The following is a 114,528-nucleotide window of genomic DNA, read 5'->3' on the forward strand; positions in this document are numbered from 1 at the left end:
TATATTAATTTTATTTATAATTTTTGCACAAATCTTTTATTTTTTATTTTTTTGTACAACGCTGAGACATTGTGTTCTTTAAGCTGAATTTAAGCTAAATTTCCCTGAGTTAACCAAGGTTAACCAAGGCGTAACTACATCACCGGGCGGATGTTGTCCACTGTTCTGACACTGCTGTCTCTGGCACTTTTAATCAAAAATGTAACATTTAAATGCCACATAGATAAATTATTTGCTCACTCGGATTGAAAAATAATCAGGTATATTCATCTTAAGCAGCCCATTGACATTTTATTTGGTGTGGAAAAAAAAGGCTCGAAACAACACCTATTTCAACATGAATTTAACAAAACCAGAATCTTCTGCTTTTCATTTCAGTGAAGCGAGATAATATCCCTCAGTATCATACAGTGCATCTGCTCTCAGTGTTCGATAAGAAACGTCTATGTCACCATTGTGGATGGTGTTTGACACCCACAATGTTTCTGCAGAAGTGATTTCCCAACACTCCCAACACCCAGCAGAAAATGCCCAGTCATCCCTTTGCCGCTGTGTGTTCAACTACCATGTATTATTTTCTTTGAATTAATTTCCCTTAGCGTTTTTATCTTCATAATGTTGTTACCATTACATGGGTCATTGTTTTGTGCACAGCATAGTCATATTTTTAAACTAAAGGAACCTAAAACCGTGTTTACAGAAATTTATTTTCGAGTTACTTTTGGGTTGGAGGGGCTGGAAGTCATGCATCAAAAAAAAAAAAAAATCTCATGTTCACATATCAATTCTTAAGAATCTATGACTGCATTCACATAAAGAATCACTGTAAAGGTTTGGATATAATAACACTCATTGTGCAGATACACAAATGTATCTTACATCTCCAGCTGACCTTATTGAACACTTGCAAACCACACAAATTATTCAGTTAGAATAATATTTGCACATGATGACTGCGGGTGAAGTGTCTGTAAATTAGCCATGTTTTTTTCCAAATGGAGTAAATGTTTGAAAAAAACGAAAAACTAAAAAGTTACCCGAAATGAGGAACTGTGGTCAATACATAGTTTATTTTTTTTTTACACAATGGAGCAAAGAGATGAAGGCTCTGTGTGAAAGTCCGCCGTGCGTCTTTCTCATTGTGACTAGTTTTTATGACCTGCGGACAAGCACGTCGTTTTCCTTGTGAAAGTATGTCCCTGAGACACCCTCATATATCAGAGGCTGAGAGAGGTTTCGGCAGCGTGGAGAGTTGCCGGATTTGATTTAACTGAATGTGAGGAGTTTCAGAGGTGTAAACCATGGAGGGGAAAAAAAGTTACAATTTTTAACGTGGGAAAGAAATAAATGCTAAGATATACTAATGATCCACAGGTTTAACTGTGCCCGCTGAACTCTGACCTTTTTAACAGCCGTCCCACCCCCCCCACCCCCACCCGGCCCCTCCGCAAGACAAGTATGGGGACACAATGACCAGGAAGTACTGAAAAGGTTTCTTCACATCCACACTCTAGCGTCCACCGATGAGTTTTTTAACATCGGCGAGGAAATTTACAACCAGAAACAGGCCGGTTGCAAACAAGGGGAGCTGCCGATCACAGTGATGGATGAGGGAGATAGTTTATGGACTGTTTACGGCACATATCCAGGCATTCTGTTTCGCCGTTACCTGGAGTGTTTACCCCTTACACTGTCAAGGTTTTTTTTTTGTTTGTTTTCTTAGAAATCTCATACAGGCCCGAGGTTGTTACCTGCAGAATCAGTGATGTACGTGATGCAATCACAAAAGATTTGTTTATTTCTTGTAATCAGCGTAAAAAAAACACATATTTTGACCTCTATCAAATCAGCGCAAAAAAAAAAAAGGGACAGAAATTCTCCGACTACTGCAAGGGGAACTCAGACCAGAAAAACAAGGCATCTCTGCACCTCCCATGTGAAAGAAGAACTATCTTGTGGTCAGCCGTGTCCAGTAAATCATACTCATTGTGTTTACACTTGACTCCTATCTGGTGACTGCAGTTGGGGACCATCTTAGACCTCGAGAAAACTCTGCAGGCCCCTCCCACAGGGGCTGCACGTGGCTACAGGGGGCTCAAATCCCATTGCAGCTAAAATGTTGGAGATAGTTTAAAAGAGAGGGGAGGGGTGTGTCGAGTTGTGGTTAGAGATCCGGAGCTAAAGGAACCTGTGAGGGGATGAGATAGCATGATGTGGTTTTCATGAAGATGCAGGGGTAAACGTTCAGGCCAGGGCGTCCGGGCTGCATAAAGACAAACTGGGAGCGTCAGTTTAGCCACAATAAAGCACCGAGGGATTAATCCATTGCAAATCGAAAATTTGTGAAAAAAAAATTAACTGCAATCTTCACTGGTGTCAACTTTCTGGAAAGTGTAAAAATACAAACAAAAAAAGATAACGGATATGCTTTTTTTTTTTTTTTTAAACACCCATGATATGTTTATTTTTACCTGCTGAACAAATTCCGCCTTGGTTTCACAACATTTTTTTTCTCCTGAGGACTGTAGTCTGACCTTTTGTTGCGTCACTGACTTAAAGTGAGACGGTGTCACATTTGAAAGCCGATATAAAACACTCTTTCACTCGCTGATAAATGGCCGAATTCATGAGCAATTAAACGCCATCAATTCAATACACTCAGGGGTTTTGCTTCTCTGGACTCACATGGTTTGGTGTGACCTGCAGGGGTGCAGCTACAGATTTTGGGCCCCATTAAGGCGCACAACATCGGGCCCCATTATCTATTCAGTATGTAATCTGACATGCATTAAATAATCCTTCACCAGTGTTTTTGGCAAAACGAACCGATTCCGATTCAACACAGAGTCGAGTTCCCTCTTGAATCCGCAACCTGAAATACATCAGACGAAAGAACAAAGCTTCGATTCAAATACAAGAAACTTTTGTCCCGTCTCCATTGGTGCATGTAAAATCGGCATTTAAACTTTAGTCACTTTCATTAAAAAAAAAAAAACATCCTGGCAATCAGACAAATCTGCAGACTTCATGTTTCATTTCACTCAGCTGAACAGTCTGCAGCCTCCCATCCTCCACCCTCCATTCATTCAGGTTTCAACCAGTTATCTTGTCTGAGGTTTAATGAGGACTAGTTGGTATGGAGGAACCTGAATGGCCTTTCCTTGCATTAGCACTGAACAACCAGGATGGGTAATTTATGCTAAAAAATGTCTGGTAGGATTAGGTATACAGGACCTACCCTTACAAATCCAGCTCAAAGCATGACGTCACGCGGACTCTAAAGATGATAAACTGGAATATGAGGAAAATACCAGTTACTGCCGGTTTTGTCCGGTTGATAATCGCGTAAGATTCCAAATGAGAGAGATCAGAGTGAATCTTTCACCACAGTAAAATCTCAGTGGTGGCGGGCCTTGCCTGAATGCCCCCATCCACCCCCACCGCCTCCCAAAGACCAGTAGCTAATGGAGAATAACGTTCCCTGGAGCTTGATAGTCTAACCGACATCGTCGGGCTTCCTTCCTGAGCCATTGTTATGGTGTTGAATACATCGGGAGCTGAAGTTACTCTTGCTGCATGTTGAAACTGACCGGTTCAATGTGTATTACAGCAAGATGTGTTTTAAAAAAAACAGATGAGCTCTGCAAATGTCAGATCTATGGCCTCAGCCGTGTGGGTTGGGACTGTGAGTGTGTGTGTGTGTGTGTGTGTGTGGGGTGGGGGGGTCTGCGGTCTCTGAACTGTGATCGTTCCTATTTTAATCACACACTTGCCTCTGTGAACGTCGCGGGATGGGGATCAAGTCTGCGAGTGGCCAGATAACATCTAACGTTTGATTTCCTGCTCCAGGTGGGGCCTGACATGGGTTCAGTACCGTCCGGCTTCAGCTGATGCTGAATATGGAAAAAAAGTTCTCTCTCTCTCTCTCTCTCTCACTCTCTCACTCTCTCACTCTCTCACTCTCTCTCTCTCTCGCTCTCTCTCTCTCTCACACACACACGCGCACACACACACACACACACACAGTCTGGTACTGTTCTAGGCCCAATGGAAGCCTGAGTTATTATTGTGTTTACTTTAGAAAAGGACACTGTTGAATGGCTGATCACACGGGGCCTGGAAGATTTTTACGGATATTCTTTGATCAGAGGGACTTTCTATTCGTCTGCTGAGGGTGCGAGGATGAGAGGTGGGGGGGAGGGGGGGAGTCTTGGAGGGGAGGGTGTGAGCTGCAAGGTTTAACATAAAGATGAAAAATGTTATCTTTTACTATGAAATCGTATTCCCCCTGTGCCTCGTGGCTCCTACTGTGACAGACAGAAACAAACACTGCCGCTTTCAAATCTTATGATGAGATGTCTCCGTTTGACCTAGACAGTGGATGTGCAGCGTACAATCAGAGTCCACCAATGGCAGAGCCACGATGTGAGAAGTTCTTCCACAAAACTTGTTAGTGGTTTCCACAAAGACATTCTGTTTCCAGTTCCAGAGTGAAAACACCCTTGAAACGTAGAAAAGCCAATGAAAGTGTAATTTTGTTAACTCAGTGCTCCAACTATTTATTTTTTGTCCTTTAAAAACCCTGCTGAGTGAGATTTATTAGGCAAAAATCCAGAGGGTTTTTTGACGCTTTCGTCAAAACATGAATCAGTGTTTTTGTTTGACTCCTGTGGCGTGAAAATTAATTTCTGTGCATGCACGTGCACGTGTACTTCAGTGTGAGGGCTTGTGACTGATAGTTTGACACCCAGACACCAGACAGTGTGTGTGTGTGTGCGTACGTGCGTATGTGTGGTGTTCAGTTATTTTTTGTGCACTACCTCAAAATCATGTTTTAAGTGTTCTCTCTCTATCTCTGTGAGTGTGTGAGTGTGTTTGTCAGGGGTGGCAGTGGACTGAGCTTCTGCACAATCTGTGTGTGCCTGCGTGCGTGTGTGCGCGCGTGTGTGTGTGTGTGTGTGTGTGTGTGTGTGTGTGTGTGCCTGCGTGTGTGCGCGTGTGTGTGTGTGTGCGTGCGTGTGAGTATGGGGACATGTGTTCTCAGCTTCTTGCCCTTCGATTGTTTAACCTGTTGCAGCTGCAACAAACACACCGGGCTCCCACACTGTACACGGATCGGTGTCACGGTGCTCACCTCTGACCTTGAGCCCGAATCTCTGATACAATTTTGAGGGTCGGGGGTGGCAGTGGGAGTAGGTTGGACAGATTTCCACAGAAGTGGGACGGTCAAATGCTTCCTGTACATGTTGGAGTACACTCCGACTTATTCTGCAGCTTGTTTCTGTTGCTTCATCAATGGACAGCCTGATTGAGCTGGGTTTGGGGGAGTAGAGGAGAGGGAGGAGAAGGGGTGGGGGGTAATGATGTAAAACAATAAGGCTGAAGTCAGTGCCGGTAAGCTGAAGCAGGAGGAACTGTAAAGGATACCTCTGCTCCCCACCGGCAGGCTGTTGTGCGCTTCTCTTCAGCGGGATCACTTTACAATGCAGCCAAACAAATAGGTCATTATCCATCTGCAGCCCGCCCGGCCTGCGTGGCTCATCCACGGACACGCGGGTTTTATCACGTCCGATCACAGGCTTGAAATCTTCTGGTTTTTTTTTTTGTTTTTTGTTTTTTTTCTTTTGCACCAACGGTCCAACATGTCCTTGTGAAGAAACCAGATCTCAGTAGTGATGCGGGCTTGGGTAAAGGTTGGACTCTTGTAATGCATTTTTTTTTACCCTAAAAGATTTTAAAGACGTTAAAACGCAGCTTGCGTGATTTCATCCCATGTGCTTTTTTTTCTCCAATCGCATTTATGTGCACAGACCCGCGTCGGGTGTTTTTTGGCCACCTGCCACGCAACACCTGGTAAGCAAGGCGGCCGCTCTGCGCATGCGTAATAACCAACACTCCCCCCCAAAAAAAATCCCGACGCCGTCCGGCCCCGTCAACCAATAGTGTCTCAATCCGCAGAGAGATAAACTCGGAGCGGAGCGCAAAGGAGGAGAGGATTTAGACTCCGACTGAAGAAAAGGCTTGAGAAAAAATAGAAAAATAAAAAATGCCGAGGTCCTTTCTGGTGAAGAGCAAGCGGGCCCACAGCTACCACCAGTCCCGGTACCTGTACGAGGACCCCGCAGGACGGGACCCCGCGCCGCCGCCAGACAGCGCAGGTAGGTTCCCGTGCGTAATTACGCACGACTTGCGCATTGTTTTAATCCAAACTGCAGGGCTTTTAAAATTAAAAAAAAACTTTTTTTTTTTTTTTTTTTTGTAATCAGAGTGCAAGTTGGGATTCGACTCGGAGGATGTGAGCCCAGGGCCCCTGCTCCGGTCCCCGGGGTCCCTGTCCTCCTCCTCGCCGCTCAGCTGCGGGGGCCCCGTGCGTGACCGTCCGGCTGACTGTGATTTCTGGCGTCCCCCGTCACCCTCCTCCTCCCCAGGTCTGCTCTCACTCTCTCTCCCCCCTCTATAATCACCCCCTGCATCCTCGTTTCCCCCTTGTTTTAAGTGGGTAAAGCACAGCGAAGTGTCTAATCGTTATTGGCTAGTTAATCATTAATGAAGGGTTTATACGCTGTAGTAAATTTGATTTTTTTTTTTACCTACAAGTGCCATAAATTAAAAGAAACTACTGGTCTATCCATTTGTTGAATAAACACTCCTCAGAACTGGAAATATTTTATTTCAAAAACGGTGTTGAAATGGAAAGGATGATCAAAAAACATTTTTAAGTCAAATAAGGGTAATAATAACTCCGGGGTCTCAACGGCGGGGAGTTTGATCATCACTCGCAACATTTATTAAAATCCTTTGAATTTTTACCGCATAAGCACATTTTAAGGGGAAACCACGAATCCGCTCGTATCTTCCATTTCTTCAAATATGTGGAAATTTAAAAAGGGGGTCTTTCCGGATGGGATGGATGATGTGCGAAGGGAGGGAGGAGTGCAGAGGCGCAATTTGGCACAAAGACTGTCTTATTTAAAGATCACGACACGAGTTTTCGTGGGTGCTGTTTTTCTTTAAATTTTTGTTGGTTTTTAGAAAGCTATTCCGTGCGTATGACGAACTCGTCGGACACTTCAACGCACCAGTATTCCGGTTCGGGTCTTTTTTTCCGTTTATTAATTCATTGAATTTCAATTCAAACCGTCCAGATTCAGAGAAATGTTCCACCCCGGCGGAGGAAGGAGGCCATCACTTCCCCAGCACCAGCACACCCACCCTCTTCCCTTTCCCCTGGGCTGCGTGTTCAGACTCGGACCTGAGGCATCTTCCGGGGTCGTACTCCCACTCCCACTCCCACTCCCACCGTCCTCACCCCCATCTCCACCCACACGGGGAGCCGTACTCGCCCGTCAGCCCCGGCGCAGAGGATGGAGGATGCGGCGAGAAGCCCCTTTACGCACAGAGGCGCTCCGCGGACGGATGCTACCTGGACTATCCTCCGTCTGCCCCACAACTATGTCGGATGCGGGACCCGAATGCAGACCGGATCACCCGTGGATCTGACCTCGTGGAAGAGAGTGATCTGATCTGCTCTAATCTGGAGTCGAGCAGCTCCTACAAGTGCATTAAGTGTTGCAAGGTACAGATTTTTTTTTATTATTTGACCGCTTGCATTTGAAAGTTGAGATGCAATGTAACCCCCTCCTTCCCCCTCCACGCCCTGAAGGTGTTCTCCACACCCCACGGCCTCGAGGTCCACGTGAGGCGGACGCACAGCGGGACGCGGCCTTTCGAATGCGCAACATGCGGGAAGACTTTTGGGCATGCAGTGAGTTTGGATCAGCACAGGGCGGTTCACTCGCAGGTAACGAAATTCAAACACACACACGCACATGCACGCAAGTTGCAATGAAAATAAATAATTGCACGGAGTGGGGTTTGACTGACCTGTGATTTTCGCCGTGCTTTGCAGGAGAGGAGCTTCAGCTGTAAAATCTGCGGCAAGAGCTTCAAGCGCTCATCCACGCTGTCCACGCACCTGCTCATCCACTCGGACACGCGGCCGTATCCATGTCAGTACTGCGGGAAGAGGTTCCACCAGAAGTCGGACATGAAAAAGCACACGTTCATCCACACGGGTAAGACAGTGTGGGTGGGGTGTGTGTGGGGGTGGTTCCAGTGATAAGCCATGGGTAAAAAAATAAAAATAAAAAAAAAAGACAAAAACGGACTCCTCACCTACAGTTTTCCTCCCCGCAGGTGAGAAGCCGCATAAGTGCCAGGTTTGCGGGAAGGCCTTCAGCCAGAGCTCCAACCTGATAACGCACAGTAGGAAACACACGGGCTTCAAGCCTTTCGGCTGCGACCTGTGCGGGAAAGGCTTTCAGAGAAAAGTGGACCTGAGGAGACACAAGGAGACGCAGCACGGACTGAAATGAGCTCCGGACTTTGTGGACCCGCACTTTCAATGCACTGATGCAGATGAGGTCGCCCTGTGCCGCGTTCAAGGCCCTTGGCCCACTTATAATGTAGTCATTATTTAGCCTGAGATACTCAGGAGTGTTTTTTTACAGGTTTAATTGTATTATTATAATTTTAAAAAGATAACATTGATTTCTAAAGCTGACATTTTTCTCTGAGGATCCATCACAGAAAGTTTTATGGTCAAATCAGATGTCTTTTTCTCTGTTCGGTCACATTTGTTAGAAGTATCTAGTCAGGGAATGAACTTAAATACTGAACTGTAATCTTAAATAGTGTTCATTTTATGTTGCTAAATTATGAGTGGTTTATCAATATTCTGATTTTGTAAGGTTTTAATAAAAGATTTTTTTTTAAACCTCTCTGTTCCTGTTTGACAGTTGGTTGTGGAAAACAAGAAGCCCAGTTCAGTCATGCAGGCCATCAATCACATCCCTAATCTCCCTGACAGGTCAGAGTTATACGCCAGAAAGACGTTTTGTTGAGTGTACCACCTGGTCAAAGCCAAATATTTTCATGCGCGCGTATTGTTAACAAAACCATATAACAAAATTATATTACAGCACCATAAACCTGCATGTGAAGGAAGTCATCGTCACTTTTATGGCAGCAAAGGCTCTTCCAGAGGAGCAATAATCTGTGCGTCCACATGGTGTTTTCTCACTGGGGAAAAAAAAGGGTGTGATTTTTTTTTTTTGAGTCGTATAAAGATCCAAACATCCAGGGCTCTAAAATTTCAAGGATGTGATTTGCACATATCTCCACAGATTGTGTGTTGAGTGCCGCCCCTGCTCCACAAAACCAAACAGTGGAGACAGACGCCAGACGTACATCCTCAGTCCGGTTGTGTGAAATCATAGGTACATATAGGACAGGCAACAAGATACAGCTGTTCACAAGAAGGCATGAGGCAAAGACATTTAAATCACTATAATGTATTAATGGAGAAAAATACATATAATCAGGTTCATTTCAGTAACAGAGCTTGATTCTGTATATTTATTCAGTCCTGTCCTACGTAGGAGTCCACTGTTGGTTTTTAAGCAGGCGGACCAGTTGGAGCAGGTCCTGCTCCTGCAGGCCCAGCTCCGACATCAGGGTGTTTAAATACTCCACCGACGCCGTCGCCGCCAAGGCCTCTCGGATCACCGGGGACACTTCTGACAGCCTGAAAGCACACATTGCGTTCAGTGAAAATCAATTGCACATATAGCATGCAACCCCCCCCCCCCCCGGACACACACACACACACACGCACGCCAAAGGTGAATGACACAGCTGTAAAATATCACACAGCAGAGATTAAATGCTAGAAGGAAAGGAAAACAATCATGGGGTCAAAACTTATTACAAATGGTAACAAATTTAGCCATGAAACCAAAAACTTGAATTTTTTTAACAAAATAGCATGAAAAGAAATCCTTGAAGGATTGAATAAGTTTATTGATGTGTTAGAACCTGAAACATTTGAGAACCTCTGGTTTAATGAGACACTCCGGCCTTTTGTAAGTATTAAAGGGTCGAACTTTACTCATCAATACGGTGGATTTCAACAAGAGAGAGTCTATTCAAGGTCCTGCAGAGTTTACAGCCTCCAGTGCTGAATCCGCCACTTGCAACTTTTAAGTGAGCCTCCATCACCCCCCTCCACCACCACCACCACCATCATCACCACCACCACCCTCCCACTCTACCTGTACTGTCTACCTGTGCGTAGGTGCACTGCTGGATAATCTCTGGTTCTCCCCGGGGTCTAGTGTTGCAGGGGGGGCATCCATTATTCAGTTGGCCTGAACAATAGAGGGCCAGACTGGCTCCACAGCTGCCATGCAGCAGATAGATAACACACCACACCAAATTATTCATGATGGAGGAATGGAAGGATGGGGAGGCTTGAAGATAAATGCGAACGAATGAAATCATAGAGTGGCAGTGGGACATGTGACGGAGAGAATACCAGTTTCCGAATAAGACGGTGATGTAAAATAGATGAGATCAAGCTAGTGACCTCTTCAAATATGGATAAATGCACTGTACTGTTAACCAGCTGGTTAAAATCAAATCTTAGAAGAATTGTTTGTAACTTTCACCTCTTGGGATTTATTCACAAGTTGACTTCAACACCGAAAGCATATTAAAAAATTCCAAAGTCAAGGAGTAAACTGAAGAAATCACTTTTTTTGTAAACAAACGTCTACACTGGTAATAACAGAGAGCCAAAAAGTCACATTTGATTTCTAATAAAGGGATTCCATACATTTTATCCCAAGTCAAATGACTGACAGCATCTGAAAAGATATTTTCTGACATACCACTTTCAATATACTCTGATCAGGACCAACTACCATTAATTTATTGTTGACAGGTCTTTCTTTAGTTATTTTTTAAATCTTGACCTTTAGGTTTCCAGCAGCACTGGACTCACTGACCTGTGTTTGATTTGTTCCAACATTGGATGGCTACCCTGCTATGACCTTGATGCAAACTGACCTGAGGCCGGCGAGGGAGTCGAAAATCAGAGCCACTCAAGATTCAGGTGAAACTTTTCCCAGCCGGAGCAATTTAATGTGTGATTTTTTTGCTTGAATGCTTACTGTGCATGCGCTTGTGATTGTGCATGTGTGTGTGCGTGAGCACCATCACGGATCTGGAGACGTACACTCAAGGTAGTGATAAGGCCGTAAGTAATCTGTGTGTGCTCAGACAGGAGGAGCACGGAAGTGTCAGTGAACTGCCATCGCCAAACACATACCATATGGCGCCGGCCAAACAAAGCTACAACACGCAGCATCCCGTTCATCACAGAGCCAAAAGTGAATAACATTAACAGTTGAATTATTTTAAGATGCATTTTCAAAGCTGGGACACTGTGTTTCTATTTGATCAGTGCGTTCATCAACAGAAAAATCTATGCTGATTATAGGCCTTTTTGGCATAATAATGACCTCTATGAGCCTTGGATGCTGTTAATTATTTTATCAAAATTGTTTTTTTCTCCAACTATCTGTAAGTGTATTGTACCTCAAATGTTGTGTGTGAGGTCCAATCTTATAGACGGTGGATTTTCTGCTTATGTAGAAATAATGCATCGGCAGCAAAAGTCGGCTGGCAATTATGTAAGCATGATGCAAATATAACTCAAACACTGCCGGTATGTGGTGATACCCAGTGTTCACTGTGCAGGAGCACAGTTGAGAGTTGTTGGGCCAGCCGGTGACACACTCTAAGATCTATTGAGGGCCATACAGCAATAAAACAATAAAATAAATAATAACAAGGTAACCCATTGGTAAAATCTTTCAAAGGAGTATCATTACAAAAGCAAAATCTGTCAAAATTATTCTCAGTTAAATAAACCATTGAATTACTTCATATAGCTGTACATTTGCAATGAAACTATAAACATGCAACTTAAAAATTGTTAAGCAAGAATCCCAGAGCAAAAATAACCATAGCATCTTTTAATGAAAAGATCCCCTTAATATGGGCATACAAGCATTAATTTAAAGGACATACAATTAGTCACTTATAAATATATTGGTTAATAAATCTATTGGTTAATACATTTAATCCATTTAAGCTCATTCACAACCTGTCTTAGTTTTATCCTGTTTGAAGAGTCATGAGCCAATTGCAGAGGCACAGCTTCTAAAAAGCATAAAAGTATCACAGTTGCACACGATAAACTTACAGATGGAGAAGCACTATTGCGATGAGGGTCCACTCTGGAGTTTTGTGGACGATGTTGGTGTTTGTGAACCTGTTGCATGGCAGGGAAAAAAAACATCACAGAGATCAATTATAAGTTCATGATATGTGTATCATACATGTTCTACTGTGGGGGGGAAATGAATGTAGCAGATGTGTAAGCTTAATGGCAGCCCCCTCTTGGCACCTGATTGTGATGGGAAGTGAACTAAGAAAACAAAGTGCACATGTTCAGAGGAGCGCCGTACAAACGCTGCCCGGTGGAGAGTAGTGATCTATGCTCCTCTGTCAGAACCGCATATCCTTTGGTTTAAGTTCAGTTAGTCAGTGGGGCCTCTGTGCGGCAGAAAAAAAAAAACAAAGAATTCCCGGAAGCAGGACTGTGGGGGTGTTACTCTGCTGCCTGTTCTGCTATTAAATCACTGACACAGTGATTTAATAGCAATTTTGAAAACAACGGAACCAGCCAATGGGAACACACGGTGTCTGTATGGTCGGAAACTTTTGATTTGGAGGATTAAAATCTCTTTCATAAAGTACTGTTCCAAGTACTACTGTGGAAGATGGAATGTCAAAATTTACATTTAACAACCACAAAGATATTAATAGTCCAAATCAGCATACATTGTATCAAAAGGAAGAAATAAAACAAAATTAGGGAATTATTTTACTTCTCTGGACTTATGGAAGTGTATGTTTGGACCTCATGGTTTTCTCTTATCATGTTTAAGCTCTATTGGCAGATGTCCCTTTTTAATGATAGAAATGGAGAAATATGCAAATGTATGATAATGAAACGTTTGAATTTCACTTTCATGCTTCTTGTTTCAAAGAAGTGGGGCAGGATGTGTCAAACTTGAAGATTCAAGATCAAAACTGTGAGCTGAATTGTGCCCTGAAATTATAAATCATAATCATGTGCAAGTTGGAACCTGATCTGAACTTCAGTCACAATTGAACATAAAGCCTCCTTTTTCCCCCCTCAACACATTAAAAGGCAGAGGAAGGAGTGGATGTTGACCTGAGACACCGACCACTAATGGTTAAGAACAAAAAGTGAATTACCAATGGAAAAAAAATCCCCAAAAAATTATCATTAAAAAGAACGTGACAGAAGTAAAAAGGACCATCTTCTATGCTGTTGTGTGCTGGGGCAGCAGGTTCAAGACACCTGACACCAACAGACTCAAGCTCATCAGGAGAGCTGGATCCGTCCTTGGAGTGGAGCTGGAGTCAGTTGTGCAGGTTTCAGAGAGAAAGATGATGAGGAAGCTCCTCAGAATCATGGACAATATCCATCACCCCCTGCATGCCACGTTGATGTCCTGTCGGAGCTCTTTCAGTCGTAGACTGATACCACCAAAGAGCTCCACTGAACGCCACAGGAGGTCTTTCCAACCTGAGGCTATCAGACTTTTTAATTCCTCTTCCCTCAGCCGCAGGGAATCTTCAATCTTTGTAGTTACTGCTAACAGCTAAGACAATTTATATTTCATATATTTCTTATTCTTCCTCCTTTCCACTATTATCTATTACTGTTATGTTTTTACTTGAAACTCTGGCACAACAATTTCCTTCGGGATTAATAAAGTTGTTCTCATCTCATCTCAAAAAAAGAAAATATTAGGGTCATAAGGTCATAAGGAAGAGAGGACAGCAAAAAAGGCTGTTTCTAAAGGTTGAATTCTCAGTAGTTGTAAAGGCATTACAGCATCCACAACAGAATAAATACAAGAGACAAAAATGTTATTTCAGATACTTGCAATGCCTTTTGTAAATTGAATATTCATTCATATTAATAATAATTAGGTATTTGCGTTGAGAATGCTAATAGAAAAGTACAGAGAAGGCCAGAGGGAGTTGCATTGCGTTTTTGTAGACCTAGAAAAAGCATATGACAGGGTGCCAAGAGAGGAGCTCTGGTATTGTATGAGGAAGTCTGGAGTGGCAGAGAAGTATGTTAGACTGGTGCAGGACATGTATGCTAGCTGTGAGACACTGGTACGGTGTGCTGTAGGGGTAACAGAGAAGTTCAAGGTGGAGGTGGGACTCCATCAGGGATCAGCTCTGAGCCCCTTCTTGTTCGCAATGGTGATGGATAGGCTGACAGATGAGGTTAGACAGGAATCCCCATGGACCATGATGTTTGCGGATGACATTGTGATCTGTAGTGAGAGCAGACAACAGGTAGAGGAAAATCTAGAGAGGTGGAGGTATGCTCTGGAAAGGAGAGGAATGAAAGTTAGTCGCAGCAAGACAGAATATATGTGTGTGAACGAGAGGAACTCGGGTCGAGCGGTGAGGCTACAGGGAATGGAGATCAAGAAGCTGGAGGATTTCAGGTACTTAGGGTCAACAGTCCAGAGCAACGGAGAGTGCGGAAAAGAGGTGAAGAGACGGGTCCAAGCAGGTTGGAATGGGTGGAGAAAAGTGTCAGGGGTACTATGTGATAGAAGACTATCGGCCAGAATAAAAGGAAAGGTGTACAAGACAGTGGTGAGACCAGCAATGATGTATGGACTAGAAACTGTTACAACGACCAAAAGACAGCAGGCAGAACTAGAGGTTGCAGAGATGAAGATGTTGAGGTTCTCTTTGGGAGTGACCAGGATGGATAGGATCAGGAATGAATCTATCAGAGGGACGGCACATGTTCAATGTTTTGGAGAGAAGGTCAGAGAAGCCAGACTAAGATGGTTCGGTCATGTACAGAGAAGAGATAGTGAATATATTGGTAGACGGATGCTGGAATTGGAGCTGCCAGGCAAGAGGTCTCGAGGAAGACCAAAGAGAAGATTTATGGACGTAGTGAGAGAGGATATGAAGGTAGCTGGTGTGAGAGAGGAAGATACAGAGAATAGGGTTAGATGGAGAAAGTTGACTCGCTGTGGCAACCCCTAACGGGAAAAGCCGAAAGAAGAAGAAGATTAATAATAATTAGATATGATTTACAGGTTTGTGTATTAGAATAATGTCCAAGATCTTAGTGTGAATCTCCCTTCATTAAAATTATGGCGAATGTATAAGATGTTGAGCCTCACATCTAATACTGAACCAAATAGTGAGGTGACTGCTGTTACACCTGCGATGTCATTTTCAAATGTTTGCTGCAATAAAAGAAAATGGACCAACACTCAGCACCGAATGACTGTCATACCCTTAAGGGGTGGCAAGCACAACATATACTTTAAACATAAGGTTGGGAAGTTTAGATCTATTTGTTCATGATAACATGATAATTAGTCAAGTGCACTCCTTAGTTTCTACTAGCAAAGAGTTGTGTTAAGTGAAGATTGACAGGAGCCAACAGTAGCAGCCGCTAAGAGCATCACATTACACTACAAGACCATGGGCTGAGTTGTACCTTGAAGACCTGGCAACCTGTCACTATATCTCGAGCATTCAATAATTTCAGAGAACTTTTACAGCAGAAATATGATTCTTATCCCACATGGTCACCTGACAGTTTAGTGGATGCTTCCCCCCACTGCACTGCACTGCAAATAAAAAAGTCATTTATATCACAAAATAATTAGAATTCATTTATCACCGTTTAGGAGACAGGAGGACACTGTATCATTAAGTCAGACTCTTTCCAAAAAGTCATATATTTAGAGGTTAAAAATTACTGTCTTCATGAGTCATTCCGGACCAAGTTGAATTGCATGTGTCCTAAAGATGACTGAACTGAAAAAAGTGTCTGTGTGTATTGGAATTTCCATGTCTATGCTGACCTGAATGTCCGGACCAGGTTGTTCAAGTCGGTGATGACAACGTTCATGGTGAGACGTAGTGGACCTAAAATGTTTCTCAGACTGTTGGATCATACAAGGAGAGATATGGGAAACATTTAGACAATTGGGTTTAGAAAATAAGATTGCAAGCAATTTGTCAGCATATCATCCAGTATTTAGATTTTGGACAGCTTCTGTTAACATGCAAACAAACTATATATTTGGTAAATCTATGGTAAAGTTTGACAAGGGGTTTTCAATATGTCAAAAGATCTGATCAGAATATAATAAAACTGATATTAGCAACATATGCACGTTGTTACAATCTAAAATAAGTCATATGGCCGTGTGTTTGAGCTGCACACACCAGTTTGAGAGTTTCTCCACGGTGATTCGTTTCTGAATGAGATGCTGAGCATGAGAGTCAACGAGCGGCAGAACGGGTTTCTTCACGCTCTGTTCCTGGTCCGTCACCTGGTGGGAAAACATGCAGTATATGTCTGACTACTCGCTCACATAATCTTGGGAAGTGCAGGCAGAGGTGGAGTTGGGCCTAAAGTTACGTATTTAAGTACTTGGACTGACTTCACATACACTCTGACATCTTGAAAATCTGTGTACACACACAAATGAATCAGGAAAAAAAAAGCATATAAAAAATCCCTCATTATTTACAGGTAGTAAAATGATGCTAGGTTAGATCTCTTTCATTCTGATAAACTTAGAGTGCATTACGAGAATGTAAAATAAAAATACATTTTACTGCTCATCATATCAGCATTGGAGGATGCAAATAATTATTACATATGTGGTGGTCGTGAGTGTTCAGTTTCTTACTCATGGAAACTTCGACACACCTGGCACCCCCTGATCAAGTGAAGACCCCCAATACAAAATGCAGATACTTCATAGCAGCTTCTATTAATATAGTGCCCCCAAGTGGTCATTGTCATTACAACATCCAGCGACAGCATTCCGTCTCAGCCGAGTCCAGTTCACTCACCTTGTTTCCATTCACCTCTGCCTCATCTGGAAGAATCCAGGTTCCCTTGTAAAACTCCTTGACCCTGAGCTCCATTTGCTGCGTCTGCTTCCTCAGTGTTTCGTAGTCCGGAACAACGTCTGACGGTTTCTTTCCGTTGTTGTTGCCTCTTTCATCTTCCTCTGGTAAACTATCATCAAGGTCATCTTCATCCAGCTCTTCTTCCTGCTCCGGTTCCTCTGTGACATCAGTAGAGACAGAGCCTGGTGGCCTGTCTTTTCCATACAGAAACTTCAAGGTCTCTTCTGTGGTCCATTCCTGGATTGTTCTTCTCAAACTCCACAAGAGTTTCTGTTTGGTTTCTGCTGAGTGTTTTTTAAGAAGATCCCTTAGTGCCGCCGCCCCTCTCTTGCTCATACCTACCTGGATAATTGACTCAGCAGAAGCCGAGATATCTTCTTGAGGTGGAGGACTGTTTGGAAGAGATGTGGCTTGAGTGTGTAAACTGCACTGATTCAAGTGGGCAGTAACTCCTTCCACACTTTTCTCAGTGTGCAGTTCTCCCTCTTTGGGTTTGTCGGCAAACATTCTATTATCTGCTTCAAGGGACTCTTTTCTGGCCCCGAACTGTGTCATTTTACCCTCTTCCTCTGCTTTATGGTTTTGCTGACATTGAGATTCCTTCTCATTTTGGTTCAGTATCTTTCCTCTTTCTTTCTCAAGACCTTCTGTTTTAATTCCGTCATTCTTATATTTTGGCAAGTCGCCCCAGTGTACTTTGGGTCCCTGTTGCTGGGGGTCAAAACTAGAGACAAAGTCCTTCTCCTGTTCACCACTGCTGCTATGGATGTGATCGGCTGCAGCAGAGCTCTGGGAGTCCTCTGGTTGGGTAGCCATCACGTTTTCTATGTCGCTGAGTTGGAGGCCCCGCTGCACCAGGCACACCTCCTCTCCTGGGCTCCCTCTAAACACAGGTTTATTGTTTATTAGGGCTGTACTTCATGTAATGCATGTATTGGAGAAAAAAAGGATTTATAAATATCAAAATGCATTTAACTACCCCTCTGGACTAATTTTGGACGATGTCATATTATACTGACAGTTTGACAACATAAGCAATTTGTTTGTCTTGTTTTGTTCTGGGTTTATGTTTGGAGAAGAATCAGTGTTTTTATTTATGAGAAATCAGTGAAAAATTACATATAAAATCTCTAATTATTTGACAATAAAATTATAAAACTGTCTTCATGCATTCAATTATCAATAAAGCTCCGAAAACAATGTTATATCAAAACTCAAAACAATACATTTAAGTATTAAATATGTCAGAATGAAAAATTGTCAAGACATACCCGTCTCCATTTTTCATCAGTCTGATTTCTGTAGGACTATTGAAGAGAATAGAAGCAATCAGAAATCAAGCTCAGTGACTGCTTTATTATACTCACGCACAGGCCCAAGAGCAGCACACTTACTTCTCATGCTGCCTAAGCCAAAGTGGAGTCGTTGATATTTGAAGCTCAAAGTCCTTGGATGCTCTGTAACAGAAGTTACTGCAAAAACACTACACACACACACACGCACACGCACACACACACACACACGCGCGCGCGCACACACACACACACACACACACACACACGGACCCCCCCCCCCCCCCCCACACACACACACACACACACACACACACACACACACAGAAAAAAATTAAAACATGATTTTGAGGTAGTTCACAAAATAATTGCTGATGAGCTGAATAACATAGCCCTTACCTTACGCTCTGTGATGTCATATACCTTATTGGTCTTGGTAGAAATTTTATATTGTTGAGCTGGGATCTGTAAAAAAATAAACATAATATTGATAAGACGGTTTTTGTAGTTACACAGCTGTAATAAGTGTAAATACAGCAAAAGCAAATGCAATTGGACATACCTTGCCCAAATTGTTTGGACATACAGGGTAACCACAGAGTTTGGCAATAGATCTTTCCTCAATAGCATCTTTGTAATTGGCGGGAGTGATAAACCTGGCCTGCGGGGAAAGTAACAACAGCATGTAACTTTGATATGAATCAATTTCCTTTCTCCACAATATTTTTAGTACCAATCCATGAAGTACGATATTCTCTCTTGTTCCTGTCCAACAAACAGGTGGAATTTTAGTTACAACTAATTCTGCAGGTTTCTTGCTAAGTTAGCTTTTTTTTTTTTTTTTCAAATTTTCATTAAATATTCTGGCAAATCATGAATTTAATTCATAGAGTAATTCATTACCTATTTAAAAGATAATTGCGACCTTACCCCCTGTTCACTATTAACCAATTGTAGGCTTTTTCCTTATAGATTTCCAGGTTATTTCTTGCTTATTATTAGGACATTTTCTTGTTCATGTGCAATCAACTTTGAGATCTGAATCTCACTTTTACATGTTTTACTGCTTTTTAAAAAAACTTGCTTAAGTGCCTGAAATCCAACATATTTTCTGTGAGGAGTAGTGACAGGTTCATGGCTGGTGAGGCACTGATGTCATCACCGCACGTTTCTTCCTCATATTTGAACAGCAAATGCAATTTTTTTTTAGCGATTTTGAAAAAAAATAACAAAAAATTGTGAAGCTACTTGTAAAAAAACTTTTTAGTACAAATCAGTGAATAAATATAACCATTTAATTTCTTTTTTCATTTTGCACTTTTTCTTTCCGTGATGACAGGCGAGGCCCGGCCTCCCCTGCCTCTACTGACTGCACATCACTGGTGAAGAGATAGTCAAAACAAAACGTGTTTCACACAAGATGATTATGTTTATAGACAATTGGTCATTTTTTTAAATTAACTTCTATGAAACTACATGCTAATGTGCTGCACATCCCGCATTGGAATCAGGGACGGTTATAAGAAGGGTTACCCAGCCAAATATTTGAGACAAAAAGAGATGCTTAAGATAAAATGACCACATATAGATGATGAATGTAAAGTGACATTCCAAATTCAAATTTCAAAAAGTAAGCCGTACTATCGGCCAGAATAAAAGGAAAGGTGTACAAGACAGTGGTGAGACCAGCGATGATGTATGGACTAGGAACTGTTACAATGACCAAAAGACAGCAGGCAGAACTAGAGGATGCAGAGATGAAGATGTTGAGATTCTCTGAGGGAGTGACCAGGATGGATAGGATCAGGAATGAGTCTATCAGAGGAATAGCACAGGTTAGATGTTTTGGAGAGAAGGTCAGAGAAGCCAGACTGAGATGGTTCGATCATGTACAGAGGAGGGATAGAGAATATATTGGTAGACAGATGTTGGAATTGGAGCTACCAGGCAAGAGGTCTCGAGGAAGACCAAAGAGAAGATTTATGGACGTAGTGAGAGAGGATATGAAGGTAGTTGGTGTGAGAGAGGAGGATACAGAGAATAGGGTTAGATGGAGAAAGTTGACTCGCTGTGGCGACCCCTGACGGGAAAAGCCGAAAGAAGAAGAGGCCGTAAGAGATCACTAGTAACAATCAGCGTTAAATTGCCAAGACAATGTAATCACACTTCCTTCTTGCATAGTTACTGTGCGTCCTGAAACACAAACAGATATTGATACATACGCAGTCTACCAGGAAGTCATCTGACACACTGTCATCCAGAAGCCGCTCCACCACCTGCAGGGCGCTCCTCTCCAGCTCCAGCTTCTCCCTCAGCGTCTCCCGGACCGCCTCTCGCCTGACAGCAGCACAACGAGCAGGCACATGGATATCGTGAAAATCACCGTGAATCCACGTGGAGATAACACAAAACATGCATTTATAGCGACACCATAATTGAGAGGGATTAAATGTTATGTGCGGCTAGCTGTTAATAAAAGAGAAGCTCCTTCACACCTTCTTGCTTCTTCCTCAGCATTTGGAGCTTCGTCTTGTTTCCTCCCTGCCACAACAAACATGGTTTAAAACTCCCGGGCATTTACAGGCAGTATCCCATCAATTTCTATGTTTAAACACCAAAAAAGGTTGAACAGCGCTGTTATATGCGACATTTACAGTTTTATCTCTATAAATATCGTTCTTCATCGAAAAAGGCCTTTTTTTGATGTCTTCCCAACTATTTCTATGTTTAAAAACACAAAAAATAAGGTGTAACGACTCTATTATATGCGACACATAGAAAGTTATTCTCTATGAATATCGTTATTCATCGAAAAAGACCTTTTTTTGAAGTTTTAGGGGCGTCCAAACTCCGTCTTCTCTCCTTAGCCTCCATGCTTTGTTTTGCTAAACATTCAACTTTGACCTGAGCCTTTGACGTAGAAGAATCTACGGCGAGTCCCGAGTGCCAATTTTCAACCGTTTACGTTCTTTCTTGCGACGCGTTCGAGGTTCGGGTCTCAACGAGCTGCTTAGGACATGAAATTCAGGTGTGTCTTCCCGTACCCGTCGCTTAGGTCGTCGGTTATATGTCTTAATAGCTATGGGAACTGTGGAAAGCTAGAATTTTCAAAGAATTACCGTGAAACGGTCCAAAATGCTAATCTAGTTATTGAAACTAGCATGGTCATTCTCAGTTAAACGTTACAGGACGTTCCATGGTTCACCCAAACTTAGCGGACCTCGTATCACAATAAAAATATAAATAAAACCTCACATTTAAGAAGCAGTAAGAGCTGAATTCACCCGGAGAACCGGCTGTCATGTCCGGACACAAGAAACAACAAAGTATTACATTATTTTGTCATCATGTGCTCTGCTTGTTTATCCCTCAGGCATGGCTCTGGAGCAGCTCAGTGATGTGGTGCAGCGATGTGTGAGTTCGGGGACCCGCAAAACGACACCCACCTTTATGCACCATTTTCATCCACATCTTTCCGTCATGGGTTGATTCTGGTTCCCTCATCCTTGTGTTGCCTTTTAAAATAACGCGGCGGGATGTTACGCTTTGGCGGTTGCAGTTCTGGGGAGGACATTTCTATGGAAGCATATGAGAAAGATGTTTTAATTCTACACATTTTTAATCACATAGTGACCCACATTGACTGATACCTCTTGGGGCTGACCTGAACCTAACTGTATACCAGCCATTTGACCCCTGACTTCCCTTTCCTGACATTTTCAAAGACTTTTAGGAGGGAAATACATACTGCTGGGGGGTTGACCAAACTCCCAATGTCGTGAAAATACAAATTAATGATTGCAAATCAGCTGATTATTTATCAGGTCATTTGACCACTGACTGAGAGAGGCACTGTCTTTTCAGTCAACCGAAATTATCATGGTGTTATGCATTAGGTGATGTTTTTTGACCTGTTGATGTGTGAATTATTTTAATCTGAAAAAGGAAAATGGTTCATTTTGTGCCTCTTCGATAGAAAAATGTTTAAAATAATTTTAATTGCCTTTACGTCTTCAATAGCAAGGAATTTCTGATGACAACTACACTACAGAGGATCATGATATTTTCACAATTGCCGGGCGGACATGCATCGAGGAGGGAAACAGTGCACACGTGCTCAGTATAGTCTTGGATGACAAAAACAAGGTACAATGCTCAGAGCATGGCCAGAGAATTTGTTGTAGATACTTTGCATGTGTAAGACCTTTCTGCTTGTTCTTCTGCAGGATGTCGTGAAATGTATGGGCTGGAGTCTGCTTCCTCCTCTGGTTCAGGTTCTGCTGAAGAAAGAAGACAAACATCTTCCGCAATGCTTGGCCATTTTCAACCACCTACTAGAGGTTAATGACTCAATATTTCATCAGTCTTTGTATTTGAAAATATTTTCTAATCTAAAAACAAATACAACATATAATAATGTGGGGAGTTTTACATGGAAAGTTGTGATACAGAAATTTAAACTCTCAAGTCAAACTCAGATACCGTAATTTCTGGACTATTGACCGCACCTCAATATAAGCTGGACCGGCTAGCCGATCGCTATCTCGGGCTTCCTCCTGCGCACTAAAACCGTCAAAGTTGTCTTCTTCGGTGTCGGGAGTTGAACGGACTCAGAATTTCCCGGTCATTTCATCGGTCCGATGTGACAAGGATGAATGTTTTAGCAGCGTGAAGCTCGTTAGCGCCCCCCACCCTTAAAAGTCCATACATTAGCCGCATCGTTGTTTACGTGAAAAAGGTCGCGGCTTATCGTCCGGAAATTACGGTACTTGTCTAGTAGAAGATTGGGTTTGTATTTTGCAGTAGAAAGTTATTGTCAAGTGTGTGTGTGTGTGGGGGGGGGGGGGGTCTTTTAATTATTGTTTAATAACAATTAATTAATCTCTCATGAGGAAATTTATTCACTACAATTAACCTATCATGTATGAATCATGAGCAGTAAGCTGTCGTCCACCAGGGCCAGGGGAGCAGTTAGGGGTTTAGTGTCTTGCTCAACAACACTTGGACACACTACTAGGAGCCGTGAATCAAAGCAGGGAATTTTGATTCCAAAGATGATTGCTCTACAAGACACTTACTAATCAATGAAAAGAATTGTCTTCTGAATATTGTGATGTGAATTTCAGTTCTTCTGGGTTCAATATTACATTTTGTTATCTATAAGATTTGGTGTTGCTATTATATAATCCCATGTTAAACTGACAGTTGTGTTCATTAAGGTTTGCAGGCCCAAGGAGCTTCTGATAGGCCTTTTGGAGCAACTGGAGCAGGATGAACCTGACATCATAGCTGAAATGATCCCTCTTTTGCTGCTCCCTTTGCAGAAAGGTAAATATTACTCTGCTCATTGTGATCATCACTTCACTTCATTTTTTTTTAAATCTGCCTATCTGTTTTTCCCCTCCCTGCCAGTGCTGCTGAACCTCGGCAATCGCAAGGCGTCATCTGTGGGCATGACCCTGTCCTCAGTCCTGGACCAGTTGGCCAAACTGCCTCTACCTCACACCGAGGAGCAAGAGGAGCACGATGTCTTCTTACTTTGCCGCTGCTGCACTGACCTGATTGCCTTTGTCAGGCCCTTCATCCAAGAGGCCAAAAAACCCCTCTGCAACCCCAGCAAACTGGAGGAGAGTGGGGACATGACACTCCCGTCACACCAAGAGGAGCTGAGGGCGGAACTGCTGAAGTTGTGAGTGAGAAACACATCCAAGAAATATCTGCCCCCATAAGATCTCTTATTGTATCATAATGTGCCGAGTCTGCTCGTGTCTGTCAGCTGCATGAAGACTCTCAGTTACCCCCTGCTGGAAGTGGAACTTAAGGATCCTGATACGCTGGTTTTGTCTCCCCTCAGGAATTTCGCAACAGAGATTATGGTACAAAGCAGGAAACACATCCAGTTATTTCTAGTCTTGTAATCTGTAAAAAGCTGATTTTAATTCTGCAGTCTGTTACATGATCATAGAGCAACTTTATTCACCACATATCTTCACTTTGGGGGAAAAAAGGTATAGTTTTGAATGACCTAGTTTGTGTTGTTCAGAACAATCTCACCTCCATCGGGGAGTCCATCTCCAGCCTGGTTCACCAGCCTCTGTCTAAGAATAAGGAGGTTTCAGGCTTTTTAGAAGAGGAGGTGCGTTATCCAAAAGAGTCACTGGCCTGCCTTGCACACCTGGTTTTTGTCCATCACCTAGCAGCTGAAACCTTCCCCTGCGTTTTTAGGTAAGGTGGCAGAGAAAAAGCATTGCAGAATAGATGAGATTTTCAATCTTTATTGAAAGTGATGACGCAGCTTAGCTTTTTATAGAACAGCTTTCATAGAAAACATGCAGCCCGCAGCAAAATGAGAAAATATTAAAACAGAGAATATTTCATCACAGTTTGGACAGTAAATGGACAAATAAAATAATTGTTCTGACATTTCTTTACAACAGAGAGATTAAATAGCTGATAAGTTGTTCTACTCCTAACCAAAGAACCTTTTTGCATGAGAGGTGAAACTCCTTTAATAAATTAAATAAGTCCAGTTAGGATAAGGATAAGATACATCAGCACGGAACACATTCAACAAGTAAGAATTCTCACAGATATACAAGCAAAGGGATTTCAAATTTTGATCTGGCTGGAACAAAGAGAAAGAATTTGCAAAGAATAGGATAAGGTTATTCTTTACTAGTTTAATCATGGGAGCACTGGAAGTTCTCTGATCTTGGAGTTCTAGCAAGCAAACCAAAAAAAGAAAAGGTGTAACTTCTGATTGATACCTTGACTGACTTACTTTAAGTAGTAAGCAGAGTGTTTTTTTTTTCATCACTTATCTTACCGTTAGAAAAATCATCTTTGATCCAGGTCCTGTGTCCCTACAGCCCTGTTTTCAGTCTACGCTGCAATATGGAGCACATCTGCCTCCTGCTGTCCAAGTGAGTTCACTTCTTCAGAACGTGATTTCTGTGAGATATCAAATTCTGTCAGATAGCAGTTTATTTCTTTTTTTTCTTTAATCTGGAAAGCTACTGCAGTGTCAGCTACAAAAAAATCTCCTTTGAATGTATCATTTAAAGCCCAATTAGAGCTGGTAACAGAACTGTAAATATTTCTTTAATGTTGCGTAATTAAACTTTTCGTTGTGTTTTAATTTGTTTTATTGTTAGAACGGACGAGTCCAGGATTCAGAAAGGACTGGTGAGTTAAATTTTCTACAAAGGCTATTTTCTGTTTTGTGAATTCCTGGTAACCCATGTTGTTGTCTTTTGTTATTCTTAAATGCTTTACTTGTAAAAACCAATTAATTGTGACAAAAGATGTCTTGAAGTCTTTTGAGTACCACTGACAAAGCAGACCCTTAAAGTCAAAGTTAAAAAAAGTTGCTTTGAACAGTATTCATGTGACACACTGCCTTTGTCCATGCAGCTGCAGGCAGCGAGTGTGTGAACTAGTTATTTTGAATCTAGTGTGTGACAGATATGTCTCTCCACTCAGGAGCTGTATGAGAAGACTCTGGTACGAGTGGACAAAAGCAGCCTGCCTGCAGACCTGCTAGAAATTAAAACCTTCCTCACAGTCCCTCAGGTAACCACTGTCGTCTAATCACATACAATAATAGTATTGTTATTATCTACATATGATGTTTTCCCCCTTTCCTTTTAATCTCAAGTTTACCTGATTTGTTTTTAGAACTTAATAAAGGTCATGACGATCTGCCCAAGACATGATCTAGTAAGTCTCAACGCAGTATGAAATCTGTATCAAATGACATCAAGGGTTGAATAAAATAAACCACATACCTCACAGATATTAACCTTAAAATATACAAGGAAGGCCAGCTCCCTAAGTTAAGATTATATTTTGTTTGCAGTTTTCCTATACTTTCTGGTTGGTTCTTCGGTTCTTTTTAGAAGACAAATCAACCCAAAAATATTGTAATTGGGGATATGCTTCAGTTTTTTTATGCTGCTCCACAAGACCCTGGAGCAGCATGAATTGATTTTTGTTTAATTCAATATTAAATCTCATGTTTCGATAACAGAGAACTAAAGGTCTGAAGGTGTTCCAACTGAGTATTGATAAATATGACCTGGAGGCCAAGTACAGGTTCTTCAAGTAGGTCCTCCTACTGACACATTGAAAGACATTTGGAAAAAAAAAAAAAAAAAGTCCCTTTTCTCAGTGGTCTTTAAGCTGTCATCCTGTTTTAGGTACACATTGATAACAAGTAATCACTCAGGAGTGGAAGGATACATTATCAAAAATATCAAAAGTCAGATTGACATCGCCCTGCAGGTGAGGTAGTGTTCCTCTGCATGCAGCCCCTCCCCCATCAAATATCTCTTCACAAGTTTATTTCTCTCCCATCTTTAGCCTGGTCATGCTAATGACTGGTTTGAGGGCACTCACCTGCTCCCATTGCTGCGTCTGGTCTTTACTCTGCCAGACGGTCCTGAGACAGACCTCCTTCACTACCTGGACAGGTGAGTACACATGAACACATACACACCACTCCAGCTCAATGGCACAGAAACTGTCATAATCAGAAAAAAGGAGAAACACTGTTTTGTGCATTTGCCATTCAGTTCTAGACTGAAGTATTGTTTTCCAATAGAGTCATGGAGGCTTTGAACCTGCTGCGTTACCTTGTCATCAGAGACAAAGTGACAGAGAACCAGGTGAGTCTTACATAGGACCTGTTTATTTCAGGTCTTCCTCCATGTGCATAGGCAGCAACTTTATTACTTCAGGCAGGTTGTAATCACAATACAGTGATATTCCAAACATTTTAGATTCAACCTGCCTGATCAAAAATCAACCAGGTGAGATAGCAGTACCCGGGTTTGGGGAGCAAATCGGAAGTCAGCACTCTGTATAGGAACTGGTATGTAATAATGTAAGCTTTCCCGACTGTGTTTTAATCGTACAGACAGGAATTTGGACAGAGTTGTACAAGATAGAACACTCATTCACCAAACCCCTGCGTGTTGGACTGAACATGTCCAGAGCCCACTACGAGAGAGAGCTCGGCAGCACCATGGAGCACAAGACAAACACCAAAGGTTCGCCCTACACACTTCAACAAACACAAAAATGTGTTATTTTAGGATCTCGAATATTACTACTCATCTATTGATACAAAGTAGCCTCATGACAGACACGATGCTGAAAGGCATAGTAAACATTCTGATGATCTTTTACTGAATAGATACAAACGACAAAGATCTGGCTTGTGCTTTTTTCAGAGAATTCAGCAATTTCGGTTTCTGTTGGGGATGAGAAGCTGCCTAACATAACACCAGAATCACAGATCCAGGTTTGTTGTTTCTTCAGAAAGTTTTCTTTTTTGGGGGGGGGGCCAACAGCCTGTTGATAACATGAATCATTGACATTCCCTATCAGGCTCTACAATCAGCCCTGCACACCTTTGACATGATGGAGAGCGTGCTGGTGCGAGTGGAGGAACTCATTGAGGTGCAGGACAATGTTTAATCCGAGCCCATTGAGTTTGGACTCTACAACCAGACATCTTCATCATCTCAGGGGACCAACAGAAATACCTGTTCAAGTTCTTTCTTGAGAGGGGAAAAAAGTGATTTTCCATTGTTTCCATGTAAGTTGTTTTCAGCTATACTGTTAGGATTTCATACTGAATTGTTTTATCAAACAGTTGGGCAGTGGCTGGGAAACCTCCACTGTCTCAGCAATAAAATGTTTTACATTCAATTTACCGCCCAGCACTCTTTATTCCAACTACCATTTTCGCTGTTCAAGTAAAATAAAATAAAAAAGGAATTCAAGGTATGCATTGATATGCAAATTACGACCCTCTATAAATATGACAGTAAAGGCCCCAGTTAAGGTTCATTTTAACATTTTTAAATTGATAAGCCCTTTTATTTTTAAAATATGTGGCAGCATTTACAGAAATCATCAAGATGTGGAATATTGCCTCTAAAAAAATGAACTAGTGTAAAAAAGTTGTGGAATTTTCAAACCAGTTGGCTAAATGAGAGTCAAGGTATCACTGAAGCCATTGGCAATAAAATTGCATTTTTCCCTTTTGATCCTACTACTAGACTCAGGGGTAAGAGAAAACATTCATTTGGAGTCTATGACTCAACTGTTACATCAGCTGAATGTGGTGATAGTAGTTGACAGTGCAAACACAGAGCCCTCATCTGTCCATCGATACCTGAGCACCACGAAAACGATTAATTTCAAGTCCTTTGAACCTGCAAGCCTAAAATGAAAAGATAAAATGACCCCACAAAGAAAATGTTTGACGATTTTCAGCAGCGAGGCTTAACCTCTGAGTAATAGCTTAAAATAAATATAAAAAAAGATAAAAACATCTATGCAGACAGCAGGCCCGGCAGTTCACAGGTCTTTGAAAAGTGGGTGCTGCAGGGCCTCTGCAGCTGTAATTCTGGTTATTGGGTTCAAATCCAACAGGCGATCTAGCAGGTCATAGGCCTCGTCTGGAACCCTGTCCCAGCCCCGCTCATCATCCTGCACACTGCAGTCCGTCACTTTTGTACAGAGTAAAAGCTCACAGTGTTTGTGGGGTGAGGTGGAGACGGGAAGAAGATGCTTCCCGATTCCATCTTTGTGTTGCTTATGTGTTTCTCCAGTGGGGCCGTGCATGCATGTCCCATCAGTGCATTGCTGGTCAAAGGGGGCGGATGCATCTCTGCTGGCTTCGCGGACTGGTGTAATTTCATCCTCTGGCGATGGTCTCCGTCCCCTCAGTGTCTCACACAGAACTCTGAGGTCCGGCCGAGGAAGCTCCCGACTGCACAACAGCGCCTTGCCTGTATGTCAGGTTTGACCCAAAAACAAGCTTTACTGAAACAGTAAATGCTGATATTCTTTTAAAGTTAAACCTTGCAACACTGGTGTCCTTTACCAGATGGTATAGAGGCTAATTAACTGACAAAACAGTTCATAAGAGTGCAACTATGCATACACACCAAAGGCCATGGCTGCTTTAATAGTCTCCCTTGAGCCTCGTATAGTCATGATCTGGGTGAGTGCAATCAGGTCGTCGCTGGCTTTGAAGAAGGGGTAGCGTCCACTGAGCAGCGAGAGCATGATCACCCCGGCTGACCACACATCTATGGCTGAGGGCAGAATGAAACACATCAATGAGCTCCTAACAGGATGACAGAAATTGAATACAACAGTTTTTTGTTTTTTTTCCAGAAACACTGACCCGTCCCTTGGTTCGGACATTTGGTCAGGACTTCGGGTGCTCTGAAGCCTGGCGTTCCTGCCCTAGGAGCTACCTGCTGCTTCCTTCAGCCAGAGAGGAGAGAGGAGATGTCACACTGGTGCTTATCATTTTTTTAAATGCTCCCATTAATCCCTCGTGGGGAAATTTGTTCTCTGCATTTAACCCGTCATGGATGAACCATGAGCAGTTTGCTGCCGTCCATCAGTGCCAGGGGAGCAGTTAGGGGTTCAGTTTCTTGCTCAACAACACTAGGAGTTTCGCTTCATTGAAATACAACCAGACCAGAAGAGTACGAATTTTACCTGGCCATGCAGATGTTACAGAGGTGGTCAGTAAGGTAGCAGCTACAAGTGAAGGCCTGCTGAGCAGCCTTTTGAGGCTTCTGACTGCTGCTCTGAGTCCTGGCAGGTAGGGGGCCCCGGTTTGCTGCAGCTAACCGGCGACTGCTCACATCACCTGTTTTACCTGGTTTGACCAGCTAAAAGTAGGAAAGGACAAAATTGAGAAAACAGGGTTTTATATATTTAAAGGGTTTCAATCAAAAGCAAATGGAAAAAATATTAATCTTTTTGGTTATTAAAATACAGTGTATCAATTGAAAAAAAAAAACCTAAAGTGTATTGAATACACATTCCCCCTCACATTAATAAATGGCATTGAGGTTGAATCATGATTTTGAAACAATGATTTTGGAATAAGTTGTACAAACACGAAATATGTTTAGTTACAGTAAGTCCTCCATATAAATGAAGTCTAAGCTCTGACTTTTACCAGAATTACCAAGGAACATATTCAAGATTTCTATCAGATTTAAAAGCGCACTTGCTTAAAAGTACCAAAACATCAAAGGATATTAAAATAAAAAACACCTAAATCAGCCTTGAAGGCAAGTTAAAATTATGGTAAAGTTAGCTAAATGACTCTGTCAGCCATTATTTAATGATCAGAACAGTCAAATTACAGCTGACAATAAAACTGTTAAATAAAAAAAGTTTGAAAGGGTTATTTGTTAAGACAAAATTAACTAGTGAAATTGGTTCAAACTTAAAACTCACAGTTATTATTTAGATCACTTTTCATCCTATTTTTTGGCAGTTACTCAGAACAGTTTTGGGATCTCTGATAGCAAAATAGTTTTAAATAATTATACATATATTTAGATAAATTATATAAATTTGAATATTAAAAAAGGCTTCAAATAATTTTTCGCGGAAAATATAAGATTTTGGAAGATTTTTTTTTTTTTTATCTTTAGCTGGGAAATTCATCAACTGTTCTAAAAAACCCATAGCTGTTATTCACTTGAGCAATAAAAGTTAGTTTCTGAATTACTTCTATCTTCAAGGCAGCTTTTTTGGCAGTTGATGTCACTGGAGTGCAGCTGTTCAGGTTTCTCTCTCCAAACACAGGTCGTGGCACTTTGCGCATTCCTGCCCAATCCTAGAAGGAACAAACATTTTGCTGAAACCTCGACAAATGTAAACCACAATCAGACTCAAACAGTATTCTATTCTTTCACCCTGTTTCATAGGTGAGATTCCAGATGGAACTTAAAAAAAACATGTGAAAAGAATTGGGTGGCTTCAGTGCAGACACCTTCGTGTGAGAAGTGGAGGTGCCGGACACAGAACAGGCTTTTTTAACCAGTGTTTTCCCAGAGGCTGTGGAGGAGGCAGTTGTGGTGGAGGAAGAGGTGGAGGGAGATGGCAGGATCTTGGAATGTGGTGGTGAAGGATGAGGATGTAAGGTGAGGGCTTTGGTGGTGTGAGGGGGTCGAGCCCCTACAGACCCTCCACCTTTCTGTGATGTCCTTTGTCTCACCACCTTCAGCAACTTGATCTTGGTGTCAGCGCTGCCCTGAGCCAGGCCAAAGTCCACCAGGGCATACCTGCACATGTGCATGTGCACACAGAGAAATGAATGGTTTGTGACAGGACACGGAACTCTCATCTATTTCATGTCCAAAAAGCCAAGGAGAGTGAACTGGCACTCACAGTCTAGAATTTCTGTTGTAGAGGAAGTTGTTTGGTTTGATGTCCCTGTGAATTATACCAAACTGATGAATATGTCTCAGGGCCTTCAGCAGGTGGAAGATGTACAGACGGACCTCTTCAAAACTCAACGTGCCAATAATGTCCTGTTGAAAACATATGGATTAGATCAAAAGTTTTCATTCCCATTTCAATGTTAAAAAGTCAGGATGTAGTAAACTTCTCCATACCACAATGGCTTGATGCTCCATGTAAGGCATCACAATCACGACATGATCGTCCTTTCTGAAGCAGTACTCTACCCCCATCACATTCTCTCTGCCTCTGCAAAGAAAAGAATGACACAGTGAGGCAGTGTTATTCACTTCTAGTCAACCTGATAATACAAGAAAGTGAACTTTAGATCTGTGCCAAAAAGAAATAAGCGAACTACCAACTAGGACTTGGAAAGATAAGGAGGAGAAAAAAAAAAATTACCCAGCAACCATTAGACACTGCAGTTCAGCAGCAATGCGTGTTGGGTGGCTGGTTGGGATGATGTGCTTCAGAGCAAACATCTCTCTCCTCCCATCCCTCCGCCGACCCTCGCCCAGGTACACTGAGCTGAAAGTACCTGCACACAAACACACATTACTGTATTCATTTCAGATTTTTTTTTAACCCAGAGGTCTGGGTTTAGACAATAAAGAAACATCACCCAAAATGATTAAGTAAATGTACACACTACAATTGTATTTATCATGTTGATGTGTTGTATCGGGTTAGGACGGTACACTCAGGTTACAATGGTAATGAGATGCTAATTGCTATTGTAACTTGGACATTTGATGTGGTATATATGGACAAGCAGAGATGTAGTTATGTATTGTGAGTTGACAGAGATCAGAAATGAAACTGGAAGCCATTTTGTGGTGGTTGTTGGTAGAGCTGGCAACCCTCCAATTGAAAGTTGTGTGGTTCGATTCCAGGCTCCCCCCTACCTGCATGCAAGCCTCTGGCCTCCAGGTGACTCACAATGGTCTGGTAAATGCCATGCATAGCATCTCTGCTGCTATTGGTGTGTGAGAGCGTGTGTGAATGGATGTGAGATCATGTGTTAAGTGCTTTGAAATGAACAGTTACCCCTTTTTCTGAAAAAATGAATAGTTTTCACTGAGTTTTTCAGTCCTTTTACAGTAGTCAATACCTTCTCCAATTTTGTCAATGATGCGGAAAACTTTGACAAGCTGGGGAACAGCTTTGTAGAGGGATTCAATGTCCATCTCACTATCCCCTGGAAATAAAAGAGGAGGCATGTTATTGATACTGTATTTGACTACAAAATACAGCCCCTGGACACAAGTGCATTTAGAACATTTAAACTTAATGGTCATCTTTTCTCCACATGGTTGTATCACATTAAAACCATATGTAAATCCACCACTGTCTTGAGTTAAATGATTCATCTTGTTTGTCATTTTTGAAGACAGTAGAGTATAGCAAAGAACTCACTTGAAACTTTATTTTTCCTTTTTCCTCGGTCAGATTTCGTGACAGGAGACGACTCCATCTGAGATACGGAGGAAACTAGAAGTGAGGTGAGCTTTGTTTATTTCTTTGTTTTTTTTTTCAAATCAAATTAGACATCAACAAAATGAAACAAAAACAAAAAATACATACAAAAGGTAAGGGTTGATATTTGATCATGCAAGGGTCAAATGCAGATGAAGTCCAGCCATCAGATTTTATAAATACTTTACTGATCCCAGATGCTCCATACAGAGAGCAATAAAAACAAATAAAATAAGATGAGACGAAGAGAAATAAAGATAATAATATAAAAGTGGTGTCCGGGTTTAAGACAAATAAGTTTCAAGAGCAAAATACGACCAGATGTTAAGGCTCTTCCTTCAATTTTCGAGTCGTAGTTCCAACTTTGATCAAAATAATTTTAAGTATTTAACCTACATCTGCTGACTCAGTCTTTCCAGTTTTAGAAGTTATATTTGAGTCAAGGAATACAAGGATGCCATTCTAGAATGTCACAGTACGAGAGGATGGCAAAGCAGAATGTTAAAACACTTTCTCTTTTTTTCCTGCGTATCTCTTTCAAAATGCATTCTTTCATACTGATTTGATGTATCGCTATCGGCGTAATTATTGTCAAAACTATCGGATTAAGAGAATACTGTCTATTTCAAAAAGTGTTGGCACTCACCAGCGGCAGCTGAAGCACACTGCTAGCTAAATACGTTGTCCTGTAAAACGTAAAGAAACACACCTTTGTTGTTCGTCAAAAATCGAAGAGAACAGTCTTGTCGTCCACAGTAAATATTCCACTTGCGAAAAACCACAAACTTTGAGCAGCAAAGTCGGGCTGCCGCTGTAGACAGCTTTAAGTTAAAATTCAGAGTTCGTAGCTTTTCCGCCGACAACAAACTCCGCGCTCAAAACTACGTCACGGGTGCTCTCGCGGTACGAAGCGAAAACCATGTGACACCAGATGATCACGTGGTACGTGGGGCCTCTGACGAGCACATGGGGAAGTAACTGTGTGCTCAGTCTTAAGAAAGGCAGCGCGACAGGAAATCACCCATTTCCCTATTTGTAATTAATATTACAGTATCTCTGCGAAGACCAAAGAAGTGCAATAATGACCAAATACATTTTAAATATATGTACAGAGTTTACAGGGATTACATATACAATCCCTGTAAACTCTAAATTGTGAATGGTGGTCATTTTCTTTCCAACATTTGCATTTATTAGAGTAAAAACCTTTTTATGATTGGCATTTATCTAAATATTTTAAACCTTACTTACACTTCATCACTGAATATGCCCACACTCTGCCTCCACATTGTTTTGAAACTGCTGATGAATAATTTCAGTTGAGTTTTAAAGTTGTCACATTTATAAATTTATCCATATCAATGAGTGAGAATTGTTTAATAATAATTATTTTTATTTCTTACGGTCAGTATAACAATAACACACATTTCAAGGTGTTATAACTCAGTATTTTCAGTACTGGATAGAACACAAATGCAGTCTTTCGTGCATGAACATGTTTTACAATTAACTGACAAAAAAGCAACTTTTTGTAAACTACCTGAAAATAGCTTCAGAAAGAACTATCTCAAACAAGCTAGATATTCCAAAGTGCTGCTCACGGTTGCAACGGAAATAATCAGCATCACGGACGATAAGTTCTAACATACAATAAAGAGCTCTGTTTACAAGTTGAATGTAACATGTAATCCGAACAGACGTGAAAACAGGCGAGTAAAGTTTTCAGATAAAACATGACAATGTAAAACAAACAAGTAAGAGTTTAAAATAATGTTCCTCTAGAATATACCATCAAATATCCCAAGAAACAATTCCTCCTCTTTGCTCTTGGTGCTGAAATAAGAGGTTTGATTATAGGAAGATGTTAGTGAGACTACATTTGACAAAAATTTAATTTCTTTATTTATGGGGAATAAAAGAGTTTTTTATCTACCTGATACCACTTGAGATGTCATTAGCAGAGAGGCTCATCGTTGAGAAGAAATCAAATTGTTGGGTGAGTGGGACAGGTCTGCTCTCTGTTTGTTTGTTTTTTATTTCTACTGCCAGCTTGTCACTGAAAAGGCTCGATTCCTGCACATGGAGTGAGAAAAAATAAACTGTGTGACATCTAGTTTGCACTTCTACATTGGCACTTTTAAAGGAGCTTAAGCCTTCAACTGGTGCATTTGGCCTTCGTCATGGGAGTCAGGAGCTCTGTTGTAATTAATAAATCCCATCACATAGACTATATAGAAAGCTTGTATATGAAAAGACAAAGTGTGAGGGATTTGAAGACTCAAAATCTGGTTTAAAACATCAGCATGTGTCACTGTATGTACAGACCTCTCTGTTCCAGTCAGGTGTGATTCTATTTTGTGGCCTGCCTGCGATGGATAAAGTTCCTGGTTTTCTCATGTCAGTACTCCCAACTGCGGAAATGGACCTTAAACAACAATATGGCAAATGTTCAACTTTAAAGCAACCCTCCATGAAATAATAAACAAAGTTCTTGGATGTTCTAAATTCACTGTACAGACAGGAGAGTTGTGATGGGAAACTATTTCTTGATACCACTAACAGGAGAGAGTTTGCCACCCTAAAAGATGCGGCCAATAATCAGACACCTAAAAAAAGTTACATATGTAATATGCAATACTGACTGTATCAACTATGTTAACTGGATTTAAATGCAAAACATCTATTTTATCAGCTTTTATTTTGAAATTGCAACCCCAACCCCCCCAAAATCTATCAAAAAATATTTTTTTATTTTAAATCACACTTCCCAATGTGATTATCCAACCTCTTACCTCAGTGGTGTTCCAGCAGCAGTTACACAGTTGTTTACACGTGCATAACTAAGTGGTAATGGCACTGATGTGATGTCGGAACCTGCATATTAAATACATGTTTACTACTGACAGTAACTATGACGTTTGGATTGGATGGATTAAAACAATCAACTCACACGTAATTTCAGATGTGAATGATGTTCAGCTTACCTGGCATGTTGTGCTCAACAGACGGCTGGACGTCTAGTTGAGAAGGTGCACATGAGGTCAGAGTCTCACTGGCGTGCACCAAATTCTCATCATCGAAGTCAGTCCAGTTGTCCCATTCATTCCCAAGGTCAAAGCTGACAGCTGGTATTTGCATGAATGACTCATTGTTACCATGAGAGCTCCAATCTGACACTTGAGTGGGCCTCTTTGAAACAGCTGGATAGAGTATGTTGATATTGGGTTGAGTTGAGTTTGTGTTCAGTTTGGCCTGCCTATTAACACCAGCAAAATATCCAGCAGTCATCTGCACCTCGGAGGCTGGTTTAAAGAAAAAAAAGTACAAGAAACATTTTAAGGAAACCTAGTTGGGTGGTATTAGTTTAAATCTGAAAAGAAATTCCAGCACCAATTTATTTTGTCAAGCCTCTGTTGATTAAAGATGCAGCCCAAAGTACTTCACATAGCTGATAGACAGAACAAAAAAATTAAAAAATACATATTTTTAAGAAAGATAAACACCTATGAAAAAAAAGTTAAATTCAAATTTTTAATTTTGAAAAAATAAAATAAACACCAATGAACATTTGTATTAAAACACTGATTTAAACAAAATGTTAAGACAACTTCTTACTCTCTTGATGAAATGTCATGTGTTCCAAAGTTCGGAGAATAAAAACAAACCTTCACTGATAGATTTATGGGAGTAGCAAAAAATATTGATCTGGCAAGAACATCAAATAAAGACTACACAGGGATTTATGGTGAGCAAAGAAATTTGAAACTTTACAAAAACAGAAAAGAATTCTTGATAAGTTACAATGAATCAAGGTTACGGGTCTAAAACAGGAAAAAAAATTTGACCCATTCATCTCGCATTCTAAACTATACATCTTGAGGTTATATGCGGAAAAGAGTCTCTCTGGTTTTTCAAGAATGTAAAAATATATGCATATATTTTAATATGACTATCAATTTTTGGTAAATTTACATAATTTAATGAAGATTTATCCCATTAGTGTTTGACTGATATAATCCACCCAATTTGGAGTCAGAAAGGAACATCAGCAGCAATAGCCTTCTTTCAAGTTTTCACATCACCTTGAGGTGTATCTCTGCTTTTTCTGACAGTAGGGCACATGAACAAAACAGAAATTGGTCCCTTATGTAAATAATTATTTTCTGCTGCTAATTCAAATGTTGTTATAAAAATAGCATTCAATACATTGGGAAGCATTCAGTACAATGGGCAATGTAATAGGCATGCTTTGAAAATACATGAGTTTTGTACTTAAAAGACAAAGAATACAAAAACCTAAATGTGGCTGTGTGTGTTAGGAGCCTGTGAACACCTTGGTACTGAGTCTGATTTTCAGTGGTCGCTTGGACTGGCTCTTCATTCATCCAATACATGTTCCTCGGGGGGCCATCTAAAAAAGAAAGAGAATGATAAGAGGATGAAATATGGAAATGTAACTTATAGCTGATGACTTGAGAACCATATTCACCATTGTCAAAATCATCGAGAAGAAATACATTTGACAGCATAGAGGAACTTTCCTCTTTCAGATCCACCATGTCAGAGTGTGGTCCAGCTGAAGCATTAAAGTGATTTCCTCTGTAGCTTCACACAAGACAGGATATGAATAAAGTTCGCCTTCAGTCACCGCATTTCCGGAGTGAGTTTCATTTCACATACCTTACTGTCAAACTCTAAGAAAATAAATGTGGTCACCTGGAGTGAGCAGATAACTTCTGTTTAGGTTTGTATGAAAATTCCTCCATGCTCACACACATAGACTCTTCTATTGTTTTCATCTATTGAGGAAAAAAGCAAAGAGGACCAGAAATGAACCAAAAGAGCTAAAATGAATGCAATTTTATGAAAAGCATACTTTTAACCCACAGCTTGTCATTAATGTAATTTTTAATTTTTTGAAATTAAGGATACACTTAGAATCATATATTATATGTGCACATGCTATTCTCATGTCATAGATGCTTGTTTTCCTTTTTCATTTCCTGTGAAACAATCGACTCTTTCTTTTTCATTTTCCTGACAGTGTTCCAGCCCATCGACTGATGTCTCACCTTGAATCGTTTCACGGTTGCTTGTTCAAGAGAGTCACACCTGCTTCTCAGATCTCTCAAATAGGAGGAGAAACCACATTCTTGATTTGATGGCCTCTTCCGTTGCAGAGTTACGCCCACTTTACCTTGGAGGAGGGGAGGGGGTAACGTGCGCATTCTTCAATTTTGTAGACTGGTAAATTATGACTTCTGTGTTCAGGTGAAAGATGTAGGATTCCACTTACAACAGTCGTGGCCACATCGGTCCTTTTTCTTGCAGTGGTGGTTGCATCGCCTTTTATTTCCTTCATCTGTTTACAAAGTTGATAAGGACAGTTTAATAACAAACGTTTTACATTATAAATCAGAATGCATGTTTCAACTACAACAAAAACATGAGTTTTGTGCCTTGGTCTGCTGATAGTTTGGTGTTTTCCATTTTTGCCGTCTTATCAATAGGCAGAGATGTCAGTATAGAGGACTGACGGCTCTGACAGACGGACACATTTGATGAGGTGGATGGCACATCAGTCTCAAAGCTCCTGGCTCCAGAATAGTACACACTGAATTTCTGATGGATATCTAGACCTACTACAAGTGAGAAAAGGGCAGAAAAATTAGTATAGGCATCGAAAAATAACCATAAATCAGATAACATTGCAAATACTGACTAAATATACTCTGAAGTTGAAATAAAGATTTGAAATATGAACTGAAACTCTGGCATTTTCAATACAGATTTAGAAACCTCCCAGCAACAGCAACTTGTTAAAGGTGGCTAAAAGTAATTGCAACAGGAACACTGGGAAACTTAAGTGAACTTATTAAATAGTTCACAGGCTTAAAACACATACATAGAATATGAAAGTTACCCAAAAGAGAAGAAATATGATAAAAGCTGGAAAAACACCAGACTGGGTAGCATTACTAAGAACATGCTGTGCTGACGAGGAGCGTTTATCAGACAGAGAGTGAGCAGATGGTAAAAATAAATCAAGCCATAACACAAAAGGGAGCATGGTTATAAAGATAAAACAGGTAATAACCACAAGACAGACAGTAAAATTGATAGATGTTACATATGAAAACAGAGAACAATGAAAAAAACCTGTTGACTATCGAGTGATGTTCAAACTGATTAGATATAATTTCAAAACCCCTAATTAAAATTGATGCGCCAGTTCATGCTATGATGCAACACATTGTTGACACAAAATACTAAGGATATATTTCTCTGTTGTGTTGTAGAGGTATTTCAGGATTTGAATTCTTTACCATAATCTGAGCTGATTAGATTAACACTGATCTCATCTCCATTTGAGGCCTTTAACACCTCAATCTTCTTTGCCCAGCAACCACTCTTTAAGAGAACTGTGTCTCTGGAAAAGAAACAAGAGGATGTCGGCAAAATACACAGTACTCTATCTAGATCTGCATTCCGATTTCTTGACAGTTCCATTGAGGGTTGATAAAAGTCAACAAAGGCCTTTAAAAAAAAAAAGGCAATGATCCGGGGAATTGATACATAAACTCACGTGAATCTGTGCAGAAAGACCACGTTGTTGTCACAGTCTCCTATGAGCAGTGAGATGTAGTGTTGGTCTGGGGCTGTTCTCCTCGACTGCAGCTGTGCCTGGTTCTTTAGGTTCACCTTGACTACTATCTCTGCCACGGCATTGTTATACCTTGGTAACTGAAAAAATGCAATAATAAACTGATGCATACCTTTAAAAAGGACACCTCGATACTCTCTCCCCATCTAGACAAATCCATTTCCCAGTGCCTTTTACCTGTTCTAGAATAACTTCATACTTCGGGAGGTGAGCAATTAATTCTCTTAGTTGGTTTCCAAATGGAGGATGTTTGTTGACAATCTGTGTAGAAACAAAATAAAGCCAGATGATCCAAGTGATTTGTACATTATTAATGCCCTGGTTTTGAACAAAAGAACATAAAATGATCTGATATGCTGTTTTGGCAAAAGCAATATTCTGTTACATTAATAAAAGAAAAAAAGGCACAGGTTGGAAACCTTCCTAAGAGCATTCAGTTCATTTGAAAAAAAGGAAAGCTTTAGTAATGAGTGGACTTTCACCTACTGATAATGGCAATGTTTACTCAAATGTTAACGTATGGTTTCTTCATTAGAAGAGATCTTCAACAACTATAAAAATTGTCCACTGTTTTGGTCCTCAAAAAATATCATTTGTGTCACAAACCAGCTCAATCTCTCTTGGGTTCATCTGCTCTATTTTGCTGAATGTAGTAAGTCCAGCATTCACCATGGCTGTAGACAGGGTCTGGCCTGAAGCAGAAATGTTTTTTTTTTCCAAATCAAAACCTTTAAAATGAGCTTGACACTAAATGCAATTAATCTGAAATCAAATAAACTTTACTAAGCTTCATGCTGTATGTCAATGTTGCAGCATCCTCACCTATCTTTTCCAGCTGTTTAGAAACAAATGGAGAGTTCTCCCAGAGCTTTGCTTTGAAGCATTTTGCCAGGATCAGGGAGTTGAGAAGAGCAGAGAACCCAGTCTTAGAGCGCTGACTCAGAAACTCTGTCAGACCTGATCAGAATCAGAAAATAATTAAAAATTCAACGGGAGTGAATGAAGAGAGCTCTCTTCTTTTTTCGGGGAGTAGAGATACATACACTTGCTGATGCGCATCCCATTCCTGAAGATTTTTGCCATGTCTTGGGTGAGCCCAAACTCTGGAACTGTGATGGAACCCAACTGAGCCTGAATTAGACTACAAGGAAGGAAACATACATGATGTCCAGTGGTAAATTGACAGGAAAATAAATAACATACATTATGTAATTACTCATTAATAGGTGGAATTGACTAAAATGAAACTTACCAGTTCACCTTCATCTCACTGTTTTTTATTTTTCCCTCCATAGGAAACCTGGGAAAACCAAACAGAGCAGTTTTGCTGAGTTTCACATGCTTTATTGATAACAACTCAACAATTCAAAACAAACACATCCCTCTGCCAACAATTTTCCCAAGCCTTTTCAATATGATATGCCCAATATACTACCAGTATCATCCTGCCATGTACAACATACATTCCACCCTTAACCATCAAATTATTTAGAGAAATGAAGAAATACACTAAACTGACAAAGGGCAGCCCTAGCGGAGTCCAACTCTCACTGAAAACTAATCCGACTTACAGGGACTGGTCATACAGGGAGCAAACAGCCTCTATAACGGGGTTCGGTACCCCATATTCCCGGAGCACCCCCCACAGGATTACCCTCCAGTCACGGTCGAATGCCTTCTCCAGATCAACAAAACATGTGTAGACTGGTTAGACAAACTCCCATGCCCCCTTGAGAACCTTGCCGAGGGTATAGAGCTGGTCCACTGTTCCACAACTGGGGTGAAAACCAAACTGCTCCTCCTGGATCCGAGGTTCAACAATCAATATACCTGGTGCATCTTGCTGGGGCAACTTCGGAGTAAAAAAGAATCCAGCACCTCTCCAGCGCCAAGGTGTCAGACGATTTCTAGTCAGAATTTCTCAGCCTTGTGCACCAGTTTGGGCTCCTTCCCTGCCAGTTAAGTGACATTCCATGTCCCAAGATCCAGTGTCTGCAGCCGAGGGTCGGACTGCCAAGGCCCTTCCTATGGGTAGTGAGCCCAGGGGAAGAAGGATCCATGTCGTCCTTTCGGGGTGCGCCCAATGGGTGCAGGCCCGGACATCAGGCTTGATGGGGCTGGTTCTTTGGTGGCCAGGATTGAGTCTTTGCTTTTTGCAGATAATGTGGTTCTTTTGGCTTCATCAGTCCATGATCTCCAGCTCTCAGGGGAGCGGTTTACAGCTGAATGTGAAGCGGCCAGGATGAGGATCAGCACCTCCAAATCTGTGACCATATTGCTCAACCGGAAACAGGTGGAGTGCCCACTCCGGGTCGGGGAAGAGGTCCAGCCCCAAGTGGATGAGTTGAAGTATCTCAGTATCTTGTTCACGAGAAAGGGAAGGATTGAGCATGAGATCGACAGGTGTATTGGTACAGCATCTGCAGTGATGCGGACTCTGTACTGGTCAATCATGGTGAAGAGGGAGCTGAGCCATAAGGCGAAGCTCTTAATTAACCAGTCGATCTATGTTCCTACCCTCACCTACAGTCACAAGCTGTTGATAGTGACCGAAAGAACTAACTCATGAGATAGCGGAAGTGGCAAAAATTAGTTTTCTCAGGTTGAGAGTTCAGCCATCTGGGAGGGGCTCAGAGTAGAGTCGCTGCTCTTCCGCATAGAGAGGAGTCAGATGAGGTGGCTCGGGCATCTGGTCAGGATGCCTTCTGGACACCTCTCAGGGGAGGTATTCTGGGCATCTCCATCCGGAAGGAAACATGGGGGAGACTTGGTACACGCTGGAGAGACCATGCCTCTACGCTGGCCAGGAATGCCTCGGGATCCCCTCAGAAGAGCTGGACCATGTGGCGGGGAAGAGGGAGGTCTGGGCCTCTCTGCTCTTGCTGCTGCCCCCGTGACCCGATTTTGGATAAGCGGCAGAAGATGGATGGATGGATGGATAGACTGCTCCTAATCTGGAAAATTTCATTTTCCATTTTGTTTTGTTAACCTTAAGATTAATTTCATCTTGATTATAATTTTTTCCTCCAAATTTTCATATATTTTCTTGCTAAATTGTGGGCCATAATGATATAATTTAACATGATTTTTAATTAATTTCTTCCAAATTTTATGGTGATTAATTCCTAATATTCAGGTTATTTTATTCAATTTTTATGTAATTTGTTGCTTATATTTGGGTATTTATTAATTCATTCTAAAGTTAATACTTCATACATTAAAAGAATGAATTGTTCAAGTAATGCCCATGGACAATAGAAGATTTTCTATGACATTTTCTATTCTTGTCTAATTTCCTACATGACTATCATGTCAACTGGACAATTACCAAATTCCGTTTCAGGTCTTTTTGGGGGGGGGGGGGGGGGGGGGGGGGCTGAGAAATGCACAGCTGAGGTTATAATAAACCCATCCACTGAGCCTGACCTGATGGTGATCCGGTTCTTGTCCCTATTCAAGGTATTTAAGGACCTCCTCTCATTCACTCGTAACTGAATGTCACTGAATTCTCTGCTCTTCGACAACAGCTTAATCTGGAAGCAGACATTCATTTTCAGGACATGCCTTGTATAGCTATTCCTTATTGATAGTTGTCACGGTTTTAAAAAAAGAGCAAATTAAGTCAAGTAAAACGATGCAAAATCAGTTTCTTTAGTATTTGTTTTGTGGAAATAACCAATACTGTCTGCTCATGAATCCTACCAGGTCGGCAAGGTCCTCAGTTCCTGCCACTTTGCTGAATTGTTTCATGGTTTCAAAGGCAACACAGTACCTTGCCATCAACCTACCAGCCTCTGGTAAAAAAGAAACAAAGCAAATGAAGACTGTGTTTTCTTTTCAACACCTTACCGCTGGTGAATGTATCTAACATAAGATGAATGAGAAAACAATGAAATAATATGTTACCAGTTGGTTAAGTAGCCTCCCTACCTGTGGGTTTGATGTTAATATCCTCATCCATATTTATCAGGCTGATCAAGGACAGAGAGTTGAGGTTCTTTAGGCAAAGTTCTATAAGAGAACAGGTTAAAATAGAAATAAAGCAGTGAGTATCATCAGCCGCCCTGGGCAGAGCACTATGGACTTAGATACTGAGGATTCACAACAGTAGTTTTTGATTATGATGTGCATTATCCATACTACATTACAAGAAAACAAGTAGAACCCCACCTTGCAGTTTTGCCTCAATGCCACATCTGTCCAGGTCTGCAGAGAAACCTGAAATAAATTAAAAATTTTCTTTATACCAATGACAATTACTTCTTTACTTGGACGCTAACTCTGACAAAAATGGTGCCTTGGGATCCAACCGTAGTGCACAGGATTCTTAAGAGCTCTGATGTAAAGGAAAGTGGAACGTATCCAGTCCAGGGCCATGTTGACATCACTGATGGTTTGGAGAACAATCTCAGCGTTCAGGTGTTCCACCAGGTGACTGTGTAAACTGAGGACATGACAAAGAATTCCTCATCTATTGCTCTCATGTCAGAATAGTGACATACAGATGGAGGTGGGAAGTGACTGAGAGGGAGGAGAAAAATGACAGGTGAGCAAGCTATAATACCTGCTCTCAATTATTTCCATTCCATTCATAAGGTTCATATACTTGTCTTTGGTTTGGACTTTGGTCATGATCACGGCTGTGGCAGATGTGTCAAACTAGTACAACAAATGAACACAGGCAGATGAGTAATGATTAGGAAATAATCCCAGTTTGTTTTTATGTTGCTCAATGGAACTGCAAGTGATTTGTCCTTTTTCAGATGATTTCTCTCTAGTGTTTTCTTCCTTCTTTTTGGGGTGTTCCCTCACTAATTGTTAACAAAAAGTTAAAAAAAAAGTAAGACAAGATTTTCTTTTCAGATAATTGCCAAAAAAATAACAACATTTTGGGTGAATTCTTATAGAAAATAAGATAATGAAATCAGGTCATTTTCATTTAATTTCAAAATGCAAACTTCTGAAAGTTGGCCCTCTATTTCTAAATTATGTCCCCCACTCCCCACTATGGGACCCCTGATTAAACATCAGCAACAACATATGACAAAAAAAAACATACTTGACATCAAGTATGAGGATAGTATGAAGTCTGCCAATCTTCTGACTTCATACTAATATGTTGGCAAAAGTATTTTCAAAATAAAATCATTCAGTGTAGTGTACTGTCACAAGTCCATCACTACCTGTGGTCTTCCAGCCCTGCCCACCATCTGCAACATGTCAGCCTCACTGTACTCTTCACAGGAGCCTGCAACATACTGCATGGTGGATTTGATCACCACCAGATGAGCTGGCAGGTTCACCCCCATTGCCAGAGTCCTGGTGGTGACTGGGAAATTGGAAATCAGACCACAGAGAGTCCAGTTTTCCCCCAAATCACAAAAATCTATTACGATGTAATGCTTAATTTCCTAACTGTTGGCTGGTAGATACTTTGGGGTCATTTTGTTTTGGGTGTCTGCCATTGATACAGTCAAATTAGATGTAACTTATTTTCAGTAATGTTATTTATACATATCCATATATTAAGTCATCTAATCAAAATGACAAAATATGGGTTCCATGTACAGGAATTACACAATATAGCTGAAAATGTGTTTGACTCTGGTCCTGTGATGTGCTGTTGTTGTTGTTACTTGTTTATGTCTGCGGTACAAGAGATATATGAAACACAGGATCATGTTGCACACATTTATCTATTATAGTCTCACACAGCACAGGCAGGTCTCCCAGAGTGAAGGCCTTTTCTACCAACTTCCTATCAGCCAAGTCCACTCCAGCATGGTGGTAACCAACTCCTAGCATCATCAAATCTACACCACAAATATAATCCAAGATGCAGTTAAAAAAAAAAAAAACAATAAATAGGTTGGAATTAATGAACAATAAAGTAATTTGGGCTTAGTTGACTGAATAAGAAAAAGCTTTGTGAAATTGGCAGATAAACTCCAGATTTAAGTAACACAACAAAAGATATGAACTTTTAGTCCCGCAATAGGGGATTATTAAATGTTCTTTTTTAAAACAATGGATTACTAGCCAAGTGGAATACAGGATATGGGATGAAATGCCTTCTTGACAACTTTAGTACCTCCTCACCAAAGTTCAAATTCCATTTGTCTACATTTGTGTACAGGGGTAGTATCATGTCCTGTCATTAAAAGCCCAAAATATGCTTGGCTAAATATCAATAATGGGCAAGAAACAACCCATACACTGTACATGGGGGGTAGTGTCAGGAGAACTTGAGATTTGAAATCTTACCTCTCAGTTTTGAATCTAAAACAGATTGTGCATGTTTTATCAACCTGCAGAGCAAACCAGATCATGCTATCAGTGAATCTTGCTTTATTGACAATAATGTTTTTTTGCTGAAAAGATAAATTTGTATGAGATGATAATACATGAAAAAGCAAGATACCTTTGCTTGTGTTCAAAGGTCATATTGAACCGAGTGTCCTTTGCCAGAACCATAGCAGACTGCTGCGCACCTTTCCTTGTTGAGCAAAACTACAGCAAACATGATTATATTGCCATGAAGTCATCTCATTGAAGCAGCTCAACTTACAACAGTTTATGGCAGAGGAACCTTTCAATAAAAACCAGAGGGCACTTGATAAGTGCATCCTCTCACAAGGCCAATTTAAAGAAAAGGATGATTTATCAAAAACGATGGGCCCACAAATGTATTGTATTCTTCTATGGTCCAGCTTACATTCCCTTTTACTAGATCTAGATCTTGACATCTTGCTGATGAACAACAAAAAGAAATTACAAAGAAAACACAACCTGTCTGGTACAGGGAATTATGGAAGGTCTTCAGAACTCACCACCAGTGCAGGCTTCTGGTCTGAGTAAGTCTGAATGACATTGGCCATCTTATAGTTGAGCGACAAGTCAAACTTGAATGCTGTTTGATTTGGGCTGCAGGGGAATCCCAACACCACCTTCCTCAGCTTCACAGGCCGATGGCTTTCATCAATGTCCAAGTATGTAGCTGGACTCTTCTTATTAGACAGCCAGTCTGCTATCTAAATACATAAAAACAGTAGCGGGAAACAACAGAATCCAAGTTCTTTTCCCTTATTTTTATCACAAATATTTTCTTTTAACTCCTTCCATTTGAGATGAACATCTGCATTTATTATGTTTACATCTTCACAATATCCTTTATTTTAATGCAGCTACGGTAAATCATCATTATCCTTTGTTTATCTTTATTCTCTGTCTTCTTGACACCAAACAGATTACATCTTTCTGTCAAAGAATCACTTGCATGCAGCAAATGTAAAAATGTCAGTAGCGTCTTGGGTGTAACCGAAAAATAAGAGCACAAAGGTTAGTTTTATCTCATTGTCTTTGCCGCTGTAAAAACTGTAACTGCAACTGTAAAACCGCTGTAGCTCGCAATTTTAACTATTTTCTTTTGTTATTTCTTTGTGCTATGTTCTTTTCATTAAGAAAGACAATTAGTGAAATAGTTCAATTTTTCTAATTTACATTTAAACAGATATAAGATTTTGTCTTTCTGAACCAGGCCTTCATGGTTTTAGATAAATTATATTTCACTTTATATACAGATGATCAATCAATTGCTCAATGTGATTAGTAATATCCTTTTTCCCAAATATTTTCTGTGATTCTTTCCTTGATATTTTTTAGTTTGTAACATTACATTTTTAAGTAATTCAGAGCTGTTTTTTTGTAGTCTATCAATGACTACATTATATCAGGTCTGTATTTTATTTACCAAGTTAGTCTTTTTAATGTCTTCCAAAACTCCAACACCAAACAATAGTGATTTGCTGGTTCATGTTAATTAAGTCCCAAATATTCAAAAATAAGACATGGGAGACTAATAAATTGAGTGAACTGAAAAAAGTGGGATAAAAAAGGGTTAAAACTACAGGAACTCATTTGTTACAAGCACTTACATCAGAAATATTGGGTATGGTAGCTGATACAGCCACAAACCTCATGGGGAGGCTAGTGTCTGGGTTCTGGGCTGTTCTGTAGGCATGTACGGCCTTCATCCTGCTCACTACTACTTCAAGTGTAGCACCACGGGTTGCATCCTTCACCACATGTACCTGACAGAACATAATAATTTGTCATTCTTGCAGTAGCTTTGGAGATATCTGGTAGGTTCGACAGTGAAGTTATTCCACATTAAATAGGTCACAATTAATTACAGCAAATGTCATTTTTGGATTAATTTATTGTGACTTAATCTCTTGTAAAGCGTTTTAGAGAAAGCCTAATAGTGTGCCATCCCACAAAGTGGCATCATAAACCGTGACAGTATCTCCTTCATGAGCAACTGATGATGCAGACAAATGATTGGACAATATGAAAAGTGGATAGTATGTCTGTGCCCAAACTTGCCTCATCTATGAGGAAGAGCCTGACTAGCTGAAGCAGACAGTTGTCTTTCCATTTTCTTGTCAAGCTGTCCCATTTTTCCTGAGAAAAGAATGGAAACAACATTTTTCACTCCAGGAAAAGCAGTAGCTCACTTCTGTCTTGTATTGGCTTAAGCAATTTTGATGCAGTTTAATAACACACACAGGTGTGGTCAGGATGATGTGGGAGTCCTGAATCTCAAAGAAGTCATCGATCTCGGTGTCACCTGTCAACTCCTTGCAGTTCAGCCCCAAGGGACCAAATTTGTTCCTCCAGCTCTCAAAGCACTGACTGCAGAGTGCTTTGATGGGAGCCACTGGTAAACATAAACAAACAAACTTTTTGCAAAGACAGTTGTTCCTCTAATCTATAATTGAATCACAAATCTTAACACTTTGGAAATGTCACACATGAACAAGTGGAAAAAAATGCAAGAATATGTTCAAAGTCCCACATGATTAGAGACAGACATATGGTCTGGTATCAAGGTATCAATACTCTGTTGTGATTCACTTGCATTTGAGTTTTTTTCCAAACATAGGATTTTACTTCTCAAAACATGACTGAAGTTTGGTCCAAAGCACAATTGAGTGAGAGGGATAAATTTGAATATATGATATTATGTGTGCTGTGAACATCTTGACTTTTGGGGTGCGGAAACTATTCAGACCATATGCTCACTGTATACAGCTTTGACATCCCTCCAAGGCTCTGAGGTCTCCATTAACAGGTGAATGATGGCCAGTTCAAACAGAACAGTTTTACCAGACCCAGTGGGAGCACATGCAACAAAGTTCTTATCTGTATAAAGGACCTGTGAATAAAAGATAAATCCACTCCAGGGGATGATCATGCACTCCAAGTGCCATCTTAGAAACATTTATACAGGGACATTTAAAAATCATTGTATTCATACTCAGCATTCAGTTCAAATTATGCTTACATCATCTAGAGCTTTGGACTGAACATAGTTGAAATAGGGGAACTCTTTGAAGACGGTCCGGAACTTAGCTGCTGTGTTGTAATTGTAAAGGATTTTAAAATCATGTCCTTTGTGGGACCACAAAAGAATTGATGCAAAACTCAAAAACTGTCAAACAATATTCACCTTTGTTCATTTTAACGACAAATAAAGGATACGGATTTCAGAAACAGGCCGCAGGACTACAGATCTTGAAGAATCTAAAATAAGCACAAGTCAAACAAAGGAAACATACTTTAATGGTCAGGAGCCCCCCTTACTGATTCCCTTTAATATGATGTCAATGTGGCACATTATGTGATATACAGTAAAAATAATGGAGTCAATTATTTATGTTTATTTTACATGTGATAGATTGACTGTTTTTTTTTTATTTTCACTGTTTCTATCAATAGCTTCAGCTGTTCCTCTATCTACCACCTAGTGACCAGAATGCTTCATTACAGTGAGGCGGTCAGTGGGGGGAGCTCACCTCATTTCACCTCTTCACGCCCAAAACACCCTGTGGTAGCTGCTGCTACTCATTAGCTGCAACACTTCACAGAGGCCGTATGCGCGGTATCTAGTTACCCTTTTTTAGACTTTGAGCAGAGCTTGTCTGTCACTGTCAGTGTGGTGTAGCACCTTGAATGTGGAGTGGCTGAGGCATCATGGGTGGAACCAAGGCTCTCTTTGTGCCCTTGTCCGGTATCCCTGCATGTCCCACCTGCTGTGGGGGTTGACCAGTCGCTGCAGATGAGCCAACAGGGTGGGGGAAGAGAGGTGACCCAGGGGGGAAAGGAGGAGCTGCCTGACTAACCGTTGCCCATGGCGGCCGGGTAGGAGGGGGAGGTACGGTTGCCACGGTAACATGACTGCGAAAAGTTTGAAGTCTAGATGCCGTTTGACTGCGACTGCTCCCACTGAGGTCATCTGTATTTGACGAGTCACCTTCGCTGTTCAATGCTGGAACCTTGAACAAGCTATTGTGGGAGGGAAGAGAGAACCCGAAGGAAGCAGGAATAGAAAGAGGATGGAGGAACAATATAAATATGAATCATTTTTGCTGGGATCCCACCCTCTACCAAAATCAAATACATGGATCATGGGATCATTGTTAAATTTTAGTATACTTTTTATTAGCTTTTACATCACAAGGATCTAAGAGCAAATAAGCAGTACATTTTCTGACATGAAAAAAAAAAATCAAAAAGTTTGAATTTACATAATTTTTCAAACTTTTATTTGGAACAAGGCTATCTGAAAGCCACACACACACACACACACACACACACACATCAAATATGCACTGACCACAATGTCCTTCAATAAATCAAGTGATACTTGCCTTCTACTTAGAGCTGGGTCTGTGCTACAGTCTGGCAACAAACATCTTCTGCCAATAGCTGCATGAGCAGTGTCCTGTGGGTTTTGATCTTCATGTATGCTTCTCACACTGGGACCACGGGATAAGTCCCTGAACCCTTCACCTCCCCAAAGGCCATCATATCTGCTGGTGCTGTGCTGCCCATCTTGAGGCTCCTCATTCTCCTTGTGCTTATTACTAAAACTGCTAACACTGTTTGATGGTAACACCTTAAGGGCAGCTGATTCTTTAAAAGAGGGCTGGAATTTCAGATGTGTTTGTGGGAAACCTGTGAATAATTTGGAAAGAAAGTTAAATCATATTAAATTGTCAGAGGCTTTTGATTCTGAATTGAAGCTGGCAATTTCTCCTCACTGACTTAACAAGATGAAAGGAAATTACAGCAGGGAACCTTCAGTGCCAATTACACTAATGATTATATGAATATATCATAAAAACCAAATCCTAGTTTGTTTATTCAAGTCAAAAATTTGGAGGGCTTTCATTGCCTATTCAAGCAATCCTGTAAGTGAGTCACACAGTTAAATTTAGTAGGGCTTCAAAAGGCCAAATACTGAGCAGTTTATGCAAGTCGAGTGAAAAGGAATTCATCCTAATCCAGAACACAGCATACTGTATAGGTTGGAGAGAGACTCGGCCTCCTCTTTCATAACCTGTGTGGCTGGAATCTGAGAAAGTGTTGGAGGTACTTCCAACTGCCATGAAGCAGCCTCCTGGCACAATGGCTTTCTGTCAAGTACAAGCCAGCGGGGACATTTATTTGAGAGAAAAAGTCAAGTCAATTTTTATTTATACAACCTCAAATCACAACCACAGTTTGCCTCTGGGGGTAGCGGGTTCACAATCTTTACAAGGTAAGGCAGTCTGTGTAACTTGACACCCAACTAAAATCATGAGAAAAAGTGCTTAAAAGAAAGACAAGTAGGAGAAGCACTGGGAAGAGCCTAAAAGAAGGAATCCTTTTCCCAGCGCTATCATGAAACCAATATGTAATAGATCAATGAAAAAAACAAATTATATGTGTTACACTTTGTACTCACACTTTATGGACCAGGGGTTTTTCAAAAAATTGGGTTTCTAAGGAAAAGGTACAGTCATCAGAGTCCATTTCATTCGATGTATGTCACTGCTGGAAAAATTACATGAACACAATTAAAGAGAATAAAACAAGCAACTTTACTGTAATTTCTTTATTACTTTACATAACATGCATTATATATCATTTTTATATTTTCTTTAACTCTTATTGAAATAATTATTTTGTCCATATGCCCTCCAATCATGCTTAAATTATACCTAAAGGACCTTCATGTCACGTCCGATTTGAGTACCTGGCTTGGGTGTTGTCTATTCATACCTCCATACTGTCCTGATATTACGGCAGGGTTTACATTAAATTCTCACCTTTGTCAATTAAAGACCAAAACCGTCAATGATTAGCAATCTTAAAGATTATGAATGAATCTCTTTGAAGACTATGAATAAACTTAAAGATTATGAATAAACGATGAATTCAGAAATAAAATTGAAGGATAGCTTGAGACAAAGTTAAATACGACAACATACCAAGTTTATCTAAATGAGTGAAAAGGTAGTAAGCAGACAGGACTGGACAATCATTTTCCATTTCCAGATATGGCTTCTGTAAACTGATTTCTTCTATTTAAATTGTATAGTTTAGGTGAGTGAAGCATCTCCAGATTTGGATGGGACTGATATAAAATCTTCTGGGTTTGTATATCCCCGATACCCAGAAATATCTCGATACCATCAAGTATATGACAAATATATTATTTGAATTTAATCTATTTCTATAGGTGGCCAATATAATCATGGATCAATGTTTTCAGAGGCAAAATTATGAAAATGACTGCTACGGCATGCAAGGGGATTGGTTACGGATATGGCTCACATGAGAGGCACTGCTTAGAATTTCATTTTCTTCGCATATCTCCTCATGAATAATTCAAAACTACTGGATTAATGGTGTGGTTACTGTTTAATAATATGCATTCTGGACTCAAACTGTATCGGGGATTAAAGCCCCAGTGTCCATCATATGCATTTTGACATAAGGAACATTGCGCCCATCAATTTAGTAATTACCCCTCTGCCAATATGTTTATCAATTTTGAGGAAAAGAAAAAAGAACACCACCAAATACAGCCAATGTTAAACAAACATATTAAGCCAATGTTAACATAGAGAATAATTAGAAACATTATACAATTGAGTAAATTACTTACAGGGAGAAAACAACCAAATAATTACCTTTGCTAACATTAGCTAGCACATGAGCTAACAAGCTAACACCCCTCAAGGACATCAAAACATGGAGACTTAGTGTGTTATAAATTTGCCCAAAGTAGCATACTCTGAAGAAGGGCCTGTTTGATAATAAATAATTTGGCATAACAATGTACTTACCTTTGGCAACAAGAACAATTTCCATGTAACAAATGCTACCAATGGGCTATTTTAGGCCAGAGATTTCATTAAATGGGTGTTATTTGCCTGTTTCCTGGTGACTGGGAGAGACCATTCAGTATCAAGTTTATATATTCTGCCTGGGACATTTTTCACATAACATAAGGATATAATACCTGGCCTGAATTTTAATTTAATTGCTGTCATCTACAGTAAGCTACGTTAGTTGATTGGTTAGGATTATACAGAGCCTGGAAGGACAGTTTTCAGAGCCTTGTTGGAGAGGACTGAAGGTCAGAAGAGAACATAGTTTGGGCCAGATCAAGGATGTTTGTACTGAGGGAAAGGCTGTTTTTGGTCATTTACTTACTTTGCTAGAAAATATGACCATCACTTCTAAATTCAAGGGTATTTACAAAGATGATTACATGTTGATTTGAGTCCCTACCACAATAAAAACTCTGATCTGATCTCTATTATAGGAGAGTGTGTTGTGGGTCTTGGGGGAAATACCCTCTGAATTTCCTGAAATTGCAATATTCTGTAGAAATAAAATGTGCCCTCCTGTTTCAATACTCCGTGGCATAAGGGATTGCGGCCGCTAAGGCAACAAAGCAACAAAGGCCCATGAAGACGACCATGGGGGGGGACTGTGGTAACATCTCCCCTGTGTTGACATACAATGTTCGCCTGTGCGCCTTGCGTCAATAACAAGTTTAAATATGAAACCCAATCGTTTGTTTAATTAACGACAAAAATAGTTCATCTGATTTCAGACTGTTTATCAGTGTAAATGGAATTAATCGGCGTTGGGATTAAAAAAATCTGCTACCCAAAAGAGATGTTCATTAACTCAGGTTTTTATGCCTCCTATGTGGACTGAACCATTGTCACGTCTTTCGGGGGTACATGGCGCCGACTCGTAACATCACGTCCGTGAATTATACGAGAAGAAAGAACGAGAAATTTGGATTGAAAAATTATCTTTAATAGATACACGACGAAAGGCAATAACTCGCGTTTTTTCTCTTATATTTCTATCGAGACAAACGTATTTACACTTACCCATAAAAAATAAATGATCTGTCCCACACCAGACCACCACGGAAAATGGCGACTGTGAAGTAGATGGAAGACGAAAGTAAGAAATTATTCAATGCAGCGTATAAATTGTGCCCTGTCTCCATCCACACCGTTTGGAGGTAATGTTTGCTTGTTTGCTACTATTTTGTTTATATCGGGTGGGAGAGGAGCGGGGACCGGTTGTCATTAGCTGCAGTTTAGCCTGAGGAATGGGTTTTGGTATGGAACAGCCTTAACAGAATGGTCTGCAGCTTCTGCAACCAGCATCCAATAATACAGCGTGAAATTAACCCCAAGAACATGTAACACTCTTTATAAACATTGTACAGATATTCCAGTTTTGTCTGTAAGTGGATGTCGTTGGGAATATATCCCAACTTCATTCTGGGCTAGCATATATCCGAACTACTGTGCCGAAAGTTTCAGCTCTTAACAAAATTCTCATCCGCCCATCAAAAGATATTTGAGAACCATCCATTTGAAGTTTGGCTTAGACTGTGTAGATCCCCTGAAAGTATCTCTTAACCAAAGGGACGTTTACTTGGTATGACACTTTTACTGCCCTTCAGAGCCAAGTCGTCTGGTTACACCACTTTGTAGCATTAAAAATGACTAAAATTATCCATCTAAGCAACGTGAAGTGTGTATTTATGATGTACACATGTTTATATGATTTATGTCTTACCATGGATGAATGATGAGTCCACTGTGAAGGTAACCGTGGATCAACCATTGCCAAGTAAATGTATACTTTTTCACTTCGAAACAATCCTACCTAAAGGCCTGGCTTGTATATAACTCGTAATGTCCCATTTTCGCTTTGTAAATGGTTCATTAGGCTTGTATAGTAGTTTCGCTAATTGTAGCATAATGTGATAAAAGTTGCAAGTCATGGTGTTAATGGTTTTAATCCAGATGGCCAAACCATTTCATATCAAACTGTCACAGATTAATGTTCAATATTTGAGTTGCAGATAACTGTAACTGTGGATTGATAACTGATAATTGTAACAGCCACTTCATGATAAAACAGCCAATCTTTTCGTCAAATATAATGGACTCTGATCATTTCTGAAGTTGATTGTCTGGTTTTGTTAGATTTTAGACAAAAAACCTGCCAAACTGACATTTTGATATTATCAGGAGTGAAAAAAGCCTCCTGTACAGCAAGTTACACCTCAGTCATTTCGTTTTTTCTTCCCAGAAAGCTGGATACAGTGACAGAGTTGCACATTCATGCAAACATTTTTTATTGTGGCCAAACAGTGGAATTGCTTGTCACGCTTTGGTTACATGGTGTAGGCTACACAGGGCCCAAAATACTTTGCCGTCGATTTTCATTTAGACACAAGTGGCCTTTAAATGTTGGATGCATGTTTTGAAAAAGTTACCTGTGTCATTATCCTGATTTGAATAGTTTGCTCAAGTAACATCTTGAAAGTGCGGCAAGGTTTAATGATCAGAAATAAAAGTAGCCACATGCAAGCAGCAGAAGTATCAAGTGCAGTTGCTGTTTGGGCTGCACAACATTGAAGACTAAACTTGAAAATGTTCTGATTCTTTGGTCATCATGTACTACTTTGCAATGATTCACCAAAATGAGCAAAGGTCTGCCTCTAACATTGTATCTGATTCTATTCAACATCCATAGTTCTCAAAGCACAGCAAAACTTATTAGAGCCCGTATGGTAGTGGCAGCATTGTGATAACATTAACATAACTCTGAATTCCCTTATAAAGAGACTGACATGTTTTGTCTATCTGCCAGGTTGTAGCAGAATTCCTGGTGTTATAGTTGCAGATATCAGGCCATATTACAATTTTCAAAACTATCCTTACAAAGAAAAAAAATGTAAACATCTGGGTCAGAAATGTTAATTTTGCTGGTCAAATTGATAACCATCTGAAGAGGTTAGCACCAATACTGATATAGCATGTACAATATTCTTAGGTGAAACTAATTCTTTTTTGAAAGAAAGGGGAAGAATAGGACCAAAAAATGTTGTGACCAGACAAGGTGTTCAGGGTCTTCTCTCAGGTGAATTGTTGGTAATAATCAAACGGTTAGTTCAATTACTGTCAAAATATACATTAAAAACTGTAAATGATTTCATACAACAAACCATCTTGTATAGAGTTAATTGCAGTTATAACATGGTACAAAAGCCTGCAGTTCCTTAAGTCTCATCTTGAGGCTATATCCAAAAGTGACTTAATTCCTACCGACTTCCATGCGTAACACCAACACTTCTTGACTATAAGTAGAATAAAATAGACTTTAATGCAGAAATAAACATATTTATGTCTAGGCATAAAATGAAAGGTTTACACAACAGACAAGTTCATCTAGTCAGTCAGGAAGCACACAGAATGGCCTTGGAGCATTGGGTTGATTTTTATAATGAAAAAAAATTTGAATTACACATCACTTGACTTTTGTCAATTCTCTCGACATAAAGAAAGCAACAGAGTGAGGCAAGTGGTCAAATGCACATCTGTGTTTGCTATTCACAAATACAGATAAACAGACTGGACAAGCAATTAGATAAATGGCTTGGAGTGAATGGCCAGGCTGCTCATGGGAGAATGGGTATCTTTAGGGCTCCTGTCTTCAGGGCAAAACCGTGCTGTCAACTGTTATGATATTCTAAATTTTGTCTCTAAAAATTTATGATTTTCAAATTTATACCTTCACATGCCTTTTCATGGCCAGTCTTTCCCCTTATAACCACTTTAAACATCTCACGCATAGCTGCACTGTAACTGCTGGGTGTCAGCGGGAGCCTAATATTGCAATTGGTGGTCTATTAGCATGTCTTGTTGAATGACATGAAAATGAATGAATAAAAAGACAAGAATGCGATTTTTTTTACCATGTTGAGAAGGCCTGGAAAGGCTTGTAGTCGATTATGGTGAGTACGCAATAGTGTACAATGATGACTTGAGATAGTCCATTTCGCCATTAGCCCAGCCTGGGAATTGGCCAGTGGTGTGGTCGTCCTTTGGAGAAGGAAAAGACTCCCAAGGTAACCTTGTTGGAGTTGATTTTAAACCAGTTTTTTTCTTAACCAAGAGCGGCTGCCATCATCAATTTGCCATTGTACCTTAGTGATAACACTGTGTCGTACTGTCAAGCATGATCACTGAATTTAATTTCCCGCAAAGTCACTGAATAGTCAATGTCCGATTATAAATTTGATAGCCCCAGAATGATGCCCAATAATGGTGCGTTCTGACCAAAAGGTAACTCATACTGGTGTAAAACATCCTCCTGAGGCATCGAAAGTTCTAGGGACCGCATTACCTTCACTGGGTACTCTCATCAGGCATGTTAGTGATGTAAGCTGAACAATGATAAGGTTTCAAGAGACATAGTCAATTTTTTTTACATGTAAAAGCTTTATATACAAAAATTGTGCAATCTTCTGTGCAATTTCTACTGCATGATTGGCAAAACTGGATTGCCTGTCACATTTCTATGTATATTCAAGTTTTACTTCCATTCATTTTGATGGTAAACATTGATTTGGGTATTAGCTCAATCCAAAGTGCCAATGACTCAAATGTTTTGTATGCCTTGACAGAGTTGTAAACTAATTTATGGTCTGAATCACCAAAAGGGTTCAGTGATCAATTCTAGTATTTCGGTGATGTCCTATGACTGGACCCAAAATTAAAACCATAATGAGACATCTAACCTAAAATAATCCTTGGTGTCATGGCAACCTTGTCAGCTACTGTCAATATCTTTCCTCAGATATGAATTTGAAAGGCACAAACATCACCATTCTTACATTCTTAAGGCATACTTCCTTGTTAGGGCTCATCAGCTTTGATAAGACAAGTAATAAGTCGCTTCTTTTTCAAATTTCTGACAAAACCACCAAATGCAAATCTTATCAAGATTTGAATCTGCCTGTTCTGCCAATGAAAGAGGGTACATAAAACTGTTGTTCTCTTGACAGCATTTTGAGGTAGGTAGTGTACTGTAAGAGATATGGATGTTTCATTGGACTTGGACCGGATAGGTTGTTGTGTCAGCATTCTCTTTTGTGCCCTCACATTGTTGGGTGTTTGATAATAAGCTAAGTGCAGTGTGTATATCTTGTACCAACTTTATCTTCCTTGCACTTCACTGTCCATTGACCAAAACTGTACCAAATTTGGTTAATTAGCTCTTAGACGTCGCCTTTGGCTTTAGAAAAATTATCATCGTGATACTGAGTAGTAGTTGGTTGTGGGTCTCTTCTGTAACACTGCCTTGTTTTGTGCTGTTGCAGAAAGGACAGTCATGCATTGCAAAACATCTGTGTTATCGTGGTAACTGTCAATAGGGTAGTCGAACGCTTGATTGAGGAAGATTTTACCTTTCTTTTTAGGTCATGGCAGCAGAAATGTCATGTCTGGCAGGTGTTGATGGGGATGACAAAGATGCAGATCCTGATACCAATGCTATTACTCTTGTGGAACAGCCAATGAGAATGGCACAAGAATCAACCTCATGCAATGATTCTTTCAACAAGCGTTCTCTGAAAAAGAATAGTGTTCTAAATGTACAGTCAAACACTGATATGTTATCTCAAGTTGGCTTGGGAAATGGAACTTTTTCAAATCAGGCTACACAAGCCCATGAACTCATCTCCACCGATAAAGAAAAGGAAAAGAACATAACACCAATAAAAAATGCACAAGAAGTTGACACTGCAGGAATATGGGGTTTTGACGAAGAGTCACCGGAGAACTCACCTGATGATTTCAGTAGTTCTAGTGGCCTCAGATGGGACCCTCACAAAGAGTTTATGCAGTTTCTTTGGGAGACTCAAAGTGACTCTCCTGGTGAGGAGCCTAAAGAGGAGGTCAGTCCTCCAACTAGCCAAAGGAGAAGGAAACGGAAAATGGATATGGTTGTGATGGTAGATCCGTCAGAAGATCTTTATCCAAACACTAGTAAGAAGCCGTCTGAAGAGTTGTCTGATGCTGAAGGCCAAGTAGATTCTCTCTCGTTTAGAAAAGTCAGAAAGTCAAGGAAGTTCTCAAAGCCACCATCATCACCAACAGGGAATGTCACAAAGTATCCCAATGGAACTGTGAAGGCCATCAAACAAATTCTTTATAATGCACCTACGAGAAATTCACATGACAGCAGCCCGGATCACGGGCTTTCACCATTGAAGGGAAGGTTGACAATAAATACTCATTCAGAGGACAAGTCATTATGTTACCCTTGCTCAAAATGCAAGCTCGTTTTCAAGAAGGAACATCATTTACATTGTCATATGAAAACTCATGGAGACTCCCCGAATATTTCACCAAAGCCTTTTATATGTAGAGAATGCGGACAGTCTTTTGGACAAAGTGGTTTGCTCATTGAGCACATGAGTGTACATCAAGAAAAAAGAGCAAGATTCACTGAACAGATTAAAGAGAGGACAGACAAGAAAGTTGAGGATAAAAATGCAAAGCTTTTCTGCCCTCAGTGCCCGTTCCGAACAAACTGTCCAAACACGTTTGTTCAACATGCAAAAACACATGAGAAGGACAAGAGGAAGTTTAAATGTGACAAATGTAGCTTCTGGACTATGGGTGAAAATGACCTTAGGAGACATAACATTATGCACCACACTGTTATGACGGTTAGAAAGCAGAATCATAATGATGAAACTGGAATCTTCTCTTGTAATCTTTGTTCCTATAAAGCTTTTAGCAAAATTGTTTTTACAAATCACCTTCTACGTCGTCATCAGCAAACATTTGAGGAATATGAAGCTGTACATTGTGAAGAGAAAAATGCACAACCATCTAAAGAGCTTGATGTGTCCAGTTATAAAACTCCCGGTGAAGATGCAGAATTTACTTCAAAAATCTTGATCAAAAATCAGATCTCTTCAAAAGGCGCTTGTTCATTCAGTGAGTCCAGTGACATAGCAGACCTTTTCCAAAATAGCAAGATTAAGAGAGGTCTTAAGTCGCAACTAACTGAATCAAAACTAGACAAATCCATTAATGTTCTTTTGTCCCGACAAGAACATGGAAAGAAGACCTTCGAACAAAAGAAGGAAAACCACGACTGCAGCTCACTTGTACATGATTCCAGAAGTGACAATGATGGGCACAATCCTTTTCCAGGTACATTGACTGTCAAAGTTGAAGAATCCTCTTCATCTTCCAATGGCCACAGACTGTCTAGTAAGTTAGAAGTTGAGCCCAACAATGACAGTGCACCCAAACCGAACAAAAATCAGTCACCTATCACAAAGTCCCCATCTAAAAGAAAGATGTCGACCCCATATCGGAACACCTCAGACCAGGACTCACGTTTCATCTCAGTGCACCCTATGCCAAGTCCCAAGAGACTAATTCAAGCTGAAGACTGTGATGAAATAGACAGTTTCCAGTGTAAAGATACTGATGCCACTGGCAGCGTCTTTGACAAAGGTATCAAGCATGAAAACGAAAATGTAATCTACACCTATAGTCGAAGAATGTCCATGCGAGGTGCTCTGCAGGCATCAAAAAGGCTTTTTGAGAAAATCAAAACTGAGGAGAAGGATCAAGATGATCCTGAGATAAAAGAAGAATGCATAGAAACAGAAGTGTTCCAAGAACCCATTGACCCTCACCCTACACCATTGAGAAAATCTTTAACAAAAGATGCATTAGAAGTTGAAACCGACCGCAAGAGCTGTCCATACTGTCCTGCTTTCTTTGAATCGGGTGTTGGATTGTCTAATCATATCCGAGGGCATCTTCATAGAGCTGGGCTGAGCTACAATGCCCGTCATGTAGTGTCCCCTGAGCAGGTGGCTTGCCAGGACAGGAGGCCACGCATTCGACGGAAGATCTCATCTTACCGGCGCCTAAAAAAAGGTACTTTCAGTGTTACTTTAGTACAGGAAAGCGATAGTTGTTACCTGTAGCAGGACATACCAATGAACATTTACTGCAATTCAAATTGAGGGCATGCAGTTTCTTTTGTTTTCAAGAGATACCCAGGTCAATACTAATTTTGAACACAACACACTGTGTCATACAAGGCACTACAGCAAAAACGGAGGGGAATATAGTAAGTATAGGACTGCCAAAATTTATTTTTTGATTATTTTAAACACATTTAAAACAAGAAGGTGACCATTAAGGTATACAGACTCTTGTCAGATTTTTTAAGTAAAGAATATTTGGAATATTGGATGTACCTCCCTGTTAGCTGTAAATAGGATGCTGGCCATTGGTTTGGCGGGCATTCAGTAACCTATCACTTAACATCGCCATTAACTATTTATTTTAGTTTCAAGTTTATGCTGTATGTTTTTATAAACCAAGACATTCCTTGTAATTGAGCATTTATTTTACACAGAATTGTAAAATTATCTGAAATTCTACTTGTATTAATTCATCCTTTTCTATGAATGTCCAATATAAATGGCTTTTATATCCTTTTTCCAGTGTTACAGTTGGAATCTGACTCTGAGACTGTGAAGAATATCCACTCCTGTCCATTATGTGGGGACTCATTTGATAACAGGACAGGACAGTCCAACCACATACGTGGACACCTCAAAAAGCTTGGTAAAAGCTTTTCAACAAAGAACAAATCTCCATTATTTCTACTTCGGGAGCTGATGCGTGACAAGAAGGAGTTCCAAAGGGCTCTCCAGATTGTGGGAAAAAGGCAGAATCATATCCAATATGGTGCTCCAGCAAAGTTGGAAAACTTTGAACATTTCACACCATCACCAACGGGAATCCCAAAAAATAATTCTGTTTCAAGTGTTTGCACTGATGCCAAACCACTGATGCCCACATTTTCTTTAATGGAAATGGAATCTGAAAAACGGCAACTACAGACTAAGCTGGATGTTAAAGATTCCTTCTCGGGCACAAATGCCTTGATAGGAATTCTGAAAAAGAGGAAATGTCAGGAAGAGTCCAAGCTAAAGGGGTCTTACATGTCAAAGAACATGATAGCAATTACTTCAAATGAGCACAGTTCAGGATCCAGAGTTGCATCTTCACTGCCAAACTCGATGCCTGGTATGTAACCTCCCTCCAGTCTTCGCTACGACACTTAATCTGAAAATGTTAGTTTCATTTGATTAACCATGTAAAGGTGTAGTCGTGCATGAGTGGTGACATCGGTTGCCCCATTCAGTAGAAACTATTGCATCTCAGCTACCAAAACTGCATTTCACCAGTTTACTGTCTACAAGATAGCTTAGAAGATAATTGAAATGAGGATTTAAGTCTATCAGCAGATTAACATTAGCCACTTATCTTACTTCAGTCTTGGAGAGACATTGCTTAAAATTGTGAGAAGTGAAAATAAGAGCCCAGCCACCTATTACTGTGTCTTCATATTTGAGAAACCCAAATGTAGTTTGTTTATTTGTTTGTTTCTACTATCTCCTACAGAAAAGGGTGAATTTAACAGGAAGGTGTGTATCCATTGCAATGCGACTTTCCACAGTGGTGTCAGTTTATCTAATCACCTCCGAGCATATGCAAAAAGAAAAAGGACTGCCTTACAAGAGGGATCAAGTAAGTACCAGCATTCTAACAGCCAAAAATTCTTGCACTGCTCTTTTACCTGAACAGGATTTAGCCAATGTGGTGTCATTAAATAACCAAAACACTGATCTTGTGGTCCACATGTAGCAGAAAGGTGGCATTTCCCATCCAGCATCAAAAACTAATATAAATATATATTTTTTTTTAAATTTTGAACTTTCAAAGTATATTAAAAGCCCTAATCCTCTGAGTTACTATAGTAAACTCTCTGAACTACCTTATTGAAAAGTAAGTTTTTGCCATAAGTCTTTACAGGTGTATACCTATGTGCAAAAAATCCCATTATTTCCTTCTCATTTTGGTATTAGTGTTTCACTTTGTATTGATAAGATTTTCTGCACATTTTGTTTAGCAGTTTTAAAAAAAGTAACATGCCATATAGCATCAGCTCAACATTTCACAAATGGTGAATGACAAATATTGAGTGACAAATATTGTATTAATGTGCAACTCAACTAACAGTAGAAAGTGCTGTATCTTTGAATAACAATCCTGCCACTTGACTGATAAAACTAGACAATGGCACCTGACTGACTCCATCAGTCCCGAGACTGATATTGTTCCAGCAAAAAAAAAAAAAATCACTGGCCGATGCCTCAAGATCACAATGGACAGGACCAGCAAGATCTAACTGACAAGACATCACATGGAGTCTTGACGTCAAAATCGCAGTTATAATTAGTATAACAGAAGTTATTTGTGTTCTCCCCAAGGTAAGGCTATAGAGGGGCACCAGCAAGTCAGACATTGCCAAGATTGCTGAAGTGTGAAACTCAGAGGTTGAAAGTACAATCGCATGTCAGAAAAGCTTCAGGGGCCTTCTTTTCCTGCAAATGTACATCGTCACACAAATATTGGGGCACTTTGTGTACTAACCAGCACAGCTGAGACCCTGCCCTTCACATAACGTAGCACAAACATGGGAGCGATTTCATGATACCCATACAGAGCTGAGGCTATGAAAGCATCATCTTTGATCCTGAAAGATATGAAATGAGCAACGTTGTGGTGTGTTTCACTGCTTGCCAGGTTTATAAAGTAACTTCTGTCTTCCAGCATATGACTGTAAAGCAAGAAGACAGCGCTTAAGACCTGGGTCGAAGAAGAAGACCCTTCCATTACCACAAACTCCAGAAGAAATGTACAGACTTACTTGCAGGTAATGTTACTGCCATTTGGTTTCCTGTAAGTCATGTTGATAAGAAGTCAAATTAACAATATTTTTTTGTATAGGTTTTGTGACCTCGTCTTCCAGGGTCCCTTGTCTGTCCAGGAGGACTGGATTAAACATTTACAGAGACACATTATGAACACTAGTGTCCCCCACACTGGGCTAGGCATGATAGAGGTAACGTCACTGCCCATGGACACCCCTCTCAAAACTGACCAAGACAGCTCTCTGAGTGCTGAAAACACTGCCTCCTGAAGCAAACGGGGACCTTTAGATTTCATTAGACTGTATGTGTATGTACATTTAACGTTTTCACTTTTTTTTTTTAAGTCAATTAATTCTGGCCAAAAGTACAATATTTCTCTTTGAGTATACTGTACACATTTGGACATATGACAAAAACTTTATTATTTTGGATATTGTTACCCTTTCTGTTTTTACATGGTCCATTTTTTGGGATACAATTCCAAATGGACCAACAGTCTTCTTGTTTTATGCAGTAATGTAGTGTGGAGTCCATTTTTAATGAAGACAACTTTTACCTCAGATTTCTCATGTTTGAGTCTGTTTTTTGTCAAGGTTTGGGAGCACCTCTCTATCAATACTCACATTTTAATGCATAGAATCATATTTCCTTTGTACTGCAACATGTTCCAGTCATGTCCATTGTCACTGTTCAGGGTACAGTTACTGAGATATATTTCCTCTTAAAAACTCTTGATACTGCTCAAGAATATTTACTAGAAAAGGACTGTACAAAATGAAATGTCTGCAAACTTGTTATGAATATAAAGTGTTTTATAGTATTTCAGTAACTGCATTGTTTCTAATACAAACAATTTTTCAAATTGAAGGTAACAGGAAAGTAAACACGCACAGCCAGATCTGACATTTCTCTTCACATGTTACCTATATTTAATGATTAAATATCCTGTTTTTAAATAACTTAATTTTAAATGTCCTATATCACACAGATACAATGCTTAAACATTTTGTGCTCTAAATAAAAATGACTCAAGTTGACTTCCAATCATTTTTGCACAAATATCATAAATATTGGATTTGTGAATTTAAATGTCAGAATTTACTGACTGAAAGCTTATAACCCGGGGAAACACAAGGCTGCAGATTCTAACAGGGATATATATATATATATATATATAAAAACAAACAAACTTGTTAACACCGTCATTGATTATTTACACTGCTGAGTGGTTTGTGTGCACTGTTTGTGGGCTGAGCCCTGTTGTTTGTGAGGTTTTTTGAAATGAACTGTTTGAAGTTCATCGTTCTTCATTGGAGGCAATCGGCATCACAACTTCCTTGGAGGGTGTGGATGATTTCAGTAGAAGTTTTCACCCTAAAAGAAATCATCAGTTTCATGGAAAGGTAGAGAAATGCTCATTTTTTTCTGCATTAAAACAGATTTATCAGTACGGTTCAATACACTTTATTATGAACAGCATTGTGAAGTTCCTTTATACTCATATGGTAATATGTGCCCGAGCGCTCAACACAAATGCAATAATAAATATTTAATATGAAACTTTGAATTGAGAAATGATCGTAAGTTGATCTAATATTTGTTGTGCCGTCCTGTGAATTCACCATAGCAACTCCAAAAATATAGGGCTGTCTCACTAAATACTTTTCAATGTTTCCTATTTTACTTAAAATAACTGTATTGCCATTCAGTCACTGTAAACTCATTCATTTTTAGACATAGGGAGAAAGTGAAATGTTTCTCTGCCATCCTCACAAACTCATTGTCGAAATAGGCAATTGTTTGTGTCATGTCCTCTCACTTTTTCATATAGTTTAAACATGTATCTATATTGGATTATTTTAAGATTGCTGAAATTATAGATTACAATTGAAAAATATAAGATTTGCACTTGATTGTTTTAACAGAGGTAGTTTCAGACCTTAGCAAATTATTGGTTGATGAGCAAATCAAATACCTGACATACTCGTTGACTTACTCGTACATCGTATTTTCATTAAACACTGGATTTTTGTATTAACACTGTCAGAGAACCTTCAAAATGTGAATCTGTGCATTTCTTAAAAAAAACCCTGATATTTTCTAATGTAAATATTGGTATTTGGCTGAACCACAACAGCTTTCCCAGTTCGTGCAAGAATCTGCTGAATGACAGGGGTCACACAACGTGACTTGTATTGTTTAAAAGACAAAAAGAACAAAGTCTGGAAATTATTGTAGTGAATTCAGTGTGGCAAAAGTGGGCTACAAGTCTTAAAATAATTTTTGATATTTACTGGAACATTAGTATGAATAGAACAAGATCTGTGTAAAAATTACATATTTGAGCTCCACTGACTACAAGGCATTTATTTGATAAAGAATTTCAGTTTCATTTATTTGGTTTATTTTGTACTATGTAGCGATTAGATGGGTATAAATCAAGCTCTTAATATAGACATGAGTGGCATAGACACTGGACTTAATTCAAATCTGTGTTTGTAAAGAAATATTCAAACATCATTTATGGCATATTTTGACAGCATTTCTTAGTACATACAGTATATTTAATATGAATAAATACCTGAATGAAGTGTTCAAACTGAGGCTTCAGCTCATTCATCATGGGATCTTCATTATCCAGGCAATCACATCTCTGATGCTATTCAAACGTCCAAGAAAACAATAAATCATTGTGACTTGAAAATTCATCAATTGAATAAGACATCAATTTTTTACCTCAGCAATGGAGATCCTGTCCCTAAGGGTTAACATGATCCTGCACCAAGGATGAAAATGGGATGATTTGAAATCCTGCAGAGTAGATCATTTCAACCTTTTATCATACAGTTGTTTCTCTGAAGAGCTGGTAGTGATATTGTCACTACGTGTTTCACTTTAGAAAAGTAGACAGTGTCATATTTACCATTGCATTTCCTTTAAATGCACTGTCATCTTTTGGCTCGACTTCACTTCAAGCGTTTCTTTCGAACCATGACTTCCTAGAAATATGTGAGTGAAGTCGGAAACACACCAATGCGTGAGTTTATTAATGAATGGGTTTCCATTGAAAAGGTAAACAGACGACAAAATAAAGGAATGACAAGCCACCAAACCCCTTGTATGCATGTTGGCTTCATGCTTCTATGTTAAACAGAAACTTGACGACAAAGATGTTTAAGAAAGGACATCTTAAAAAGCATTATCATTGTCTTCTATCCGTGTGTGGGGTCCTGCAGAGCTGCACTATCACGTAGAAGATTTGACAAAAAGCACACCCAATCTGCGCGCTGGTCGCAGGTTTAGCCACATTGGGTGTCACTTTTATGTTGGCCAATGGCTTTATTAGAGTGTTTAGCTTTCTTCGGGGTAATTCTCGGATTTTCTGTGGAGAAAATCCAAAGAAAAGTGACGATGCACTACAGTTAATAAGCTAATACAACGTCGTATCCGCGAAACGTGATTGTTGCCTTGTTGTTGCCAATGCTGGGCAACGGCTAACGTTGGCTTTACTAACTTGTGATTTTGTGAGAGTGGCAACGCTGGATGGAATTTACACGAACATTCATCATATTGTAAACAAACATGGAGCTGTCCCGGTATTTTTAAACGTGACTGCGTTTGACACATGACGTTTTACAGACACTCAAGTTAGCATTAGCTAACGAACGAAGGCTAGCTACAGGCGACTATGGAGAGAGAGAGATACCTTTCCGATTGCTGTTGCTCGAAAAGACCGACTGGAACCGTTCTTTGTGGTGGTGCAGAGGTGTCGGAAGGGGTAATTTCTATTGGAATTTATTTTGTGTTTTAGTTTACGGTGAGGGGGACAGACGCGGAGCTGTTTTGTCATCGTTCGACAGTTGTCCTGCGGGGGGCAGTGAAGTGCACCCGTACTGGAGCCAAACTAGAAGGGAGACCTGCGGGGGGGCAGAGGTCGACCGAAAACAGTACTCTTTGTCTCTGCTAGTGACAAGCACGTTGATTAAAAGGCTCTTATGAATGGAGAGTGTGTGTAATCCACTAACATTCTACACTTTTGCTCACAAATTATCTCTTTCAATTTAGGCCATGTTCTAAGCGCACTTCTACCCCAGTACCTCGGAAGCCAGTCATGCTTGACGCACATGCGCAGTTGAAGAGATCGGCGCATGCGGCCCGGCCGGCGCGGAGTGAAACATCGGAAATTCAGCTCAGTGACCGAAATACTTTTTTTTTTAATTAATAACGCAGGTTTTAAGAAAGGCTACAAACATAAACCACTAATTCAATACATAAAGAAGAGGGAACAAAACAAAAAATAAATATACTTGTGTGTTAAAAAAAAAAGAATATTCAAACATCACAGCTACCTTTGCTGAAAATACCAACAATTCGTTTTTTTTTAGATAGTTTCATTTTCATACAATTCAAAAGCTTTTTTTTAAGCGAGTAATTTATTGACTATTGCATTTCTTCGCTTTTAAATGACCTGATGGCCTGACAGAGGTGTCTAGCTGCCATGTCAGTATAACACTTTTTGCTGACCCTAACAAAAAGCTGGTCGTACAATACAACAGAATTGCACCTCCAAGATACTTATCTGAATATGTGGTTATACTGTAATTTCCATAATAAAGGCACACATTTACTTCAATTATAAGGTAGAACATTTGCAGAAGAGGGTAATGGTTTAAGCCAATAGGAATCTAAACAATGTGGATGAGCAAAAAACAAGAGGTGAATGAGTAGGCAACATGATGTGCTGTTGCTTTTAAAAGCAATGTCTCAAGCACAGACACTGAAAGAGGTACACAAACAAGTAATGAAGCGAAATACTAGAAGGTAATCAACTTGACAGACAAACAGGGGACTGTATACATGCGCAACATACATGACCTTGACAATCTGGTCAAGATCCTGAGACAGAGAAGCTTTTGTTCTTCCCTAACAAGCCTAAGTTGTTCTGACAATGTTACTAGAATGCAGAGCCATTATACTTTCCCTACATAAATCCATCCAATACACCCTGAACTGAGAAGTGTCTAGCCTTTTAGGGAGCTTTGAGGGAATTTTGCCTAGAATTTCTTCTGTAAAATTATGAAAACGACCATCATACTTAAATCGGACTTGGTAAAAAAAATTATGGACAATGGGGATAAACATGACAACAAATTTCTTCTAACTGTTGAGCCAGAGTAAAGAGATTTTTCTGGACTGAGTACAAAAACCTTTTGAACATTTTATTAAAAAGAGAGAATAGTAATAGGCCTACTACTGTTACTGACCATGGTTGTTTGGATGGAACAAAAATATGTTCTTTTGATGATAAAATATAAATTTATTGCATCAAAAACTTTTGGAAAAATAATAAAATGCAGTGGTGTGTAGTAAAAATTAAAAAGTTATTGACTATCTGATATTTTTTTCTGCTCCCATGATAAACAGGACTCTCTCCATCTGATTCAATCAAAAGTGTGCCCGTCAAGAATAGGGATATAAAAGAACTTTATGAACCAGTCTTTTGACACAAGTCAGCCAAGTAAGAATAATTCAGTATTGTTCAAAGTAATGTTCATTTCAGTGGGATATTATTCCATTGCTGTGAGGGAAGAGCAGGAGAAGTGACAGAAGGCTATGTTGATATGGCAGGAGATCTGTTTATCATGAGTCAAATTTTACAGCAGTGATTATCTTTTATTTCAACTGAACAAGACAAGTGAGAAATATGCATGACAAGGGACAAGTATTAAGTCTTGATGATTTTCCAGTTGTTTAAATCTGTTGTTTTAATTTCCTTTTTAAAATAAATTGCGCTTCTCTTGCCTAATGGAGACAAAAAAAAGTAAAAAACAGAAACTACAACTGCAGCAAATGGTTGGAGGTCAATATCGGGTAAAAGAAACACAGCATGTTCAGGGGTTTGCACCTGGACAAGATGAATAATTAGCCTTTCATCTAAAATAATGTTTTATTGAGCCATAAATGAGTGAACTTTGATAGGAACCAAAGGTGATACAACAGCTCTGAAAAACACAAATGCAGGGCTACATGAAAATAAGAGTGAGAAAAATAAAGTTTTCATTCACCACTGAATTGTTCTTGAAAAGGTTCCTACAACACCAAAATGAAACCTCTATCCCTTAAACATTAAATGTGTGATGATAAAAGAATCACACCAAACCACAGTCATTATGATGGCGTGTTCAAATTCTTAAAAAATTACCAACAAGAGGATGAGGAATTCCCTTTTATCAGCTCAGGTCAGTTTACAACAACATCACTACATTCATTCACAAATCTTAAATCATTAAGTTTTCACTGTGTAAATGAATGACTATGAACTAACATTACATTCACTACAACAGCAAAGTAATTGTTAAAACTTGGTGTGTACCATCATCCTGAGTTGTACAACTCTAAAATGACTGTTTCCTAGAAAACAAAAAGGGAAAAAATTAAAAGGTTACGAGAGTTCAAAATTAATACGTACCAAGAAAAGAGCAGTGTACCGGGTCTCTACCGCATACAGGATTCACCCTATGGATATTGTCCAAATGAAAATTGACAAGAATATACAAGAAAAGCTGTCACTGTTAAAAAAAATAGCAGCAGTTAAGGCAAAAAAAAAAAAGAAAAAAGAAAAATGACTGTTCCCAAGGGTTACATTTATACCTGAGTATCTAAAACAATAAAAATAGGTCATATAATTAAGCACAAACATTTGTCTTGCTTTCTTACTAAACAGATTATTAAAGAAAGAAGCAAAGCTACATTCGTGGAAATTTTGCTGTCAAAAAAATGACAATGCCAAAGTTTGATAACTGAAAATCTGCAAGCAACCTGTATTTGATTTAACGCACAAGCAACTAGGACATCCAAATTAAATAATCAAGAAAACGCGTATAATAAAACAATAAGAGATATAAGACCACTAGCCCAACCTGATACACAGACTAGCTATAAATTAGCAGACCTGCCATCCTGTCAAAGCTATTTCCTCAGATTTTATGCTATAAACCACTTGTGAAGGACACGTTAGTCTCTCGGCTGATGCTCTCCTTAACTTCCACAGGCAGTGTGTCGAAGAGATGGTCCTCCACAACCAGGCCGCTTTTGCGCAGCAGACGGCAGTTGCCAAGCAGTGTGGGCAGTCTGTCCAGACAGTTTCCTCTGAGCTCCAGCTGAGTGAGCTGGACTAGCTGGCCTACAGTGTCCGGCAGCACAGTGAGTGCATTGTGCCCCAGACACAATACTTTCAGCTTGGTGCACCTGAACAGCTGCTTGGGTAACTGCTCCAGCTTGTTGGAGTTGATGGCTATGTGCTGGATGTTGTTTAAGAGACCCACATCTGGCGGGAGCACTGTAATGGAGTTGTGGCCTACATCCAAGTGTCGCAGTTTGGGTAGCGTGAATAAGGCTGGAGGCAGGGACTCTAATTTATTGTGCGAGAGGTTGAGTAACTCCAAAGACTTGACCTGGCCGATGGATGTTGGAATGGTGATGATTTTGTTGTGCCACAGTTTCAGACAGGCCAGCCTCTTTAGGTGCTGGAAGCTGATGATCTCCTCTATTGTTCGAATGTTGTTAGATTTCAGATCAAGCTCCTGTAAGTTGGTCAAGCTGAAAATAGCATGGGGAATCCTCTCTAGTTCGCATGTGTGCAACTCCACCTCAATTAAGCAAGTCATTTTTTTCAGGCTATTCAGTACCACTAGTTTTGTACCATCGTTATGTACCACTAACTTAATCAAGTGTGGCGAAAGCTCTGTGATGTTTGTGGGCATTTTTGTGAGGTTGCTCTTTAGACACAATGTCCTTAAATGTCTCAAATCCCGCATGGACTCGAGACCAATCATCTTGTTATTTTCTGAGCTCAGGTTTCCAATTAGGTTAAGCTCGCGCAAATTCCTCAGCAAATACACCCAAGTTGGGATCTCAGCAACATCCGTGAACTTGACATGAAGGCAACGAAGATGATCACGGAGAAAAGCAAATGCTGTCTGCTCTACTTTGGCTGGACAGTGGCAGAGATGCAGCTCCTGCAGGCTGGTCATTTGAGACACCTTTGCTGAGAATCGCACCTCGGGAATCAGCTCCAGCTTGAGTACTTCTAAGTCAGTGAGGTCAAACACTGCATTTGGAAGTCCGGAAAGCATGAAGAGATGCAATTCCTGTTGGTCCTGTGCGTTGCGGGTCACAAGCTGCCTCAGTTTTTCAAAGGTCCACTCGTGATTGAGGCTGATCTCCCTCAGCTTGTTTTCACTGACCTCGGACAAGAAGACACCAAAGCGTTTGGAGTACAGTTGGTCATATTGGTCAACCATGTGCAAGAGGAATGCAAAATCATTTTTGACATCAGGAATGTCACTAAAGCTGCTCTCTTCTCTGACCTTCTCAAAGGAATACTCTTTAAGAGGTCGCCGAAATACCCAGAAGAGTGAGTACAAGCACGCCATTCCATAGATCAATATCAGAGCCATATAGCTGATAAGCAGCTTATTGAGCATGAAAGCCATATTGTGTGTACATAGAAATGTTTTGTATCCCGTCAGATCTTTGATGTCGGGTTCGCAGTTATGCTTAAAGTTTATTTTCACCAAAAAGGTTGAAGTGTAGGAAAGTATCAAAATAAACTTGACAGTTTTGACAATTGTCTGTGCCACATACAATTTGTAAATAAAATCACTGTCCTCCACGTGGGCTCTGAACTTCCTCACTTTTTCAAACAGGGCTTTGGCCTGCTCCCCATCTTTTTTATCTAAGATTGTCATACTACTTGGGACTTCTGCAATGGGCTTATCTGCTGAGAACTTTACGCCAAGCATGGGTGTCGAAGAGTTGGCACTGGAACCATCGTCCTTCCCCTCTAACGAAACCTGCTTTGGCGCTGAGGAGGTGCCAGTCAACCTTTGCTTGTTCTCCTCTGAGTCTTCACAGGCCGTTTCAGACAGGGCCTTGGTCGTCCAAGGAGACTCAAAACATCTGCCCAAAATAGAAACAAAATGCTCAATCTTCGAGCTTGTTTTAGGATATTTGAACCAAAAGTTGCTGCTAACCATGAGGACCAGGGTGTGAATGAGGGTGAGGTAAGGGAAGTACTTTGAGTACCAGGGCAAGGCAACATGATAACATATTTGGTTGATAAATATATATTGTTGATAGTCCAAATTGGTCCGAACCCCAGTTGGCGGAGGTTGATTGAAGTAACTCTCCCCCCTCACAGTGGTATGTTGATGCACACCATGTAGTTCATGGACAGCTGAATCTGTCAAGTCTTTCGTGACTAGAGGGATGGTGGCAAGTACTGGGGCTTTTGTGGACACAGATGAGCTTGCCTCCCGCTCACTTTGCGTAGAATACATCTGGGGTTTATCTCCTGAGTCATCTTTCGAGTCCTCCAAATTTGGAAGACAAGCCACCTGGTCCTTTGTGATCTGCATGGTCATGGCAAATATGGCTAGCATGAGCATGACAAGCCCAAGGTAGTCCATGAAGACATCCCACCATGGCTTCAGGATGCGATACGTAGGCTGGATGTCATTCAAGGATGCAACCTCCGTAAGTGTGAACATGACTGCAACAAAGTGAATGAGATTTAAGTTAATCAACAGAATGTACACATTTTACAAATGAATGACATCGAGACTGTGAGCTCGCATTGCATCCTGTTTGAGGTGGCTTTGCTATGCGTGGAATATGTTAAGAGTTGAAATAAATACCATGATACCATTGGGCTCTTTTTGTAGGAAATCATGATGTGACCTGGAAAAGACTACTGTGTTGAATCAGAAACTGTAGTTTTAGGTCGTAATCATGTAAATGGATAAACACTGGAAATTTTTTTTTTTTGTTCTTTTAAATAGGGGAATAGTCCAGGTTGAGAAATTAATAGTGGCAGCTTTCCTGCTCAACATGACACTCACTTTCCAAAACATGTGGGTTTTTTTTTACCCTTTGTTCAGAGCATTTTCGTTCACGTTTTAATAAAAAAATAAAATAAAATAAAATAAAAAAAAGACTCTTTCAAATGTAAATTTGTACTGTAGCAGGTTTGTTCTAATAAAGTACTGCAGAAGTCAATATGCTTTTATTTTGTCAAGTAATATCTGTTCAGTGGGTAAACAAGACCACAAAGGTAAGCCTCTTTGGGCTAGATCCACTGTAGGCTGCCAAAAGTGGTGATACATCTTCTACCCCCCCCTTTGAAACTAAATGAGTTACATTTTCAAGCTCCAGTTACTGTCAGGTCACTGCAGACACCCGGTGTTTATGTCAGATTTATCAGTAGTGTCATCCAGTATAATTTTAATGATGTTTGAGGCTTGAACCAGGGATTAAATCATCTTTGTCATGGTATAAGATGTCAATGATACGGCACAGCAGGGTTCACCCTGGTCACAGGTCCATCACACAGCTATTTTAATGTAATATCAGAATATTAAACCATCATTAATAGACCTGAAATGTTACAATCCAGTTATTATGAGTACTGACTGACACTGGATTTGAAATGTGAGCTCAAAAATGATGTCCTTCTGATATAATTTATTTAAAATAATTAAGCATTCAAGTGCAGAAAAACTGAGTTTGGGAAGAGAACTTAGAAAACGTGATGTTCAGATTTTGCCAACTGAATACTTACTTCTTAAAATCTCTAAGATGATATTATGAGCAGGCATAATAATGTTAATTCCAAAACGGGAGAGAGGTGAATACCTCTGCATCAGCATATGTTATCAGCCAAAGCAGTAGTTATAGATAAGCAAAAAAAAAAAAAAATCTGATAATCCATATCAATTTGACAAGTGACAATATTAAACAATAGAGTGGGACCAAATAGCTGACAAAAGGCAGAATTATCATTAACAGGCCACAGGTGAGTCATTTACAGATGGGTCCTGGTAATGAATATGTAGATTGTCACAATTTTTTCAAGATTTCCGGCAAACTCAACCAAAAATGTGAAAAATGTTCATTTCCATGCAAACACCCAGCACGTCAAGTGATATTATTTAGCTCCTGCATGGCTATCAAGCCACACTAACAGTCGTTGCTGTACAAACTTTCCGAAACACATGCATAATGTTTGGTAGTAGTTTATTTTACCCATACTACATCACTTATGTGCAGTGCAAAAGTACTGTGGCACACTCATTTTTCAACAGGAAAACACATTCCTCTTAACCAAATGATGATCAAAGTTGTCAGTGGTGGCCTTTTTAGATTTCCTCCCAAAGCTGAAGAGGTAATGTTCTCCACATCAAGATTCTGTGCATGTTAGACATACCAGTAGTTTGACAAGTTAACTAATTTCATCAAGAAACATCTAAGCTGTTCTCCAACCACGTGTACTGTAACATGCTGGGCGGCTGATGCAAAAGCCAAATTACCCTGACGTAGTCTCATAATGCCACAATATTCAGTAGCGGGCAGTGTTGATTTTGTTTGTTGTTACAGGCAGCATTGAGTGTATTCCTTCTCTGGAAACAAAGCCCTGGAATTTTACTTGCATCATGGCGCAGCTTGATAGTTTTAACATTTAACCACAACAGTATGTTTTTTGGGGCCCTTGGGCGAGGCTTTAGTCGAAATCCACATTTCAGCCAGACAATTACTCCTCCAGAGCATCTGTGCTGCTCCTTTTCTTGACAAGAAGTGAATGCATGACAGTCAGACTTTCCTAAACCCACGGTTCTTGAGGGCCGTCTTTTTTTTTTTTTTTTTTTTTCAAAGGCGGTCAGCCAACTGAAACAAACTTTTCCTTAACATCTCACGCATGCGTTCATAATAAAAAGTTATTTAACAATCAAAAAAAAAAATAAATAAATCGTTTTTTTTGTTTCTTTGTTTTTTTTAAGAATTGTGGCTTGAAGGCAGTTTTGGATTATTGTTTTAGAGATTAAAAAATAAAATAAAAAGCCAGATTCTGAGAATATTCCCCATTTTGAGAGACTTTTGAGTTCCTCCTCAGAAGAGTCCCGGCGCAGCGAGTTATCACCGGGTCGGGTGACTTGTTGAAACATGTGAAACTGAGAAGCGGCCCCGGCGTTAAACATTCACACCAGGTAACCGGTTTCCGGTCACCATTACCCTTTCTCTCGCCTCGCCGGATGAAGTTACTGACACTTCTGTGACAACAAAGTAACGAACAAGTGATATAAAACGTACTTACTGCCTGCGTGGCGTTATCTCAATCCAATTATTTCTTCCTCGACCGGCATGCCACTTTTTTTTTTCCTCGGCGTTCTTTTCAGGTGCGCCTCTACCCTAAATTCTCAGATCCGTTAAAAACCGTTGGAAGGAGCTCAACCGTGACGGACGACTCCGGCGGAACATTTGTTTTCGGCAACGCGGCTAAGCTACATCCCCCTCACACCTGAGCCCGGGGAGCGGAGCGGAGCGGAGCCGGCCGCCTGGCTCTGGGTAGGACAATGTGCGCAGGAAGTCCTCCTGTATTTGTAAAAGGCAGATTCAATATGGAGCCGCTCAGAGCCGCTGTTGTGGGTGTTAGCGGCGCTTCTTATTGGAGGATGCCATTACGGCAACGTCCCGAAGACACCGCCTGCTAGCTTATCTGATGATGCGTTCAAGTTCAGTCGGAAAGACGAGAACAAAGACGTAGCGCTGTTTCGCTCTTGTTTTTTAAGCCCGGTGCGGTCACGTCCCGTTTTCTTAGCGTTTAATACGTTATTCTAGGAATACTCCGTGTCCATTAGCGACGATATAAGACTAAACACCGATCTAAGTACAGCGAAGCGGGACGCTTGGGAAATACTTTGGGAAAAACGTTTATTTTAACTAAATTTCATTTTTCACCGTGAAATGTTACTGGATTGAGTAGTAAACAACGGCCTTGAGGCGAATTCTTCCTGAGAGCCCATGGTGGGCAGCTTTTCCAAAACATTTACACCATAGTCTTGCGGCAGCAGGAATAGTTAACTTTGTGATTGTTCTCACGCATGTTAATAATTCACTTTAACATGAATAAATAGCCATCACAAATTTAGATCTCCTGTCACGTTATGAAATGGCCGAAGTTACTCTTATCATCGTCTATACATTCTCACAACTAAGGATAGATCCTACTTTCCTATGATTTTTGAACGCAACGCCAGTTACTCAAGATCCCAGACACCACCAAGTGCTTTATGGTGCTGTCGGAAACGTGACAAGCTGTGACTTCTTATTTGTGCCTTTTGATCACCCTTTCTTGCTTGCAGCATTGTGTTGTTGCCGAGAGCAAAACTACAGTAGACTACTCCATTTTGGAGTGTATCGTCTATCCCCTCTTCTGTTCTTTCTCTACCCCCTCCCTGTCAGCTTGTCTCTCTTTATGTCAATAATATTAGTATTGGCAAACTCAGCAGTCAATAGGACCCTGATGCTGAACTCCAGCATCATTTCCAGCTTTTTCTGGATTTGGTTGATGATGTACCCAGTGGAGGAAGTGTCTCCTCAGTTGCTACCCATACAGGTTTCAACCGGTCCTGGGCTGCTGGCTGCTGGCACTCTGCTCTCACTCACGCTACTCTTGTACTTTGAGAGGAAGGGAGAAAAAAAAAAAGAAGAAGCAAAGACAACCAGTGGCTACTGGGGCGTGTTGTGGGATAGCAATAGAAGATCAAATGTGGATGTGGAATATTTGAACTCACCCCATGCAGTTTTTTTGACACTTATAAGTGATTTTCCAGGCCAGGATAAACAAAGTTTGCTGTTTCACCTGAAAGACCACATGCTTTCTTGGAAATTAGTGACACGCTCTTTCTATGTTTTTTGGGAACCTAAACAATTCAGGACAGAAGATAAAGCAAAAAAAAAAAAGTCCGGACAAGAAAATGTCTTCAATTTTTCTCTGCTGTCTGAATGATATCACAAACGCTCAAACAATTTCACGGAGATTCCATTACTTGCTTCCGAGATTTTTTCACAATGTATCTGTGTCATCATTTGTTTGGTTACATGATAAAGATCCTGACATTACCAGAGAAATGCTCAGTGGGCAGTGACAAGAAGGTTAAAGCAGAGTACTTCTGTTATAACACTGGATGTCAGTGACAGAGAGGTTGACAGTATGGGGTGTGTTCTCTTTATGGGCCAACTGTGGAGGAGGACAGATGCCCCTGGCAACCAGTTTGCTGTGGTGGGAATTGGCTGAATGAGCTTTGAATTATTCAATATAGACTGTCCTCTCTGATTTGTTAAGTGTACTGCCACATCACCGGCACTAGCGATCGCAGTCACTGCACACATACTCTCTCTTAGTGAAAGTAGAAAAAGTGATTTAAATATCGGTCAAAGAGGCAAATGAACAGCTCCACTGACCCAACTGTTTCTATGGTAATTACCATCCTCTAGATACAGTAAGCATAATAAGCACAGTAAGCACCTCTGTCCACACAGGGGTCTCGGAAATATGGTATTAGTAGAGGTTTAGTGCCAGCCAGTGGAGAGATTTAGGGATTTGAATACTACACTGATGTTTATCAGGTATGATATGACCCAAAAAAAGAAGAATATAAATGCGCTGATAACATGTGTGCCTGGGTCCAGATGAGAAGTGTGTGGTTCCCTTGGGTGACAATTGAAAAATCCTCCTCTCTGGCTTTTCAGATGAATAGGGACATTTCTAATACTTATTTACTTTCTTGTTGTCAAAAGAAATTAGACACGGTTGCTCTGGCCTGCCTTCAAGTATACCCTATAATTAAATTTTTTTTTCAAACTCATTTTAATTTGTAACGCCAAACTTCTAATTTTTTCAGTGCAATGGGCTTTGCATTTTGTCAACAAAATCCAGTTACAGTACTGGCTATGTTGATCCTTTAAAGCTGCTTAACACAGACGGTGTTTATATTTATTGTTTTTAATGGAACGGAATTAATTACATTATTTTATTTACTGCACCTACTTGTGAAACTTGCCACAGCTTATTTTATTGGGCTTTTGTTTCAATTCACGATTGTCTTTTTGGCCGCACAGTCAGCCTAGCAGCCAAACAAATATTATAGATTAGTGGAAAATCTTAATTTGCTTGAATTTTTTTTCATATAGCAATATCCATTGAATAATGTGTAGTACTTAAAATGTATGTTAAATATCAATATTGAACTTTATTTTCCCGTGAAGTGTTCCCCTGTAGATAGCCGTATTTACTGCAATATCGCATTCATAAAGTGACTCTTTGTGATTCTGTGGTACTCCTTCACTGTATTGTACAGAGAGGGAGCGCAGTCACTCGCTGGTACATGATCACAGGCTGACACAGGCATACTACAGTATAATAGCATCATTGCTTATTAGTCTGTGGCAGCTAACTTATTACTACAACCCGATGTCATTCTTGTTATATAACCCTTTTTTCAGCCAACATTGATTGGTGGTTAACACCAGTATCCTTTACTGGCTCCTGATTTTTGAGTTATGGGGAAAGTGCTGAAATTTACCAGCTATTTGCGAATGGTCGGCAGTTTCAGTTCCCATTATTAAATCACTGTGATAATTCAAATTTGGCGGTTTCATATCAAAGTGAAAATGATGGACCTTTCAAAAATATATTATAAATCAATTTAAGTCTCCAACATTTTGGTGGAAGATTTCTTTTTTATAAAAAAAAAAAAAAAATCCATTTAATTTTGTATGATAGTGCATAAATCTCACTTTTAATGAGATGACAGTGAAATGTAATAGATGTTCCAATAAATGACAGAAAGTGTGACTTTTGGTGTTATTTGTGATTAGATCATTCATTTGCGGCCGTTGATACACGGTTAAATTCTTTTTTTTCAAACGTGCTTTTTTCACTGTAGATATTTCAGACAAAGTATATTACATTGTGAAGGCAGTCGATGAAACAAAGGACCGTTTCGGTTTTGGGTCTCCCTGTTTTCCGTACGTGATGGGACACGTGACCAAAAAAGTCTATAAATATAGGTTCGTTACGCATTCGTTTCTTAGATACACGGATAGAGTAGAGGGTGACATGGCGTCGACAAGCCGGTGAGTAGCAACATTATTGACCGCACATCTACAAGCCACTTTTTATAAACGTATGACTTTAGAATTTTTCACAAACTTATTAAGGCCGAACTGGCTACGTGAAGAGTTGACCGGGGACGAAGCTAATGAATTCCGTAGCTTCACTTGAGTTAGCCGGTTTAGTATTGTGCTAACGCTAGTGAACATCCAGTTAGCCGGATAGCTTGCCAACGTATAGACATTAGATGTTGCCAGAAGTCGCTCTCCGAGTCCCCGCTATAGTCACATGCCCTCGTACCTGCGCTCAATAGCTTCACTTCATTTAAACGACCCTCGGCAACGTAGTGTTGGATGCTGCTTTCAGTGCCGTTGTTGTAATAACTCGGTTTACCTCTCGTCCGTGCGAAGCGGAAACTTCAGAAAAAGAAGGAATCCACGTTGTTTTTTTGAGTTTGACAGACAGGGTTCTGTTCCGTCCTAATGAACCGACCTCCTCAAGGTAGTTATATTACATAGATTTAAAACAATAAGAGCGCGGAAATAATTGCGTTAAGTGAGTGGCAGCATCTTCATTTCATGAAGTGAACATGTCGATGCACGTATCTTTACTTTGTGGATTCCTCCTGATGGATCCACAACCAGGAGAATAACAGCAGCTTGAATCTGAGCGATTCTGTCCGTGCTCTTGAGCAGCCAAACCTCTCCACGGATGTCTAATCTTTTTGACTTTTTAAGTCATTCATTGTATTTGACCCACCCCTCTCCTTTCATTTAGCGGAGAAGGTTTGACCCTCCCCAAAGTTCAATGTCCCGACCATCCTGATGCCATCCTGGTGGAGGACTACAGAGCAGGGGACATGATCTGCCCCGAATGTGGCCTTGTAGTAGGTGAGCATTTAGAGATACAAATGCATCCTGTATTCACATGTTGGTCTCTCGGGGGCTTGTTTCATTCTTCAGATCTCAGAGTTGATTCCCTGTCATCCTTGTCCGTGCACATCAGTTTTTGCCACCACACCATTTCCGGGAACCACTTGCTTTCCAAGGCGAATGATTCTGCATGTGAACGTCAGCTGAGTTTATAAACCGAAAAGGCCCCAGTTTTGAAAGGGTGAATTGAAATAGGGAAAAAAAAGCTAATGATGACAAATTGGTCTTATTCAACCTAACTTGCTGGGTATTTATCTATGAGGTCTACTTGTTTTCTTCTTATGGATCATTTGTTTTAGATCAACAGTGAGGGAACAGTGTACTTTAATACCATTTGAAGTCTGCTTCACCCTCCCATTAAAATGAAGCCTTGGGTAATAAAGCAAAAAAAACGTAACAATAAAGCATTCCATTATATTTAGATGTCCTGATAACTACCAGTGGGCTGCTTTTGAAGTTAAACTCAAAAGTTTGAGCTCTGATTTTAACAACTTTATGAAAACGAAATGCAAAAGTACATAAAATGTACAATTTGAAATTGTACTTTTATCACATGATTTTTCATAAAAATATGAACAACGTGTTTCATTACATTTAGTTTTAAAGGGGGAGGACAAATACAGCTAGGTAAAATAGCATATCTATATCAATTTCTATGTTTCTCAAATCTGCTGCAGTGATTTTTAATGATAGAATATTATGATGCTTTACCAAAAGCATCAAGACTTAGATCATTACTGAGATCTCTGCCTTTTTTTTTTGTTTTTGGAGATTCATTTCTAATTCAATAAAACACTTTAATTCTCTCAGCAAATCCTCTTGTTTTCAAAGTAATCAGAAACTGTCATGAGCAGCGTAGTAATTATTGCTGTTTGTCTGAAACACGATTATTTTTTGTCCATATGAATGAGACTCCAGAATTTATCAATTTTGAAAATGGGTCTTTCGAACATCTTTATTCCCCCCTCCCCCAAACTGCTCCGTGTGACAACACAAAGCACAAAGGGACTTAACCGTGACTGACATCCTGTGTCAGAATGCTGCTCTTCTCACAAAATATGTCACTCCTTTCTCACCAAATCAGTTATCTGTTTATCCCTGTCACTCCCTGAGAAATAATGATAAGAATAATAGACAAAGTGCATGTGAAATGCTTTCCGAACCATTTAAAGGCGAGACACAAAGTGCAGAACAAAGCTGCAGGGAAAAGCTAAGGTCTCTAACAAGCCCCCCGAGCACCGACCTGGTCAGGTGGGAGCCGGGAGACGCCAGCCGCTCTCTGATGCAAGCTTCGAGTGAACCTCTGTTCCTCTGACTTACCTCTAAGGAGATGAGTGTCACATTGGCTCCACATATTAGCAAGAGCGATGGCCGGTTTGAAAATGCATAACAGGATTAAAATATCAGAAATCTAATCCTCAACCCTGCCACGCTGTTCCAAGAAGAGGCCTCCCTAATAACTGGAAGAGAATCATGGGCCACAGAAAGACAACAGGGAAGGGACGAACCGTGAGAATTTAGAGCCACAACATTTTTGCAGACAATATTTACTGTGAGACTCGGGTGGCCCGTGACGTTGCTGCTGGTGTAACACAAAGGACGACACCGAAAAAGTCACACACCCCAAGAAGATCCAAGACAATATTGACAGTATTTTTGTACCAGACGCTAGGAAACTGTTTCTGAGGGGAATTGAGCTAGATGCAGCACTGCTGTCTCTCACTATTCCGGGGGGAAGACATGAATTCAGTCTTGTTTTTGTTGGGCATGAACAAACGATTAGAAGTTAATTAAACAAATTCTTGAAAAAAAACCCTACCTCCTTGCAACTCCTCGTCCACTTCCATTTCCTTTCAAATCGTGTTTCTTTTTAGTGAGAAGGATGTTTCTCTGGATCCAAACAAATATTGTCAATTTGTGTTTATTACAAAGTTATTAAATCAAACTGGCATCGTGATCAGCGATCCAGTTGTGTCAATTGAGAAAAATGCTGATTCAATCTTTAACCCCGAAATTAAAATAAAGTAGGCATTTCCTTTTTTTTTTTTTTTTAGCTACCTGACCATTCATATCTGTTTTCCTCGATACAAAATTAAGGAAGTCATTGAGGTGAAATGTATGTGTCCAACAACTTGTTGACAACCAGGAAAGTAAAAATGTGTTTTTCAAACAGAGCAGATGAGCAAACAGGCACCTTTGTTTGAAATGCTAAAACAACAGAAGAAAAGTATTTTCGCAAATACATAAATTTGCATTAAGTGTTTGAAAAGGTTCCACGTTTCAAAAATGCCAATATTCATCCAAAACCTGAATTACTACCTTAAAGAACATAAGTGTACCGGTCCTTTCCCTCCTCAGGCGACCGAGTCATTGACGTTGGCTCAGAGTGGAGGACGTTCTCCAACGAGAAAGCCCTTAAGGATCCGTCCAGAGTGGGAGACGCCCAGAACCCGCTGCTGAATGGAGGAGACCTGACCACCATGATCAGCAAGGTGAGGCTCCTGGAGAACGAAGCCAGTCCATGTACAGACCCGTCAGTCTGTAGCATTCTTTTAATGATTTGCAGCATGTTGTTCCTTTTGGGTGTGTTGTGCATTTCAGCGTCAGAAGATCTGATTTTCATCAATGTGTTATTTGGTCTCAAAATGGGAATTTCTTACATGTGATCGCCATCCTTGAAAAGAAAAAAAACATGAAGTTTGTGGTTCTTGTCAGTTAACATTGTTCATCCAACTAAAGAAGACCCGTGGACCTTGTTTTTCTTTTTGTTCTGTTCTTTTGCCATATAAGGTGGTGGTGCTGTGGCTCGATAATTGATAAAACAAATTGATAATGTATTCAGTCACTGGAAAAAAAGGAAAAAGTTTTATCACCGGCCTGTCACCGTCATGGTCAGAAACTTACGTTTTTCTCCAGAAGACAGTGAGTCATAAGCCTAATTCTTCTAGTCTTCCTCTTCCTCCCGCAGGGAACAGGGGCGGCAAGTTTTGACGAATTCGGTAATTCAAAGTACCAGAACCGGCGGACCATGAGCAGCTTCGACCGGGCCATGTTGAACGCCTTCAAAGAAATCAGCACCATGGCAGACCGCATTAACCTGCCAAGGAACATCATAGTAAGTTAGAATACCAAACCTGATTCTGTAAGCATTCAGGATACATTTCATGATGACATGGAGTCGCATCAGGAGGTTGCGAGCGGCTTATATATGAGCTCGAGGCCGGAAAGAGACCAGGACTAAAGCACAGGAACGTGTCTAATGGACATTACATTACATTTCATTTGGCAGATGCTTTTATCCAAAGCGACTTACAATAGAGGACATAAGCACTGCAAATACAGGACATACAGGAACCTGCAGGCTTTTTGAATGCTACAAGTCAACGTTCCCTCAGTGTTTACGGGTTTTGAAGCGGATCTGTTCTGAATGATCATTCTGCCAACAGTGTACACTTAGAGTATCTAACTTGTTTACTGTCCATATACCATAAATGACACCCTGCCAGTCCTCAAATGTAAAGTTGGGATTTGGGATTTATGTTCAGAGACAAACATGATTTTCTCATTGCAGGACAGAACAAACAATTTATTCAAGCAGGTCTATGAACAGAAGAGCCTGAAGGGGCGAGCGAATGATGCTATCGCTTCAGCCTGTCTCTACATCGCCTGCAGACAGGAGGGAGTACCCAGAACGTTTAAAGGTCAGAATAAACCCTTCTGCTTCCTGTTAGGTCTATGATGATGCAACAGTGTCTTATAAATCCACTTAATGCCATCAATCACAGTCATTAGTGGCCTGCTGCTCATTGTCTATACTTTTCTCCCAATCCATGCTAATTTTTAAAGGTGTGGGCTTAGTTGTAGAAGTGATTCCCGTTTTCTGTCACCATCCATTTGGTTTTTAAAATCTGCCAACTGGTCATTTCCTCCATAGAGATCTGTGCCGTCTCCAGGATCTCCAAGAAGGAGATTGGCAGATGCTTCAAGCTGATCCTAAAGGCCCTGGAGACTAGCGTTGATCTCATCACCACCGGAGATTTCATGTCTCGGTTCTGCTCGAACCTGGGTTTGCCAAAGCAGGTGCAGATGGCCGCCACCTTCATCGCCAGAAAGGCCGTGGAGCTCGACCTCGTGCCGGGAAGGAGCCCCATCTCGGTGGCTGCAGCTGCCATTTACATGGCCTCTCAAGCTTCTGCAGAAAAGAAGACTCAGAAAGGTGAAGAATATACATTTTATTACTGATAGTCCCTTGCTGTTGGGGAAGGGATGGAAAAGGCTAATTATTAGACTACTCTTTTCACACACCCAGACAAAAAGAGCAAAATGGAAGGGTCGGGTTTGGTTGAATGAACACAGTCCTGAGACCCAAACATGGATTTAACTATTGATTTAAAACTGATGAATTCCCGCAGACCTTTACTGATACGGTGTCAAAAACTGTCATGTCTGCTGTCATTGGTGTGTGAAAAGATCCAATCAGGCAGGAGTTATGCTTATTTAAGAGGCCAAATTACTAAATATTTAATTGGGGAGCAGAAAGTACAACCCAAAGTATGCTAAGTCTGTATTTACTGTCCTGTTTAAATGTCAATGCATAAAAGGCATTTTTGTTCAACCCTTCACGAAAACTGAGTAGAATTTCTGCAATGCCTGGACTTTTAAGTCAAGACATCCCTGGTTAGTGTTATGAAAATGTAGATCTCTAAATTGTTGAATTTCTTCTCCCACTTCCACAGAAATCGGAGACATCGCAGGGGTTGCAGACGTCACAATCAGACAGTCGTACAGACTCATCTACCCACGTGCTGCGGATCTCTTCCCTCCAGATTTCAAATTTGACACGCCTGTCGACAAGCTGCCCCAGCTGTGAAAACGCTCCCACACAGTGACGCTACTCTTCTGTTGTAATTGTATGTAATTGATGCTTGCAATTTTAGGCTGGTTTCATAAAGCATTTAAACAACTGTTTTTGTAGAAAATAAGCAGGTTCTATTTTGTTTGTTTTGAACTGTCCTGAGTAATTTAAAAAAAATAAAATCATTTTCATTAAGGAATGGTAGTTGTTTAAAAACATTTTTTAAGTTAAATCTTGTTAAATGTTTATGGGTTAACGTCGTAGAACAGGGTTAAATTCAATTTCAAATGAGTTGAGGGCCAAGTCGATAAAAATTCAAAACACCTTGACATTTCCAGGCAGGGATAGAAACAGCAATGCCACTATTACAAATGTTTAATTTGTGCATTCATGCTAGGCAACAAACACTTATTGCAAAAAATTGCCTTCTGGTTCTTTCTTTTTTTTTTTCTTTTTTTTAAGACATCCAGCTGAGGAGCAACAGTTGTGACTTGAGTGTTGGTGTACCATCCCATAGTTTGTCTGTTCTGGCAACAACATGCACAAGCAAAGAATAAAAAAAGACTTTGTACAATCTATTTCCATTATTAAACATAGATAATTAAACTAAAACTATTGATAAAATTAGTGCTTTCAGCTTAACTGTGTACATACAGTATGTATATATAGTATACCCTGCCCTCCCCTGCAGTAATTCATAAACAGGTCTGTAAAATTGAAGTCAGTTCAGATTTACCATCAGGAGAGTGAGAAGCTCTGAAAACGGCATCTTGACAAAACCTGAATTAACTAAAGTTTGACTTCACTTCATTGAACAGTCTTTAAAAACACGAGGTGCTATTTGTCTGCTGCCTCTGGAGGGATGGGATGAGCTGTCCATTTCACAGAGGTAAAAAGGAACCAGCCACTGGGTTCGTTCAGGACTGAAAACTGCACTGCCTGGTGGATTTGTTGGCAGAAACAGGAGGCTTCATTGTAATGCTATGGATGTGAATTGTTAAATGTTGCCATATGACAATAATTTAAACTTGCAAATGTTTGCAGGGAGTGAGGCGATGGGAGAAGGTTAAGTATAATTAATTGGAATTGGATGGACAGCCTGTTCACTCTGTCATCAGCTGGGGGAAAATGTGAAACCTTTGGCGGCCAACTAGAAAATCTAAAATAACATGGACTTCAGGTTTAGAAGCAGCAGTAGTAGTCAAGGTGTATGTGTAAGTTGAAGTTGACCGATTGGCGATGACGCTTTCAGCACTTTAAAATTCACTGAACACCAGTTTCAAACATGATCGTGGCAGAAACATATCAAACTTTACAGTGAGATAAAAGTCCTCAAAGTAGGATGAAGGCTTTGCAAATTCAGAAAAGAAAAACAAAATATGACTGCATATAATCTGTACAGTTCCAAGAAAAAAAAAAAAAGTTGACAGTGACGCCGATAAACGTGACTGATGTTGCCGTATCCGGAGTTCATATGAAAAACATTCTCAGTGGTCAGACAATCGGACACGACGACGTGTGCAGGAGGACAGAATTTCCCTCTTCCACCTGGGTTTTCCACACAGTTTCATTTGTTTTCTTGTTAAAAAAGTTCTTCATGTTGGTTTTAAAAAAAGAAAACAAAAAAAAAAAAAAAGTTGGGTTACTCCAGAGGCTCCTGGACTTTCTTCTCAGTGGCACAGAGTTTTGTCTGAAGGCCTCGAGACCCTTTGCTGTTCCCACCCAGACCCTCCTCAGGAAAGATGGTCATTCTGAACAAAAGTTAGCTGGTTCACAGTGTGTGTGTGTGTGTGTGTGTCTGTGTGTGTCTTTGTGTGTCTGTGTCTGTGTGTGCCTTTGCATGCGTGTGTGAAGAGGGATGGGGGGTTGGGGTCAGGTGAGCTAACACCAGTCAGCAATGTAATCAAAGTCAGAGAAGAGATTCTGCTCTTCAGAGTTCAGCACTCTCGGTTCCCGTGGGGGGGTCAAGATGGGTGCCTCTGAGGTAAATTCATCGTCGAAGTTGCTGACATCATTGGCGCCCTGGATGGTCGGCACAAACGGCGGCTTCACCTTCTTTGCCAAAAGCCCGTTCCAATCCATGTTCTGCCGAGAGGCAATAGAGGAAGGTTTGGTGGGGTTTACCTTCTTTAAAAGGACAAACAAAAGAGAGAAAGTTTCTTACCCTGAAAAATAGATGCCTTTTAACCTCCTCTGCGTCCCGCTCCCCTGCTCCTAGACGTCGCTCTGGGCTTCGCCTCAAAAGCTGAGCAAGAAAATAGGTGGAAATTTTATTAACTATTCCCAAGGGCGACGCTACAAGTTTGGCGACAAGGACAGCTTTCTTCAGAAAGAGCAATTATAATGGTCTTGAAAAACTTGTGTTTTTTGGTGTAAGGCTTAACCAGCTCGACACAAATTCGAAAGACAACAGAAACTTTAGCTGGAGGCGTTGATAGTAAATTTCAAGTGAGTCAAAATGACAGTAAATAGCCGTCAGTGTGGAAGGGACCGAAGGTGGCTGTTTCACATCTTCTACTGGTTTCACCTTAGAATTTTTACCTAATTTACAAATAACCAGCTTTAACTTCCCGTAAACATAGCACCGTCTGACAGACAGCAGCCCTTAGCGGCTACACAGTTCTCAGTTGAATCACATAGGACATGACAGATGAAAAGATCACCACACACCCTCCTCATGATGGAGATGGCCTCTGTCGAGAGGAAACGTGGGTAGCGCACTTCGTCGTTGACGATGCTGTCAAACACCTCCTCCTCATCGTCACCAGGGAAGGGGGACTAAAGAGTGTGTAGAGGAAAGGCACAAAGACCAAAAGTGCTGAACATGGAGGGAAACAATGTTTGGTTACGTGGCAACAGGCACAGACACACAGACAGACAGACTCACCTCCCCGACCAGCATCTCGAAGATGAGGACCCCCAGCCCCCACCAGTCCACAGCGCGGGTGTAGGATGTTTCTGTCAAAACTTCAGGGGCTAAAAACTCTGGTGTCCCACAAAACGTACTGGTTCGGTCCCTGAAACCCATTCCTGAATACATGCACACACAGGCTATTTAATAACAGGCTTTCAATGACGCCTCAAATTATTTAACAAGAACATTTGTACATTTCATTTTTGACCCCGCACTTGAAATCCTTCTGATTTACCTTCTTTGCAAAGCCCGAAGTCAGCGATCTTGACATAGCCTTCAGTGTCCAGGAGCAAGTTATCCAGCTTCAAGTCTCTGTCAATTGATAAATGTTTTTAAGTACCCCCAGTGATGTGATAATTATCTGATTAAGTCAAGAGACTGCCTCAGAAACCATAATATGGAGTTTTGTTTTTTATACTTACACAAAAATGGTAACATTCAATATAGCCTATAGCCGCAAAGCACTTTTATTCTTGACATCTTCAAATTTAGTAAAGATTTCTGTATTTTCTAGCTCAAAACTGATCATCTCCCACATTACTCACCTGTACACAATCTTGTGGTCATGTAAGAACTGTAATCCCAGCACGACACAGGCGGCATAAAATCTGAAAAACAACATGCACGTTCCATCAGAAAACAGGCTCATGTTCTTCACACACTCAGCAGATCCATGCAGAGCAGCTCGTCACTCACATGGCTCGGGGCTCCGAGAAAACATCTGCGTGGATGTGCATCATGAGGTCGCCCCCCGCTGCGTACTCCATGACGAAACACACGTGCTCCTGGGTCTGGAAACACGCAAACAAGTTGACCAGGAAAGGGTGACGGACGCTGTTGACGGTTTCGAAAATCCTCTTCTCGCACATCAAGCTGGAAGGAGAAAAGGTGGGCGGGAGGTTGACCATAACTGTAATAATGATACTTTTTTTCAAGGTACTGTTGAAACGACAGGAGGATTTAAAGGTCTACCTGTCCACTTCGTCTCGAGCCACAATGTCTCCTTTCTTCAAAGCTTTGATGGCAAACATCTCCCCCGTGCTTTTATATTCTGCTAATAACACCTGCAGCGGGAAAACACTCTTCAGGGAAACTGGATCTGAACCATAATGGTCATCCCATGTGCTTCAGTGGGATGGACACGTGAAACGTACCTTTCCGAAGTGGCCTCGTCCGAGAACGGCGACACATTTGAAGTCCACGAGGCTAAAGTGAAACTGTTCTTCCTCCCTGGGAGAACAAAAAATATATATATCAGGGTGTTTTTGTTTTTACAGGTTGAAACTTGACTCATGAGTTAAGCAGGAGGCGCTGTTTATACTCTTGTAACTGTAGACAGCTTTGGCTCTTAACTGCAACATCTACACTGAGCATGCACTGAGGGAGGAAGTCATATTTACTGTTCCCATAGAAACCAATGTGGTCGCAAAAAACAATCATTTCCTCAATCAGCCTTCCTCATCTCCAACGCCTGCTCATCGTGTTTCCTACCGGATCTCTGTGTCTTTCTGGATAGCAGTGAGCTCCAGGTCCGGATGCTGGATCTCTTGCTCTACAATGCCGTCAAGATCAGGCTTCACTGCGATGCGATTTCTCTTGTTCAGGAAGTCGAACGAGGCCAAGGCGTCCTGCAGAAACACAACGTGATGATGCCGATTGGTGACAGAGAGAATGCGCGACAGTTTGGGATTTGATCAACCATAATTGAGAATTATTGTGATGTCTTTATAATTGTGGTACAACACAGTATTGTGTATTTCAATTAAACACCTGGTGCTGCTGTGCAAGTTTATTAATCAAAATGATAAAAACAAAGCTCCAAATATCGTGACTTGAGTGAACTGGGGATCCTTAAGCCTTCATTTTTTTCCCTTCCTACAACTGTAACGACTGTGGAAAAAAACTTTGAATATAACAGCAACTATGTCAATGTTGAACATTCACACCAATCTAATGAGGATTGAAACAGGTCAATCCAGTGAATCTGAGGGCCAACGGTGCCCTCTTGTGTTCCGTGGCTTACATTTTCATTGCCCAGAACTGGCATCCGAGCCAACCATTTCTCCCGAAACCACTGTACCTGGACTTCTTCCTCATCGGGCATTTTATGCTGCACGGGGGGCTCCTGAATGTCATCGGGCACTGGGTAGTGTTTGGGTCCCGGGGTGGGCTCTTTGTCGAAATCCAGCTTGGTCACCAGGGGGTCGCTGCGCATGCATGTGAGAGAAGAAGGTAGCTTAGAGAAAGACGGGAAATATAAACCTCTGCTTTAAACACAGCAGGAATGTTGCAGGTTGCTTGCCTGCCAGCAGCTATAGGACAGAAAAGACACTAAAAAGGTTTTTTTTTTTTTAAATGTCAGATGACTTTCTTTCAGGTTTCAGGACTTTCTTTCCGCATTCACATGCGGCGTGAGTGTGTGCGGGTACCTGCTAGGTGTGGGAGACCCCGGCAGGCTGCTGGGTCCGGTCTCGGCTGCCTGTGGGCTGAAGGAGTTGGAGCTGACAGTGGGTATGGCTCTTCGGACCAGGCGGCCCCAGGTGGCAATGTTGATGTTCATCTGAGGGGCTCGCAGGAAGGTCTTACCTGATAGGGAAGTAGAGGAAAAGAAGTGATTCCCTCACATAAAGCAGATTGAGAGACATAATATATGCAGCTGCTTTATTTTAGCCCGGGGAAACAGCTTTTAGGAATAAAACGTTTAAACATTTTCCCACCATGGTGACACCTCGCCGAACACTTAAGCTCTTGTGGTGCCCGACTGAGTTGACTCACCCTGCTGCTTCGAGAAAATCTTCTTTTGCCTTTGCAACTTTGGTCGTCTCTCAATCACAGGATTGAAAAATGTTACCTGAGAATAGAAAAAATTTACACAATTGTCAGTCAACACTCATGTCACACCTACTTAGCTTTCATGTGTGGTTGTGGAGAGCAGCATAAACAGAGGCAACAAATTCTAGATGGGGAAGATGAGCTCAATCTAGGTACACCAGCAGATTTAAACAGATTATTACTTTTAGCAGTTAATATTTCAAACAGCCCGGATTTATTTAACAGACGGAGAAGAAGTGAATTGTATCCATATGGAAAGGGGCATTTAAGTTATCAGCTACAAGATTATGCAATCTAGGTCATATTTTCATTTAAAAAAGGTAACTGGCAAAATATTCTTATTAAAAATGTCAACATTGCCCAGGTGTCATCTAGCCCTTATCTAGACAATTGTTTTGTGAGAATTATAGCTTTATCTTTTTGGGATGATATGCAATACTGAGGAACGTACGTGGTCTGACCAAAAAAGTTAAAGCAAGTAGGACAGATGTGACAGTTATAGTTCCATTCAGACCTCAGCTGGAATTCAATGGACTGTAGCGCAAAGTACACATTTAATTCCAAAATGCATTTTTCCACCCTCCTGCTACTTTGATTTATCATATTTGAAAATAAAACTAACTGGGTCCATTAAAGTTGATGTTTTAGTAAGAGTTCTTATTCCCAGCTCAAAAAAGTTCCTCCTCCTGGCCCAGACGTGGCGTTTCCATGTCGTAATCTGTGCTGGCCAAGACTCTTAATTGAGATTAATTGAGGCGTGAGATTCAAATTGAGATTGTTTTCACTTCACATTTTATTAATATGTAAAGTGTTTCACAAGCATTCTGATGCTAAGATCAGTGGTGGTTTCTGGCTGAGGTCAGGCAGAATTATTTATGTATGTGTGTGATGTGTGTGCGTGTGTGTGTGTGTGTGTGTGTGCGTGTGTGTGTGTGAGTGACTGAATAGAAGTGAGAGAGAGAGAAAGGGTCACCTCAGCAAACAGCATCCCCTGTGGCTCCAGGTACAAACACATCCCATGACGCTGGTTGTCCAGGAAGTCCTCGAGCCGCAGGAACTTGAGGGCACAGAGCGAACGCCAGTCTCTCCAGTACACAGAGATCTCCAGCTCACGAGACTAAACCAGGAAGCACATACAATCGTACAAGAACAACACTTAAGTATGTTGCAGGTCAAAGGCTGAAGTGTATGTATGCGTGTGTGTGTGTGTGCGCATGGTTGTTACCCGGTCCAGCTCCAATGTAAACTTCTGGTCCCAGGCCTGGTTACTGACGGGCCTCCAGCTTGTTTGGCCAACTACAGTGTTGTCAAGCTTCAGAACTGCACTGATCTCATCTTGGGAAGCACACACGTGCACAAACACACACACACACGCACGCACACGCACACACACACACACACGCAGAGTTGTACAGGCATATTATCCACGTCTTCACTGCGGTCACATATTGGTACATTTGGTGACGCAGGCAAAACTATTTGTTCATTTTTTTGAATGGATGTTTCCTGTGCCAGGGGAAGCAAGGTGATCAGGTCTACTTACTGGAGAGCTCTTCACTTTTTGTCATGTTCCGTGAACTCACACTGCGGTTACGGTTTGCTCTGCTAATGAAGGATGAGCGAGTCTCACTGGGGCTCCAGCCAGGCAGCGGGACAGACGCAGCTTTGGAGCGGCCGGGGACATTTTCCAGCAAGTCCTGGCAGCCCATGAGCCTGACGTCTAACGTGCCTGGCAGCGAGGAGGAGGAGGAGGAGGAAGCACAATATGTCAGTCTGTCCTGTTCAGAAATCCCTATCGTACAGTCTCATGGGTCACATCTGGTCAAACTGAAATATTTTCAATTGAACGTTTCATTATCAGGAGCTATTTCAAAGATACATTAGATACTTTTTTGTCAACACAATTTAAGTTGAGATGTTTTTCTTATATCATCCTGTTGCACAAGTATAATTTACTCAATATTTGAGACTGGGTTGAGTCGACATGAGGAAAAAAAAATCTGTTTTTTTTTTTAACCTGGTCTTACTGTAATAACCACAGAGCATTTACATGGATTTTCACTGGTGCAATCACTGGCAAGCCTAATTTCCAATAAGAGCATAAGGATTCCTCATGCATGTTTGCTGTGTATTGTACAGGGACCACTTCACAAAACCTGCATTTGTGAAAAATTAATGAGATGTAAAGGCAAACCAATGCTCTACTTTGTGTATACAAGGCAAGATAGGTGTTTGACTAAAGACCAAATAATCTTAACACACAAGCATGGAAGGAGTTTGAATTTCTATCAAAGACCTGATTGATCGGCACCAAAACCTTGCATTTCATCGTTGTATGAAACTTAATATTCACAAAACAGGCATGTTAACATTTACATGTGCATTTTATCTTACTGCAGTTATTAAAGATGCTTCTTGCACCTGACTGAGATTAGCTCACTCACAGGTGGAGAACGCACACACGCACGCACGCACACACGCACCAATTTGCTGGAAATGAGGGGGGTAATCTGTGCAGTGCACTCCATTTATTTCTTCTTCATGACTCACATGCAAATCAATACTAATAGAGCTGCCTTTGGAGACAAAATGCAGACCTGAATTTTTATCAGTATCATGACTTCAATTAGTTATTTGAGCAGTCACTGACAAATGGCCTTATAAGTGGTAAACAACAGAACCTCCCAAACATACTTTGGCAGCAAAACCTATTCTATTCTCTTGGAGACATGTTTTCCGAAAATTAGGAGATGTGGTTTACTCTTCTCCTAGATGAATTGCCAGTGTTTGGGTGAACATGAAAATGATATTGGGTAATTATTGAAACTGTAACTTGTATTCTTACATGTTAAATTTGGTGGATGTGAGAGGGAGCGGCACCTCTTAACGTTGAAATAAAGGTCATAGTTGTGTGCGGTTAGTTACCTGTGAGCGCTGCCGGCTTGGTGACGGTGCTGTACTGGTTCTGTGTGGAGATGATGCTAGATCTCGGGCTGAGGACTGGAGCGGAGAGAAGAGAAAGCTCCTCCACAATGCTGCTGCTGCGCGGGTGGTTTTTAGGCAACTCACTGAGGCGTTGCTCAAGGGAATATCGCAGAAGGTCGAGCTTTTGGCTGGACTCATTGAATCGAGCCTGGGCCTGGACAGAGAGAGGTGGGAGCGAGGGGGACAAAGATGAAGAGGGGAAAAAATGTTTTAATAAAAGGAAAGCTTTCTAGAGATTACTCTCAGTGAAAGCCTGAGCAGCTTCATTGATGAAACATCAACATGCAGCTCAGAGATGATGTGAAAAAGAATAAATACAGACTCTGGCGAATGTCTTCTAATATCTTCCGGACTTTGAATGATACAATTCCAATGATTAAAATATTCCATCAAGTTGTTCCTAAACTCTCTCTCAACATCATTGAACTCATATTCAATTTTTGGTCAATTGCAAGTAAACATTTACCTCTGAATGAGCTCTTTTTTCAGTGACTTTTCCTGAGCCCAGGAGTTTCATGACATTCTTAGCTCCCTCTGCAACTGCAGACTCTATCCTTGCATGGTGACAAAGCTCCTCCACCCGGAGATCCAATGGGCTAATGATGGGTTTGTCTACATGATAAGGAAGGACATGAGTTTTCAGTTAGAGACTGATAGAGTGATGGGTGATTTCGGACATCCGTCTAGTTACATGCCAGGCAAAAGCTCACCCATCACTTCATTGTTCTCGAAGCTCAGCTCGCTGGCCTGGCTGGCCTTCAGGATCTGCATCCTGATGAACTCGATCTTCGTCTTGCTGTCCTGGAGCATTTGTTGGGCTGTCGCTAGCAACTTACGATCCTGTGGAAAGTCAGTAAACAACTTTCATCTCATTTACACCCTTCAAATATGTATACAGGTTACATTTGGAGAATGGAATAACCTTCTCGAAAGGAAAAAAAAAAAAAAAAACAATCCCTGTCAGTCATTGTGTTCGTCTTGAACACAAACAGCCTGGACCTCAGTCTATGCCCTTAATTGGAACCAAAGACTGAGTGACCACATGGAAAATGTTATTCACTGAAAAAAAGTGTAATCTCATTGTGTGCAGTAATTGCTGACACACACACACACACACACACACACACACACACACACACACACACACACACACACACACACACACACACACACACACACACACACACACACACACACACACACACACACACACACACACAAAGAGTCGAGTAAGCAAACTCCACCCAGAATTCCTTGTTGTTGATGGCGACGCGGCATGTGCAGGAAGGACCTCTGTCCAGCAGGCATTTCCTAACTGACATCATGATGGGACTATTTTCAACTGTAAGTTGCTTCCGTCCGTCTGACGGAGGACGCTTATAAAACAGTGTGACCCCTCTGCACCGACAGACAGTTGGGAGTCACGTGGTGGCATTTCAGTCATTACTGTACAAACACCTGGAACTGTGCCACAGCCAAAAGCCTTTGATATTTCACGTGCATTTGTTAAAGGCTCAAAGTCCAACCTATGTCTAACATTTCTAAATAATCTGTTTTTTTTATTTTCTCCACATGTCTTTTTTTTTTTTTTTTTAAGTTTGGTCTCATTCATCATATACTGCATCTAAGTGAGTAATTTCATGAAAAGGGTTTCAAGGGTGTTTTGGTAAATATATTCCCTCAAGCAGTTACTGAAATTGCCAGGAGAAACGGGCTGAAAACAGTTTGGTCAAGTCGATTCAAGCCTGGATTCTTTTCAATAGCTGTAAAATAGACAATCACACCTTTTACCGATTTACGATAAAATGGTTGTACAAGTTGACTGAAAAAAAAACACAAAAAAACCATCCAATCTAATACTGTGCTTTCTGGTAACACCTTGAGTGAAAGTTTGGTGTCAAAAAAGCTGTTTTGTTTACAAGTGCAGCTGAGTTGCCATTTCGAGTTTGGCAGCACATGAACAACATTATTGACTGGATTTGGAGAATTATTAACACTTCTCTGCTTTCAAAAATATGCTCAGATAGCTGGAAGCCATCAGAAGCCACAACGTGGATGTGCCCGGGTGAGGACATTTAAGAGATAGGCAATATGGATTAGGAATTGAAAATGTTAATGTATCCTTAAACAGCAGCTGACAAAGGATAGACCTTTGTGGCACCATCTGAGAGAATAAAGGACAAAACTTCATTCCACTTAGCTTAACAGTGGGTTCTGTCTGTGAGATACAGAAGAGCGAGTAAAGGCTTGTATAAGCTATCCTTTCTTACTTTTGATACAGTTAAAATGAGGAGTACCGATCTACTCAAATAACTTAATTAAAATTTCAAAAGGAAACTTCTGAGAGCACCTTTTCAGTTATGAAGAATACGTAATCAATACGAGGTCCATTAAAGTTTTACGAATCTGAAATGCACAGAAATACACTGATGGATACAGCGTTGTAAATATCAAATGCACTTCAGTCGACACAGGGATTCAAGTTGGAAATGAGAGACTTGATGCTCCTGCTGTTATTAGTCCTGATGACACACACAGAAAATTATTGTTTTGGATTCCAGGAACTTGAGGGATTACAATTACTGTAAAGCAACGTCTTTTAGCGCCTTCTCTCATTTCTCCGTCCCCTACAGCGAACCTACAGAGGCCAACCTGTTGGTAATCAATCTGACACCTGAAAACTGGTCGCTGGTTTACGGAAATGTTAATCAGTCACTTTTGAGAAAATGATGCATATATGATTAATGAATGTAGTAAATGAGCCAAATCTACATTGTGCCCTCTCTATATCTATAGCACCTGACAGAGAATAATTAATAAATGGATTAATTAATTGGGCTTTGAGTGCACAATTTTAGTCATTTAAATGCATTAACTACATAAAACAAAATCGATACAGATTTTATTCACAAGCTGCAGCGCTGTTTTGAGCCTGAGTTTTTCCTTACAGCCAACAGAGGGCAACTCATCTTATTTTTGAGTGGGAGCCTAAAAGTCTGATGGAATGGAGAACACCCCTTTACTTTTCACTTGACTTTACAATAGCAACCATTTGCCTAGGATTTTGTCGGCCAGTTTAAAACTGTTCTTGAGGATTTGATGAAATTGTGACGCTGTGAAAACAACACCTCTTATCTATAGGTCATCATGTGGGTTAAGTAAAAGGTGGATCTAGTAGTAGAACTTCAAATAGGAATGATTGGCAAATCAACTCTGCATGATGGTAGATGGTTCCTACCTTTGAAGGCCCGTTCGAGTACATCTGAATCATGTTCTCTGCACCCTGTTTGACCTTGAGCTCGATGTCATTCTGTCTTTTCAGTGCGGCCAGGCGGCTGCTGCTGGTGCAGGTTCTGGCCTCACTGTTGGGGGTGTCTGGGGTCACAGGGCATTCTGAGCAAAGACAAAAAAAGATAGGAGTTAATACTTTAATGCTCAGAAACAACCACTGAAGAACGTGCTGCTGGAGTTTGTAGCAAATATACACGGACCAGTATTTCAATATCCATGTACTATATTTGGCAACAAGCCATTTCAGGTTAGCTAAACAGTCCTACAGCTCAGCAAAATGGCATTTCGCTTTGCTTACAAAAATACTTCAGGTAGTGACTTCGGATGTCAGACAATGTATCCAGAAAGGCCTGCACTTTATTAAGGGATGAGGTTTGTTAGTACAAGTTTTCATTCGAGTCACTCTTTGATACAAAAGGAAATTTGCCGGTCAACTCAACACTGACCGGCACAGTCATCTTCCACCGCAGTGTTTCCCTCTGGGTGTGAACATGCGCCATTTAGATACATACGCCATTCATACATTTCATAGCTCATATGCAGGATTAAAGAACATGTGACAAATCTTTTGTTGAACTATAAATATTTTCCCAACAATAAATTAATATAAAACAGCATGAGAGAAGCCAGAGGATTAAAGTACTGAATCCCTTTCAATAGAACGAAAATGATTCAATTATGAGCTTTGTTATCAAAGATTGCTAATAATACCCAAAATATAATGCCTGTCATGAAGACTGTTCATACCAAAACAGTGGTATACCATCTCTTAGTAATTCTTATAAACAAAACAGAAAAAACAGAGAACAATAAAACAAAAGCAAGTTGGAGCTTGCACATATTATCATGCACACATGCACACTTCCACACAAAACATACAAAACGAACGGTTGTCTGCTTGTATCTTTTGATTGCCGGTCCACAGTTTAACTGGATGAGCTCACTGTTTGTTGTTTTTTTTTCATGTCGTGACTTGAACACTACATAGAAACCCCTCCCTGGATTGATCCTTCAGCAAAGAGCACAGGATTCTCATACTTACTCACTGAAAGAGAAACACGTGAGGTTGACAAAAAAAAAAACCTGCCTGACTTCCACTGACTTGACTTGCAGGTTCAGCTTGTGAATCAGTAGTAGAATAGTGAAACTCTGAAAGTGACTCAAAGGGGAAACTATTGAATGGCCTCCACATCCTTAAGATGCAGTTTTTCAGGCCAAACCCAACCTTCGCCTTTAAGATTTCATGTGACTGATGAAAAATATCCACAAGGTCTTTGAAAACATATGTACGTGCAAAATCAGTTAGCTGATTTAAACAAGCAACAGGGCAATGCTAAATTCTTTAGTACTCACTGATGGTTACAACTCAATTTAATAGTTGATAAGCACTTTAACACTCTACAGTGGTTGCAAACTTTTGTGATTAGGCAGCTGTAACACTGAAAATGCTGCAACAGAGACAGACCAGGGCCAATCAATCATCTCAAAGTATCAGCCTGAAGAGTAAACACAGCTGCTGCTGCAAGGTAACTCACTGAAATGCCATGAGATGCAAAGTGGTCTAACTTTTAGTCGCTAAACCAGTTCTCTTAACATGTCAAACTTGTCTCTAGTTCATCTCACTGAACAAGCTGATATCAAAAGCTGTAAGGTGAACCTGATACAAATGTTTGACACAAATGTTGCAATAAAGATAAAACATTTCGGGATTCATTCACTCATATTCATTTGGACACCTGCGGGAGATGGGCAGGAGGGAAGCATGTGATCTTTTGAACCGAATGTCTAAATGATTAATCTAATGACCTGTAATGGGCTGAGGGAGCATCACTGCGGATGTTTTCATTAATTGGCATGAGGGGAAGATGATATCTGGGCTGAAAATACACAATGAGAAACTCACTCCTTCAGAATGAGCCACTCGGCGTTAACTACAACAGTAAACCATGATTTGCTCCTGGAGAAGAATCCACATGCAGCCACTACACCACCAAGTACAAATGTTAAGCGGTAGATAGTATGGTGAAAGACAATTTCTTCTGCACTACAAACGTGTAGAAACAGAGGATGATGAGAATGCTTTGAAATCCTGTCAGACATTACAGTGTCTCCTGTAAAATGCTTTGGTTGACATTGTACTCTTGTGTCATCTCTTTATTCTATAGGGGAGATTAAACAGTCCAACAAAGACAAAAAAAAAAAAAAAATCCTTAGATCACATTAAGTCAGAGGGACTTTTTACTGAATGGCCGGCAGGGAAGCATGTCAAGACCCCGCATCTTTCATCTTGACCACTCTGTGGGCTTTCCACTCTGACAGAGCACGGGTTAGTTTGGTCAAGGTCACAGTAAGCCAAGAATTTAAGGACCCATCCCTCCTTCTCATTGCCTTTCCACCCACGCTTGGCCAAAGGACTAGATACCGAGCAACTGAATAGCTGTGGGGATGATGTCACTGCTGGACAGCTGGTAAGGGGAACCCTCCCTTAGATTAAACCCATCTTTATCAGGGAGAAAGGCAGAGGGAAATAAGATTGATATATTCTCTGAACAATTACATCATGATTGAAGCAACTGACCCAAAACTGACCTGGGTGGTTGTTTCACAAGATATGATCAGATAAATGGGTGTGAGAGAGACGAGACCGTGTTCAGGGCAAAACTACTGTTCTCTGGGCACATTTCTTTTTGAATGAAATCATATATGACAGAAGGAACTGACTGATGACCCCGCCACGCTGCCAGAGAGCAAGTCCATTTCTGGCATCAGCTGAGTGCTGGAGACTAACCAGAGCCCCCTCGATCTTTCTCTGGAACAAAAACACATTCTGGCTGCAGCTTCTTCCTACTAATTCAGGAAGCAAGTCCTGTCTCTTGAGATTTGGGAGCTGACCGTATTTCAAGACATTGTCTCATGATTGTGAGTTCATGGCCGTCATTTCATCGTGGCTGGCGACATTCCACTGGTGTTATGTCACTTAAAAAGAAAGCCCTCGTTCATCAAATAAAGGGTCACAGAGTCAGGCTAAATTTGTTCCCACTTGCGATAACCATTTACCAAGAACCATCCATCCCTCCCCCTACACACACATCCCTCCTCATCTACTTCCTAATGTCAACTGTACTGGTGGAATGTAAAAGGAACAGGCAGACAAATACCATTCCTTCACTTCCTGAATTCACTCAGCCACTTACTTCCAATGACGACTCTATAAGGCAACTACTACACGCACCACCAGTGTTCACTGTTGCTATTGCCTCTTTTCAAATTCAATTGTAGTTGGCAAATGCACAGGAGCAGGCTTTCACCAGCCTTGGAGGGAAACAATCGACAGCTCATTGTTACTGTCACTGGAATGCAACAATGTCAGCCTCTGGAAAGTGAGTCACCTCAAGAGACAGAATGCTCATAGTGTGCAAGTTGATATAGGTGCTGCTCTGACACAACACTGCAAAAAATACTTACTCAGTGATACTTTGAATATTCAATAACTGTGTCCAGGCAAATTTACAACTTAGTTGATGGAAATGCCTGGAGTGAAAGTTGCAGGATGTGTAATTTTAACTGCATCACATGCTCAGGGTGAATCCTTTAGTTAACGGACCGAACTGCCAATGGCAATTAAAGAAATAGCGTTAAATAGTGCTTCAAGTTTTTCCCCATGTTGGGTTCAAAATCTTCTGGCTTAAAGTCAAATTGTGCATACTCTTTTACAATTTTTTTTTCTGTTTTTTCCCACCTTCCAACATGCCTGGTGTGTACTGGGTATGTGCAATTCTCTAGAGAGATGAAAACACACCTCCTCTACTTTCATTATCAGCTGTGGAAAAAAGTGATTATAGCATTTATATAGCATCATTTATTGACTACAAATGCCACTTTACTCATCCCAGGGAAACAGTATTTTTGAACATTGAAGGCCATAAAATGGTTTGTGCCTTTTATATTAAAGGATACACAATACTGTAAAATACGATAGGGATACAATATTAAAGTAACCCAACATTCTGATAACGCAGTTCATGACGACACTGTCAGGCAGCAATACTGGGTTTTGTGTATCGACTGTATGGTAAGAAGGGAAGTGATAGATCCAGTGGGCTCAAAGCCTTAAGACAGTAATACTTTGTAAAGAAACAGAGCTTTGTTTGCTGTAGTTACCTAGCAGTTCTTCAGGGTCTTTCACCACAATGTGGGCGTTCAGCTCCTGCAGCTCCTGGTGAAGCTCCTCCACTTTCTTGTTTGATTTTTTCAGCATGTTGTCGACATAAGCCAGGCTTTTCTTGTCTGTGGTGACCTGAGGAGGAGAGACATGACACCATTTCCCAATTAATATATTAATATAGAAATAAAAGGCAATTCATTCAGGGAGAAAAAAAGTAACACTGATGATATTTTCAGGGTTATAAAAGTTTGGGATTAAGCACACAATAATGTAGTCACAAAAAAATGGGTCAAAATGGTTTAAGATTTTGCGGGAGAGCTGCCATATTGTTTTTGAAAGTTGACAAGTATGATCACAAAATATAAAGATTACTCTTTGATTACTCTTTTCACTGAGCCATACTGAGCCTACTTATAAATTAATTCTATTACCTTGCGCAGATTTTCTGCTCCTTCTTTGATCTTTAGTTCCTTGCGGATCTCCCGCCGAATCTGTTCCTTGATCTCCTCCAGCTTCTGTTGGACTGTGGTGTCGGACAGGTCCAGGTTGTGCCCCAAACCCAGTCGCTCTGCCACCAGCTGGCCCCTGGCGTCCCCCTGCACAAGGGCATTTGAGAAGGTAGGAGAAACAAGTGGAGTGTGGTTCAGAAATGAACAGTACTTAAGTCAAAAGCACTACACACAAGCCAGGTTTTAGGAGCCGTAAACCAAAAGGATTAATACCAACTGCTGAGGATATTAAAGAAGTGCTCGGCAATTAATTGCATCCATTTCCATCAAAGCACAAGCAGTGCTGAAACTAGAAAAAAAAAAGCAGAAGATGCTCTGTCAGTCTAATAATCACTTGTTGCTAAACATGTATCTTCAATTTATAACAACTGTGTGATTAATGCTGGCAGTAAAGAGAGGCACAATATATGTCTGATTTATAACATTTTTTTAAAAATATAGCTTTTGCTGATGGCTTTACTACCAAAATTATTTCTCCATTCTCCAAAATGTTTGTGTTTTTGTCGAACAAATAACCTTTTCCCTTAACTACAAGCAAGATCTCACATTTGTCCTTTAGAGGTGAAAAACACAACTTTTTTCTTATTCTCTTTAAAGCCCTATTTTTCTTTTTCATTGTTGTGCATGTATAGCAACTCACAGTACATAGTGTTAGTAGTGTTTTATTGTGTAGTTGTGTTTGTCATGCAAACACTGAAACAATGAGGTCTAGAGCTTCCCATCAGACGTTTAAACATGAACACATCTGTTCCATCCATTATTAAACATGGCTTCATTGTGCATAGCACAAGAACCATTTTTTCAAATTCACTTAGATATAAAAGTTGAAAAAAGCACAGGTTTGAATAGAATTGCTATGCCAAAACATTTCAATATTTTTCTCAATTGCCAGCCTGATTCCCGCTGCGTAGTGTCTATTTAAGTCTGTTTTTCAGCTAATCAAGTCAATACCACTTTTCTGACATGTAATTGAAATGAGTGGGTATTTCTGTAAACATTAAACCCAAATATCTGTTCCAAATTTCAGTACAGTTCCATGGCAGAAATAAGTATCATGGTATATTTATGTTTAATGCAGTTACAAAGTGTTTATAACCTGCCTGATGAATGGGTAGTTTGTGAATAATATTTATTAGAGACAAAGAAAAAACTGGATATGTTCAGCCAAATAATTTTTCATAATCATATACAGACATCAGAAAAGACTTACTATCTACTGAATATCCCCAAAACAATATAATTGCACTAATATATGACACTAAATATTGCTTGGTCAGCTCCAAAGAAAAAATAGGTTCCATCAGACAACGACACAATAAAGCAGGTTTAACAAGAACAGGCATTGAATGCAAAGCAGGAAGAGCAAGCTTAAGATACAGTATTACTGTTCTGGGAGAGAGGGGTTTGATGGAGTCGCAAAAATGGCCAGCAGCTACAGCAGTAAAATGATGCCGTTAAAACTCTAACTGCCAGACTTTGTGAACATTTTTAGATTTTGCTAGTGTCCTTGAGTCCCATAATTCCATTCAGTGCAACGCATTTTTTGGACTCACATAAAATAATACTATAGTGGTCAACAGCTTCTGCAAAGTGCCAGTAAAGTTATTTTAAAAAAAAGTCACAGAAATTCTTGGTCTCAAATGTTGATACAGACACTCAAATTAGTTGAGCACCAGCGTACTTTGACCATAGATCACAAGCTGCCGTATGTGATAGAAGATATTTTCCACTTTTATTCAAAAGTATTACAGCAACAAATGTCCAAAATTCGCCGTAGATTTTTTAGACCATATGGGAACCAACGAGTACATATCATCAAGTGTGATAAACGACTTATTACGAAATTTAAAAAAAAAATGGCTAAATTGAAGGCAGACAGTTTTTGATACTATATACATCACAGGCATCAAGAAACAAATATTGAAAACACATTGCATTATGGAGGGTGAAATTCCACAACAACTCAAATTAAAAATGTACAATAATAAAATATACTTAACTGTACAGTAACACCAGAGGAGCATGTGCAATTCACATGGGAACTAAAAATGAGAAATGTGGTCCCTTGACTTTGCCTCACTGGTGGTTAGATGAAGTACATGTTCAGAGCTGCGTGGTTGTTGTACTGATAAAATATCAATATTATACCACTAAAAATAAAAAAAGGACTTGAAACAGTTAAATAATTTAACTTTGGCTATTTTTCTTATTCATTGCATCCATGGGAAAATAACTTGCAGCCATAACATTATGGTTTCCGTGTGTAAAAAACGCCCCATTGAGTTTATATTACCATTAACTGACTGCATAACACAAATATTCACACAAGCGTTGAATTAGCTGGTTTGTGATGGTTATACATATCTATAGCGATTCAAAAATGTGCAAAATTGCATTTGGTAGAGCTATTTGCAGTCAGTCGTTTGGCAGACTGTGACTTGACAGGCTGCTCTGTGTACAAGACACTACATAAGGTTTTGTCTGGCTTGTTCTCTGTCTGACGCTGTTTACACCTGGCATTAAAATGTATCCCGAGTGATCCGATTACACGCATACAGTTTTAAGAGTGCAACTTTACTCTCGGAATTGAAATCCGTCCTTACATGCGTCTGCAATGATCACTTGTGATCAAATCTCCACTCCCTGCCAATAAACACCACCTTGTTTCTGTTGATTTTAAAAATCTATTTAGCAGGAAGTTTTTTTTAAATCACAAGTCATACACATGGTAAGATGGCTCACACAAAATGAAAAATATGTCAAATAAGTATTTGTTTTGTTTTGTGCTGGACTGTTTGGTACAACACAATTTCCAGGCCACCTACTTGTTTTTGAGGAAGTACCATGTCTTTTAGGTTATCTGGCCTGATACTGCACAGGAGTACCGAGAGAGAGATAAAGATCAATTACTTTTAACATGCTAATACAAAAATTAATTGAACTCACAAATGCACATAAACACAATGGTTAGAAACTGCAAGTATTTCTTTAAGATGATGTCCTGGCTGATTGATTAAGGCATCGTGGTGGGGAGGCAAGGGGGCCGGGAGGGTCAGAGGACTAGCCAAACAAGATTTATTTTCAATGAGAGACCGTCCCAAAGTTTTATTTCACAAGTCTGAACACATACTGCACAAAAACTATCAAGCGAGTGTTTTGCTCATGCAGAAATTTCTGGGAGGCGGGGAAATAACCAAGATTGGCCCTTTTCATTGATGATGGTGTTACTTGGGGGATTTTTGGCTACAGCGTAAATGACATAGTGGTGATGTCAACATCTAAACGAGGCCACATTTCTGCTTCGACAGAAGTTATCACAGTCCTTCAGTGTGGTCCAGAACAAGCTGCATCTACACTCATAAATGATGTGGCCACATGCAGCCCAGACCATCTTAGATAACCCAGAAGAGTCTTGTTTCTGTTTCTAGCTATTCTTAACACTGTCCACCTGTAATCTGATCAATCAGGATATAGTTTTATGCCAGGTGAGAAAAGTACTACCTGCTCCAAACTACATTAATAAACATCAGCATTTATGATAATAGCTTGGAGCTGCCAGGCAGGAGGTCTTAAGGAAGACCAAAGCAAAGATTTATGGACATAGTGAGAGATTATATGAAGTTAGTTGGTCTAAGATGAGGATGCAGAGAATAAGGTTAGATGGAGAAGGTTGATCTGCTGCGGTGACCCCTGAAGGGAAAAGCCAAAAGGAATAGGAGAAAGAAGATTTATGATAATAGCTCTATGTACTTTTAGTATTTTTAAAATAAATGAATGAATGAATAAACAAACAAACAAATAAATAAAACATAAATAAAAACATGAAAATACCAAAACCTGATATTCAGTGATATTTCATTGCCTGATCAAAGCTTGCTTAATAGAAGGTGAGGTGAATCCTGAGGTTTTGTGCCCGAGAGTGTGTGTGTGTACAAGCGTGTTCCCTTCTTCAAAAAAACAGTTTACTTACATGTACATACGTTCTTACTGCTTCTGTCAGTCCCCATTGACCTGCATCCTTAAAGCTACCACCTTAACTAACAAGGGATTAAGACGCACTTCCTGAATGGCCTCAGCTCAAAGGTTGCTAATGAACACAGCTGGGACATTCCGATGGCAGATCAAAAATTGTTAAATAATCAATATAAAAATGTGTGTTTTTTTTTAATTATCATGATCGGTTAAAAAAAGAAAGTGACTGGCCAAAGGCACACAGTAACCAAATGTGGCTATTCACAGTAGAATACCTCAGAGGTGGCAGTTTCATTTCAGTCTTAGGATTTTACAGAAACTTCAATTGTCAAGTGTGACTTAAGAAGAAAAGCAAACATGAGGAAAGACAACATTGTCAGCTACAGGCATTTACTACTGTGCTTTCATTTAAGTTTTAAACTGGCAAAAAAAAAAAAAAAGAAAAAGGATGAAATTGAGGCTCTTATTGGCCGGGAAGAGGAAAAAAAAGCTGTGTTAACTTGGTTAAACTTCCCTTTGAGCTTGCTCTCATTGTCTAACGATTGTTCCTGCTCATTTGTTGACAATACTTTGTGATTTGGGAAGGTAATCTGTGCTAACACTTCTCTCAGGAGGTTCAAATCAAACCCCAAATGTACGTGATTATCATGTAGTGTGGCCAACATTACACAACTGATCAAAGCTAATTTTAGGATGCTATTGAGCGTCGTGGCTTTATTACATTTGTCAAATGAGGATTACATCACAGCATTTTATCCCATTTTGAACACTAAAATCAGTGATTGTAGGCAAATATGATTCTGCCCTAACTTTAGTACCAACAGTTGCTCAAATATTTCTTTTTTTTTTTGACAAAGCAACCTGAAAGGTTGAGAAATCATATATGTAAGAAACACACTGAAATCAAACATTTATGTCACTTCAGCAAACAACTGACTGGACAGTCCCTACCCTTCCCTTCAAAAAGGCTCTCAAACCAAGCCAAGATCTGAGTGTGTTTAGATTCCACTCATGAAACACGCATCATGATGACATGTGAAAAACAGAGCATTGCGTAGTGTCAACCACTGGATGTAAATATTAATGCAATTAACCAGACGTGTCTTTGATGTGAAAGAAATCGAGTTACCTAATGATTTGTTGTTGAAATTACAAGCATCGCCTGGAGAGGACAGTAAAAAGTCAACAAAATATAACCACTATTTTTCCATTCTTTTTTTTTTCTGGCTTACCGTCGGATCATCACTTTCAGGCAATTCCATCTGAAGATCAGTTGGACAAACAAAGTCACGCATGTTCTGCTGACAAGCTATCTCATGTTCACGAGAATCTAAACGTAGTTCTGTCATTTAGAGGGAGCCAAGATGTCCAACACCACAAAAGATTCAGCTGCCAAAGGTTCCATCTAAAGTCACACTTATTCACCCCACGAGTATCTGATTTTCTCCAGCGCTCTCATTTTACGCTTCCTTTCTCACACACACCATTGAAATAAACTGGAGAGGATAAACCGTCTGAGCAGCAACAGCCAAATCCCTCTTAGCTCCTCACTCAGTGAGGTCAGAGCAGCCCAGAACGGGACCTAATCTCACTCCAGGGAAAGGACTGTGTCTAAAATTAACCCAAGTTAAAAAACCTCACACTATTGTGGTACCCCGGGAAAGCAACTCCAGTAGTAGCAGGGGGAACAAACAAACTACTGGAAGTTCACCAAAAAAATGGTAAAGTTCATATTAATCTCAGTCAAAGTCGGGTTGAAGTTTGACGCTACACCAGTGAGAACACAAGTGATCAGTACTTAAACCCCCGCAAGGCTGTCACTGCACTCCTTAAAATACACTGAACACGTACCAACCGCATCATGGAGGTGGAGTGTAGTTGGAGATTGTCTCCAGTACACAGCTTGGTTGCATGCAACTCTGAAGACACTTGTGTATACTGTTGGAATATTTGATATTTTAAGCTTCATTACATGCATATTGATCATCTTATCTTTAGGATCATTTTGGGTTTTGTTTTAATGTGCGATGAAAAAAAGCAAACCACAAAATTGTGCGGCTGTCTTGTATTGCCTCAATCCGATGACGCCAATTCACTTGATTATAATCGAAGCGGTATGTGCTTGCCCTTTGTTTTTCAACATTAGAGGGAAGCTCTTCAGAGCTATATTTCTGATTGTACAGTGTTCATCAGAGGGGAGCGGGGCCCCACTCTGTGGAGTAGAAGCCACTTCAATAAATCAATATTTAATTTACATCCAAGAAATATAGTAAAGCAGCAAATGCTATTTGCTATACCACTGAGCAGTAATTTTCAACTTAACGGAAGCATGACACATCATGGTCAGGATGGGTGGCCTGTTACCTCCACTATTACTGTACCGGGGGGAAAACCCTGAAAACATCTGATGAACACTTTTATGTTTGATCAGAGAACATCATCCATGTTAAGTAAGATAAGGCATTCCTCCTACTCTCTATAGGCACTCACTCCCATGGAAACTATACGGTAGATCGCACGTATCCTGGTCAAGAGGCTCTTTGGTGACTCATAGGTGAAATGGAGGTCATAACTCCTGGAAGAAGGGGGGGGGGGGTGCTCAGCTCCTCAGGTCTCTGCCCTGCGAAACTTGTTTGCACTGGAGCTGTATTTGCCCAACTTGGTATGAGGACAGCATGAGGACACCAGAAAGGGTCTATTTTACAGTGCAACAATGCACGGAAATCCATGAAAGGCCGATCAGATAAGGTGGAAATAAATCAGCTAGTAGACCTACAAGGTCTGTGTTTAAAATTGAGATCAAACAAAAGAAATCGCATTCAAAGAAAGAGCCTGTGCAGTCAAAGGATTGGTTTCAACTCTGCAACTGATACTTCCTAGAGTACCTCTTTTACCTGGTCATGTCTTATCATTCAGTCCCAGGCCGACATACCTAGCGAGGGGACTGACGCCAGCCTGAGAACTCAAGGCCTATTTGGTTCAGATATGAGAGAAGCGGGGCTTGTGAGTAACCATTTCCACTCACACAGTCAGAGTGGCTCTAGAAAATGTTCAGGTCATAACACACCTGAAGAGACAGAAATGCCATGTTTAAACATTTGGATACACAGGCTGCCACATTACAAACTGACCAATACAAATGTATAACATAACTCAGCAGTGAGCTGAACAGAATGTAATCCTTTCATAATGCTATGTTTGAGCTACTACAGTATGTTTATTATCTACTGATCCTAAAATGAGGCTAATATATAGTTACATGTATGCAGTTGATTCCAAACAACCAAACAACACAAAGGGGTGATTAGTTTTTTTGACTGACATCTTCCATAACAGCCTTGCTACATATACTGTATCAGTGATCAGTATAGCAGTGTATTGCAGTGTATTGCTAGCTGGCCCCTGTCTTGACTTTATTCCCACAAAAGCTCAGGCAACTGTTATCTACTTGTTACAGGGCTTTTCATGCCTCAGACATGAAAGGCCACAGTGAGGAAAAGGCAAACATTATAGGCCTCAGTCTCAGTCGCAAGCAGGTTAAGTTGCTCTTTAGGCCTGAATGCCCCAAGTCCAACGACATGAGTTGCATACGGACAAGGGGACAACGGAAAAGTTGAGGTGATTTTCCAAGCTCACACTTTCAAAAGCCAAGCCCTTGCTGTTTCTGTGCGAGGCCTCAAGCAGCCTACTACCTGACACGGGACCACCTTGGCCCACAGCTGGCTGCAGAATGTTGCCCACAGCCGGGCGCGCTCCTGTGCACAGAGATTGCAACAATATAATTGAAGCCTTCACACACAAGCCTTGGGACATATCCCAAGTCATTCCGAGTGGTCTTCTTAATGATCATATCTGAGCTAGCTCTGACAAATGTTCACTCTGTCCGGAGAAATCCGGCACCTGTTGCACCAGTCAGTTCGTCTGGCTCTCCATAAGTTTTATTTTGGTTTGATGTTACTGACGCCTTTGAGTATAAGTTGGGGAAGCTAAAAGACCCAACTACCATGCTGTAAAAATGTGTATAAAATACATTTTGACAAATAAAGAATGTGGTCTTTGGCTTTGGCTATTTTTTTTTATATACATTGCCAGCAAACAACCCTAGTATGATCATTAAATCAGACTTTTTAAGCACTGTGGGTGTTAGGTGGAGCCGACATGCTGGATTAACCCCTCATGAGATGGATGGGTGTTAACAACACGTTGAGTGAGCGGGGGCTTGAACATTTTCAAACAGAGAATTAAAGAAAAATTAAAATCTGACATTCAATGGACTTATATATTTATTGGTATAATTCATTAATATTGATACTTTTGTAGTATATGGTAATTTCAATGACATTTCAGTGCTTGTGTTAAACATTTGCACTTTTCCTCATATCCTCTTCCTATTTTCCAACCCTTTGAAATCAGTGATACTTCTGTACTTGTGTGAAAAATGTGCACTTTTCCTCAAACCCTCTTCCTATTTTCTATTCCTTTGAAATCAGTGAAACAGAAATCAAACAAGTACTGTCTAAACACTGACTCAGACATTGCTATGAATCATTTGAAGCCATTCATCCATACCTGCACCCATATGTCAAGAAATCATTTGTAATCAGGGCAAAACAGAGAATTAAGACAAACATCTTACCATCAAAAGTAAGTATGGAGGTTACACAACAGAAACATGAGAAAAGCCCAAACCGACAACAGTGTCAGCGGTCCGGTGACAGTCAGCAGCAGCAGCAGCAGCAGCCCTGGAGAACTTTTATAGGAAACATTGAAGCCGATACTCTCTCAGGGAGGGTGGCTTGGTTATCAGCAGTAACCATTGTCCTCCAGCCCCCTTGTGAGGTAACAACAACCGGGAATCGGGTTAGATAAAAGTTCTGGAGAAGTTCGGCTCGGCCCTGCAGAACTTCTGGGAGAGAGTGATTCAGTTCAGGTGTGACGTCACTCTCACGAAACCATATTTGTCAATGAGTCACACAAAATATGTCATACTTCCACTCAAGCTCGACTCCACTTTGAAAGCACCGCGAAATTATTTTATTTATTTTTCCCCCCTTTTCATTTTCACCGGCTGCAGGTTAATGTGTAACAATAAAAAAAGGAGAAAGAAAAAAAACGACGAAGGGGGGTGGGTGGGGGGGAGAGAAAAAGCGTAACGTCAAGCAAAGCAAGGGGACACATGTTCACTCGTTTCAGTGTGTTGTCATCACAAGGAGGCGTTTAGAAATGATAAAATAAATGAAAATAAAACAAGGATATGGAGACGTTTCCGGCGAGGTTGCTCGCGGCTTTATTTCTCCCCCCCCAAAAAAGTTTACTCACTCAGGTTGACTTTCTCGTTAGCTTAAAAGTCCCCATTAGCTTCCATTGTCTTGCTTTAGACGCCAACTCCGGTTCGATTTTACCCCCGCAATCTTTATTTTAATGCGGACGCCGACAACTTTAAAAACATTTTGGGATAATTTCCTTGGGATAATTGTTTCCCAGGCCTCAATCCATGGATAACTCACAGGGAAACCAGCGGGGTTCGGGCTAGAAACTCTCCAGCGGTGGAAAAGAACCGTGTCGAACCGAACCTGGGAACCGAACCCTCCGCGAAATCCCAAGTTCTCCTCGCCGGCGAGCGAAAAGCCCGGAGCAAGTTTGCGCACTTTTCGCAACAGTTGTCAACTTTTCCTACCTGCACGGAATCGGCGGCCATCTTGCTTTTCGCCTTTGAATCAAATCCTCCGGGCAGAGAGGAGGGGAGCTGCAACTCCGAAAACAAGCCCCGCTTCACGTTTCCCTCGCCGCGTCGGTTCGACCCAACCGTCGGTCATCTCGGGGACGCGGGGGTCCCCATGTTGTCCCCGTCTGGTCCGGTACGCGGCGGCGCGGTGCTCGGGGGGTCCGGAGGGCGGCCTGGCGCTCGCAAATAAGGAGCCGAGGCGATAAATCTGCCCCGGTGCAGTCGGAGAAAAGAGGCGGTGGTTTGAATAGAAGCGTCCGCCCAGAGGACCCGCCGACGCCGCCGTCGCTGCCGCCGCCGCTGCCGCCGCTGGGCTGCTCTGCCCGGCCAGTCGGAACACACGTGACCCCGGGGTCGGTCCGGTTCTGGATGGGAGACTGTTCCCTATGCAACCGGAGATAAAGACATTCCCCTTATTCTTACAATTATTCTCTTTCTCCTCAAACTTGTAGGATCCCAAACATGTCAAAGCTAAATGTATGTTATATTTGCATTATTTGATCGGGGCAATATCACCACTAATAACTTTGTTTTCGTTTTGTACAGAATTTGATCTATATATGCCCAATTTCATTGTGCAATTTAGAATTTCTACTTGATATTTGCTGCATTCATTTTTTTTTCTCAAACACCAGGAACTCAGCTATTGTCTCTCAGCATTTGATGAAAATTTACATTTGTTTAATTTTCTCAAACACCAGGAGCTCAGCTATTGTGTCTCAGCATTTGGTGAAAATTTACACTTGAAAAATATCCTTTTTTTCCTCAAACACCAGGAGCTCAGCTTCTGTCTGACAGCATTTGATGAAAATTTACACTTGATTTTTTTTTTCTCAAAACACCAGGAACTCTCCTATTGTCTCACAGCATTTGATGAAAATTTACACTTGAAAAATATGCATTATTTTTCCCCTAAACACCAGGAACTCAGCTACTGTCTCACAGCATTTGATGAAAATTTACACTTGAAAAATATGGCCACTTGTGACCTATACTTGTGTTTTCTGACAGCTAAAATAATCAAGATTAAGCCGGGGGTGGGGGGGGGGCAGATTTTGCAAATACTTAAATTCACCTGGCATATTTTTTTGAAATGTGATAAAATGGTCCAAATTAGTGGGCCATTTATTTAGATTGAGAATTTTGACCTTTTCAATGGCTCATTTAGCTTAAAAAGTATTAGGCCAGGCAATCTTGGGTTTACCTAGCACTATAAGCCAAATCAGCAATTATTTGTTGCAGATTGTATGCACTGTCAAGTGTGATGGAAAAAGGGTCCCGTAGTGAGATGTTAAATCAGGCCTGTTGTGTATTTTTATCATTGTATCCCAGCAGTTTGATGGTGCTCTTTAAAAACCTTTTCTAATAATAGGACCATTTTAAAGAGTGTTGAGGCCTCGATATAACTTGACTCAATAAGCACAGGGTCCTACGGATCCTACGGTTTAGCAAGTTGGCATTTTCATCAGCAGCTCCTCAAGGTAAACTCACAAGAATTCCTCCGACTCCTCTCTTATCAGAAACTAGACATGTAGCTTTTCAGAAATGTATTTTAGGTGCCTTTCTGTTGATCTTCAATGCTTTTCCCCCAAATATTGCGAAGAAATGGAATGCTGATATCCTTCTCAGATGTGACATTGAATGATTTGTTATAACTATGGCCTCTAAGGGGTTTAGTAAGAACCCACAATCAACGCAAACTGCATTGTAAGTCAGATTGACCTTAAAATGCATAAAAAAGGAGCAAGAACAAAAACTTTTCAAAATGAGATTTCCCTTGAAATAACCACCAGCATAAAGCCCTTTATTATATCGATATAGTGAGTAACTGTGCAATAGACAGTTTTTCTCTTTGACAGCCAGATCATCTTCAGCCACACATTTGTTCCAAGTAATAGGATCTTGGAAATATCGGTGGCTTAATGGGTTGAAAAGTATTTGTATCAACCCTTGATGTCATTTCACTTTGTGCATGTGGCGCTAATTTTACACTGGCCTTTCGCTGACATGTTTACAGTGAAGCAAAGCATCTTATTTCATACACTTACGACATGCTAAACAAACGGAACTGACAACTCAATTGGCTCCAATGGCACAAATGTGAGTAAATGTACTTCACGACCTTCCAGATTACATTCAATAAGCATGTACTTTGAAGCGCATGAAAAAAACACAAGAAAACCGCAAAGCCTCAGTGTGCTCTTTTTATAAAGAGCACAAGGGGCCAAGTCAGGAGGGACACCAACAGTTTAATATTGATCGTAACGCCTCAAACTATTTGAATGTCATCCAAGTATCACGCTGAGCTGCAAAGCAAACGTGCTGTCCCGCTGCGTAAGACTCAGCGTTTGCTCTTGAGTCGCCAAGTTAGCTCCATCAGGCGAGACACTAGGAAGAAACCAGAGGGCAGGAATTGGCTCTCCTCCTCTGGTGCAAGAAGTGTCACACCTCAGCGAGGAGGCCTACTGATGCATTTCATCACCCACAGGGACGGGCCAGCACAAGCTGAATGTGTCCGAAGCACGCTTCAATAACACACGTCAGCAGTTCCACCCGTATAAAGTGTGAACATAACGAAAATGGCAGTAGCATCACATGGTCCACTTCAGTTTGATGTTGAGAATCTGCTCTGTTTTTCTGTCTCCATGGTGACGCTCCCCAGACACAGAAGGAGGACAGGTGCTCCAGAAGGATGTGACAGTTTTATCTTCCGTTTAGTGATCATCAGCACGGCGTGTCATCTGTATCCACACAGTTCACTGTACAGT

At 40.5% G+C, this 114,528-nt stretch overlaps 9 protein-coding genes across 17 annotated transcripts; 4 read left to right on the forward strand and 5 right to left on the reverse strand.

The window, feature by feature from the left end:
- Window positions 1-5,895: 5,895 nt before the first annotated feature.
- gfi1aa (growth factor independent 1A transcription repressor a) lies at window positions 5,896-8,726 on the forward strand. Its single transcript, XM_086173124.1, has 6 exons — window positions 5,896-6,158; window positions 6,267-6,428; window positions 7,146-7,576; window positions 7,664-7,801; window positions 7,910-8,075; window positions 8,197-8,726. Exons 1-6 carry the CDS (start codon window positions 6,047-6,049, stop codon window positions 8,373-8,375), a joined length of 1,188 nt encoding a protein of 395 aa, XP_086029250.1. The 5' UTR covers window positions 5,896-6,046; the 3' UTR covers window positions 8,376-8,726.
- Window positions 8,727-9,337: 611 nt separating this feature from the next.
- rpap2 (RNA polymerase II associated protein 2) lies at window positions 9,338-22,206 on the reverse strand. Of its 4 annotated transcripts, none has more exons than XM_086172416.1 (12): window positions 21,662-22,205; window positions 20,711-20,756; window positions 20,438-20,552; window positions 18,778-18,876; window positions 18,639-18,680; window positions 18,318-18,406; window positions 18,195-18,230; window positions 16,864-17,806; window positions 16,228-16,334; window positions 15,861-15,941; window positions 12,110-12,178; window positions 9,338-9,586 (listed from the first exon to the last, which is right to left on the reverse strand). In XM_086172416.1, exons 1-12 carry the CDS (start codon window positions 21,717-21,719, stop codon window positions 9,433-9,435), a joined length of 1,839 nt encoding a protein of 612 aa, XP_086028542.1. In that variant the 5' UTR covers window positions 21,720-22,205; the 3' UTR covers window positions 9,338-9,432. The 4 variants fall into 4 exon arrangements, 3 of the variants coding, with proteins under 3 accessions (XP_086028542.1, XP_086028540.1, XP_086028541.1); XM_086172414.1 differs by having other exon boundaries at window positions 18,615-18,680; window positions 21,662-22,204; XM_086172415.1 differs by lacking the exon at window positions 21,662-22,205 and adding an exon at window positions 21,035-21,137 and having other exon boundaries at window positions 18,615-18,680.
- Window positions 21,155-27,929, forward strand: glmna (glomulin, FKBP associated protein a). The gene is made up of 19 exons (XM_086172417.1): window positions 21,155-21,243; window positions 21,589-21,629; window positions 22,236-22,361; window positions 22,442-22,555; window positions 23,435-23,543; window positions 23,628-23,904; window positions 23,992-24,091; window positions 24,259-24,440; window positions 25,085-25,138; window positions 25,370-25,400; window positions 25,698-25,787; window positions 25,893-25,934; window positions 26,245-26,318; window positions 26,414-26,498; window positions 26,577-26,686; window positions 26,818-26,881; window positions 27,133-27,265; window positions 27,449-27,519; window positions 27,606-27,929. The coding sequence occupies exons 2-19, from the start codon at window positions 21,591-21,593 to the stop codon at window positions 27,693-27,695; spliced, it is 1,791 nt and encodes a 596-aa protein (XP_086028543.1). The 5' UTR covers window positions 21,155-21,243; window positions 21,589-21,590; the 3' UTR covers window positions 27,696-27,929.
- cdc7 (cell division cycle 7 homolog (S. cerevisiae)) lies at window positions 27,106-33,862 on the reverse strand. 4 transcript variants are annotated; one of them, XM_086172422.1, is made up of 13 exons: window positions 33,090-33,158; window positions 32,922-32,979; window positions 32,617-32,703; window positions 31,908-32,043; window positions 31,661-31,754; window positions 31,434-31,576; window positions 31,264-31,327; window positions 31,036-31,152; window positions 30,772-30,879; window positions 29,742-29,917; window positions 29,419-29,501; window positions 29,177-29,326; window positions 27,106-29,017 (listed from the first exon to the last, which is right to left on the reverse strand). In XM_086172422.1, exons 1-13 carry the CDS (start codon window positions 33,114-33,116, stop codon window positions 28,584-28,586), a joined length of 1,677 nt encoding a protein of 558 aa, XP_086028548.1. In that variant the 5' UTR covers window positions 33,117-33,158; the 3' UTR covers window positions 27,106-28,583. The 4 variants fall into 4 exon arrangements, with proteins under 4 accessions (XP_086028548.1, XP_086028547.1, XP_086028545.1 ...); XM_086172421.1 differs by lacking the exon at window positions 33,090-33,158 and adding an exon at window positions 33,691-33,862 and having other exon boundaries at window positions 31,036-31,327; XM_086172419.1 differs by lacking the exon at window positions 33,090-33,158 and adding an exon at window positions 33,691-33,862 and having other exon boundaries at window positions 31,036-31,327; window positions 32,922-32,996.
- A 721-nt stretch (window positions 33,863-34,583) lies between these two features.
- On the reverse strand, window positions 34,584-51,504 carry hfm1 (helicase for meiosis 1). The gene is made up of 39 exons (XM_086173125.1): window positions 51,437-51,504; window positions 51,010-51,125; window positions 50,358-50,664; window positions 49,655-49,992; window positions 49,189-49,230; window positions 48,992-49,062; window positions 48,730-48,862; window positions 48,213-48,364; window positions 48,031-48,108; window positions 47,580-47,735; window positions 46,476-46,676; window positions 46,067-46,155; window positions 45,910-45,953; window positions 45,357-45,458; window positions 44,829-44,974; window positions 44,210-44,304; window positions 43,956-44,089; window positions 43,816-43,863; window positions 43,576-43,656; window positions 43,348-43,439; window positions 43,072-43,178; window positions 40,898-40,945; window positions 40,689-40,786; window positions 40,468-40,602; window positions 40,252-40,337; window positions 39,823-39,906; window positions 39,568-39,725; window positions 39,308-39,411; window positions 38,441-38,623; window positions 38,278-38,343; window positions 38,054-38,178; window positions 37,698-37,780; window positions 37,471-37,586; window positions 37,315-37,392; window positions 35,966-36,283; window positions 35,774-35,855; window positions 35,307-35,406; window positions 34,915-35,054; window positions 34,584-34,814 (listed from the first exon to the last, which is right to left on the reverse strand). Exons 1-39 carry the CDS (start codon window positions 51,502-51,504, stop codon window positions 34,760-34,762), a joined length of 4,659 nt encoding a protein of 1,552 aa, XP_086029251.1. The 3' UTR covers window positions 34,584-34,759.
- Window positions 51,505-53,895: 2,391 nt separating this feature from the next.
- On the forward strand, window positions 53,896-64,185 carry znf644a (zinc finger protein 644a). The gene is made up of 6 exons (XM_086172399.1): window positions 53,896-54,025; window positions 58,286-60,773; window positions 61,350-61,937; window positions 62,316-62,441; window positions 63,528-63,630; window positions 63,705-64,185. The coding sequence occupies exons 2-6, from the start codon at window positions 58,289-58,291 to the stop codon at window positions 63,895-63,897; spliced, it is 3,495 nt and encodes a 1,164-aa protein (XP_086028525.1). The 5' UTR covers window positions 53,896-54,025; window positions 58,286-58,288; the 3' UTR covers window positions 63,898-64,185.
- Window positions 64,186-64,425: 240 nt separating this feature from the next.
- Window positions 64,426-76,056, reverse strand: lrrc8da (leucine rich repeat containing 8 VRAC subunit Da). Of its 2 annotated transcripts, XM_086172409.1 has the most exons (6): window positions 75,780-76,056; window positions 70,098-73,181; window positions 66,552-66,627; window positions 66,365-66,439; window positions 66,210-66,287; window positions 64,426-65,002 (listed from the first exon to the last, which is right to left on the reverse strand). In XM_086172409.1, the coding sequence occupies exon 2, from the start codon at window positions 73,177-73,179 to the stop codon at window positions 70,618-70,620; it is 2,562 nt and encodes an 853-aa protein (XP_086028535.1). In that variant the 5' UTR covers window positions 73,180-73,181; window positions 75,780-76,056; the 3' UTR covers window positions 64,426-65,002; window positions 66,210-66,287; window positions 66,365-66,439; window positions 66,552-66,627; window positions 70,098-70,617. The 2 variants fall into 2 exon arrangements, 1 of the variants encoding a protein (XP_086028535.1); XR_015108700.1 differs by lacking the exons at window positions 70,098-73,181; window positions 75,780-76,056 and adding an exon at window positions 67,335-67,514.
- A 3,506-nt stretch (window positions 76,057-79,562) lies between these two features.
- On the forward strand, window positions 79,563-85,566 carry gtf2b (general transcription factor IIB). Its single transcript, XM_086172457.1, has 7 exons — window positions 79,563-79,603; window positions 80,358-80,470; window positions 82,871-83,004; window positions 83,481-83,627; window positions 84,084-84,213; window positions 84,447-84,728; window positions 85,249-85,566. Exons 1-7 carry the CDS (start codon window positions 79,587-79,589, stop codon window positions 85,380-85,382), a joined length of 957 nt encoding a protein of 318 aa, XP_086028583.1. The 5' UTR covers window positions 79,563-79,586; the 3' UTR covers window positions 85,383-85,566.
- A 158-nt stretch (window positions 85,567-85,724) lies between these two features.
- pkn2a (protein kinase N2a) lies at window positions 85,725-111,941 on the reverse strand. 2 transcript variants are annotated; one of them, XM_086172403.1, is made up of 23 exons: window positions 111,713-111,941; window positions 101,986-102,150; window positions 101,551-101,686; window positions 97,337-97,491; window positions 94,809-94,938; window positions 94,565-94,710; window positions 94,039-94,252; window positions 92,657-92,842; window positions 92,339-92,448; window positions 92,087-92,230; window positions 91,057-91,132; window positions 90,711-90,867; window positions 90,362-90,488; window positions 89,773-89,909; window positions 89,436-89,511; window positions 89,254-89,345; window positions 88,978-89,154; window positions 88,827-88,889; window positions 88,517-88,593; window positions 88,255-88,397; window positions 88,038-88,145; window positions 87,532-87,612; window positions 85,725-87,452 (listed from the first exon to the last, which is right to left on the reverse strand). In XM_086172403.1, the coding sequence occupies exons 1-23, from the start codon at window positions 111,731-111,733 to the stop codon at window positions 87,249-87,251; spliced, it is 2,925 nt and encodes a 974-aa protein (XP_086028529.1). In that variant the 5' UTR covers window positions 111,734-111,941; the 3' UTR covers window positions 85,725-87,248. The 2 variants fall into 2 exon arrangements, with proteins under 2 accessions (XP_086028529.1, XP_086028528.1); XM_086172402.1 differs by lacking the exon at window positions 111,713-111,941 and adding an exon at window positions 107,268-107,507.
- Between the last annotated feature and the right edge of the window lie 2,587 nt (window positions 111,942-114,528).

The sequence above is a fragment of the Fistularia commersonii genome, chromosome 25 (genome assembly GCF_037954325.1).
Source record: "Fistularia commersonii isolate RoL2024-O1a breed Wild chromosome 25, RoL_Fcom_v1.0, whole genome shotgun sequence".
Classification (NCBI taxonomy): domain Eukaryota; kingdom Metazoa; phylum Chordata; class Actinopteri; order Syngnathiformes; family Fistulariidae; genus Fistularia; species Fistularia commersonii.

What these genes read in the sequence shown, in the direction of transcription:
- gfi1aa (XM_086173124.1), top strand. Translation starts at nt 6,047, where the DNA reads ATGCCGAGGTCCTTTCTGGTGAAGAGCAAGCGGGCCCACAGCTACCAC. An exon ending in GTCACCCTCCTCCTCCCCAG is followed by an intron (nt 6,429 to 7,145) that starts GTCTGCTCTCAC and finishes CAAACCGTCCAG; the next exon opens with ATTCAGAGAAATGTTCCACC. An exon ending in ACAGGGCGGTTCACTCGCAG is followed by an intron (nt 7,802 to 7,909) that starts GTAACGAAATTC and finishes CGTGCTTTGCAG; the next exon opens with GAGAGGAGCTTCAGCTGTAA.
- glmna (XM_086172417.1), top strand. Translation starts at nt 21,591, where the DNA reads ATGGCTCTGGAGCAGCTCAGTGATGTGGTGCAGCGATGT. An exon ending in TCTTGGATGACAAAAACAAG is followed by an intron (nt 22,362 to 22,441) that starts GTACAATGCTCA and finishes GTTCTTCTGCAG; the next exon opens with GATGTCGTGAAATGTATGGG. An exon ending in GCCAAGTACAGGTTCTTCAA is followed by an intron (nt 26,319 to 26,413) that starts GTAGGTCCTCCT and finishes ATCCTGTTTTAG; the next exon opens with GTACACATTGATAACAAGTA.
- rpap2 (XM_086172414.1), bottom strand. Translation starts at nt 21,719, where the DNA reads ATGAGGGAACCAGAATCAACCCATGACGGAAAGATGTGGATGAAAATG. An exon ending in GATGAAAATGGTGCATAAAG is followed by an intron (nt 20,757 to 21,661) that starts GTGGGTGTCGTT and finishes TTGTTGTGGCAG; the next exon opens with GGAGGAAACAAGACGAAGCT. An exon ending in GCTGAGGAAGAAGCAAGAAG is followed by an intron (nt 20,553 to 20,710) that starts GTGTGAAGGAGC and finishes TGCTGCTGTCAG; the next exon opens with GCGAGAGGCGGTCCGGGAGA.
- cdc7 (XM_086172421.1), bottom strand. Translation starts at nt 32,979, where the DNA reads ATGGAGTCGTCTCCTGTCACGAAATCTGACCGAGGAAAAAGGAAAAAT. An exon ending in CCTCCACTTCTCACACGAAG is followed by an intron (nt 30,880 to 31,035) that starts GTGTCTGCACTG and finishes TGTTCCTTCTAG; the next exon opens with GATTGGGCAGGAATGCGCAA. An exon ending in ATGTCCGAACCAAGGGACGG is followed by an intron (nt 29,327 to 29,418) that starts GTCAGTGTTTCT and finishes TTCTGCCCTCAG; the next exon opens with CCATAGATGTGTGGTCAGCC.
- hfm1 (XM_086173125.1), bottom strand. Translation starts at nt 51,504, where the DNA reads ATGGACTCTGATGACTGTACCTTTTCCTTAGAAACCCAATTTTTTGAA. An exon ending in ATGGAAATAATTGAGAGCAG is followed by an intron (nt 44,090 to 44,209) that starts GTATTATAGCTT and finishes TCATGTCCTCAG; the next exon opens with TTTACACAGTCACCTGGTGG. An exon ending in TCTCGATGATTTTGACAATG is followed by an intron (nt 37,393 to 37,470) that starts GTGAATATGGTT and finishes TTTCTTTTTTAG; the next exon opens with ATGGCCCCCCGAGGAACATG.
- znf644a (XM_086172399.1), top strand. Translation starts at nt 58,289, where the DNA reads ATGGCAGCAGAAATGTCATGTCTGGCAGGTGTTGATGGGGATGACAAA. An exon ending in TTACCGGCGCCTAAAAAAAG is followed by an intron (nt 60,774 to 61,349) that starts GTACTTTCAGTG and finishes TCCTTTTTCCAG; the next exon opens with TGTTACAGTTGGAATCTGAC. An exon ending in ATGTACAGACTTACTTGCAG is followed by an intron (nt 63,631 to 63,704) that starts GTAATGTTACTG and finishes TTTTTTGTATAG; the next exon opens with GTTTTGTGACCTCGTCTTCC.
- lrrc8da (XM_086172409.1), bottom strand. Translation starts at nt 73,179, where the DNA reads ATGTTCACACTTACGGAGGTTGCATCCTTGAATGACATCCAGCCTACG.
- gtf2b (XM_086172457.1), top strand. An exon ending in AGTACCCAGAACGTTTAAAG is followed by an intron (nt 84,214 to 84,446) that starts GTCAGAATAAAC and finishes TTTCCTCCATAG; the next exon opens with AGATCTGTGCCGTCTCCAGG. An exon ending in AGAAAAGAAGACTCAGAAAG is followed by an intron (nt 84,729 to 85,248) that starts GTGAAGAATATA and finishes CCACTTCCACAG; the next exon opens with AAATCGGAGACATCGCAGGG.
- pkn2a (XM_086172402.1), bottom strand. Translation starts at nt 107,384, where the DNA reads ATGACAGAACTACGTTTAGATTCTCGTGAACATGAGATAGCTTGTCAG. An exon ending in GCTCGAGACGAAGTGGACAG is followed by an intron (nt 89,155 to 89,253) that starts GTAGACCTTTAA and finishes TTCTCCTTCCAG; the next exon opens with CTTGATGTGCGAGAAGAGGA. An exon ending in CTTCGGGCTTTGCAAAGAAG is followed by an intron (nt 88,398 to 88,516) that starts GTAAATCAGAAG and finishes GCATGTATTCAG; the next exon opens with GAATGGGTTTCAGGGACCGA.